Below are 144,179 nucleotides of genomic sequence, written 5' to 3' on the forward strand. Positions count from 1 at the left end.
GATGGAGAACATTTCCTTACACTCCCAAATCTCTTTTATGTAGAGTTTTGTGCACAATTGATTTCTGTGCGGTTGCCATTTAACTGTATATTAGGTAATAGAGTTGAAGGCATTGGGACAATGGACGCTGCTGCTGGTGGTTTCTTGGGCCTAGGCTCCAGAGAAGAGTGCAGAATGTGACATTTATTATTTTATTGTCTTAAAATGTTGAAGTTTCTAAACTTTGATTCCCCAACACACTCCAGCCCTTTGTAGGAGGCACAGGTAGATGAATGGCCAGGCTTTCTGTAGGTGACCATTACTCTGGGTGTCTTCTTTCCAAGACAGGGAAGGCAGCGGACTCAGGGCAGGCATACCTACATGAGACATTTGGCACTACGACATGGGATTCATTTTATATTGATGCTGGAAACAGTAACACATACACACTCTCTCCTCTTCCCAGGAAAATTGCAAGCTACTGTGAATTCTTATTTAGCCAAAATTTGGGATCAAAAACATTTACAGTTTGAAGTGTCTAAAGACAGCAGAGGACAATGGTAGGTGTCCACACGCCTCCATCCCTGCCCCACAAAGACTTGCATGCAGTTTCAAACCTAATCCTTCTTTGACTTTGAAGCACCATGGCTTCGGCCTGTAAGAACATCAGTGGCTGTTTTACTGGGCATAACTAGGTCTAACCTAAAGGAGCTCCATGGGAAACAGGGACCCAGGGATTTCCATGCTCATAGTCCAGGGTCTACAGAACAGCCTGATGGCTCGGGGACCTTTGTTGTATGTAGCGGTGGGGTGGATGCATCTGAACAATTGGACAGCTGGAGCAGATTTTTGGGCTTCCAGGGAGAATGGAGCTGAGATTCTGATTTACCTCACAGTTTTTATTAGCATGTAGAGTCTAGATTCTAGACTTTTAATAAAAGACACACACTTTTTGCTAAAGCTGTTGAGGAGATCAACAAGGACTTCAATTTAAAAACACTACGTGTTTTGGGATATGTCTTCTGTCATGAAAAGCTGGTTTCTTCTGCACTGTGCTGTAATGTAGGAGTTTTCTTTCAGAACTGTTTTCAGGGTTTCGAAAGCCGTTTGTAGAGGCCAAGGTCTTCCTGGGTGATCTCAAAACACTCATCACCCCAGTCTGTATTTTTTTACTCGACATAACTAGGTCTAACCTAAAGGAGCTCCATGGGAAACGGGCCCGGGGATATATTTGTAATTTGTACCTGTATTTGTAATTCATACTTCAACAACTGGGTGGCTATATGTCTTTTCCTTCTACAAGATGGCAGCACCCAGGCTGGCCTCTAGATGAAAGCTCAATCTTCTAATACCATCTCCCTCTGAACCTTCAAGGCTCAGATGGTTCTGCCGCTTCACTTGCCAACTATACATACCCTACTGCTGAGGGGAGCTCGGCAGGTAAAGGCAGAAAAGAGGCAGTCTGCATGATGGCCGGAGGCTGGTACTCCAGAGAGCTGTTACAACAGGGCATTCATTATATGTCCACTCACACAGCAGACACAAGACCACCCCAAACCAGTGGGCCAACATGGCCCGAGACAACTGCTAACTGGTCTATGCACTATTTTAATGACATTTCCATATTCCTGTTGCCTGCTGTCATCATGCATCTGACACCATGCCATATGGAACTCCTCTTAAAGGTTAGAGAGGGGAGTTAACCCTATTCCAGGAAAATCCCCATCTATTCCTGGAATACCCCACCACAAAACATCCAGAATTCTTCCCTCTTTTGCAGTTTGCCCTTGAAGTGAGCTACACAAATTCTCTCCTGAGAAGTCCACACTCCCTCTTGTGTGTACTTACACTCTGTAGTAAATTTACCAATATTTTTGCCTGGTCTCACTTCTGCATTCCTTCTATGATAAGAGAACCTGGATACACTGGGAAGGAGTGACAGTCTGCTTTGTCCCTGAGAGTTCCCCAGCTATCATCTGCTAGTGACAGTACCACTGGATAAAAAGGAGTCAAGCCTGCAAGTGTTCTATATGGGGTTGACTAGTGTGTGGGGGGTGGGTGCTAAGCCTGAAAGTCTACAGAGAATATTGTGCTCCAAGACTGACTGATGTAAGGTTTAGTTGGGCAGCATGGATGGGATTGTGCTCACAGATCATGATGCTAAGAGCAAAATTCACCCCTCCCCTCAACATCCACAAGTACAGAACCAAGACTTTCTACCGGGTTAGCTAGCTGCTTCCATATTCAGTCATAAACAATATGTTCTCCATATTAGTCTTTCTTTTCCTCTTCCCCCACGGCCACCCAATGACACCAGTGGGCCTTCAGTCACTCAAGGCCAGAGGCCCAGGAACAGGGATCCTTCCTTCTGAGAATACCGTGTTTTGACACGGAAGCCACAAATGTTCACATCAGTTCTCATCTTCCATGGGCCTCAACAGTGCAGAGGGAACCGTCTGATAGATGCAAGCTCTTTGAAGCAGGATATAAAAACATGAAGGCAACAGTCAGGCATTATAACATTTTATGGTGAAGAAATGTAGGCTTGCACAGGCCGGTTCACATTTCAGAAGACATGCTGGTGCTCGACCCAGAGCGGGCAGCCCACAGGTGGACTGAAAAACAACACTGGCACTCTCTCACAGAACTTGGGAAGGAAAGTGATGGGGACGGGCTTTGTTTGTTTGTTTGTTTTTTAGGTGGAACTCAAGAAAACCATAGGCAAAGAGGACCGAGGACCAAGGCATTCCATGTGGAATGTCTACTGTTTTAAAGTTACACAGATGAAGTGTGCCCTGGAAGACAGCAGTCTGGCTCTTCACAGCCTGGAGCTAAACTGCTTCCACAAGCCCTGAGACCACAAAGAGGAGGAAAATGTTGTAATGATGAAATGTCAGCAAATTAATAATCGTGAATGCTTCTGTAGTTGGGTGAACCCAATTCACTACCACTGAGCAGGAGTTCACAGTAAGAAATGAGCACAAAGAACTAAACGGGCAGAGTTCTTCCTCGAATAAACCAAGGTCATTATGGAGGTCACCGGCAAGGAAGTCTGAAGTGGCCTGGACTAAAGAGACTTGTGTTGGAGGGGAAAAAAGGACTTGTTTTCATTGCTCTGCTCATGGGCACACATAGTGACTCTGGAGTCCCGAAAACCCAACACAGCACAATAGCCTCCTATTATGTCACTGTGGTTTTGTTTTGAAAGGACAAAGAGGCAAGTTAGGACCAGAGCCTGTCGTGGAGCATCGTTAATGCTGCACTTCCCCTTGTGGGTTTAGGCACCGACTCAGTGCACCAGGGTTGTTTTTTCTTCCGTCACATTAGTAGGTGTCCGTTTACAATTTCTAACTCATTTCTCTTATCATCTTACAGCTGGCTTACCAGGAGGAAAATGCTTTAAAAAAAAAAAAAGAAAGAAAGAAAAAAGACATTTAGATGATGCTGGTGGTGATTCTGTTCTGGGGTCAAACCCAGACAGGCCGTGTCACCAAACCATACTACCAGACCCTTGTTTTTGTGTTTTTTTAAGACCCATACACAGGAAAGCTAAACAATGAATGAGAGTCTGTCCTCCAAGGAGAGCTGACTGGCATCCGACTCAGGAATCATGTAGTCCTCTTCAGGGTGTTAGTGGGGTCAGGCGATGGAGGCCATACCAGTCATTCAGCAAATACTCATGACTGTTTAAGCTCACACTTACAGCTCCCGAGACAGGCAGTGGTTCTATAGTAACCACTGCCATGGTTAGACTTCTGTTCTCAAACACTGCCTGGGCTTCTGCGGCTTCACTCGGGAATATGAGCCAGCTAGGACGGACATTGGGATCTGGAGCATGTTCCCAGTCTTAGCCGGGAGAGCACTGACGGAAGAGACCCATGAGAAAGCACACTTATAGGGTTTATCTTTATCGAATAAGGCTGCTTTATTAGTTTTAGTGTGAATTTGGTAAAATCTGGCTACCTCAAAAAATACGCTTTTAGATGAAAAATCAGTTTTAAGCAGTTAAATTATTATAGCTAAATTTCCAGCAACTAGAATGTTAGTGTAGAAAAGCGCTGTACTGCATCATCCTGAGGCATCATCCTAACTGAGCTAAAGTCAGTCTTGTTGGGGCCTACCTCCCTTGAACTTTCTAATAGCTAGCTAGAGAGGAGCTAAGGAGAAATGAGGGGAAATACCTCACTTAGGGAATGCGTGTTTCCGTTCCTGTCTCATCCTGGACGCGTCCTGCACCTTCACCTGACTCAATCGCCACTCTTTTCACCTGCTGGGGTGGGGCTGTGGGTTCTAGAATCTTTATGTTTGGAGCAAGGAGTGTCACTTACTAGATTTTAAAAAAAGCTCATTGCCACCACAGCGGAGAAGGAACACTTGGCACAATCTTATTGCCTTTCTGAACCAAATCACCACTTATTATGGAAATCTTAAGAAAAATTGATTAGTATTATTGAGCCACATATATAGCCATCTGTCCTACCAGTTGCATTTTGCCATATTTAAGAAATCCTTTTCTGCCATGCACAGGTGTGCATGGCATTAAATCCAGCACTCAGGAGGCAGACACAGGTGATCTCTTGAGTTCCAGGCCAGCCAGGGATACATAGTGAGGCCCTGTCTCAAAACACTAAGAAAAAAGTAAAAGAACCTTTTCCTTCCTCTCTCCCACATACAGCTATGCACCAATGTGGTGCAGCTAACCCTTTAAAAGCCAACTTCATGGGCACACATCTCCTGAAAATGTTATCCCCTACAGTGGCCGAGCTAAAAAGTTCAATGCAAAACCTCTCACAGCACCAAACACATTCAACGTATCAGCTGTTCTCCCAGTGTTTCATACAGCTGCGTCTTTTCACACTGTGGACCACAAACACAAGGTAAACAAAACTGCATGCATGCGTGCCTTTCTTGGGAGTTCAGTGTCTAGCCATGGTAAGTACATATTTCTTGGGGAAAGTTATAATTACCTGTCCCAAATTCTAGGTACTTTTTTTTTTTTCACAAAAAGCTTTCTAATGCAGAGTCAGAAGTCATTTAGAGGGAGAATAAACGTGGAGTAGTGGGCTGTCTAGATAGCTCAGCAGGTAAAAGCATTCGCTGCCAAGCCTGATGACTTGAACTGGAACCTACCTGATGGAAGGAGAGAAGTGACTCTTGGAAGTTGTCTGCTGCCTTCCACACATGCTGTGGCACTCATGTGTTCACACACAACAAAAATAAGACAATATACCAAAAGAAAAAAAAAGGGGGGTAGCATATCCAATTTCTTATTTTACTCCTTGTTCTAAAAACTTCACTCTTTCACATCTTCTTTAAGAAGCTCACCTGGCCATTTGCCTCCTTTGCCTATCTCACTGCATACCAACCCCGTATGCAAACAGCAAAACCGTTGTTGGGTTTCTTGTTGTTTTGCTCCCACAGTGAGACTGTAGTACCTCTGGTGGTCACTGCAGACACCAGAGCGCCTAGACAGTATGAAGATGACAGGGCTTACTTTTCTGTTTCTGTCTACATTGGCTAGGCCCCCATTTCACTCTGATGTGATTTATACAAACACGTGCCCACCAAGCCAGAAGCAGAGCAATACATCTGTTACAGGAAAGTCAACTTTAAAACCAGCAAGTTATTATTTTTTTATTAAGACATTTTAAAAATTCATTTTATATACCAAAGATGCCCCTCCAGCCTTCCCCTTCCCACCCACCCCCCATTCCCTCCTACAAGAAGGTAAGGCCTCCCATGGGGAGGTACATTTAACAGAGGCAGGTCCAAGGCCCTCCCCCTGCCTCAAGGCTGTGCGAGATATCTCATCATAGAAGTGGGCTCCAAAAGGCCTGCTCATGCACCAAGGATGGATTCTGACCCCACTGCCAGGGGCCCCTTAAGCAGATCATGCTACACAACTGTCTCATTATGCATGGGCCTAGTCCAGTCCCATGCAGGTTCCACAGCTGTTGATCTAAATTTTGAGTTCCCACTAGTTTGGTTTTGTTGTCTCTGTAGGTTTCCCCATCATGATCTTGATGCACTTGCTCATAGAATCCCTCTTCTCTCTCTTCAACTAGACTCCTCAAGCTTGGCCTGGTGTTTGGTTGTGGATCTTTGCATCTGCTTCCATCAGTTACTGGAGAAAGGCTCTATGATGACAGGGTATTTGCTGATGTGATTACTGGGGTAAGCCAGTTCAGGCACCCTCTCCACTACTGCTAGTAGTGTAAGCTGGGGTCACCCTTGTGGATTCCTGGGAACTTCCCTAGCACCTGATTTCTCCCATCCCCATGATGTCTCCCTTTATCATGGTATCTCTTTCATTGCTCTCCGACTCCATCTGTTACAAGTTAGTTTTTAACTGTGTGTGTGGCAGAGATGGATGTCTGAAAATTTCCTCACTAGCACCCCAGCTAAGCCTTTGAGAGGTTCTTTCACTGAATCTGGAGCTCACTGAGTCACCTAGACTGGCTGGCCAGCAAGCTCCAGTGACCTTCCTGTCTCCATGTGTCTGTAACACCTCCAGCACTGGTGTTACAGACACATGGCTCCAGGTCTAGCTTTTACTTGGGAGCTGGGGATCCAAACCTGGGACCTCACGCTTGCACAGAGCACTTTACTGACTGAGCATCTCCACAGTCCCCTAAATGGTATCTTACCTTTCTTGAGACTCAACAATTCATAGCTGAACCAGTTGCACAAAGGTCGTTTGAACAGATGTAAGCTCAAGTCTTTAACAGAAGACTGTTTCCTGAAAAGCACGCTTAGGACCAATCAGAAGTTCCAGGTGCTTTTAGTTTTCATGGCCAGTTTCACAACTGTTGCCCAAATTCCCAGCACTGACAGCATATTAGTGAACTAACTTACTCTAGCTCCAGGGGATGTCATGCCCTTTCCTGGACTCTGGGGCCACCAGGCACACACATAAGTACACGTATACACATGTAGGCAAAACACTCACATCATTAAATAACTAAATCTAAAACAAACAAGCAATTTAAATGCTGTTTGATGCTGGGCATGCCTACAATCCCTGCACTAGACAAGCAGGAGGCTCAGTTCAAAGATATTTCTGACTATACAGCAAGTTCAAGGTCAGATAGGACCTCATGAGCCCCTATCCCCAAACACCAGAAAGTAAAAATAATAAATAAAACTGCTGTTTGCAGTTTCATACAAAGAAGCATTAGATGAATTTTGGGATTATTAGGACAGAATTTCCCACAATTTCTGAAATGTCCCTAAACATATTTCAGCCATTTTATAGTCATGCCTATACAAAGCTGTATTCTTGGCATTAACAACTGATTAGAAAATCAAAATACTGATCAGCTCTGGAAAATGAAGATGCTATTCCGTAGCACTGGATGTTCAGCTCTCTTCTGTTAAAAATAGGCAAGCAGAGCCTCTCATTATCATGTCAATTTGTATCATCTTCAACAAACTGTAAAATCATATGTAATACCAAAGAATTGTTTTAAATTAGATGTCATGATTTATCAGTAAATGTTTGATTCGTATCCTTATTTTATCAGCCTTTGCTTGGGCTCATCAGCTTCTCAGGTGAAAAGGGTGGTGAGCAGAAGTTAGAGAAACACAGCTCGATGTTCTAGCACTGCCGACTTTCCAAACCACCTATCATCTCTATTGACGTAGATCTCACTCAGCTTCTCTCAATAATTTAGTAGTTTCCAGATATATGTATACATGTCCAGATTTCTTAATTTTTATTATTTTTTATTTTTTACATGTCCAGATTTTATTAGAAGTATTCTATAACTTCAGTGGGTTTTATTAGCATTATGAAAGATACTTCTGAAACTTCAAATTTTATGGGTATATACAAGATGGAAAACATGGTGTCCTACAAAACAGCAAAACCCATTGTCTAGCTCAGGTGGGTTCTGGTGCTTTCTGTGGAATTTCCTCTGTAGACAATGGTGTGTCTAGACAGATACTGTTTACTTCTTCTTTGCTATCAGTCTGGCCTTCATTTCTTTTTCTTGATAGCATCGCACTGTACACACCCAATTGCGTCGATGCAGAACAGCATTGCTAACGACATACATTCTTTTATTATGTACAATGTTAAATATAAAGTGTTAAATCTGACACGAATATCAATTCATCTACAGATTTTCAATAGGAAATTTTCAATTCTTATTTTCTGGAATTTTTTGCTCATGAATAAATGTTAGGAAGGAAGAAAGGGAAAAAGGGAGGGAGGGAGGGAGGAAAGAAGACAGCTGTGTACATGTTGTCAATATGGTTTGCCCATTGTGGGGGACACCTTAAAGAAGTCAGGGTCTTCGCCAGCTTGCTCCTGCAGGTTTGGGTCCTTCCTAGACTCTATTGAAAAGAACAGGGCTGGGGAGACAGCACAGTGTAACACATGGGATGTACAGCGACTTGCAGCGCTCAGCCTGAGACGGGAAGAAGACAAAAGAATTAGCCAAGTTGCTAGCTAGTCTGGAGCAGTTTGGCTAGCCAGTTTCTTCAGGGTATGTTTTCTTTGAATAATTTCTATTTTAATGTGAGAAAAGCCATCCCTCCACTGTCCCGAGGCACCACATTCCCAAATTCTCGGACCTTGTTTATCTATTTTCTAGACAGCAGCTCCCTTTCCAACCATAACACCCACAATGTAACACCTACTGATTCAAGAATCACTTCACTTTCTACATTCTGGCTTAAAACACATGCTCAGTTCCCACATATGCTCCCGGAGGTGGAAAGCAAATCAGCAATACAGAACCATCTTTAAAGTGTGTATGCATTCCAAGGGCCTGTCTTCTCTTCTAGCAATAGATCCTAAGGGTAACAAGCCAGCTAAACATCCACACGGAGTTCTTCATACTAACAGCCTGGCAACTCAGACACCTAACTTCAGGTCTGCCCTGTGATTTCCTGCAGATGGCAAAGGGGTGACTACCTTCTACTTGCTGAACTTTTCTTTTTCTGCAGTAGTCAGGGACAGCCTTTGCAACAAAGTGAGCACGCTACTGTCTAGCATAAGGTCACATTTACCCCTTTTGCACATTGGCTCACTATTCAGAAATCATCATTACTTTCAGCTTTTCTGGAAAAAAACCATTAATCCATGAGTCTAATAACATTTAGCTCTTTTGCTATAATTGTTGTTAAACTGTGGTGAGATTGGGCATGTTCAGTTCCTGAGCCATTCAGATTGAGAAAAAAGAATGAATCACAGAACATGACAAATTAAGTAACAGAAGCACCATTTCTTGTTTAAAATCAGGGAAAAAAAGTATATTCTCTCAAGTTCCAAATAGTTACTTCTTATTTAAAATGTATGAGATCAGGGCAACAAGATAATGTAGCACAGACTTTAATAAGAATACAAAATTCCCACCAGAGGCACACTGTGGGGAATGTAAATAACCATCACAAGTAGCTTTCTGCTTGAAGAATAAAATAAGGCTCTCTCAGAGTACAAATATACAGGAGGGAATGATTTAAAATAGGTGCATGACTTACAATCACATTACATTGTATTAAGCACTCAAAATAGGCATATTAATAAAAAAGCCAGCTAAAAGGCATTTGGACATATATAACACATTGTACAGTCTACAAAGTTTACGTATAACAGTAATTTTAAGTACTTCATTTCAACACAATAGAAATGACAGGTAAAGTGATATCTCTCCAAATACTCATTTATATGTATGACAAAAATCAAAGGAACTTTACATTTAAACAAGATTACCTCACTGAGGAAACCCCCACAGTGGACAGGCCAACTGTATACATAAGACCAACAGTACTGCACAAATAAAATACTGGCCTTTCCCTTCCTATGACCTCCATACTACACAATCTTTTCATTACCCAAGTAGGAAAAATTCTTCAAAAGGAATCAAGAGAAACCAAACAAAAGACTCCAAAGTTGGTTTCCCCATGCACCTCAAGTGTGGTTTGATGAGGACATAGAATCCCAGCATTTACTGTGCTCCTTTCCAAAGAACAGACACATCAATCATGATCCACAGGGTTTCTTCATGGGTTCTGTACAGCGGTTGGACAAGAATTACTGCATTTGAGAAGGCACAGATCTGTGATTTAAGGCTTAACTGGCACAGTCACACATGGAAGTCTACAAACATGGTCTGGAAATTCTCTTCTATCAAAATGGAATTCACTCCCAAACTAGCTTTCCAATCTACAAATTTCTACTCTAGAAACCACTAAGAGTTTCTATTCCTATGTCCACATGTAGAAAAAAAACAAACAAACAAAACAAAACTAAAAACTCTGCCTCTCTTAAGCAGATTTCATTATAAATCAAAATTGCTAACATAAGTGTCAAATTCATAAGTTTAAACGTCATAGAAATTATGACACTGTGACTCCCGGGTCTTTAAAAATACCTAAACAAAATTACAGTGGTACTATCACAAACTATGAGCCAATCAATCATTCATTTGAGTTACCCCTCTGTGGACACTGCAGGACGCTATATAACTTACTCTGCAAAATAGCTTTTTTCTTTAAGATAATACACAAACATGAACTTCTTAAAGATGTTGGATATATTCATATATAAAATATCTGACATTGATACAAATCATGTAAACCTCCCTTGGAAAATTACAGCTGGTCCTCATTTCTAGGACCAAAAGCCTTGAATTTTTATCTTATCAGTGCAAATCTATATTAAATATTTCAAATTATAGAAATAGCCATCAACCCTCAAAATATAAAAAGGATTCCTCAAAAAGGGAAATTATTGTATTTAGAATTATAGAAATTATGTTTCCATAAAAATTGCCCACCTTCTCACGGAATTTAACACCTCAATTGTTAGGGTATGAAACGGAAAAATAAAAGCTACCTGTGCAAGAGCCACGCCAACACCGGTCACCTCACCCCTTCCCCAACACTACTTATTCTGACTAGGTTATTAGTTGTTTGACAACACACTGTCCATTCTTTTCCGGGTGAGTCTACTGCTCTTCAAGCCAAGACGGGGCGTCCACTCCAGGGGTTTTCAACTTGACATGGAACTGCTTAAGTGTCAGTTCAAGCTGCTTCTGATTCCCGGCAAAGTAGGCAGCAACAGCACTGTGGAACAGGACCAGCTGATTGCGCAACACTTTGACCTGTGGACAGGACAGAGCAACAGGCCAAGCATTATACCACGGGCAGCAGACCGACCACAGGGTGAGATTCCTCCATCCCTCATTCAGGTGTCACCAAAGAAGCCATTCTAATAATGACAATGTCCACATCAAGTACATGATGTCTGTTGAGGTCACCAAGCTCTTAGTGACTTTTTCATTACCTAAAGGGGGAAGTCCACTTAAGATGTCTTGTTTTTGCATTGCTGAGGATAGAATCCAAGGAGCTGCATTTGGTTAGGGGAGTGCTCTACCAAGGAGCTAATATTCAGGCCTGTTGATCATTTCCAAACAGCATTATTGAGAATATTAACTAAAAGCACCATCATATTCTATCCGGGACTGAGTATATTTAAAACTATGTGAGATGCAGAGGGGGAACACCATCTACAATTACCATACTATAGTACAACACCAGATCCAGGTAAAGGTAGCATTAAGACTACGTTTGGGTGGTGGTACCACAAACCTCTAATTCCAGCACTCGGGAGGCAGAGGCAAGCAGATCTCTGTGAGTTCAAGGCCAGCCTGGTCTACAAAAAGTTCCAGGACAGTCAGGACTGCTACACAGAGAAACTGTCTCAAAAAAAAAAAAAAAAGACTAAGTTTTACATACATCTGAATAGGCTGAATAATTTTAAATGCTATTTTTTGGTTGTTTTGTTTTGTTTTTAAAGATTTATTTATTTATTATGTATACAGTGTTCTGTCTGCATATATGTCTACAGGCCAGAAGAGGGCACCAGATCTCATTACAGATGGTTGTGAGCCACCATGTGGTTGCTGAGAATTGAACTCAGGACCTCTGGAAGAACAACCAGTGTTCTTAACTGCTGAGCCATCTCCCCTAACCCTCCCTTTTTTTTAAAGAAATCAAAGAACAGTAAATGTTGTCCAAAAACTCAGTTTATTTAAACGTCATCTAACTTTCCATATACTTCCAACTACTTATTAGTTGTAGTGACACCAAGAACACATCAAACTGTTTTTAGATTTATTTTTTACCTGTGTGCGTGCATGGGTGAGTGTGTGTGCCTGTGCACGTGGCATGTGGAGACCCTGGGATTGGGGATCAGCAGAGTACTACAGATGCCTGGTACTGGAGTTACAGGCAACTGTGGGTGCTGGGAGGCAAACCCCACCCTTCCAAGAAGAGCAGCAGGCACTCCTAGCTACTGAGCCCCCAGACTCCCAGGAGCACATTTAAACGAGTAACACGACACCTAGAATCTTTCTTGATGAAATATCTTAGTTGTCATAAAGGTTTATGAACTATGTTCTTTCCTTCCCTGAGGTTTTATTTATAAAATTCATTCTGATTTACACACCCAGTGCAATATTCACCCAAACTGAAATTCAATAATCTTAATGATGTAAAAGTACCTAAAATATGACCGTAAGTGCAGAAATAGAACATAAAAATTTCAAATGTGGTATGACAGCTGTATCTATTATTGATTTAATCTGATCTGCTCTCAGTTAAATCTACCACCACTATGGCTGATAGCTTTCTAGCAGGTATGCTGTCTGGATTTGATCCCCAGCATTCACACACACACACACACACACACACACACACACACACACACACACACACATACCTTTTATGAAAATGAAGGGTAAACATGTTAAGAGCTTGATTACAGAATATATAAAGAATTCAGTAAGATGTTAACACTCCCACACTCATTAGGCAGAAGACTGAATAGGTATTTTATCAAGGAATACATAAAAAAGGCTAAGCACATGAAAAAATGTCCTACAGTCTTAAATTATCAGGAAAATCTACATTAATCCTACATTATGATCCCACCACTGGTAAAGATGCTGGACCAAAACTTATCCGGCATGAGTTTGTGAAATGGAAAAGTTTGTCAGTTTCTTAACAGTTAAACATACGATTAACCTGTAATCCAACTAATCCACCCCTAGGCATTTAGCTGAGGGAATGAAAACCTAGGTGCACATGGAAACTTACACAGGGATGGATGCTCAGGGCCAGGTTGAGTTAGAATTAGAGTCAGGGGTTGAGTTTCTTGTGATAGCTTCACAGAAAAAACAACTCAAATGTCAACCAACAGTAATGAGATGAACTGGAATATTCCCATAAAAAGGAGTAATGTTCAACAGAAAGAACTGAGTAACTGATTACATGCAACATGGCTGAGCTGCAAGAACCCCGTGTTCTATGAAAGAAACCAGAAGGGAAGCACAGGTCACTTGACTCTCCATTTACATAAACTTTACAAAGTACAGTCTCCCTCTTCGTAAAGCTTTCACTCCATGACCCACCAAGGGCTCAAATTAACTCTCCACCCTGCTCTGCTACCAAAAGTACTACTTGGCCTATGTTCCGCATTTTTATTTTGGACGATCCTTGAATTACACAGCAAGTCTGGGACTGGTGTATTGTGAAAGTCCAACTTCTACAAGGAAGTTCTAACTGGTCACTTTACTGTTGTTCAGGCCACACACATTTCTCGTCTTGGAATTTAACTCCGAATACTTTTCAGTCAGAGAGACTGGAGGAAGAACATGGAATTTGATTCATACACTGAACTGTAAAGAGCTGTACCAATGGCATCAGGGCAAGGGGTGCAGACACCTGCAGATGTCTAGCTAAGCCACAGTGTCCCATGAGTCAGCTTCTTGCCCCAGCGATGACAACAAACTGAGCACACACAGAGAGCTGGAGAAGAGATGGCAGCTCACAAGGCCCTGACTGGGGCATCCGCGGTGCTTGAGACCACCTCCCATCCACAGTGGGACTTAGTCCACACAGCCAGAGAGCTGTGCTCTGGAGGACCCAACTCTCCTTGTGTTTTCACAGCACAACAACAGAATACACACAGCCACAAAAACAGTCTCCAAAAGCAAGGAGGCTGATGTGTGCATGCCATCTCTGAAGCCGCAATGGAACACAGCAGCACAAGGCAAAAAGCCTCCCAAATGTACGCAAAGGATCGACTTCCGTCCTCACTTTTTACACCACCAACCAGTGTCCCCTCCGCCACAGTGGTATCTTTTTTGTATGCCAAAACAGGTCAAATTTTTCTGCCAACACCAAGTATTGTGACTTAGATACATTTAGTTTTGGTAGTAACGTCTTAAAAATCAGACACAAATTTAAATAAGAACATTAACTCATCTATCCACTCAAAAATTAGTAAATCAAAGTCAAAGCTCAACATATCTATGATTTAGAGAGGATGGCTTGCTTTTCTGCTTATCGTTAGCTCTGCATTACGGTGTGTACTCATACGGTATACATTCACATGACGGACTCGGCACTGCTGTGTCTGGCCTGTTACAGCCGATCCTGGTTATTAAATAAAGAGAAACTGGGCTGTGAAGGTGGCTCAGCGAATGTGGTGGGTATTGTGTTCCTGAAATATTGTGTGTTCCCCGAAATAAACATATCTGGGGTCAGAGAACAGACAGCCACTAGAACAGAGCCAGAAATGGTGGCTAGAAAATGGGAAGAGTAAACCATAGCAGAAGTCGGGCGGAGGTGGTACACACCTTTAATCCCAGCACTTGGGAGGCAGAGCCAGGTGGATATCTGAGTTCCCTTTAATCCCAGGGAGTGGGGGCAGAAAGAAAAAGGTATATAAGGCATGAGGACCAGGAACTGGAGGGAAAAAGCATGTAGTTAGTTTAAGCTTTGGAGCAGCACAGTTCAGCTGAGATTCATGTGGAGGAGGATTCAGAAGCTTCCAGGCTGAGGAAACAGGATCACCTGAGGAACTAGCAAGGTGAGATAGCTGTGGCTTGTTCTGCTTCTCTGATCTTCCAGCATTCACCCCAATAACTGGCCTCGGGTTTGAGTTTTATTAATAAGACTCTTTAAGATTCCTACTACACAGCGGGAAGAGTACTTGCTGTGCACGCATGAAGATATGCACTCAAACCCAGCACCTGTATGAAAAAAGAAAGAAAAGGAAAGGAAAGAAGCAGGGCATGGCTGCATGTACACCTATAACCCAATCCTGTGGGCGGTGAGACAGGAGAACCACTGGGGTTTGCTACACTCCTTGCTTCACTCAGTGAAGAGACCTTGTGTTACAAGAACAAGGGAGCGCATACAGCAGGATACCCAAGGCAGTACCACCCCACGTGCACATAAAGAAAAACCACAATCAAGTAAAAACAGTAATTAAGTAGTATTAGAAAAGCAGTTGCTAAACAATTTTAAAATAATTAACTTTTACAAAATTTTATTGTAGGCTGAACAATCAATTTGAAAACAAAAATTCCAAACACTACAAAATCCACATTTAAGTGCTGATTATGACACCAGTGAAAAGTCCCATGCTGGACCTCATGTATGATCCAGATGCAGCGCTACTGACAGTGGTAGATGAAGTCACATTCAGGCTACGTGTAGAAAGGTATATATGGATGTTTAGAACTGGGTTCCTTCAGCATAACAACTTGTATGTATGTATGTATGTATTTATGTATATACACACACACACACACACACACACACACACACACACACATAAGTATCTCAAAATACAAGAAAATTTAATATCCAAAATGCTCTGGTCCAAGCAGATACTAGGAGATGGTATCCACATAGGATATTGGCCTTGTAATGACTGCAATATAACCATACAACACATTCTAACACTACATGGAAGTAGTAAATTTATATAATATTGCATTAGTTAAGTAAAATTATTAAATACATTTTGTATTACTTTACTTAACCTGTTTCTTGGGGAGGGGGTGAGCACTGGGGAGTGAACCCAGGGTCTTATGGGTTTTGAGCTAAGCACTCTACTACCACTGGGTCATGTCTCCAGCCCCTTGAAGAATCTTTCAAAGAAAGAAAAACAAAATGAAAACTTCTCACCTCATAAATGCCTAAGGCTAGACCTCCTGAGGACAGACTGGAGTGTGAGGAACTTGGAAATGTCACACTCCTGGATGGTTGCATGCTCTTTCACCTAGTGTAGCCCGCCAGCACTCACAAGAAGCATTTTAGAAAACTTTTGAGCAAAACTTTGAAGCAAACTCTGGTGGCGGAGCATGCTCAGGAAGAGTGGTACGCCAGGCCAAGGGTCGTGTAAGGGCAGAAGCACACACGAGCAACTTGCTAAAATTACACGGTAATACAATATTAAACCTGTGTGTGTGTGTGTGTGTGTGTGTGTGTGTGTGTGTGTGTGTGTGTGTTTGCATTGCTAGGGATAGAACCCAGAGCCTGTGCATGAAGCAAGCCACTCTGTCTCTAAATTACATCTCATGCCCCAACATTAAAGCTTTCGTAAGTTTTTCTGTACATATAAAGAAGAAAAAAACATTCCGAAACTACTCCTATCTTTAGAAAAACAGTTAAAAGAATAAACAAAACAAAACAAAAAAAAAAAGCAGAGACTTAAGAACAAGAGTAACTATTACAGGCAAAAAGGAGATGACAAATCTGACAAACTTTTAAAACTTAGCAACAGAAGAAAGCAATTTAAAATGAATATAGTAAATCACTGTGTGCTCGATTACAAAGAACTTTCATGAAGATCTGCCAGTGAACAAACCAGATCAGATCTACACAAAGCCACCACAGCACCATCTGCCGAGAGACCTAAACATACCATACAATGCTCTATTGTTAAAGGCCAAAACAAACCCAACAGCGACTCCTAATGCAGAGACCAACCAGGTTCTTAAAGAGCATGCTCAGAGATGATGCCAAGTGGATAGCACCATCTCCCATTTACAAAGCATCCTGAGAAGATGAACACCATGAGGTTACTGAATCCTACAGGTGAGCGCTGCCCTGTAGTCAGCAAGGCTGTGAGACCACAGGCCTCAGGCACACTAGGCAGCTGCTCAGCCTATGAGCTACATCTCCAGTCTTACACACACCCACTTCCTATTCAGAGAATTAATTCAACAATAGGTTTCACCCAGTCAAAATAAGTTATTAGTCTTAATAAACAGAGTCACATTGTGAGGCACTTCAAAGTAATTACTGGCTCTCCCAGTGAGTCTAGGAAACAGGAGTTATATTAAATATACCCAACTTCTGGGGCAACAGACTAGTGTAAGCATATGCAGAAAGGGTGCAGTAGACCATTCTGTAAGATGTACCCAACTACTAGGACACCAATAATAACGTCTTTCTCCACACCCCACGATTTCAAAATTGATATCTGTGTTTTCCTTGTCTGTCACTGATCTCTCCAGGAAGACACCAGAAGAATAGGCAGATGAAGCAAGCCCCCACTTGGCCTTCCACTAGGTTCCAGAAACACAACATCATTAGTTCACATGCCTGTCAGGCCAAAGCAACTCTGAGCAGAGAAGGAGAAATACTATCAAGACATGGGCACGGCACTGGAAGGAGCGAGAGCAAGGAGACAGCAAGATCAAGTGGAGGCAGGAGAGATCACCTCAGGTTTTTGATTCATCGGGTTTAGATCCAGCCTGTAATGACCAATGAGTAGAAGGTTAAAGCTGAAAGTCTTAGGAAAGGGTGGCAGAAGGCCAATGAAGCACTACCAATGAGCACCCTGGAAAGAAAGTAACTGATGGCACTGGTGGAAAAGCCCTTCCAATCTGCGAAGGCACATTCTGAATACAGTTTGATTTCCAGCATGTGCACACACACACACACACACACACATTCCACACCCACACACATATACATCCACACACATACCACACACATGTATCCACACACATACCACACACATGTATACACACACATACACACACACAATCCACACCCCCTACACACACCCACACACATATACATCCACACACATACCACACGCATGTATACACACACACACACACACATCTACACACACCACACACCCACACACATATACATCCACACACATACCACACACATGTATACACACACACACACATCTACACACACCACACATCCACACACATATACATCCACACATACCACACATCCACATACATGTGTACACACACACACACACACACACACACACACACACACACACACTTTTGAGTGCTGGCTAGGCATCCGCAGCCCCAGCTTCTCCAGCTGTGGCAGAGCAACTCACGAGCTCATATTTTTGAAGGCAGCCTAAACTACACAGTCAGAACACATCTCAAACAACAGACAAAACCCTGAATGAGGAGGTTTCCTCTCCTCGGGCAAAAATGTCTGCTGCCTTCCACACTCTGACTTGAACTGTGAGTGCCTTCCTCCCTTCTGACTGCTCTCTGTTTGGATGTGATCACATGGATTCTGCCTCCCAAGGTGATCTCCCATCTTCTCCCACTATTCTTTCAGGATCTGTACCCTGAACAGCACTGTAACACTGTATTCAACTAAAAGCAGGGCTCTGGAGCCGGTTAGGAGGTTTCAATTCTAGTTTAGCTCTGAGACCTCAGGCCAGCCACTAGACTTCTCTTGTCCTAATACAGACCAAGGATAGAGTGTGTGAGGAGTCTTGAGTCTTGTGACCTCAGTTTCCTCAAAAACACAGAAGTGTTCTTGGAGTGTGCTTTTGTGCGGCGTAGTGGCTAGGAATGAGTTTATTTAAGATTAATCATTAAAACTGGCTACTGTTATTTGTTGATATGCCTCCATGGAAAAACATGTTTTTCCACATAGGCTTAGCCACCAAGTGCAGCTTGCCCTTGTGATTGGACACTCTACTCATGTGACTTCTCTTAATCCTCAGAGTATAAATCATCAGATGCTCTGAATGAAGTTGGCTGTTGCATAAGACTTTAGTCCGCTTCATTTATCGGCTCCGTCCTCCCAGGTTCCACTGCCTCTAGAGCAGTAGACACTCTTAGAAACATGAAAATTGAAGATTACATAGACAGAAATATAACATACAAAGTCCTTGTTAACTAGTATCCTTTGTTTACAGAGTACTCACGGCCCAGCGTCCACTGACGGAAAGCTTAGCACTCCACAGACTCACTCACGGAGTATCTCTGAGGGCAAAGGAGACCAACAGCCATGACAACACAGCACAAAGCCCTTTAACTGAAGAAGGGCCTGGGACACACGGGGAGGGGGCAGGAGAGGAGGAGGGAAATGTGCAAGTTGTTACAGGAAATGAAGTTTCCTAAGTCATTCACATAAGCTTTGGAGCTCTTAAAGTTAATTTTCAAGAGAAGTTGGGAGAGTTAGCAGCAGCCTACTAGAGGAAGGAATTTGACAGTCATAGGCTTGAGAGCACTGGAGTACTCAGAGGTCCACAGGGAGACTGCAGCAGAAACTTCCCAGAAAGGATCAGGAAACACAGTGAGGAGAACCCACTCCTCCTTCCTCTATTCCTGACCTCATGTTCAGAATCAGTCCTGTCCCTTCAGGTGTTCCTGATCCAGAAGGAAAAAGAGTGTGTGTTGAGAGGTGGAGGCAGGTGGTAAGGGAAGTCAACTCACTCAAGTTCTCTATCAGACAACAGAGCTCACTGAGCTTCTGACAACATGGGGTCAAGGACAGACAGAAAGTCTTCCAGAAAGGAGAAAGCCTGTGCTTCCTGGTCTTTGGACACTAGGCAATACAGAGCTAAGTGAAACAATGGCCCATTCACATTCACCATTATAGTGACAAAACAGTTTTCCTGAACAGAATATATTATAACATCATGGAAAACTAACTTTTAAGAAAAGTTATGAACCTTAAGTCTTATAGAAATTACAAAATTCTGATCTCATTTATTGAATGTTTTAATGAAATTTATGTTATTTAAAAACTGCAAGCAGCGCCAGGCAGTGGTGGCGCACACCTTTAATCCCAGGACTCGGGAGGCAGAGCCAGGCGGATCTCTGTGAGTTCGAGGCTAGCCTGGGCTACCAAGTGAGTTCCAGGAAAAAGGCACAAAGCTACACAGAGAAACCCTGTCTCGAAAAACCAAAACCAAAACAAACAAACAAAAAAAACCTGCAAGTAGTAATTTTCTCAGCTTATTAAGGAAGAAGTGTTGGAGGCAAAACTCATTGGTAGAGTGCTTGCCTAACATGTATAGGGCCCAGGGTTCACTTATATTCTACAAAAAAAAGAGAAAATTGGAACTCTTTCTCTCTCTCTCTTTTTCCTTCTTCTTTTTTTTTTTTTTTTTTTGGATGAGTGCTCTGTCTGCATGTGTGCCTGTATGACAGAAGAGGGCATCAGATCTCATTATAGATGGTTGAGCTGCTGGGAACTGAACTCAGGACTTCTGGAAGAACAGCCAGTGCTCTTAATTGCTGAGCCAACTCTCCAGGTCCAGGATTTTAGACAGAAAACCAGAATGCCTTTTAAGTTTAAGAATGTTTTAAAAATCACCCTCATTATCAAGTGACCTTTTGGTCACACACAACAAAGCACAGATGAGTCATGGCTGGAGTACAATGTCAGCATGGAAGTGCTGAGTCACAGCAAGAACCCAGAAAGCTCCCACGGAGCAAAGTTAAACTCAAACACTGCTATTGTCACGAAATGCCATTCTGAAATCTTCACTAGAGATAAGCAACCCAAGAGACAGTAGCTAGGAAGACTGGTCAAGGCAACAGTATCAGTCCTGCATAGCAGCCCCACCACTGCACTGACTGTGGCTCACTGCTGACCCATTCAACTCATACACTGACCACTTAAATACAACACAAGCCACCAAACCTGGCGAGCCAACTTGGGAGATGCTCAAGGCTAGCAGTGTCAGTGAAAAGGGGAGCCGAGGGGCCCACAGACACCAGCCACTTATACAACAGGTATGTATGTGCAGCACCATGGTTAAGAAGCATGCACTCTCATAAGTGAATCCTTTTTAAAGTGGGAAGCTGGAACTATTTCTTCTTCTCTAACATATCCAACAGAAATCTAAAATTCCAACCCCTATCCCACTTCTACCAAGAAGGATTAGAAGACATACATGTCAATGCATTCCTAGCATTTCAGAGGTGGAGGCAGGAGGGTCAGAAACTCAAGGTCACCCTCCGCTATATATACTACGAGTTCAAGTTCATGTAGCCACCTGGGCTACATGATGCACTGTCTCAAAAAAACCAAACCCCAAGTCCTCAGCTCCCAAACCAAGCAAACAAAAAGCGACGTCCTTGGAAGACATCACTTTATTGGAAATGTGAGCACAACCGACAACTGAAGTGGTCAGCCTGGTGCATCTGTCTGTCACGGCCACAACTTGCTGTCACCCCTACTCATCTTCTAAGTGGTTCTGGGTAGATGAGACCTGGCTAAGTCTAATTTCAAGATCAACACACGGCTCACGGTGCATTTGCTAATGGTTTGCAGTCAACTTTGCCTCGTTTCTGAAGAGAGGAGCAATACCACAACCACACCCCCCACGACCACCACTTGGGTTCAGAAGAAAAAGCAGTAATGTGGAAGGCATTTAACCACTAATAGGAAACACTAACATATGCGCAAAGTTTCCTTCATCACACAATTCCTATTCTGTCCTTTAAGAATGATTGAGCTAACTCGTGTGCTCAGGTCAGCTTACTTTCTATTCTTAGCAAAGAATTGATCAGCAGGTTTTAAAGCAACACAGGGAATTACAGGCTCAGGCTAGATTTGGAAAATAGAATTCTATTTTTTCAAAATAGACTTATTTTTCAGAAATAGAGCACGTTATTTAAAAGATTTTCTAGCTGTGGATATTTCCCTTTCTCCTTAGATGTAAACTTCCTTTATTTTAAATATCTATGTGTGTGCACACAGCTGCACTGGCACACATGTGATGGTCCCAGGACAACCTACAGTAGTTAACTCTCCTTCGACCATGTATCTCAGTCTGTGTGTCAGTCTGTGTGTCAGTCTGTGTGTCAGTCTGTGTGTCAGTCTGTATGTCAGTCTGTGTGTCAGTCTGTGTGTCAGTCTGTGTGTCAGTCTGTGTGTCAGTCTGTATGTCAGTCTGTGTGTCAGTCTGTGTCTCAGTCTGTGTGTCAGTCTGTGTGTCAGTCTGTGTGTCAGTCTGTATGTCAGTCTGTGTGTCAGTCTGTGTGTCAGTCTGTGTGTCAGTCTGTGTGTCAGTCTGTATGTCAGTCTGTGTGTCAGTCTGTGTGTCAGTCTGTATGTCAGTCTGTGTGTCAGTCTGTGTGTCAGTCTGTGTGTCAGTCTGTGTGTCAGTCTGTGTGTCAGTCTGTATGTCAGTCTGTGTGTCAGTCTGTGTGTCAGTCTGTGTGTCAGTCTGTGTGTCAGTCTGTGTGTCAGTCTGTGTGTCAGTCTGTGTGTCAGTCTGTGTGTCAGTCTGTGTGTCAGTCTGTGTGTCAGTCTGTATGTCAGTCTGTGTGTCAGTCTGTGTGTCAGTCTGTATGTCAGTCTGTATGTCAGTCTGTGTCTCAGTCTGTATGTCAGTCTGTGTGTCAGTCTGTATGTCAGTCTGTATGTCAGTCTGTGTGTCAGTCTGTGTCTCAGTCTGTATGTCAGTCTGTATGTCAGTCTGTGTGTCAGTCTGTGTGTCAGTCTGTGTGTCAGTCTGTGTGTCAGTCTGTGTGTCAGTCTGTGTGTCAGTCTGTGTGTCAGTCTGTGTGTCAGTCTGTATGTCAGTCTGTGTGTCAGTCTGTGTGTCAGTCTGTGTGTCAGTCTGTGTGTCAGTCTGTGTGTCAGTCTGTATGTCAGTCTGTATGTCAGTCTGTATGTCAGTCTGTGTGTCAGTCTGTATGTCAGTCTGTGTGTCAGTCTGTGTGTCAGTCTGTGTCTCAGTCTGTGTGTCAGTCTGTGTGTCAGTCTGTGTCTCAGTCTGTATGTCAGTCTGTGTGTCAGTCTGTGTGTCAGTCTGTATGTCAGTCTGTGTGTCAGTCTGTGTGTCAGTCTGTGTGTCAGTCTGTATGTCAGTCTGTGTGTCAGTCTGTGTGTCAGTCTGTATGTCAGTCTGTGTGTCAGTCTGTATGTCAGTCTGTGTGTCAGTCTGTATGTCAGTCTGTGTGTCAGTCTGTGTGTCAGTCTGTGTGTCAGTCTGTATGTCAGTCTGTGTCTCAGTCTGTATGTCAGTCTGTATGTCAGTCTGTGTCTCAGTCTGTATGTCAGTCTGTATGTCAGTCTGTGTGTCAGTCTGTATGTCAGTCTGTATGTCAGTCTGTATGTCAGTCTGCGTGTCAGTCTGTGTGTCAGTCTGTATGTCAGTCTGTATGTCAGTCTGTATGTCAGTCTGTGTGTCAGTCTGTGTGTCAGTCTGTGTGTCAGTCTGTGTGTCAGTCTGTATGTCAGTCTGTGTGTCAGTCTGTGTGTCAGTCTGTGTCTCAGTCTGTATGTCAGTCTGTATGTCAGTCTGTGTGTCAGTCTGTGTGTCAGTCTGTGTGTCAGTCTGTGTGTCAGTCTGTATGTCAGTCTGTGTCTCAGTCTGTGTGTCAGTCTGTGTGTCAGTCTGTATGTCAGTCTGTGTGTCAGTCTGTGTGTCAGTCTGTGTGTCAGTCTGTATGTCAGTCTGTGTCTCAGTCTGTATGTCAGTCTGTATGTCAGTCTGTGTCTCAGTCTGTATGTCAGTCTGTATGTCAGTCTGTGTGTCAGTCTGTATGTCAGTCTGTATGTCAGTCTGTATGTCAGTCTGCGTGTCAGTCTGTGTGTCAGTCTGTATGTCAGTCTGTATGTCAGTCTGTATGTCAGTCTGTGTGTCAGTCTGTGTGTCAGTCTGTGTGTCAGTCTGTGTGTCAGTCTGTATGTCAGTCTGTGTGTCAGTCTGTGTGTCAGTCTGTGTCTCAGTCTGTATGTCAGTCTGTATGTCAGTCTGTATGTCAGTCTGTGTGTCAGTCTGTGTGTCAGTCTGTATGTCAGTCTGTATGTCAGTCTGTGTGTCAGTCTGTATGTCAGTCTGTATGTCAGTCTGTATGTCAGTCTGTGTGTCAGTCTGTGTGTCAGTCTGTATGTCAGTCTGTATGTCAGTCTGTGTGTCAGTCTGTGTGTCAGTCTGTGTGTCAGTCTGTGTGTCAGTCTGTGTCTCAGTCTGTGTCTCAGTCTGTGTGTCAGTCTGTATGTCAGTCTGTGTGTCAGTCTGTGTGTCAGTCTGTGTGTCAGTCTGTGTCTCAGTCTGTATGTCAGTCTGTGTGTCAGTCTGTGTCTCAGTCTGTGTGTCAGTCTGTGTCTCAGTCTGTGTGTCAGTCTGTGTCTCAGTCTGTATGTCAGTCTGCATGTCAGTCTGTATGTCAGTCTGTATGTCAGTCTGTGTCTCAGTCTGTGTGTCAGTCTGTGTCTCAGTCTGTATGTCAGTCTGTATGTCAGTCTGTATGTCAGTCTGTGTGTCAGTCTGTGTGTCAGTCTGTGTGTCAGTCTGTATGTCAGTCTGTGTGTCAGTCTGTGTGTCAGTCTGTATGTCAGTCTGTGTGTCAGTCTGTGTGTCAGTCTGTGTGTCAGTCTGTGTGTCAGTCTGTGTGTCAGTCTGTGTGTCAGTCTGTGTGTCAGTCTGTGTGTCAGTCTGTGTGTCAGTCTGTGTGTCAGTCTGTGTGTCAGTCTGTATGTCAGTCTGTATGTCAGTCTGTGTGTCAGTCTGTGTGTCAGTCTGTGTGTCAGTCTGTGTGTCAGTCTGTGTGTCAGTCTGTATGTCAGTCTGTGTGTCAGTCTGTATGTCAGTCTGTGTGTCAGTCTGTGTGTCAGTCTGTGTCTCAGTCTGTATGTCAGTCTGTGTGTCAGTCTGTGTCTCAGTCTGTGTGTCAGTCTGTGTGTCAGTCTGTGTGTCAGTCTGTATGTCAGTCTGTATGTCAGTCTGTATGTCAGTCTGTGTGTCAGTCTGTATGTCAGTCTGTGTGTCAGTCTGTGTGTCAGTCTGTGTCTCAGTCTGTGTGTCAGTCTGTGTCTCAGTCTGTGTGTCAGTCTGTATGTCAGTCTGTGTGTCAGTCTGTATGTCAGTCTGTGTGTCAGTCTGTATGTCAGTCTGTGTGTCAGTCTGTGTGTCAGTCTGTATGTCAGTCTGTGTGTCAGTCTGTGTGTCAGTCTGTATGTCAGTCTGTGTGTCAGTCTGTATGTCAGTCTGTGTGTCAGTCTGTGTGTCAGTCTGTGTCTCAGTCTGTGTGTCAGTCTGTATGTCAGTCTGTGTCTCAGTCTGTGTGTCAGTCTGTGTGTCAGTCTGTGTCTCAGTCTGTGTCTCAGTCTGTGTGTCAGTCTGTGTGTCAGTCTGTGTGTCAGTCTGTGTCTCAGTCTGTGTGTCAGTCTGTGTGTCAGTCTGTGTGTCAGTCTGTGTGTCAGTCTGTGTGTCAGTCTGTATGTCAGTCTGTATGTCAGTCTGTGTGTCAGTCTGTGTGTCAGTCTGTATGTCAGTCTGTGTGTCAGTCTGTGTGTCAGTCTGTGTGTCAGTCTGTGTGTCAGTCTGTGTGTCAGTCTGTGTGTCAGTCTGTGTGTCAGTCTGTGTGTCAGTCTGTGTGTCAGTCTGTATGTCAGTCTGTGTGTCAGTCTGTGTGTCAGTCTGTGTGTCAGTCTGTGTGTCAGTCTGTGTGTCAGTCTGTGTGTCAGTCTGTGTGTCAGTCTGTGTGTCAGTCTGTGTGTCAGTCTGTGTCTCAGTCTGTATGTCAGTCTGTATGTCAGTCTGTGTGTCAGTCTGTGTCTCAGTCTGTATGTCAGTCTGTATGTCAGTCTGTATGTCAGTCTGTATGTCAGTCTGTGTGTCAGTCTGTGTCTCAGTCTGTGTGTCAGTCTGTGTGTCAGTCTGTGTGTCAGTCTGTGTGTCAGTCTGTGTGTCAGTCTGTATGTCAGTCTGTATGTCAGTCTGTGTGTCAGTCTGTATGTCAGTCTGTGTCTCAGTCTGTGTGTCAGTCTGTATGTCAGTCTGTGTGTCAGTCTGTATGTCAGTCTGTGTGTCAGTCTGTATGTCAGTCTGTGTGTCAGTCTGTGTGTCAGTCTGTATGTCAGTCTGTGTGTCAGTCTGTGTGTCAGTCTGTATGTCAGTCTGTGTGTCAGTCTGTGTGTCAGTCTGTGTGTCAGTCTGTGTGTCAGTCTGTGTGTCAGTCTGTGTGTCAGTCTGTATGTCAGTCTGTGTGTCAGTCTGTGTGTCAGTCTGTATGTCAGTCTGTATGTCAGTCTGTATGTCAGTCTGTGTGTCAGTCTGTGTGTCAGTCTGTGTGTCAGTCTGTGTGTCAGTCTGTATGTCAGTCTGTGTGTCAGTCTGTGTGTCAGTCTGTGTGTCAGTCTGTATGTCAGTCTGTGTCTCAGTCTGTATGTCAGTCTGTGTGTCAGTCTGTGTGTCAGTCTGTGTGTCAGTCTGTGTGTCAGTCTGTATGTCAGTCTGTATGTCAGTCTGTATGTCAGTCTGTGTGTCAGTCTGTATGTCAGTCTGTGTGTCAGTCTGTGTGTCAGTCTGTATGTCAGTCTGTGTGTCAGTCTGTGTGTCAGTCTGTGTGTCAGTCTGTGTGTCAGTCTGTATGTCAGTCTGTGTGTCAGTCTGTATGTCAGTCTGTGTGTCAGTCTGTATGTCAGTCTGTGTCTCAGTCTGTATGTCAGTCTGTGTGTCAGTCTGTGTGTCAGTCTGTGTGTCAGTCTGTGTGTCAGTCTGTGTGTCAGTCTGTGTGTCAGTCTGTGTGTCAGTCTGTGTGTCAGTCTGTGTGTCAGTCTGTGTGTCGTCAGTCTGTGTGTCAGTCTGTGTGTCAGTCTGTGTGTCAGTCTGTGTGTCAGTCTGTGTCTCAGTCTGTATGTCAGTCTGTGTGTCAGTCTGTATGTCAGTCTGTGTCTCAGTCTGTATGTCAGTCTGTGTGTCAGTCTGTGTGTCAGTCTGTGTGTCAGTCTGTGTGTCAGTCTGTGTGTCAGTCTGTGTGTCAGTCTGTGTGTCAGTCTGTATGTCAGTCTGTATGTCAGTCTGTATGTCAGTCTGTATGTCAGTCTGTATGTCAGTCTGTGTGTCAGTCTGTATGTCAGTCTGTGTGTCAGTCTGTATGTCAGTCTGTATGTCAGTCTGTGTCTCAGTCTGTATGTCAGTCTGTGTGTCAGTCTGTGTGTCAGTCTGTGTCTCAGTCTGTATGTCAGTCTGTGTGTCAGTCTGTGTGTCAGTCTGTATGTCAGTCTGTATGTCAGTCTGTGTCTCAGTCTGTGTGTCAGTCTGTGTGTCAGTCTGTATGTCAGTCTGTATGTCAGTCTGTGTGTCAGTCTGTGTGTCAGTCTGTGTCTCAGTCTGTGTGTCAGTCTGTGTCTCAGTCTGTGTGTCAGTCTGTATGTCAGTCTGTGTGTCAGTCTGTATGTCAGTCTGTGTCTCAGTCTGTGTGTCAGTCTGTGTGTCAGTCTGTACCATTCTCACTCCTGTTTCCATCTACAGTTTCCCTTCTAAGTAACTGATTTGATTAATTTCTATTTTTCCTTTATGAAAACAAATAAAACATGATTGTGTATTCTTCCTTTGTTTCTCATATTAAGTTATGGTACCAGCCTGGTATAATGGTATACACCTACAATCCAGAAGCATAAGGATCATGAACTGGAGGCCAGCCTGAGCTACAACAGGAAGATCCTGAAGGTACCAAGTACAATGGTATTTATACTTAGCTCAAATATGTTCTGGGGTCTTGCCATCAATAGAATCCTTCTTTGTTTCTCATAGTTGTAAAATACTCTAATATTTGAATGATCTAGTCCTTTACTGGTGATCTTTCTTTCTTTCCTCCTTCCTTCCTTCCTTCCTTCCTTCCTTCCTTCCTCCCTCCCTCCCTCCCTCCCTCCCTCCCTCCCTCCCTTCCTCCCTTCCTCCATCTTTTTTTGTTTTGTTTTGTTTTGTTTTTTTGAGACAGTGTTCCTCTGTGTAATACTCCTGGCTGTCCTGGAACTCACTTGGTAGCCCAGGCTGGCCTCGAACTCACAGAGATCCTCCTGCTCTGCCTCCCGAGTGCTGGGATTAAAATTTGCACCACCATGCCCAGCTTGGTGATTCTTATCTTTACATGTCACAAATAATGCTGCAACAGGCTGGTCCCCTTCCTCCTTCCACGACAGTCCCGTTTCATGTCATGTGGATTCCATCACCTCTTGTAAACACTTCTGTTTAGGCCCATAAATGACTGCTGCTGTCAGCTTTTGTCAGCAGGTTTCTCTGTGCAGGGTCTGTAGTTATTATGGGAATTCAAAGAAGGAGAAAATAATTATACAGCTCAGGAAACATTGTGGAAGAAGGGACACAGGAATGTAAGAACCTGGATGAGTGTTGTACAGCTACATCCTTCCAGAATGAAAAATTCCTTCCTAGAGAGAGTTCAGAGGGCTCGGGAGGCCCCCAAGAAAGCTACAAGTATTTTAAGTCACTAAACCTTACCACAGAGATATCTGTCTGCATATTCACAGTCACTGTTTCACTATTCATGACAGCTAAGAAACAGAAGTACCTAGTGCCCATCAACAGATGAACAGATAAAGAAAATATCTTCCTGAGTGAGGTAACCCAAACCCAGAAGAACAAACATGGTATGTACTCACTCATAAGTGGATTCTAGATATAAAGCAGAGAACAATCAGACTGCAACCCACAGAACCAGGGAGGCTACATAGCAGGGGGGACCCTAGGAAGACTGTGGCTTATAGTAAGTTTTGGTTTTACTCAATTACTGGGCAAGCCTCAATGAAACATTTCATTATTAGGATAAGAATCTGTACTGCATCAAGCTGATAATAGAAAAATAAAAATAAAAATGAAAAAAAAAAGAAAGAAAATGTGGTACCTATAATTGACGGAATTTTTTCAGCTGTAAAAAAAAAAATAAATGGGATCATAATATTTGTAAGACAATGGATGAAAAACCAGAAATCATTAGGTTAAATAAAACAAGGCAGACTAAGACAAACACTGCATGTTCTGTTTTATGAGGAAGCTAGACTGTAATGTGTGTGTACACATATACATACACAGGTATAGATCCACGTATATACAAATATATGTATATGTATTTATACACACACTTATAGACTAAGTTGTTTTCTCACACCAGACTATAGGATTTATATTTATTCTTCACTTACTGGTGACATCAGTACCTGGAACACTATGTAATTGAGCAGCCTACATTTGCTGTTTGTTCAATGAACAGCGAAGAAGAACAGCAACACAAAATTACAAATGACATGATAACGTGCTCAGAAGGTAAAGATGCACGGGTAAGGGAATGTTCGCAGGATCTAAATGTAGGTAGATCACTTTTTGACACTTGATAGTTCCTTTTGTGCTCAGCATCACACACTAGTTTGTCTACTGTGCTCAGAAATCTTAACTTATTTACTTTTATTTAGAACAGAAAGATTCTTCATTTCCACTTCTGTAGACCAGGCTGGCTTCGAACTCACAGAGATACACCCGCCTCTGCCTCCTGAGTGCTGGGATTAAAGGCTTGCGCCTTGGGGGGGGGCATCATCTCCATTTCTTAATCTTACTTGACCTATGTGTAAATATGCCAAGTACTCACAGTCCAGATGTAGAAAAAAAATTATACAGCAAATAACTGACACAGATACTTTAAAACACTACAAGTTGAAGTTCTTCCTCTTTTTTGACAATAGGAAAAACATTCCAAGAATGTACTTGTAGAGTGCTTGCCCAACATGCACAAAGTCCTGGATGCACTCTCCAGTACCACACAAACTCGGTTAGTGGCACATGCCTAATATCTGACACTCAAGAGGTGAAGGCATGAGAATCAAAAGGTCAGAGTCATTGTCAACTACATGAGTTTGAGGCTTCATTTGTTACTAGTACATACTAGGTAACGGTAAATGTGTTCTTTAAACTCTGGCCTATGTAATCATCATTTTAAATTCAGAAGTCTGGGCTGGAAGCAGGGACTGTGGCTTAGCAGCAAGAATCTGGCTTTGGATCCTAGCACTGTAAGAAAAAAAATCCAACTAACTAAACCAGAGGATGGCATTCCCCTTGCAGGCATGTGTAGTAAGCAAGGGACACGTGGTCCCCTAACTTTTCCAAATCCTAAGTTTCACAAGTGCTGCACTTCCTGCTGCTGCCCAGATGTGTCAAGTCAGAGCTGCATGGTCACACAGGTGCCTGCCGCCTCACACTGTGTGTGTGCATTTTCTACTTTCCATGAACTCTTTCTTCTCTCCAACCATTTTATTTGCCCTCTGAACTTTTCTCTAAAAAATTAGATTCATCATACACAATGAAATAAGGTGGTAATGTATTAGAAATGAAATAATATTTTAGTATTAGAAAGGAAATTCATCCCAGCACTCGGGAGGCAAAGGCAGATGGATCTCTGAGTTTGAGACCAACCTTGTCTAAGGAGCTAGTTCCAGGACAGCTGGGGCTACGCAGAGAAACCCAGTCTTGAAACACACACACACACACACACACACACACACACACACACACACACACACACACACGGCAGGGAGGGAGGGAGGGAGGAAGAGAAAGGGAAAATTCTAGGACTGGGGAGAGAGTTCAGTGGTGGAGTACCTGCCTAACATGAACAGGAACAAAGAAACCACACCCAAAAATGATACTGTTTTATGCAAAATACTGAATATAAACAACTACTGTTATTATTACCCCCAGACTCAGAATAACTGACTTTTAAGAATAAAAATACACATTTCAAAACAAAGTCACTATATTACTCCAAGATAGATCTAAAGTCCAGTCTATATTTCTCTGACTCCTCACCATCTTTGAAGTCATTAAAATACAAACCAATGAAACAAACCTGCATTTGATGGTTATTGTGGTGATATTTTATTTGTATGTTAATAAATAAAGTTTGCCTGGAGATCAGAGAAAATAGCAAGCCTTTAACACAAAAGTCAGGCTGTGGTAGCACACACCCTTAATCCGATCACTTGGCAGGCTGAGTCTCTGTGTGTTGAAGGACACACTAGGGAACAGCCAAGCGTGGTGACACATGCCTTTAATCCCAGTACCAACCATAGAGACCTGGAGGTCTGTATAGACAGGCAGTGATGAGGAAGTGAGGTAACTGGGCTAAGAGCCAATGAGAGGGCACAACAGCAAGGCAATGAAGGTGCAGGTTAGACAGGAAGTAGCTCGCACTTGGAAGCTACAGAGCTGGTGAGTTAAGGTTAGTTGGTGGCTATTCTTATTTCCCTGATCTCTAAGGCTTTCACCCCTATATTTGGCTCCATTTTTTTTTTAAATTTAATAAGACTGTTTAAAAATTTGTCTACAGGTTATAGCTAATTAACACTGTCTTAAAGAGTAATTTTACTTTTCTTAAAAATAAATAAACCCTTACTTTTTGGTTTATACCCCAAACTGTTTTATTGGATTATTTTGCACATTTAACCCCACCCTCAATATATTCATAGCCTTAAAACACCTGTCATGTAAGTGTAATTACTCTTTACCTTCTTCTTGTGCTGGGTTCTAGCCTACAGGGCCTCAAGCACACCAGACAAGCTCTCTACCACTAGCTCCACTCCCAGCCTCAAATTAACCTTACACCACGTAGCTCACATTCTCAGTGGTTCCAGCGCAGAGTTGTTTAAAAGAAACTTGAGTTGCTAGAGCTAATCTGCTTCTTTCTCCAGCAACAGTAGGCTCGGAAGACAGACACAGCCAGACTGTTGAGACAGGAAGCCAGTCTCTCTTCTCTCCTGGTGACTCACCTCCCTCCATGGCTCACCAGTTCCTGCAGTGGACTTCCAATCCAGGGGAGAATGCACCCACTGTGTTGGTGAATGCCTGCACCATCTCTGAATATCATAAGGGCTTAAAGGAGGGCACAGTACCTATTTTCACAGACTTTGCAGAGCACCAGAAATGTTGGCTTCTTTCTGTTTTACTACAGTGGCCTAATGTTTGGTTTTGAGCCTTGAGAGGATAAATGATGGGTAAAGAAGCAGCTTGAGGTCACAAATATCTCAAACTCTGTTAATTAATGATCTAAGAGGAGAGATGCTGAAGAGAGGTGAGACACTGCAAGGGTCTAGTGAACTCGGTTCTTCCTGCTATGAACCCGTGTGGTTAGCAGCCGAAAGGCACCACAGAGACTAATACATTGTGTACGTTCTGCGTCATGGGGTGGGAAGGCAGAAACCACACACAAAAGCGGGACACAGCTTCTTACTAAAGGCGAATAATGAGTTTAGATATGTCTTTTATTACTCTGTATTAAGGCATGTACATATACAGAAGAGTGCAGCAGTACACACTTGTAGTAAGAGATGAGATGGGAAATCAATAGAGCACAGGAAGAGAAACCAGGATATAGTTTGGTTTCCCATGGGTCAAGAGCGAACAAACTTCAACATAACCGAGTCTAGGAGATCTCTGAATAAGAGCTAAAGGCAACAAATGGACTGTGCTTAGGGCCACAGTGCCTGTGACCTTTGAGCTGAACACCTCAGCACTTCTCTCTTGTCCTTAAATCTGAACAATGTACCTCACAGACTCACCTCACAATTTCATTTACAAGTAGACAATTCTTTAAGATAAGCAAACCAGCTTGTACTTTTACTGAATTTTTAAACTTTGCTTAATCTTTTAACCTAGTTGTAGATTATATTCTTTGAGCAGTATAACTTCAAAAGACAACAAAATTGTTAGGACACTTAAGATGTACCCCTCTCTTTCCTGATAATCCCACACCCCAGTAGTCTCACTTCTTAAATTCCCCTGCCATCCCACACCTGATAAAATCCAAAGTGCGTGCTTCTTTTATCTCTGACAACTACACTTGTTATCTGGACTCACTTCAGCCCAGAATTCACTTTGTTTGTCTGAGATATGGTCTCACGTTGTAGCTCAGACAAACCTCTGAGTATGAGGTACAGACTGACCACGATGGCCAATCCTCCTGCATCGCAAGGCCCCTCAAACGCTGGGACTGCAGGTGGGTCTAGGTAAATCTTTTCCTCTCCTCTGTGCTGGGGATTAAATCCAGGGCCTCAGACTTGCTAGGCAAGCACTCTATTGGTCCTGAAATTCTTTTCAGGTGTAATAATTGAGGACCAGCTTTATCTGAGTGGTGGTCCCTAAGGAGCAAAGCTCCTCAGCTACAGGCTTAGGTTAGCATCACTCTGCTGCTGCTCATATACCTATCTGTTCTGTTTTGCCAAAGCACAGCAAGGCTAGACTAAGAGCACACTGTAAATATCTTCATTTCTAAAACAGAGCAAAGAACCTAACCCGGGGCCAGCCTCACAAACACTAACACTAAAACTTCATACCAAGCCACAGGGCTGACTCTCAGTTCCATACTCAAGGACTTTCTGCCTTGGCTTTATGAACCATTCTAGCACCTTACTGTTTGGCTTCTCAGTTTAGAAGAGCAGTTGGCTGGGGATGTAACTCAGTTTCAGAGTGCTTGCTTATTGGGAACTATTAGGATAGGCTACAAGCCATGAGAACCAGTAGAGAACACTCCCAACACCATAGAGAACTACAAAACAAGTCCTTATAACATCAAATTATAAAGCAGCACATTCAGTGATACTGTTCTCTAAAAACCAATACACAATGAAGAAATAAAAAACCTGTAGTGTATTTTGTTAAAATTCAACTCCTGAATAGATGATTTACATCTGAGTATAAAAGATCATTCAAAAGCAGTTAACAGAAGAATAGAACAGAAATGAAAGCTGTCAAGGAGGCAAACTACATGAAGACAGTTCCTAGACCTCCCTTTGCTTTCTCACTATTCAAAATAAAAAGGGCGAGAACTGTCCAACCATACAACCTGAAAAGTTCTCCCACAGTTCTAAGTCTTACAGATAATGATTACATTAACAGTTTGATGGAATCTCATAATTTTGAACCATTAAGTAAAAAGAATAAATGATCCATTTCTAGAGAACCTTTATTTTAGACTCACTGACTGCAGTTCACTCTGAAATCTAGCTGATGATAACCACACTGCTGTGGCCTGAATGCTCTGTGCCTTCTTATATTCATTTTGAAATCCTCACCCCAAGGAGACGGCAGGACAGAGGTGCCACTGGTGGTGTTTGGTCCCAAGTCCACATGAACAAATCAATGCCCTTCTCAAACAGGCCTGAGACTCCTTCCTCTTCCTACTGGGTAAGGGTGTAACAAGAAAGAGCCATCTATGAGCCAGAGGCAGGACCTCACCAGACATCAAGTCTGTGGATGCCTTCACCTCAGACCTTCAAGTCTCTAGAGACCAGAGAAACACATTTCTGTTTATAAACTATGTATCTATGGTGATTGTTCTAGCAGCCTCCAAAGACTAAGACATAATCTCAGATCATAAAACCCATGAGAAGAGGGATAATTTTCTATTATATTTTACAGTAAAAAAAAGAATGACATTATTCTCCACTAATGCTCAAACCTTTGCCACGGAAGCCCAGACTCCGTTTCTAAACTCTGAACACACAATGGTCAACTTCCTATCACCTGCCTTCAATATTCCATCCTTGCTTCAAGTTGAACACTGGTTTAAACGAAGGTCCCCCTGCACCTTTATCCTACCTGGTTCCCAATCCCCATCATGCTGCCACAGAAATGCCCCTTGTGACAGTTGGACTCAAGTTACTCACTACTCCACTTGGCCATAAAAGCTTCCTTACAAGATGGTAAATATCTACTTTACTTTTTAAATTACCTAATTTATCTTTGAGACATGGTCTCTACACAGCTTTGGCTGGTCTTGCTCTGCAGACCGTGCTGGCCTCAAACCCACAGGTCCTTCTGCTCTGCTTCCCCAGTACTGGGGTTAAGGCATGCACCACGACCACACCCACATTCTTCTTTAACAGGGTGCTGACTGCCTAAACTGTAACTAACTTTCTGTCACTCCCATCATGAAAATTTTTTCGGTACTTACAAAATAAAGGCATTAGGAAGATCCATCTGACTGGCATTTAAAATTTAGAGATGAGCTGGCTGGCTGTGAAGGTGTCAATATACATATTCCTGTAGAGCATGCCTCTTTTTAAGTACTATACCACACAGTAGTAATGTCAACAAATATGCAAATACTGATATAATAGTATCTACCAAAATATTGAGCACTGGAAGTGCTTCATAGGTCTGAGATGGAAATGAACATAATCTTATGGGCCTTAGCTAATGAATGCTTTAAAAGGCTGTTCAATCATGTTGGGCAATCTGTCTGACAATCTACTTAGGTTTCTTTTTCTATCACTGTATTGTTTCTAGGTGAGTATTTTCATCCAGAGTTTCTCCAAAAACTGGAATAACACTTCTAGACTTGGTAGATTCCAAAGAACTATATTACTCTGTGGGCTTTATGGTAGCTGTGAGTTTCTAAGGAAACAAGACGATAGTAATTCAGTACAGCCCTTTGATGTCATGAGGGAGAATATAAATATTAGTTTTCTAGGAGAAGTAAAGAAAAATAATTGCCACAATTTGAATCTTTAATGCCCCCAAAGGACCATGTGTTAGAAGATTGACTGCCAACCTATGTCACTATTGGGGCCTAAAGTGGGGCCTAAGGCCAGGCATGGGGCACAAGCCTGCTTAGCTAAAAACTCAGGCACAGAGTTCATCATGAATACAAGGCCAGCTTTTTTCTATATACCAAAACTCTGTCTCAAAAATAAAAGCAACAGCTGGGTGTGGTGGCGTATGCATAGGTAGGCTGATCTCGGTAAGTTCAAGGCCAGCCTGGTCTATATAGCAAGTTCCAGGACAGCCAGAGCTACATAGTGAGCCCTTATCTCAAACAGCAACAAAGTAGAACAAAATCAACCCTACCACAAACAAAGGAAGAAGAACCAACATGGTGGGCCCTTAAGGAAGGAGGATCACCCTGGCTACCACAGGGTGAGCAGTTTTGTTTGCTACATGCTCCTGCTGGATACACTACCTTATTACTGAAGCCTTAGCAACTGTGAGCCAAGGCAATCTTTTCTCTGTAGAGAGATGTCTTGGTACACACCACAGAAACAGACTGACCACATAGCCATTTTAAGAGGGCACCTGGAAGAAGTATGGTTGAAGGCCTGTCAAGACTTCAAAGGATGCAAATTGCAGATGAAGAGGAACTATTGCCATGCAAGATTCACATTCCCAGGACTGAGCAACTGTACTATGCTTGTTACTGGCTCTCTCATTTGCAACTACACTCTTCCACATAAAACTCAGAAGACATGTTGAACACAGGAACTCATTTTCACATAAAGGAAAACTCAAGGGCTGAGGACACAGCTCGGCAGTAGACCACTGACCCATCATGCTCAGGGCTTGGATTCAATCCCTAGCACCCAAGGAAAACAAGCACACAACAAAACCAGGACTACCTGCTGCCTCCTTACGCTGGGACTAGAGGCAAGGGCCACCAAGCCTGATAACAGCTCCATTATTTAACTACTTAAAGTACTCGCTACCAACGTCAATCTCAATATCAAAATTTAACACAAGCATTTTTGACTCCCAGTTGTTATATATGAAAGCACAAGATAGTATGGTTGATGATTTTTATAAAAGAAAGATAAGTTTATTTTTATTGTACCTATAAACTCAAACTGATTATAAACAAAATTCCTTCATTCAACTGTCATGAAAAAGTTATTAGAAATAAATACTTTCTACTGATTTTTGTTTTAAGCGATCATTTTAAAATCCACGGAAAGCTGCCAAAAACCAAAGAAAAACTTTACCTTATTTTCTTCAAGAAACTTCAATTTGACAGAAACATCACTGCGCATTTTATCATATTTTTCCTTATGTACTTGGAACAGATGCTGTGACTGCTCAATTTTTGGCAGAGTGTTTGCATCACGTGGTCCAAGATTCAGTTCTTCCAAATCAGTTCGATATGCATCATATTCAATTCTGAAAAGAAGAAAATAAATAATGCATACCAGAAACCACTGAAACAGTCTAGAGATGGGCTGGAAAAGAGCACTCAGTCTCGTATTAATAGTAATACGTAAGATACACACACACACACACACACACACACACACACACACACACAACACACACACACACAGAGTCTATACTTGATATATCTGAAACTATTACTTCTCTAAAAGTAAACAGCTATTCATATATGAAAGGGATGGGGGACCTCTGTGCTAAAGTGCTTCTTTCGAATGTGTGAGATCCTGGCTTTGTTCTCCAGCACTGTAAAATACATGCATGCATACATGTGTAAGTATACAATGCATGCACACACACGGCCCTGATAGGGGAGCTGCTTCTTAATCTCATAGACTTTTTTCCCCAAATACAATATTTACTGACAAAATTTTCAACATTTAGCAACCACTTAAATAAAAAAGTCACTTCAACTTATGTCAAACCAAGTTCAAAAGTAGTTATCAATCCTTAATGCAAACTGGTTAATACCAATGAGACAAAGTTGATGAGACCAGCCACCTTCAAAATGCCCTAGCAAAACCAGTAAGAGAAGTTACACCGAGGGTTACCAATGCATGTCGTTCATGCACTTCAACTGTTCTAATAACTACATTTAAATATAGTTGATTTACTTTACCCAGAACACTGAAAATCCTGTTGCTACAACATGTAAAGACTGTAGACCACTGCTAATGAGCTACTTCACATCTGGGGGCTGGGCACTGAGTCTCGGGAAGCCACCCTGTATGTTTTACTGTCAACAGGCTCTAATTCACACAGGCCACACTTCAGTGTCGAACAGGCACAGGTGACAGCACAATGCTAGGGGGATGTTTTGTGTCACAGTAGCATTTAGAATGTGACAATGGCATCTCCTACAGAGCACTATGGCCTGGTTCTGAGAGATGCTTTGCCTGAAGGATCTGAAAACAGCTACCCCATCAGTCTCACCCCATGATCTCACGAGTGATCTGGGCCGCCCCTCTGTCAGAGCCCTGTGGAAGTTTAGCACTGCCATGGTGAGCAGTGACTTGCCCAGCTGCCTCTGAAGGAGTCAGTGCTCAACTGAAAAGCAGCAAGTGACCTCTAATTTAGTTTTTAAAAGAAATCAGAATCACAAAGTTTATGTCCCACAATTAAAGGTCTTTACTCATATATCCACAGGGTGAGTCACATCTCCCAGTCCAAGAATGAAGAATACTTTAAGAAATGAACTACATTATATAGCTAACTTGAGAAAGAATATGTCAGTCCCTCACACTAAGCCCAGTTTGTTTATTTTTGGGTTTTTGAGACAGAGTCTCACCATGTAGCTCTGGCTGTCTTGGAACTTACTATATGTAATCCAGGCTGGCCTTGAACTCACAGAGACCTTGCTTGGGGAAAATAAATTAATGTACTACATACATATGTATGATGTACTAGACAATTTTATGTACAGAAAGTGTGCAAGAGGTAGTTTAAATAGAATATCAGCTTTGGTGTTGATGGTGGGAGATTGGGCCTTCCCAGACTCTGCCTCCCAAGTGCTGGGATTAAAGGCATGCACTACCACACCCAGCCCAAGCCCAGTTTGTTTGTTTGTTTTTGTTTTGTTTTTTAAATTTTTCTAGAGACAGGATTTCTCTGTGTAGCCCTGGCTGTCCTGGAACTCATTCCATAAACCAGGCTGGCCTCAAACTCAGATATCTGTCTCTCCCTCCCAGGTGCTGGGATTAAAGGCATGCTACCATGCCCAGTGTTCAAGCCCAGTTTATTTTTAACTTGTACTAAATTTAACAAACCTGATCTTGCAGGGCCAGTGAGGGTCATTTGTTTGCTCACTAATATGGTGACCCATGCAACAGTTATCAAGTCAGCACCTTCTGTGTTTTGGGTGAGCTGATGAGTTAATCCTCAAGAAGCTGGTACTCAATTACAACAAAATGGCATAATGCAAATTATCACTACAGACAACTGACTAGATATTTGAGAAAGCATTTCTGAGAACAAAAACATGACATAATTAAAATTTGAAGGATGGTAAAAGCTTATTAGGTTGATGAAATAGGTAGAAACGTCCCAAAAAGAGAACAGTGTGGGCACTGGGAGATATTTGTGAATTAATTTAGTGTATACAACGATGGAAGAAATGTCAGTCAAGACAGTGGGTAGCCCCATGGTCCCTGATGTGAGATAGCAAGAACAAGCAGTAAAAAGCCAGGGAAGAGCCGTGATTAGACCGGATTCCACTGTTCTGGGTAAAGCTGATTCTCTAACGGTAAGGAAGGGACAAAAAAATGCCCCCCCCCCCCCCCCCCCCGCCAGGACTATGGGTAGTAAGAAATGAGTCTGGAAACTAGAATAAAGATAATGGAGATTAAGACAGACATAAAAAGTCAATGGGGCAAGACAAACTTGGTAACAATAACAAGTTAGTTAAATCCAGGGGTTTAGAAGTCAACCACCTTTCACTTGCTCTCATGTCTTCAGTTAGTATTGAATTTTTTTGTGTTCCCATTTTCCATCTATGAATGGGAACAATTACCACAAAATTTCATACACATATTTATTACATGACATTGGGCAATAATTAAAACCTTTAGAATGCTTAGTATTAGAAAAGGAAGAGCTAAAAGCAAACACAAACAAAAAAGTAGAACCAATCTTGTTAGCATTTAGATGTCTGTACTGACAGGATATATCTCAGTTGTCAACACTAAGAGCACTCCTGTGAGCATTTGCTGTTTCCTTATAAAAGGTAGGCTGCCTTGCACATATCCCATCTCTCTCTCTCTCTCTGTCTCTCTCTCTCTCTCTGTCTCTCTCTCTCTCCCCCCTCTCTCTTTCTCTCTCTCCCCCTCCCCCCCCCCCCCCCATCCCCAGGGACTGGTCCCTGCCCCTTCCTCCTCAATAAACCTCCTACCCTGGGTCCTGTTGTATGTGTGACTCCTTCCCTCCTGTCCTTTTTAAAATACAACAAATGCCCCTTCAATCCCAGCAGCACTTTTGAAAAGAATGATTAACTGAAATATAAGCAAAGTTACACTATTGACCTTGCAGTCTTTACTGTGACACTCATTTTGTAGATGACATCAAAGCAGAAGCTCTTCCCAGCAACTCTCCTCTAAGAGCACTCCACAGCCAAGGGAGGGCACCCAGCCCTCCAGAGCAACCTTCACTTCAGGATGGCCAGCCTCGGCCTGTTACTCTATGGAGAGCAGGTGTCCACATCTGAAAAGCCTTCATCACAACTGCCTGCCTTCCTGGTGCTGCTGTGGAGAAATGCTGCATGGGCTGTGACCAGAGGGCTAGGAAGTGCTTGTACACAATGCAGCACCTCAGGAGTTAACAGACCACCCAGCATGTGCCTGCCGTAATTACCACTTCTAATGCTGATCAAATGGTTGGCCCTTGCCCTAAAAGTCAGTAAATTGTGGGTTTGACAAAGAAGAAAACTCTGCTACTTAAAACTTTGTAGTTTGGACTCTTCATCAATATTATTCCTTAGAAGCCAATGTCCCAGTGTTAGAACTAACCAAGTCCTCCGCTAGATGATAAACAGAAATCAAACCCCAAGCTAAACTTAAAAATTTTGCTAGTGTGATTTGAATAAAAAGGATGATTATGGGATGATCTTTGTTGGCTTGTCAAGCACACAAATAAGGTTGTCTGAAGGTTTCCTTTAAGTAACTATCCAAAGGTTCTAAATAAGCCAATATACTGTATAATACTGAGATCTGATACCACATTATCCTTCGAGTTACAGTTCTCATTATAATATGTAAAAACTGTTTTTCATTATGAGACATTGTTGCCCAAATCTTAAATAGTCTTATAATTTAAAACCCAGATCCAGATATTGGGGTAAATGCTGACAGATCAGAGAGACAAAGGAACAAGCCACAGCCACTTCTCACCTTACCAACTCCACGAATCCTCAGACTGAATGCCGAGTCCTCAGCCAAAAGGCTTCTGTTCCTGTCTCCTCACGCCTTATATGCCTTTCTCCGCCCAGCCATATCACTTCCTGTCTCAACCTTCCTAGTGCTGGGATTAAAGGCCTGTGACTCCCAAGTACTGGGGTTACAGGTGTGTGCCACCACTGCCTGGCTCTGTTTCTCTCCTAGAGTGGATCAATCATGTAGCCCAGTGTGGTTTTGAACTCACAGGGATCCAGATGGATCTCTGCCTCCTGAGTGCTAGGATTAAAGGTGTGTGCCACCACTGCTCTGTCCTCTGATCTTCAGGCAAATTTTCTTAGAATATAACAAAATACCACCACAAGACATGAAAATTTATATGCTTTTAGAACATTATTGTTTTGCTGTGCTAGGGACTGAACTAACGGCTGTGAGGGTGCTGAACTACACTGTCTGCCCCAAATTTTACAGAAAAAGCTAGAGTCAAATGGCATTTGAAACTACAGGTAAGCAAGCCATTCATGCTCTGTGGACCTACTTTCTTCTCTGTAAATCCAATGTGTTTTCTGTACTGATCTGTGCATGGTGGCACCTGCCTGGAACCCCAGCACTCAGCGGGGAGACACATAAAACAAAATTCTTACTTTCATAAGTACTAGAAAAATTGAAAATCTTAAAACGATTAAAGACAGAAGAGTGTGCACCGTGAATGATTATGATAGATAATTCAGCAAAGACTGATTAAAGAAGTTAGACAAATGAAGCTTTCATTCATATGCAAAATGAATCCTTTGAAAAATACAATGTCTCTGAAAGGATTTAAACAGACTGGAAAATCAACCGCTGCAGATGTTGTTGAAGGGAATTCCATTAAAAGATATATTACTGATAAATGGTTTCAAGGTTAGTGAACGAAGGACATTCTATAGGTAAATTGCTTCCAATTTTTTTCACCATCTGATTTTATCATGTTAATAAATTAAGTTTTATGTTCAAAACTTAAGTGTTCCATATATGTTTTTGCCCTGTGTAAAACATAGACAATGTATACTCAAGGATAAGCACCCAACTACAGAATGGTGAGGTGCTTTGGGAGTTTTCAAAGTACTCCATAAAGCTAAAGCAAGAGGTCAAAAGGTCAAGTTCTCCTACAAGGTAAAACTTAGCACCATCTTGAACCCTGCTATGAAAATAGAACAGAAAGTCAGCATTCCAAATACTCAGAGAACACTACCAGAAAATTGGGCTGATAATAAATAATAGTGTCAGGACACAGGGAAAAACCTAGCTGTGAAGTTGAAATGTCATTATGGGTATGTTACTTCTTAAAGAATTTTTTAAATATTTGGAAGTATTTATTACTACACTTTTTGTTCACTTAACAAAATCATGAGATAGGGATAGTATAAAACAGTTCATTTGGAAAATCTGTATTGTAAACAACTACTGAGATAAAGGGAAATATTTATGATAAGGTCAAGTGTGAAAGCATTTGGTAGAGTTTGAACCTGGATAAAGGAAAATCAGGAATTGGTACTATGGAAGCAGTGTGACTACTCACAGTGGGATGCACCAATAATACAGTTACAGGTTCACATTAGGTCACATTCCAGAGTGTCTACTTGGCAGGACATGGGAAGCTCAAACTGAGAGCTCCTCTATTTACTCATCTCTTAGTACAGAGGGTTAAGGTATACGACTAAGGCCCGATTGGACATTCCCAATACGCAGTATTCAGGGCCTTTTGAAAATACTTCTGGAGAAGTGGCTGCATTGAGTACCTAGGGTACTGGACCCACATGTTAATTAGACACTTCTGAGGCACTGTTTGGCTTTGGTTCTTGACTATCTTCAAAATCTTGTTCTTCCATTTTGTTATTTCTGAGAACTACCCTCTAACTTTCCAGTACCTTCCTTTTTGGAAGTCAAAGAACATTGTTCTGTGGATGTGGTTCTCTGCTTCCACCTTTACATGGGTCTCAGTACTGAACCAACACAAGGCTTATGTAACAAACACCTTTGTTCACTGAGCCATCTAGCCATCTTTTTTTTTTCCTAGTAAATTCTTTATCTTCCCATATTGCACAGTAGGTTTCTCTTGTCTGCAATCAAAAACCTTAACTAAATAAATACAAGTCATCTGTGAAATGGACAATATAGAGAAAGTCAATACCCACCTGGCATTTTCATACTGTTTTACAGTCATTAGTGTATCTTCAATTGTTTTATTCACCAAGGTGTTCACACTAGCAATGAAAAAATTAATGGCCCCAAGAAGAGTCTCTCCATTTTTAGCCAGCAGCTTCTGGGTATCTGCATTATAGCCAAATTCTTCCTAAAACAAAGATGACATCTTAACTAGTCCACTAATAAATCAGTGGACATGACTTTCAAATCATAAACATATTACCAATGGGAAAATGTTTGACTCAGAAATCTAGTGAAAGTTTTACTTTTTCTGCTAATCTTTAGATTTATAAGAATCTAAATCATTGCTAGCTACATAATTACTAAAATTGTAGTAAACCAAAATTATCATTAGCCCAGACACACAGCTAAATCTAAATAATTTTAAAAGCTAAACTATTTTGCACTATAAAGAATATTATTGTTTCTACATTTTGTTTCTATTACACTATAAGCACAGCTGTTCGGGAAAATACAGCAGCTTATTAATCAGAGAAGTTAGAACTTTCAGGACCAAATTAGGTAACAATTGGTTAAAACTTTCAGACATAAAATAGATTGCATTCTTTTGTGTGTTTTGATTGAATTTCCTCAAAGTATAAATACAGACAAGACACATTTCTTCGTAAACTTAGGGACCAGGTGCCTTTCAAGCTCAGGTCTATCTGGGCCCACAGCTGAGGGAGATTCACTCAACACCAGCTTCAGTTCATTCTAATAAACTATTTTCAGCTCAGCCAACATTTCAGACAGTTCTTTCATATGTGGCAAGAACACACTCTTTATACTCAGCAGTCTAAGCTTCCCAGTCCACATGGATTACTCAGGAGCACATCTGACCAAATAAAGTAATCCTATTTTACTGTGAGATGTATCATTCAACTTGAATTCTCCAGTCTGTTATAAAACATTTCAATTTTAGCTATAAAAAAAAAAGTTAACTAGAAGATGAAAATTTAATGTACTACTACAGTACATTATACAGATTATTATATAATTACATTTCCAGATGATAAATTATTTAATAATTTCAGTAAGTTTTGTGGGAGTAAAGTTACATTATGCTAAAAAATATTTTCCATTTAAGATAGGTTCACGTACTTTATTCCAGACTCAGTCTTCTAAACTGTATAGACTGATTACAAATGTAGGAATGTGTAATAAGAAGACTGCACACTTGTTATACTAACATTCAAGTGTCTGAAACAATAGACATATTTGAAGTTCTATTCAAAAGTTCAAGCCAATTGGAACTAAAGGGCAAGACCCTGTCTCAACAAAGAGTGTCAATCAAGGGGGAGAGGCCGTCAATCATTCTACCTCACTATAGCATTTCTACAATGAAAGGTAGGACGGCAGGGTGCTTCTGACATTTTTACAAACCAAATTATGTGTGAAGTGTAAATAAATGTTACTACATATAAAACAGTATGGGGTAGAACACTAACTTCTAGGAAGTGTTAAAATAGTACAACTGAATGTACTTATTTTTTTGACATTTATAAGGAGGTAAAAGCCCAAATTAAAAATAAATCAGCAAACAAGAGCAAGAGTACTATAAAAACTAGATGGCCAGGTGGGCACGATGGCATACACCTTTAATCCCAGCTCTTGGGAGGCAAAGGAGGTCAGATCTCTGTGAATTTGGGACTAGCCTGGTTTATGGAGCTAGTTCTAGGATAGCCAGGGCTACATGGAGAAACCCTGTCTCAAAAAAGACCCCCAAACACTACATTTACATAAACCTAATCGTTAATAAAAACTAAAGAGCCGTCTTACTTACCATATAGCAGAGCATGGGACACCACCACCAGGCATGCTAACATGGATATGGATAGGGGATATGGGCATAGGTGACAGCATGGAGAGGACATGGATGAGGGACACAGCAGTGGACAAGGATGTGGAGGGGTGGGGATACAGGGACAGGATGATGAAGGGAGAGAAGGTACACATGGCCTCAACCCTACACAAAGAACTACAGGCAACTAAGGAATACAGAGAAAGGGTGGAACAGTCTTCCCCAGGGAAAAGCACCCCAATTAGTTATCCAAAATCAAATGGCCTGTCCCCAAAACATACATACAAGTAACATTATACAGACAGAGCAGGTTGTATTTAAGTATTTAGGAATACTCACACACACCCACACACCAATTAATGAAAAGTGAGGCCATGTCTCTTCAGAGCAGTAAAAACCTTAACTAAGACACCACCAAAACTCATACACAGTTATGACTCTCTGCAGGCTTGAGCCGGCCAGGAAATCTTTTCCTTCTCTCACCAAGAACTCTCTTCCAAGACCGCCAGCTGCACCTATTCCAGGTACAAATGATCATCACACTGACAGAGTCACCTGGCTCTTCTTAAAGGTTGTATGACAAAAGAATGCCTCAAAATCCCATTTACACTGGGGTTTGAGGATAAAGCTCAGTGGTACAGCACATGCCATTGGGTTCAATGTCCAGCCCAAACAAACACAACAATGACAGTTTTACTAAGAGTTTAGCCAATCACAAATGGAAAAATTACCTCTCAGCATACTTCTATTAGCATCCTCACACCCATAACCCCTAAGAGTTATTTTAAATAATCTTACGTGGAGTTCTAGAGACTTCAAACTCAGGTCAGCAAATGCATCTCCAAGTTGCTTTTGAGTATGCACCATCTGGAAGAGCTGCGTTGCCAATGTCTGAGCCAGTTTCAGAATGTTTTCATATTTTTTCTTATTGTCTCTTAATATATCAATCTGAGCTTCAAGTTCAAGGTCCACAGTTCTTGAGCCACGGCCTAGTTTCTCAGATATAATTTGACGGGTACACTAAAAGTAGAAAGATGTACTTTGTTTAGGAAGAAAAAAAGAGAACAATAATACAGCAATGCAAAGTGCTACATTACATTGCATGGTCCAGTTCTAAACCTCAAGTGAGCTAGTTAGCAAGCTGAATACTATTCCCCTTCCCAGAACCCAGGAAGTACATTTACAAGCCTGTCTAAAAACTATTGCTAAGCTAAGGAAGTTCTGACATACATCTAGCTACTGTTGTAAAAAGTCATCATTTTTTTACACACACACACACACACACACACACACACACACACACACACACAAAATGTTCACAAGCAGGCACTTGGGTCCAGATCTAATGCTTTTTTATTCCCCACAACTAGGGCAGTAAAAAGAATAAGATACTAATTATGAGGCAAGCTAAGTTTGGACACATTAAATAAACTTTGAAACTAAATTTACAAAGCCTACATGAGGTAACTGTACATTTTTAAAGGAAAATCTAAATAATCAAATGAGAGGACTAGAGGATGTCTCAGTTTTAAAAAAAGTATACAGTTGTTATTCATTTCTCCAATATTTGGCCCCAGGAAGTTTCTTACATAATCCCTGAAACACTCTGAAATTAAAATGCACAGCTGAAGACTAGGATACACCACACAGCAAGTTTACAAAGAGAATCTAACTTCTCTACCTTTCCTCAAAGGCCCTGAAAATGGAAACTACTTACAGAAAGGGGTCAAAGTTTCCCATATAAAGAATTTACTTAGGGCATGGTGGTGCACACCTTTAGTCCTAGCACTATGAGGCAGAGGCAGGCAGATCTCTAAATCTGAGACCAGCTGATCTATCTACATAGCACGTCCCAACCTACCTACCAAGATCTTGTCCTCCTCATCCCTCAAAAACATCATTTAGAAGACAATAGCCTCCAAATGAAGCTAACTTGCTGAAGAGCTGGAAAGTCTAAAAACAAAAAGGAAACACTGACCTATGTAGACCTCCTAACTGAGGAGGGTGGATGAAACAGAACCATAGGCAGTGCACAGCATACCTGGAGGCCATACTCTGGCTCCTGAACTGACAAGACAGCCCTGCACTCTGATTATTTAAATGTCACAAAGAGCTCTGCTGTAGTGACAAAACAAACCCTGGAGTACAAGGAAAGGAGCAAAGTCACAGATGAAAGAAAGGTTATTAAGACAAAACACAGAAGGAAGCCGAAAAGGGAATCAACGGGAGAGCGGCCAGCCGACGAACCAATGGGGCAATACCCCCACGAACAGGCCAGAAAGCTGAGAGTCTGGTTTAAAGACGGACGTGACGGCTGTGATGGGGAGGGTGCTCACGGAACTGTTGCAGAGTTTAAAGAACGGCTTTAGAATAGTGCTTCACAGTCAGGGAAGACGTCATCTCTGAAAGCTCGAAACTGAGAAAGGCTGTCTATGGGGGTGGGCAGGGCACAAATGAAACAGAAACTATCTCAAACAGGGCAGTACAGCCAGACCCTGCCCCAGAGAGGCAGGAAAGCAGGCAGGATGACAGACAGACTAAAACACACACCAGAAGGAACTTCCAGTTTAGGTCTTGAACCCATCTTCAAGAATTAATTTCCAGTTACATACTTTCACCTGAAGAAATAGTTGAATATTAGGTTAATAAATAAAGGTTAATACCTGTTCTAATTCATCTATTTTGATTAGCCTGTTTTTGTTTCTTTTCCGAGTCTATAATAGAATTTTTTGTGAAAATAGTCTTGTTTGTCTGTTCTTAAGAACGAAGCTCTGTGTGGCATGAGAAGTGCACAGGTGAAAGGAAGGGGGATTCCCAGCAGCTGGCAGGCCCCCTCACGCAGTTTCGGAAGCAGGAGAAGACAGACTACTCAAGGAGACCCCTGGGCAGTTTGGTGTGGACCGGACCTGCAGACAAAAGCCGTAAGGCAATGCAGTCGGTAAGCAGGAAGGGCATCCCATTCCAGAGACAAGGGGGATCTGCTGAGGGAGTTTACAGGAACAACGACCACACCAGTCCAAGAGAATCGGTGGTGACCTGTAACAATAGTCAAATAGTAATAAAGATATGGACGAGGACTGTGAGAGCTGGAACAGGGAAGGAAAAGAAAATAAAGGGAGAATCCAGAGGATTTAATGACTGATTAGATATGGAAGATCAACAAGAGGCAGGGAAGAGTATTTGCAATTAATAAACAGTTGTATTATGAGAGAACACAAGGCAAGAATCATACATCCCTGCCCTTGAGCACAGTGAGGCAAAGACTTTCAAGAGTGCCCTGCGTGAGAAGAACGGCCGACACAGGTGTCACTGTTTCCAGACCACCACCAGCATTTCTTAGGTCACGCGATGACATGAACGAAAGGACTTTTGGATTCATGTAGCAGATTTGGGGAAGGACAGACGGTTCAGTAGTTAAGAACACTTGTTGCTCTTGCAGTGGACACCCACATGGTGGCTCATATCCATCTATAACTCCAATTATCTAAGGCACATGGCATACACATGGTGCACTATTTATATATAGGCAAAACACTCATACACAAAAAATAAAGTAAATAAATCTAAAACAAATTAAGAAAACTTGTTTCACAGTGCTGGCCTAGCATACACAAGTTCAACTCCACACTTCAAGAAAGCTTGTATTTTTATAGAGGGTTTCAGGCGACATTTCAAAGCATTAAGTGGAAGAGTAACCTCACCCTGCTTTAGTCTTGGGAAGACATGTCAGAGAGAACTGCTGTGAGTGAATGTGCAGACAATTTTGACTGCCAACTTCTACCCACAGCCAAGTCTAAACACAAAGTACTGCGGCTCACACTGTGGCCTGAGCTGTTGGGATTTTTCATCTTAAGTAGTCCATGACTTGTGGCATCTGATCCCCAGTAAGATTCAAAAGTACTAAGTGGATTTGTAGCTTGGACAGTCTGAAATGTATTCAATGTGCCATAGATTTAAAAATCGGCTTTTTTATTTTACTGAGACCATTAGGGAAATAACCACCAATTACTCCAAAGCAATGCAAACAGCCATGTTGAATTTATAATCTGTGCTGCCTTTGTAGTTAAGAATTATTATAAGATCACAGAGTTTCAGACTTTGGAGAACTAGTGTGTTATAAAATATCAAGAAAAGTTCATGTTCAAGGGCATGAGCCTGTAGTCCAGGTAACTCAGGAGGCTGAAGTCAAAGGATCCCTTGATCCCAGAAAGGGGAGCCCAGACTGGCCAATAAAGTGAGATTGTGTCTCTTAAGAAGAAAATGAATTATCAAAAAAGGAGAGAGAGGAAGTACATCTACTACAGCTCTATAGTTAAAGGTATTCTATGAACTCTCACTTGTGTGTGTGTGAGACAGAGTCTCCATATGTAGCCCTGACTAGCCTGAAAAAGTGTGTGTGTGTGTGTGTGTGTGTGTGTGTGTGTGTGTGTGTGTGTGTGTGTGTGTCTGTCTGTCTGTCTGTTTGTCTGTCTCCATATACTAGCCTGGAAGAGAGGAAGAGAGAGAGAGGGGGTTGGGGGTGGGTGCACACGTCAGAGTGTGAGACAGAGTCTCTGTATGTAGCCCTGCCTAGTCTGGAAGTTGCAACAACCTGCCTTGGCCTCCTAAGTGCTGGAATTATAGGCATGGATGCAGGTTGGGTTTTTTGTTTTCTTTTAAACATGTGTATTTTTTGTCAGAGTTAAGTATTTTAGTAAGTCTTTTTAAAATTTTTTCGTACTAAATTTTAAATTATATGTAAAGATAAATAATGGAACAAATATTTGTGGAACAAATTTTATTTCCAAATTGCACATCCATGTTTAGATGGTATTATTTTTCATATCTGTATAATCATGATAAATATGATAACAGGAATAACATATAAATGAAAATTCCTAGAGACAGTTAGGGTGGAAATATTTAAAAATCACAAACCTTGTATGTGTTGAGACTCCACTTTCTAACCAGTTCTAACTTTTCCATTGCAGGATTTTTGATGTCATCTGCTAGAATGACTGGTCCACCTTTTGTGTGTGTCCTCTGGCCACCTGCATGATCGGAACAAAGACAGAAGCATAACCAGATAAACCTAGGGCATGAGAGAAAAAAGTGAAACCTGAAAGTGATACTTCAACATAAGGAAACACAAGGTTCCTACTGCGTGAAGGACTAGAGCCTCTGGAACCAGCAGGATAATTTCCTAATCACTTACAGATACTTCTGTCCATTAAACAAACATGTGGTTTGTCACTTATAGGAACAAATTCTGCTGCAAACTTACCTGAAAAAACAAGAACAAAGACCACGAATGTCTGGTTGGTCTGAGGAGACTGCTTACTCTGTAAAGTACCTGCTGCACAAGACCAGGGACTCGTGTTCAGATTCCTAGCACCCATGTAAAAAGCTGGGTGTGGTGGTGCAGGGCGGTGACCCCAGCACAGATGGTGGCGAGGGGCTCCCTGGAGCTCACTGGTCAGCTAGCCTAGCTGATTTGATAGACTACAGGCCTACTGGAAGACACTGGCCTCAAAAGGTAAAGGTGGCGAGTGGCGGTGAAAGACACCAAGGCTGACCTTGGGACTGCACGTGCACGCATGTGTGAACACACACGCCAAAAATCAGGGTGAGTATACATTTTCTTCTCCCACTTATTCCAACAGCCAGATTAGCTTTTGGTACAGCTTTACCACAGACATAAGAATCAGAGCAATGCAAAAATAGATAAAATAAAATGTTAATGCCACACAAAAAGAAATGTTCAGTTTGTTTTTTCCGTTTCTTCTTGTTTCATGTTTTGGTTTTGGGAGTGTCTCCGTAAGTGGCTCAGGTTAGCTTTGAACTCTTTAGCCTCGACCTTCCCATGCTGAGATTACAGGCAAGCACTACTAAACCCAGCTTCTTTTTCAGTATTCTGCTGCAATCTCCAAACTATCTGTATGCGGAGGCTGACAAGAATACACAAGGTTTTCACTTGACCCATTCTCAATAATAACATGGCTGTCAGAGCTCCCTTCCATTTGCAAAGAGGGCAGAGCTACAGAGCTCAGAGGTCAGAATCAAACAAGTGGACCTGTACCGACCAGAGAAAAGAGAGAATGAGTGAAAACAAATTACGTTTATTATATTTTAACCTTTAAAAATCATTAAATTTCAGGTTTGAGGTGCAACCTAATTGCCTTGAAACGACAAATGATTTTGATTTCTAGAAAACTGATTTATTGTTAGAGAAAGCAGCAGCAGCAGCAGCGGCGGTAGCTGTAACAGAGCACACGCCTACAAGCACAGAGTGAGCAATCAGGAAAGGGAGTTAGGCTGGCTTCAGCAGGAAGAGGAGAGGCCCAGTCAGCCAGTCAGTGAATACCTGCAGGAACAGTCAGCTCCCCTCTTGGTTGGGCCAGCTGACTAGCTGCAACCCTGCTGGGAGACAGAACAGATGGCAAAGGTGGCGCTGAGGGACCTGGAAAGGGCAGACATTAAACTGTGAAAATCCACTTCCTCTTCCATGTCAGACATTCTGAACAGAGATCTATTGACAATTCCTTTAACATGGTCAAACACTGCAATTAAGACTACAATTAATATGCTTGCTCTCCTACAGGAAAGGGCCAATAATAAGATGATGCTAGGGGCTGAGTTCTATAGAAACTTGTTATTAACCTATCAAAACTAAACAAAGCACTTCACTATGTAAAAGAACTGGCAAGATCATATCTAAGCAAATTTCCCTGGAGACTCATATTTTCAAAACCAAATCGTAATAAAGTCCAGGAGCTGAATGATTCATAGTTTAAGTATATATCTCATAACTTCTCAGTCTTTACTATGAAAAAAAGGCTTAGGTACAGAAAGGAATACAGAAGTGTATTTTAATACTTTTTACAAAAATGTGAATGAAGTATGTCCTTCATAATAATTACAACCTTCATAGGAACTGTCGCCAAATTTTTCCAAACATAAACCAAGTCTGATACAGTGCAGACTACTGCTCTGTTGGGAATGTTGGGTGCCCACAGAAACTCAGTCACCCTGAGGCATGTTGAAATGCAGAGGCTCAGGCCCACTGAGCCAGGAGCTGCAGTACCACAAGATCCATGGTGAATTCTAGGTACTGGAAAGTCCCAGAACTGGTGCTGTCATGGTTCCCAAGTGATCATGAGACTCATTCCTGGAACTTTAAGAACCTATCTGGGACTCTCTCAAGATCCACTGCTTGTCAGTGCGAATGCACCTGCTGTTTTCAAGGCTACTTGTGAGATTTTCAAACAGTTGAGTGTGAGAACAAGAGGAAAGAAAGCAATTTTTAAGTAAAACACAACCAAGCTTTAAATTCTAATTCTGGGTATGAGATTCTGGTTCTGTCTATCACATAGTGACAGGAACACTGACAACTTACTTACATCTCTGAGGCTCTGTAGTCCTCTAGAAAGTAAAAACTGTTCCCTATCAGGCTGATGAGATGGCTCAGCAGGTAGAGGCACTTGCTCCTAAACCTGATGGCCCGAGCTTGGTCCCTGGAATCCATTGAGAAGTAGAAAACTGGTTCTCACAAACTGCCTTCTGACTTCCACATGCATATACTGTAGCATGCACACCCACACACATATACACACAAAACAAATAAATGCAATTTTTGAAAGGAATGCTACCATATATCATTGTTCCTAAGGCAACTATTAAATCAGGCAAAAAGAATAATCATTAAAAACATGAGAAATTCTTTAAATATTTAGCTGAGAATAATCTTCTCTACTAATCTGCCTATGTGCATCTCTGAGTGTCAGTGTGGTAAATTTTCAAACATGCATGCATGAGAGCTGCAGGAGGAACCAGGTATCCTGCCCTATCCCTCTGAGCTTTATTCTCTCACTGAACCTGGAGCCAGGCTGGTAGTCTGCAAGCCCCAGTGATCTTGTCTCTACTCACCATTCCCCCATCTCCCCAGCACTGGAGTTACCAGCACAAGAAGCCAAGCCTGGCTTTTCATATTCAAATTTAAATCCTCATGTTTGCAAAGGAAGTGCTCTTACTCACTGATCATCTCTTTAGCTCTAGCTGAGAATATTTTAATGCCTACAATGAACTGTTATTTCAATTACAATCTTCTCCAGTTTTCTGGGAAAAAAATGTATATCAAAGTTATTCGTGACAGGAAAGAATCAATACCCACTTTACATATAATTAACATGAGATGTACATATCCCATACACACATAAACAAGGTTCTGATGAAGACAGCCTTTAGTTGTAATAGTAAAAAAACCCCTGCTTACATTGAATTCAAGCATATGACAGACCTAAATAGACTACCGCTATCATTTAAAGTAGAGAAATCTGTCTCTTTAAATCTATTGAATTACAAAACTTAAAACTAGACTGGCTGACAGAAATCAACTGGCCTGAACACTCACAATAAAGTTTATGAGAAATGAGGCTCAGGAGGTTAATCAGTTTCATATGGGGAAGTTCACAATCCACACCACAGGATCTCCATTATCAAACTAAATACAAAAGCTCTATCTACAAGTTACTTGCCGAGCTGAAATAAGCTGTCTAGTCTAAAAACCATGTTGTCCAAAGACCATGTCTCTACTATCCAAGGCACCGGGCTCCTATCATAAGGAAGTAGTAAACACCAGCAAACAACAGCTAGAGTCCCATGTCTGATGACCTCAAGAACAGAGCTCTGCTGTTCTGGTTATTACAGTCAGTTCACTAATCTCTGTAAGAAATGATGCCACAACACAACACGACATGTGTACAATACATGCAACAAATGATGCAGCTTCCATACTAAAGGGCAAATGATGAGGTGGGATTTCAACTGTCTGCCTTACCTTTAACGGGGCCTTCCATTTTTCCATACTCTAAGCCTTTAGACTGGTATAGTTTAAATTAGCCCTCCCAGCTAAATGTGGCTATCAAAAGTGCTAGTGCCCACAAAAAGCTCTTAAGAATCCAAAATCTTCAGAGCGAGATCCAGGACTGGCACCAAAACTACACAGAGAAACGGTTTTGATAAACCAAAAAAATAAAAATAAAAATAAAAAGAATCCAAAATCTTAAAGCTGGACATGGTGTTACACACCTCTCTATTCCTAGGACCAGGAGAGGCGCCTGAGGTAGGATTGTGATTTCAGGCCAACCTGAACTACACCTGACCTTTAAGATCCTCTCTCCCAAAAGAAAAAACAGGAAACAAAACCTTCAGGATCTTGCTACTTAAGTTGAGAAGAATTAGCCAATTTCTTCTCAACAGAAAGCACGGTAGAGGCAAAGTTTAGAACTCTCACTAAAGAAAACCCGGGGCCAAGCCCGTGTCCTTGTTAGGAGCTTGGGTTTACTTTTGCTCTTACTGATTCTGCCACATTTTTGTTGTTGACCAGGTTTCAATATTTGTTGTTGTTTTTAAGCTAAACTTAGGTATAATTTTTCAACTTTAGGAAAAAGCAGAAAAGTATATCATTATCTTATAGTAACTGTTCAATAAAAAGTCTGCATCAAGTAATGTCTCAGCCTTCTGTCCACAGAGCGAACTATGACTAATTCCTCTAACACTCCCTCGGGTTTACTTCCTAGATTCTCAGCATGTCACTCTTTCCCACGTTCACTCCTGTCCATGTCTCAGAACAAGTGCCAAGACAAGTGTGCCTCTCCAGGAAGTGCTGAACCAGTGCAGTGTAAAGACTTCTCTCATGAATCCACTGATCAATAATGCACTGTGGGTTAAAACGAGCTTCATAAACTCAATCCAAGGAGATAAATTACTCCACTAGCACAAAACATACTTGTCATTCCAATTTGAGTATTAGAGTGCATTGACAAGCAAGTGAAACTAGCCGGCATTTTAATGTTCATGTGCCAAAGATTATAATGGCCATTTTAGTCCAATTACTCTACAATCCTGTTACTTACAGGGATAAGATCAAATCAAATGTCAGACAAATAATTTCATTAAAAATAATTAAAATATCTAAATAATACATTTGTTTTTTGTGGTGAGAGACTGAACAGAGCCATTGTATCTGGCATGAGTTCTGGAATGATGGCAGCTAGGCTTTGAAGTATAACCTTGTGTAAATAGTCAGGGATTGTTATTAACTCAGTTGCTCTTCCTGAAGTATTCACAGAGCCTTTGTATGGCTTGGTCTGGAGACATACCTGACAAACCAGAAGGTCTCATATAGCTGATCAGATAGAAGGCTTCAGTATGTGGAAATTAAAGTACCTTTGGGGTAACAATAAAGAGGTTTCTGCAAAGGCACTAGTTGAACTCATCAGAGCTGTTCACCTTCGGCTGTCGCTAAGCCATAAAACACCCTGGAGTGTCTCTCTTTGACTGACCGAGTACTCAGAACACCATGCTGGTATCTAAAATTTGAAATGGGGCCAGGATATAGCCTAATAGTAGTAGAGAACTTGCCTAATATGTACAGAGTCCTGAGTTTAACTCCCAGTACCACAACAATTAATAAATAGTGATTGATCAAAAAATGGTGTCAAATTATGTAAAGTAAGCCAATAAACCATCATAATTTTAGGCGTTTAGTCCACCCTTTCAAAGACAAAGAACCCTGCACGAGAATGCTGCATTTCCGAATTCAGCAGAGACTGCACGTGCTTGTCTTGTGAATGCCTGCACACACTGGAGGACTCTGGGTGTTGCTCCTTCTTAGATGCTGTCCACCTTGTGTTTGAAGAGAGGCTTCTCACTGAGCTGACAAGGCTGGTGCCTACATCTCCTGGCTCTGGGGCATGCCTGGCATTTTAGTATGGACTCTAGAGATCAAACTCAGGTCTCCATCTTGTACATCCAGCACTTAACCAACCAAACCATCTTCTAAGCCTTAAGACTGCACTTTTTAGTTTAGATTAAATACACACATACACACACATTTATTTATTGTAGGAGGGGTATGTAATCATAGTGCCCATGAGGAGGTCAGAAGACAGCTTGCTGAAGTTAGCTCTCTCATTCCATGACGTGGGTCTCAGAAACAGAACTCAGGCTTGGTGGCAAGTGCCTTTACCTACCGAGACATTTCATTGGCCTCAGACTCTATTTTTTAATGACCATGTCTTGATTTTTGTTTTTAAGAGCTTTACAAATATATACTGCTAAGATACTGACATATCTCAGGAGGCAGAGGCAGGAGGATCTCTGAGTTTGAGGCAAGCCTGGTCTACAGAGCAACAGGACAGTCAGGGTTACAGAGAAGTTCTGTCTGTCTTGAAAAGCCAAAAACCAAGATAAAAGAAGACACTACCACATTTGCTTCCTTTCTACAGCTTGACTTTTCAAAACACAAGCAGAAGGAAAACCAGCATCACTAAGCAGATCACTCACTCCCCAGCTTACAGTGCAGAATGCACTATTGGATCATCCAGAAGGTCTTTTTCCAAGACCCATACAGCAAAGAATATACTCAAAAATCTCAACTGCCCTTGAATAAAGAGATGGGCAATAGTATAATAAAAAGATAGATTAATGTTATCTGCAAGAGGGCTAAGTACTGCCAAGACAAGGAGATCTACTGTATGAAACCACAACATTAAAAAACAATTAATACACTTCACACTAAACATTAACTATAGCTACTTAATTATAGCTCTAGATCCAAATGTTTGGTGGTTTTCTTCTACTCACTTAAAAAAAATTCTCAGGGAACATCACAGAAGAGTGGGGTGGGGACCAGGATAAAACAGTATCTTCTGGATAGGACAGGATCGGGACACTCATGAACTCTGGCAGTTGTTGCCTACACAAGACCTAAGCAGCCAACATTTCAGCATGAAGGGGAGGGGCTCATGAGCTCTAACCCCTAGCTATGGGTGGTTGGTGCTAGGGAAGGGACAGTCCAAATTCTTCAGACTGTGGTCCCTGTAGGTTGACCATGCACCAGTGGATGGTCCCACACCCATGTGTACATGGGCAGCACATTCTGGACTAAGTGTTTTTGTTTGTCTGTTTGTTTGTTTGTTTTTATAAAGGGGAAGTTAGGAGAGGGTGAGGGGATCTGGGAAAGTTAGAGTAAGGGGAGAAGATGATCAAAATATATTGTATGCATGTATGAAATATCAAAGAATTAATGAAAGTATTACACTAAAAACCCACTGAAAAAGTAATAGGCAAGGTCATGAACAAAAGGTTTTTCCCTTTTCATTAAATATAGATATATATCTGCATATACATGTGCATATACACACACTTCTCAGATTGTGTGCAGGAAAGAGTTATGGCAGGTCTAATTGCCTGTCCTTATAAAGGCTGTTTACAAGACTGGCCTTTGTCCAGATCCTGGCAATTTGACTTTAAAAAAATTTCCTCCGGAAGGCTAGGGCCCAGGGCCTGAATTGTTCACACAAACAGTGTGGTTGAGGTTGAGTGTCTACAGATTTCTGTTAAGTCTAGAATATTGATGGTGCTCACAGGAAGTCTGTGTGAGGAATCCTAATAAAAGTCCTGTACACTAAGTGCTCAATGAGCTTCCCTCAGTAACCACACTTTGGGTACTTTGTCACAACTCACAATGAATGAGCTAAGTAGTCCTTGTGCACTGGCACTAGAAGACCTTTGAAGATGTTGCCTTACTGACTGCTTGTAGTTGTCCCTGGAATAAGCCACAGTGTGAGTATCGGCCGAGACTGAACATCAAGGTGACCTTGGAGATTGCCTATATGGCAGGCACAGGAAAATAAAAGCTCCATTTTCTTATTTTTTTTTTGAAATAAGTAATCTGCATTTATATAAACCAATACAGTTACACTTTTTGTGGTTACCAAAAGTATCTAAGTTAACCTCTTGAAATAATTTTATAGCTTGATTTCACAATATTTTAAAGTGATTACTAAAAAGTGTTCCCAAGTAGTAATCTGAAGGGGGTGTTCATGAGTGGCAGGACATGTGCCTAGTGTGTGAGGCATAGGCTGCACCCTGGAATGGTAGGAAGTAAAATTATACTGATATAAAGACTGGTGAAATCATTCTTAAATTATTTAAATTGAAGAGAAAGGTGATTGTTTATGATCGCTTTTCATCACAGAAACTCTTGTCTTCTTTAACACAAGCTGCACTTAGTGAATCTCCCCTCTTCCACTTCAGCCATCTTCACAACGTGTGGGATCTTACCTTGGGATGCTCCTGCTTCAATAACCCCCTCTTTGGTACTGTCAAAGCCATGAGATGTAATTTGAGTTTCTGAGAGTCCAAGTCCAGACGGTAATGAACGCTTCAAATCCTTAGTAACATTTGAATAAAAGAAAAAAAAACTTGGTAAAAGATCTCACATCACATAATATTCAGACTTGTACCTTTAACTACATTTTATGATATTTTTCTCTTTCTACAGATTATCCTTAAATTGACATGGCATTCTGTGATGATCAGATACAGCAAGATTTGCTATTAGGAGGTACAGTGTATGCCAAATACAACATACCTTTACAGTGATCACAGTTTAAGGTATCGGGACACAGAAGGTTGGAGAGATGGGAATGAGGGTAAAGCAGGATGCATCTCAGTCTAACAAAGACCCTTGTGGAGGAGAAGGCAGGAAACTCTAGGCAGTCATGATCATGTTATTGTCAAAGTAGGGAGGGCAGCAAGGAAGCTTCCAGGGCCAAATGCAGCTAAAGTCTCCACTGAGAGATGGGGAACGGGAATTAGAAGAAGGCCAGATAAAATAGGAAGTTTAATTCTAATTGAATTAAAAAGTGAGTTCTGAATAGTAGATGTGCTTGATTTGGTGAAACAACTACTTTAAGAATATTAATTTGTGACACATGTAAGGACAGCTTAAAAGAGTTAGGAGCTGAAGTCAAGACCAATCATAAACTAGATACCATTATATCTCATCTAAGGCCAACTCCCTCCCCCAAATGAAATTCAGAAAAAAAGTAAAATTAAAACATGATGAAAATCTGCTACACATTCAGTAATACAATAAGTGGGATATCTGATACATGCAACTGGCATCACAGACCATTTAGAAGTTAATTTTCATGAACACAACATGACAGGCAGGAGTGATGTAAGTCAATGTTAAACACAGCTGATTTTCAGCAACTCTCTCTACTCTGCTACTGGAATAAAAATACTGTAGCACAGATTAAGTGACGTCTGTGACAACAACTTGATTTGAAGACAGCATTTGGAATGCTTGCTGAAGAACTTTCTGAATCCTGAGATTCCTCTAGCCCTTAAATGTACCCATTAAGTTTTTCTTGCTCAAGGCATTAGCAAGCCTCAACTCATTTTCTTGAATTTTTCTACTGTTACCAATGTGGAACTTGGCAACATATACAAAGTGGCCAAAATATAATTAATATGGCTAAGTTTATCATCCTTACACTTCTGGGGAAAAGCATTTGCTCCACATCTATTTTGAGAACTGAAAACATTGCTTGAGGACAGACTTCTCTGGAATACTCTACTCTGGTGACTAAGCATGAACTCGTGCCCTTTTCTACATCGAGATCACCTCTCGAGGAATCCTGGGACCCCATTAAGATTGAGTACCCGGGTCTAAAACCTGATAGCTATACCACTAATGTCCTTAGAGTAACCCTAAGCATTTAAAGAAATACAAGACTTAAAATTTATTTTTATTCTAGAGACAGGACTTTGCTATTCCACCTCATGTTGGCCTTGAACCTGCAACCCTTCTACTTCAGCCTCTGGAGTGCCGGAGCTATACCTGTGTCACTATATCTGGCTTAGCATACATGATTTGTAACTAACCACACAGGAATTGAAGCCATTCCAACCTGGAGATATTCCTGCTTTAGTATTGCTTATGATTATCCTTTTATACTCTGCTAAACCAATTCAATAACTGAAATATTAAAATTCTCTCTCTCTCTCTCTCTCTCTCTCTCTCTCTCTCTCTCTGGTGTGTGTGTGTGTGTGTGTGTGTGTGTGTGTGTGTGTGTGTGTGTGGTTCAAGACAGGGTTTCTCTGTGAGCCCTGGCTATCCTGGAACACGCTTTGTAGACCAGGCTGGTCCTGAACTCACAGAGATCCGCTTGCCTCTGCCTCCCAAGTGCTGGGATTAAAGGTGCGTACCACCACCACCTGGCTTAAATACATTTTTAAGATTTCCCCCAGATCCTAACTTCCCAAGAACAGAAAACTAAATATGCACCAATTGACTTCATACTGTTTTTATAGCATTTATAGGCTGTATATAAACCTAAACTTTTCCCATACTGTAATAGTGATTGTATGTTTTACTTTTAAGGCATCTCTGCTTAGTTTTGAAATACTCTGTTCTACTTATTCAACCTTAAATCTTGTAACTTTCTAGCTAGACCAGTAACTGAGTGATTTATCACAATACATTAGGTGGAGGGAGCATGTCTGGGAACAGTTTCTTAATCTTTCCGTCCTCAACCTTGGCATTTCACCACACTAGTGTCTTCACTGGTATTATAACAAGGTGAGTCTCAAGTGATTTGTTACTAGTAATGACTAAAACAAAAACATTTATCAACTTCTGTGTGAAGAATATTTATATTGTGGTAGGGTCGAGGTCATCTCTACATTATAATATGCTTTCTAGACTGAGAGATGCAGGCAGAATACCTCAGAAAGAAAACAAAACTGTTTGGTACTTTGGTTATCAGTAAAGAGTTAGTTCTGATACCAAGTGGATTTATTACTTTAAAAAATAATAGCAATAATCAGTTTATGTAATGGCTGCAACATTTGCTCTGAGGTCCAGTCAGATAAGCCTACACTGGGAACCTGCCTTAGTCACTTAATCACCATGTGATCCCAGACAGCTTCTCTAACTTGTTGAGTTTCTTTATTCTAAAATGGAGATAATTGAGGGTTAATAATGCTTACTTCACAGACAACACACAAAGAACACGTAGGACAATACCCTCTTGCATTAATTTATAAATAGAACTCTGTTGAACGTTTGAAGTAGGATCAATGGAGGATTATATATGTTTCATATAATTTAGGATGAGTGATTTTTACTTTAAGAATGACAAAGACAGTATAAGACACCAAAGTCATTAATGTATCTCCTTATCATCCTCACAAACATGAAATTATAAGCACGCACCCTTGACCCATCGTTAAGTAATACACTTAACAATGCCATCTTAATTATATTAGGGCATGCCTATATTTAAAATTACCATATAATTAACTTCTGATAGTCACATAAGACACCTACAAAGAGCTTCTAAGTCTGAAAGCTTGGAGTTTTAGAATGTTACACACTAGATGGGTGCAGTGGCACATACTTGTTAAGCCCAGCTACTTGGGAGTCAGAAACAGGGCACATTTGAGCGCAGGGGTTTGATGGCAAGAACACACCTCAAAGATAAAATAATAAATGAAAGCACACACTTAGAATATAAAATGATAATCTATGTAACAGAAACTGCCTATGAATACAAAAATATAGGAAAGTCAGTCTTTAAGGGTAGACGTTCATTTCATACTAAAAATAAGAATTGTATAGAGAGCAAACAAAAGAAGAGGAAGAGGCAGATCATGAATTTCAATAAAAGTAACTTAATTCATAGGGATGCCACTGAGCTATGCCTTCTACCTCCTTTCTTTATATTTTCCCTTTCCCATACAGTATAGGATTAAAATTTAAAGACTCAGAACTCACTTTTTTATTTATTATAATTTTCCGCTATTTTAACATCCTTATTTAATTTGACACAAGTCATCCAGCTTTATCCACTTCATTCCACAGTCTCCCTATTTTTTCACCTTGCATAAAACATAACAACTTTTTAGAGACATATCTTTCAGTGAAGATAAGCTCAGCTTAGGAAAAATACGAGGACTTTAAAAAAAATCTAATCACATTCAAATGTCACTGATGCTTAATTTGGACTGCTGCCTTGGTTCCTAGGAATTTCAGCAGAAGGGTTTTAACAAAATTCCCTGGGTATCAAGGGATATAAAAGCACAAAGGAAGAACTGAAGTATCGCTGAGACACAGGTTGATCATCCCTAATTCAAATTCCCCAAATACGAAATGTCTTCAAAAATCATAAACTTCTTTAGTACCAACAAGCTAAATGTTCCCGACCTGACTTCTCTGAAGGGTAGGAATGAAAACACAGGTGCATGGAAATCTCATACAAAATGGCCTTCCAGTTATATGCATAAGGAATACAGGAAACATAAATGAATGCTATGAGGAGACTCGGGTCTCATCCTCAAGACTGCATGTGTGTGTGTGTGTGTGTGCGTGCATGTGTATGCACATGTCTGTGGGTTTGTCCCCACGGAGTCCCTGGATCTGTTGATTGAGGTGTGAAGACTCCCAGGTAATGCTGGAGGCATCATCTGTGGGTAGGGGCTCACACTGAATAAAAAAAAGGAAAATGAGCTGAGCACCAGCATCCATCACTCTCTGCTTCCTGACCGTAAGTGCAATGTGACCACTGCCTCAAGCTTCTGCTGCCATGACTTCTCTGTACTCTCAACTGTGAGCCCAAATAGACACTTCCTTCCTAAACCAAGTACCTAACATGAGCGGTATACAAAGTGTATACAGGTACACTGGGGCAGCTGAACTCACCTGAAAGAACATTAGCCACATGAATCATTTTCTTATAAAAGAACACTGTGCAAATTCTCACAAAGAAATAGTAGAGTGCTGGGTATAAGGTGAAATAGTAAGGGACTAAATAGATATGACAGATATCTCTGATTATGTACACTTTTAAATGACAGAAACGCCATCTACCTTATTACCAATGGCCTCCAGCCTGACAATGTTAGTACTTCGTGGTGGCCAGGGTTCCTTGACAAGCAACAATCCTTCAAGAAACAAAGCTCTTGTCATTATATAGAAAAAGTGCAACATCTGAACTGAAGTGGTACAAAATTCTGAAAAGGGACTAGTAGCTTGATGGTACAAAACAATTGGGGATGTAAGAGAGGAATGGATAACTTGTGAGGTAATACTCAAAAGTCAGAGCATGCCAACTTGTCTGGGGGGGGCATTATATTTCCTAAAGTAATACAATATAGACTCACAGTGTATAAAATTTTCAAATGTATCTTTTGCACATAATTTTTTTTATGCTTAGTTATAAGGTATCGCGTAGCTTAGTAACTTGTTGAATTATATGACTGTATTTATTCCTATTTTTACAAAGTCTATTTCAGAAATAATTAGTTCATTCATAACCAGCACTAAATCCACACTTTACATTTTTATGTTGATAATATTCAATTCAAACCTTAAAATGGCTTAAATCTCAACTCTACTGAAACAACAGGTCAATACTGAAGTACTTAATACACTTATAAATAATTTTCAGGGTTGGAGATTTAGCTCAGTGGTAGAGTGCTTGCCTAGCTAGCGCAAGGCCCTGGGTTCGATCCTCAGCTTAAAATAATAATAATAATAATAATAATAATAATAATAATAATAATAATAATTTTCAATTAGCCTGTAAGCAAATATGATACTTTAACAAAAACTTCAAATAAGGTTCCTTTGTTTTTTTAGTACATTTTAAATAATACAAAATCAGACTATTTAGATTTCACAAAGCTGTGAAGGAGTGTTCATTTTAAGCCATGGGAACTTGTCTCCATTTTGCATATTTTAATACTGGTTAGAAAATGAAGGAATGCAAATTTTAAAAAGTTTCTTTTTGTTGTTGTTGTTGTGTGTGTATGTGTCTGTGTGAGTGTATGTAAGTGTGTGTCAGGGTGCCTATGGAAGATAGGAGACACCTAGGAGCTCTTAGAGCTGTAGTTACAGGCATCTGTGAGCTGCTGACAAGGGTGCTGAATCCAAACTTTAGTCCACACTTAGAGCAGCCAGAGCTGAGCCCTTTCTTCAATCTCAAAATGAAATTTAAAACCCAAATCCCCAATTTGATACTTGGCATAACTAGCCATTTTTGAACAACAGTATGAAACAAGCATATCTAAGAACACAAAGGATTCAACAAATGTTTTAAAATCGACACCCTTGATGATGTTCATGATACTGGAACACGTGAGGAGAATTGCAGCAGAATTACTTGTCCCTTATTCTGCTAAAAGAAAAATATTAATGAAGGAGTATTTCTCAACCAATATAGTGCATCCTTCAAGTATTTTATGAACTATAGCAGCTCCTTCTCTCGTTTCCTCACACTATATTCTGATTTCCAATTGTCTATCTTTAAACAGTCTGGTGGTCATCAATGGTTCTACTTCCTCTACCAGAGCCTAAGTCTTACCTCTCTTGTCTTGGTGACTATTCTTGTGTTCCTTGTCTCTTGTCCTGTCAGCCCTGCAATGGAATCTTTACACTGTAGTGAGAAACAACTTTCTTTGCCCTTCTCCCCCAACTCCCGCCCTCTGTTTTCACAGGTCTGACTATGCATCCATAGATGCTAAGAAGCCCAGGCTCACTTCCAACTCACGATCCTTCTGCCTCGGCCTCCCCAGTATTGGGATCTAAGGTGTGTACCACCATGTTCAGTTCAGACACAACTTTCTAAAATGTGAGTCTGGTTGAGGTAACCCATCTTTATACTTTTTTGTGGCTCTGCACTGCCTTTTACATAAGTTAGTTTCTTAACATGGCTATAAGATTTTGCAGGGACTACAGTCCACGTTATCTATCTGTGTCATTTCTCGTATACTTTATGCACCCTCCCCCACCCCAGCACACACACATTCTCTACTTTGACCATGAGAACTGGCAATCCTACAGTCCTTATACCTTCTTCAGACTCTTTACTGGTGGTTCTGAAGGGAATACTCCTCAGCCTTCTTCATCTGTCTACCTTATCTTTCAGCTCTCAATTTCTCGGGCAATATTTCCTCTTACCATATATAAGCATGTTTTATTTGACCAAGTCTATCATTTTTTTCACACATTATTAAAAAAAAATCAACAAAGACTACACAGCCACAAAAGCAACCAGCAGCCCAAGCAGCACAATTAAGGTGCACGATGCGGTCAATCTGAAAGTATAATACCTCCCCCACCAGGTCTAGAAGCCTTAGTTCTAGGTCAGCTCTCACAAAAGTAAGCATTCATTCATAAAATATTTACTGAATACCTCTATCACACACCTAGCATTTTTTGAATAGGGATTCTTGCCCCTCACTGCAATTATAAGCAAACACATGGGCTTCTGGAGTAGCTATGTAATGCTAGTAAGCCCATCTGGACATCTAGGATCCTCTGCCCGTTGTAAAATAAAGCAGTGAGAGCCAAAGGTCTCTAAGAAGTTCCTACTGAACTAGTATTCTGTAATTTAAGTTCTGAAGACCCAAGATTATACCCCCTAAATTTAAATGGAAATTTTGATAGTTTAGTATATGTATATAATTTTCTAAGGACTTCAGAGCTGGGAAACTTCTGAACTATGTTTTTGTTTGGGAAATTCCACAGGAAAAGTTCCATTTCAGCTATATCTAATGAGGAAATTTCCCTAATCTGACAGTTACAGCTGAATTGACAAGAAGCTTCAACTATGTATAACTCATGTTTGCTTCTCTTTAATTCAAGGTACAACTTGCAAATGTCTAGTCATTATTTAACAAACATGATAATAATATGCATCATATTTCATTTTGCTTTCTATTTTGTTGTTTTCTGTTGTTTTTGAAACAATCTTATATTTTCCAGCCTGGCCTTGAACTTATTGTGTAGCAGAGAATGACCCTGACCCTCCGACCTCCGCCCCCTAAGCTGAGATTAGCAGGTTTAGACCTCTTCACTGTTTAGTAGTTTTTAACAGCATCCATTGTAAATAATACACAGCTCAAAAGTTGAAGAGTAACCTGACTTCTGTGAAGATTAAACTTTAAAGAACAAAAACTGTTTACTTAGAAAAAACATAGTATCTTTACTGAGGGATGGAGGAAGCACCTGAGAGACCACAGTCACTGCCACCCTATCTCTAGAGACACTTACATGTGAGCCAAGACTACAGTGCTGGGAAAGGAGTTCTAATGTTGGCATTTCCATCATAATCTCTACAGACATGTGAATGTGGAGGACTGTCTCTCAGAGCAGGCTAAAGAAGTCAGATTAAAATCACAAACATCTGCAGTGAGACACAAGAACATCAACTTTGATAGCGTTTACAATTTCATTGCTTGTGTCACAGTGACACCAGCTGGCCAAACAATTCATTGCAACTCAGTAAGTTACCACTTGGGAGTTCAGGTGACTGTACTTTTAAAGTAACATGGCTACTATGTAAAAGGTTCTACAAAATTTTAAATAAACAGACATGAAGGAAGAAGTATGTATGTATTTCTGAAATCTCCTTTTAGGAATCCAGACACATGAGATTGTTTTACTATTCCATAAACATCTATAGTCTAACACCAGCCAATACATTTGACACTTCGTTCTCTATAAAATTTCATCTTTATTAGAAGAAAAGATTTAAGGTTAAATCCAACTTCCTGCTCATTAACTAGTAAAATGAAATGAGAAAGTGACTAATGTTTAGGTTAACATATACCTTGAGTTAACATATAATAGATCTTGATTATAAATATATTGGCATACAGTCAAAAGATGCTTTTGAACTATTGTTTCCACTCTTGAGGAAAGGCACACAACTAAGATTAATTTTAATTAAAGGATACCAAATATGTAAGAGACCCATTGTCTTAGTTAGGGTTTCTATTGCTGTGAAGAGACACCAAGACCACGGCAACTCTTATAAGGAAAACATTTAATTGAGGGGACTCACTTACAGCTTCAGAGGTAAAGTCCTTTATCATCATGGGGAGCATGGCAGCATGTGGTGCTGGAGAAATAGCTGAGAGTCCTACATCTTGCAGGCAACAGGAAGTCAACTGAGACACTGAGAGGGATACTGACCATAAGAAACCTCAAAGCCACACCTCCTGATAGTGCCATTCCCTGTGAGATTATGTGGCCAATTACATTCAAACTACCATATACATGACACACACATTTTCACTAAGAGCAGGTACAAACAGAAACAAGCATTATGGTATTGAATTTCTTTATGGGATGAGGTAGGATGCATTGGTTTAAGTATATTATTGCTTCTCTGGGGCATCACCACTAATAAAAGTTCACACTAATAAAAGAGGTCTCCAAGACAAACACCTTTTTCCTGCCTTCTAGGATGAAGTGAAATAATATCATAGGACAATACCCAAAAAGGAGAATTTGATAGAGTAACGAAGAGTAAACTTTCAAATGTGCAAGTTATTTGTTTTGACTGCATAAGGAAAGTACTTCATCAGCACTATTCAAAGGCAAGACTCTTAAGACCCATTAAAGGATTTAATGTACAAAGTAACCCTGAAGAACTCTCACTGGAGCAATGAGCTGCCAGATATCCAGGTTGGAACTGGTAGTTTTACCCATCTTCTGTATTACAATGAGATAATATGGTGCTGTTTCAAGGACAGACCAAGAAATAAAGCAGAGTTCAAAATCAGAGCCACATAAATGACCTAGATAAATATTAACAGCAAAAGCCCACAGTAGAAGAGTTCCCTATTTAAAATTTTATAATACTTTTTATTTAATATATATTCTATTTAGTACATACTTAGTATATTTAAAATATATTTAGTATATATTTGAAAGCATAAAGTCTCACATAAGATCAAATTTATTAATATATAATTTACAAAACTGTATATAATAAACTGTAAAGTTTCCATGAGTAATAATGTACTATGAAATAACTAAAACCAAGCTAATTAACATATTAACATATCTATCACCTTACTTAGTTGTGTGTGTGAGCACATGTGTGTGTCTTGAAGTGCCCTGGATCTGAGCAAATTTCAGGTATATAGTATACTATTAACCATGCTATTCATCGTGTCTTCAGAACATACTCAAAGTCTAAAACCAACTGCCACCTTGACCAGCACCTGCCCGTCCTCCCTATCCACCCTCCTAGTCTTTTTCTGTGTTTGGAGGATTTTAAAAATACAAACAAAAGAGACTCTCACTACAAAAAAATGAGACCACACATATTCCCTTTCTGCATCTGGCTTATCTGACTTAGCAGAGATACCTTCCAAGTTAATCCACGCTATCACACAGGGCAAGTAGACTCACATTCCTTCATTCTCATATTCATATTCTCCCTCACCATTTCTCCCTCTTTTGTTTGAAACAGAGATTCACAATGCAGCTTACACTGGCCCAGGACTCCGAGTCTCAGCACCAGTCCTCTGTTTCTCTTATTTTAATGATAGATGATATTCCTTTGTGTATGTACATGTGTGCTTGTGCACAAAGCTATCTGTATTTTCTGCCCCTGTTCAACCATAACGACACCTAGGTTATTTCTGTATCCTGGCTACTGAGAACAACACTAAACAACTGTAATTTTATTTCTTTTGAATATACACCCAGAAATGAAATTGTCTCTTTTTCTACGTCTACTATCCTAGAACTGTTCTGTTTTTAGTTTTTCCACGAATCTCTATACTGCTGTGTTTTGTGTTTTATAATAGCTATTTACATTTCCACTAGGGTGGTCTGAATGGGGATGGCTTGGGAAGGGCTAGGAGGTGTGGCCTTCTGGGAGAGGTGTGTCACTGGGGGCAGGCTTTGAGATTTCAAAAATCCCACACTGTTCCCAGCTCTTTCTGTCTCCTACTTATAGATAAGGATGTGAGCCCTCAGCTCCTGCTCCAGCACCAAGTCCGCCTGCCTGCTGCCATGCTGCCTGCCATGATGATCATGGACTCACCCTCTGAAGGCCAATAAACTCTTCTAGAAAGTTGCCTTGGTTTAGGTATCTTAGCATGCAATAGAACCATAATTAAAACATCCACCAATTATGTTTAAGGGTTCTCCACAATATCCCTAATATTTGTTTCATATTTATGTGCTGTCTTTAAAAGTGAAAGAGAGACAGAGAAAGACACACACAGAGAAAGACAGAGAACGAGAATGAAAACGAGTAACCGCTAGGCAAGTGCTCTAATATCAAAGCACCCCCATTTTTTGCCTTCTGATAAAAGCTACTCTAATAAATGTGAGGTGTAATTCACTGTGGTTCTAATTTGCAGTTTCCTGGTGGTCAGTGATGTTGACCTACATTTATTTTATCTTTTGTCTACTGGCAAGCACTCTTTTTGGGAAAATGATGACAGTTGTATCTCAGCAGTAGAGTACTTGCCTGGTATACATTAGACTCTGGGGTTTTACCCTTGGCACAGGAAATAAGGAAGAGGGGGACAGAGAAAGACAGAAAACAAAGTTTACTCAGGTGCTTTGCTCATTTTTTAATTGGGTTGTCTGCTATTGACACTTTGGGCATTAGCTGCACTGAATATATGGTTTGTAAGTATTTTTTCCCATTATGTAGTTTTCTTTTCATTCTGTTTATTGGCTCTTTTGCTATGCAGACATTTTCAAGTTCGCTAGAGTTCTGTTTATTTTTGCTTTCAACATTATACCAAAGAACTCATGGCTAAAACTTTCTTTATGCTTTCTTCTAGAGATTATATAGTGTCTGGCAGAAAGTCTTTAATCCATCATGAGTTAATTTTTATGTAAGATAAAGATTCCATTTCTTTGTTCACTTTTTGTCTTGTTTTGGATTCTATAGTCCAGGCTGACTTTCAACTTCAGTAACCTTCCTAGTCCAGCCTTCCAAATACCAAGATGACAGTATGAACTTCCACAACCAGCCTCGTTTTCCACGGACAGAAAACAAGGCCTTTTAGCAGATGGTGCTGGAGTAATTGTATAATATTAATTTAGAAGGGGAGGAACAAACTGTGGCTTCTATTTTAGATCACATTCAAAGTTAAAGTTAATTCAAGATAAACCACATACCTAAGTGTGAGAAGCAAAATACAACTTATAAGAGAAAGTTGTTCATGATACTATATTTCTTAAATGGGATAGCAAGGGAAAGATTGATAAATTTGACTCATTAAAATTATTAATTTCTGGCAAAAGGGGTAGAGTACAGCTGTTAAGACTGAACGGGACAACTACAAGGGCCTTAGTCGGCAACCTTGCTCACTAAAAGATACCACTAGGGTGAATATGACCAAAATACATTGTATTTACATATGAAATTGTCCAATGAAAGCCTCTGTCTTGTAAAAGTAATATATAACATGTTTAAAAAGAGAAAAGATACCATTTCTAGAGTACAAAAGCCTGTGGTGGAAGGAAGCTACTATCTGTAATAGGTACATCCAAACAGGGAACTTACACCCAGAATATAAATTTCTACAAATTACTGAGAAAAAAGTTCACACCTAATTAACTAGAAAAGATACTTCACAAAAGACAACATCCAAATGATGAGTCCAACTGCTCAACAGCATTAGTCATCAGAGAACTGCATACTAGGTTATCATTATACCTCTATAAGAATGGCTAAAGTGGAATTATCCACCAAATACCAAGAGCTAGCTCAGATGCTGAGAACTAGAACGGTCACTCACTGCTTGTCACACGTTTGTGTGCTCATGACCTGAACACTTCATTTCCATTTCTTCGGACAACTGACTGTGTACAACAAAGACCTGTACATGGGCAGGAAAGGCAGCTTTATTCATAATGGACAAGGACTGGACACATCCGAGCTTTCCACCAACCAAAACCAGATTACAGACAGAAAATTATAATGTAATTGAAGGAACAGAATACCGCTAGAAGCAATGATAAAAGTGAGTTCCACGGATGTTTAGTGACAGTGAGTTCACAAGCTCTAAACTGATAATCCACTGATCATAAAGGGCAGTGAAAAGCAGTCCATGTTTAGCATGCTTACACATCTTACATTTGGGAGACTGAGGCAGGGGGGTCACAAGTTTGAAGCCAGCCTAGGATACATAAGAAGACCCTGTCTCAAAACAACAAACTAAATAAAGAAATAACTAAATAGAACAATCTAGACATATTTACATTAGTGGTGGCCACCCTGAAGAGGAGAAGGCATACTGCCTAGCAATGGGCAACGAGGACCTGGTCTGACTTCCTGGGTGCTCTGAATCTTTATTCAGAGGTGGTTTCACAGAGTTTCACATTTCACACTGCTGCTTTTTCCCAGTGTATAGGCCATACTCTAATAACAAGGGATTTTAACACTGAACCTAACTTCAATTGTTTTTTCCCTTGAGACAGGGTTTCTTTGTGTAGCCCTGGCTGTTCTGGAACTCACTCTGTAGATCAGGCTGGTCTTGAACTCACAGAGATCCACCCTGCCTCTGTCTCTCGAGTGCTGGGATTAAAGTCGTGTGCCACCACCACCCAGCTCTAACTTTTTGCACTGGGGATGAATTCAAAGCACACACTCCACCACTGAGGTAATCCTAACCCACGCTGTATATAGTGCGTTTTCACTGCTCACAAGTCTTCAGCTTTCACTAGATATTTCTGCTGTTGGTTTGTGTTGAGACGGAGTCTTACTCTGTAGCCCTGGCTAGCCTATAGCTTACTGTGTCGATAAGCTAGTCTAGAACTTGCAGCAATCCTCCTGCACCTCCTCCCATGTGATGTTATGGTCGGTCCACCTTCAGATAGTGTTTTAAGGTGTCAAGCCTCTGGTGGTAGGTATTTTTTTCATTACTATATTCCCAGTGTCCTGTGTGGGACATAGCAGTTACTTAATAAATATTCAGAGTAAATGTGCTAAAGTAGTTATCAAAATTTAGAAGAAAAATGATTAAAATTTTGTTACAATGAATATTTGAACTAATAGATATTTTTTTAAGTAATTGGTAGCAGTAACTTGAGTTTCCTTATTGTGCAGGTTTATCTTGGAGGTAAATGATTTCACTATATGCTCAGAAGTCCAATTAAAGTACTTGCAAGTGAAATAAATAACTAGTGTAAATGTGGTCTGTCCCTGGTGAAATTTATGCTGCTAAGGTAGTAGTCTTCAAAGTGAGGCTTCTGAAAGACATGAATGGCTTTTCTCATGAGACTGGGTTCATTCTCTCAAAAACAGGGCTGTTCTATGTATTCCTATTTCCCCTCACAGACGCCCTTTCCCCATGTGATATCAGGTTACAGCATGATGAAGCCACCTGATCTTGAACTTCACTGCCTCTGGAACTGTAAATTACATAAACCTCTTTTCTTTATCGTCATCCTCAAGTACTCTGTCCTGGCAACAGAAAACACTAAGATGAATCTCAGGCTTGACAACTATCACAGAGCGCTATCTAAAATAGAAGTTTCCAACCAGGAGGGAGTTTCTCCCCAGCCTCACAGACACAGCAATATATGAAGCTCATCTGCTCATTAGAAAAGAAAGGCACCACAAGCAGGTAGCAGGAAAAGGTCAAGGCTGTGCTAACCATTACAAAGCACAGGCCCCACAACAGAGAACTAGTTAACACAGCTAAAGTGTCACACAAAGATTTCATTCTTAAATGGAAAGCTGAAGCCTATCTGAGCTATAAAATAATTTAAGAACTTTTCAACCACTAGTTTTTCAATTACATATGTGAGCACAGGCACACACATACACACACTCACACAGAGCTGGGCATGCTGGTGTGTACATTGAATCCCAGAACTCAAGAGGCAAAAGCAAGCATATCTCTTGGTCTACATAGTGAGTTCCAGGCCAGCCAGAGATACACAGTGAGACCCCGTCTAAAAAAAAAAAAAAAAAAAAAAAAAAAAACAAAGAACAAGTCTAAAAAACAAAACCAACTTTTCAAGACCACAGAAACCATATTTTTAGTTAAAGTTGTACACTCTTATCAAATGTCATTAAAAGAATGTTTAATCCCCAAAATAACAAGTATCACTTTCATTTCTGGCCTTATAAGGCACATTGCTCATCTCACTTACTATTAATATTATAAAGAGAGTAAATCTTTTTACTATAGAAACAGAAACACTTTCAAGGTTACATTGTTAGAAATGACACAGCTGAAATTGGAACCCAGATTATTTCCAATCTCATATTCCTTTAAAATGTATTAAACTGAATTCCAAATTTGGAGGCAGAGCAAAATTAAATACTCTAGTCTACGGTTGTAACTCAGTGGTAGCGTGTATGCTAAGCTTCACAAGGTCCCAGGTCCAATCCTGGCACACACACATACGAAAAAATGCACCTTAGATTTCAGCTTCTTTCTGAATCAATGAAGCCACTTTCGGGATGTTAACTATTTTGGTGGTCTGAATGAAACATGCTCCCATAGGTTCATGTATTTGAACACCTGGTCTGCCAGCTGATGGTGCTATTTGGGGAGTCAGAGCCTCGCCTGAGGACGTATGCCACTGGGGATAGGCATTGAGAGTTCATAGTCTCACTACATTTCCTGTCCTCAATTTATGCTTCCTGTGTGTGGACAGAAATCTGATCAGCCAGCTTCCTGCTCCTATCTCTATGCCATGACTTCCCACCTACTATGGACTCCCTTTCTGGAACCAGAGCCAAAATAGCCCCTTTTCCATAAGCCACTTTTGGTTATGGTATTTTATCACAGCAACCAAAAAGTAACTAAAACAACAGCAAAATCAAGAACAGCTACTTAGGATTTATGCACTTTTAAAAAAAGCATTAGATGATGTGAAATTTTAAAAGGACATATTAATATTTATAAATAATATTTAAGAGGATAAAATACTACTCTAGTATTTTTTCTTATGAAAAGTAAAAAAGCCACATAAAATTATATGCCACAATTGTAAGATATACTGTCATTCTGGTTAATGGCATGAAAGTTTAGTTAATAGTTTTGTTGCCTCTTACTAAGCTAAATAGCAAAGCTTATGGCCCTGAAGCCTTGGCAAATCAATGTCGCAGCCTATCCAGTATTCCTTATAACCACCTCAGATTATTGGCAAAACCTTTTCATGATTCTTTGCATTAACAGAAAATAAAGTGCTCTTACCCTGTGATAGCCATGTTCATGGGAGTCATCAACTTCTCCATTACTAGTTACTGGAATTTCTGCTGCAGAGTTTTTGGGAGACTCTTGAGCCATGTTAGACTCCTAAATTAAAAAAAAAAATAAAATAAAATAAAGAGAAGGAAAAAAGCCATACAAATACCAAACTATAAGAAGTACATTTTTAAGACTATATGCACATACATTTACTACCTAGCAGTCTAATATTTTTATAACTTGATATATATATATAATATATATATATATATATATATATATATGTTTTATATATGTATGTATAAATAGTCAACATGATGACAATACAAAAAAAAAAAAAAATACACCTGGCTGCTTTTATTGCATTCAATCTAAATTCCTTGATTTAAAGAAAAGTTACACATGACAAGAACTAGGGGGCATCATCCTTCTCTCTTAGAATTATGATACACTACCACTCATAATGGAAGAAATACTACAGAAAGCCATGCTTGGTGTGTAACTTACACACAGATGGTCTACCTGTCCTATTTAATGGGCTTCAAAGTGAGTTTCTTTCTGTCTACAGGAAAAGGTTGTTTGTTTTTGTTTTCGAGACAAGGTTTCTCTGTATAACAGCTGAGGCTGTCCTGAAACTCGCTTTGTGGACCAGGCTGGCCTCTAAGTCACAGAAATCCTCCTGCCTCTGCCTCCCAAGTGCTGGGATTACCAGTGTGTACCACCACACTCGGCCTCAAAAAGTTTTTTTAATATAACAAAAAGTTTTATTTCTGTTAAAACATCTCTGCTTCAGTAATGACTTTAGTTTTTCTGACAAATTAATGTGAGAATTTCATACAAAGAATCTTCAAATTACTTTCTCCAACTCTAAATTTTTAAAACCTTCAAAGTAAACAAAGTTTATTCAACTTGCCATAGAGAGCTAGTGACCTTTCCTTCTCCATTTTTAGTCCCTGATGTCTTTAAAAGTGCTACATATGCCTTAAATTAACAATGATAGCTACTAAAATAATGGCACTCGAATAAGTATGTCAGAGGTGGAATCAGTAGCTCCCAATGTAAATGTGTTTCAATGCTGACTCCTGAATCTAGCTACTGTCCAAACTGTACTGCATGTATGTTTAATCTACAGACTTGAATCAAAAATGCAATTAAGAAATGCATTAGCAAGACTCCAGGTTTGATAACACTGAAAAAAAAATTCACTGAGCATCCTCTTGAAGAATTGTTTTGTTTTGTTTTTAAGAGATTAAAAAACAACATACTGGGTTCTCACTGCAAGGGTCCCATTCTCTAGACATCACCAACCTAAAAGAGCTCCATTTCCTATTCTCAGTTGTCCAGGTGGGTGGAGGAAGCCTGACCCAACTTGAATGGAGGACTCCATGAAAAGTCTTAAGGGGCTAGCTGCCTCTTTCCACCAACAACCAGCTCATCATTTCATCTTTCACCAAGAATGATTTCTCCCAAATACTTCCCCATAAGTGCACAGCAGCATCCATCAACCACAGTTGGCCATTGCCTGTCAAGAGTACAGACATCCTCGAGCAATAACCAATCCAGAGACACAATATGGAATGGCCCGACATCAGACTCTAAGGTTGCCGGGCCCCTTACACAGCAGAAAAAGCATTCCTCTGTCCTCTGATGATCAAATGGCCTTCACGGCGACCCGACATTCGCAGGTGTCACCCAAAGGTCTAAACTTCCTGCTGTTTCCCAACTTGTGGCAGCATGGCTTCTTTTCCTATATTGGCAGAACTACTAAAGGGGCAATGACCCTCATACTCAGAGTGTACTTTGAAGTATACATGGCCAATAAATGATGTTTTCCACAGAATGAGAATAGAAAAGTCCTACTACCTGTCTTCTTTGCATCTCTATGTGTTTATTTACACACACACACACACACACACACACACACACACACACGTCACATAGAATCTCAAATGCGAATCTGGACAATCTCCTTGACTTTTAGCTAGGAACATGCACAGAAAGCTGGCCTTTTTAAGCTAGTGGAAATTTAAGGAAAAGGGAAGGTGAAAGAGCGTCCAGGAAAGCTATCTAGTAAGTAAGGGAATCTATTTCTATCTACATCTCCAACCCTTGAATTTTGTTGGGATGAATGGACCCAAAGGAGTTCAACCAAAGAGAAAAGATCTAAATAGAAGAATCACCATCAAGAAACAGTTTGTAATGAAAGCCTAGTTGAGAAAATTACTCACTAAAACAAGGGAAAAAGTATCAAAAGAGAAACCAACAGCCTAAACGCCATAAACTCATGGTCCTTTCTTAGGCACTGTCCTACTGCTGTGAAGAGACGCCATGGCGACGGCGACACTTATGAATAAAAGCATTTAATTGGGGGCTGGCTTACAGTCTCAGAGGGTTAGTCTGTTATCATGGCAGGGAGCATAATGGAACACAGGCAGGCATGGTGCTGGAGAAGTAGCTGAGATCCTGATCCGCAGGCAGAGAGAGAAACACTGGGCCTGGCATGGGCTTTTGAAACCTCAAAGCCCACCCTCCTAACCCTTCTAATCCCTTCAAACAGTACCACTCCCTGGTGATAAAGCTTTCAAATACATGAGCTGGTAGGGGCCATTCTTACTCCAACCACTACCGTTCCCAATGTCCAGAATACAAGTCAAAACATAAAATAAACCAAGAAAATACAATATAGTCCCAAGGAAAATCCAACAGTCTGAGATGAGGAACTAATGAAGATCTAGAAGCTATTATTTTCAATTATATAAAATGAAAGTTGTTTTTTTTTTCCTGTTGTTTCCTTTTTTCCTGTACTGAGTGAAAAGGAGCTAAGCACTAATATTTATCACTCTCTCTTTCCTGACTATGGACACAACGTTGCCTATCACTCCATCCACCAAGATGAACCACATCTTGAAAAATAAGCTAAAATAAACCCAATCTTGTTGGATTGCTACTGTTAGTTTATTTTTGTGGTGTCTATACTAACTGAGGCCGATTTCTCAACTTCTGATATGATCTCACTGAATTCAGAGCAAGACAAGATGTTCCATACAATATCATAACATCATACTACTGAAATATCCTAACACAAATAACTCAAGCATATATAAAGGGAAAATATTTAGGAACTAGTAAGCTTTGTATTACCTTTGCTTTAAAGTCATGTTTATTTAGTTGTAAGTTTAAAGAATTATTATTTTTTTATTTATGTGTAGTTCTGTGTGCATTTTGCCATACAAATGTGGGTGCCCATGGAGGTCTGAGGAAGAGATCAGATCCCCTGGATCTGGAACTATAGGTAGTTTTGGGTCCTCTAATGTGGGTGCTGAGAACTAGATTCAGTTCCTCTGGAAGGGTAGCAAATGTTAATCACTGAGATATCTCTCCAGACCCTAATCTTTTTCTTTTTAAAGATTTATTTATTTATGTATACAATGTTCTGTCTGCATATATGTCTACAGGCCAGAAGAGGGCACCAGATCTCATTACAGATGGTTGTGAGCCACCATGTGGTTGCTCGGAATTGAACTCAGGACCCCTGGAAGAACAGTCAGTGCTCTTAACCTCTGAGCCATCTCTCCAGCCCTCCAGACGCTAATCTTAAATTCATACAGTTGAAACTTTTAAAGTTACAGCTGGTCTACAGATTCTTAGAAAATTGATAATCAAATTTGCAGGCCAGCACAGTCCAGCTTCTGCCAGCACTGAGTCAACTCGAGGTGAGGGAATGAGTGTAAGGCACATGCTTTATCCAGTGTGAGTGCAGGGAACAACCCTTCAAAAACCAGTATACATGTTTGGAGACAAATAAAAAGCTGATCACTCTTCTCACTTTCTATTTTATAAGGTATGACTGAGTAAGGGTTTCCTTAGCACTGGTTTTGAGTTTTTGTTTGTTTATTGGTTGGTTGGTTGTTTTTTCTTTGGGGGAGGGGGCAGGATTTTTCTGTGTAGCCCTGGCTGTTCTGAAACTCACTCTGTAGACCAGGCTGGCTACCTGTCTGTGTCTCCCAAGTGCTAGGATTAAAGGCATGCTTCACCATCGCCCGGCAAGCACTGTTATTTCAGTAACCTAGAGCTGTTCTGTCCACTGGGCTGGGAAGACACTCCACTGGCTCCTCCCACCATACCTCCTCACCCCTCCACTGCCTCCAGGACCACAGTTTCCTCCATGTTCCCAATAACACCAAGGTTTTCACTGGACCACAGTTAGAAGGCTGCAGGTTATAATTTCCCAAATCACGGTAATTTCCACTTCTGTAATTTTCTCCTCTATAGTTGTCATAACCACAGCCCCCAAACCTGGCTGCCATATCCAGGTCCTTCACCACCACATCCTCCTCTTCTTCCCCCAAAACTGTACCTTCAGGTACACCTCCATACCCACTATAGCCACCCCAAACCTACACCCACTTTATACCCATCATACTCCGCACCCCCACAAGCACACACAAATTGCTTCCTGGTCTTGATCCTAAATTTCCTCAGCCACCACAAGACTCCCCCTCCACTTCCACTCCTAGAACTTGAGACTTCCTGCATTTCTTACCTAGACAATGCTTTTCTTACTTCCGCATCTCGACCACTGATGGTTCGATATTTTTGCAATACAATTTATCCACAGGATCCTGATCGTAAAATGTAACAAAGCCAAGGCCCCACTTCCTTCCAGACTGCCTATCAGTAATCATTTCAATAGTATCAATGTTTCCATATCCCAAGTAATCTCTAGGGTGGTGTTCCTTGGGATCTTCCCACATCCCACCATTAAACAGTCACTTCACAGTCACAAGGGGTCCAGGCTTTCCAGAATCCTCTCGTGACTGCAATGTTTGCCTCAACTGCTCTCCCATCTGTTTGACTCAACTGCTCTCCCATCTTGTCTTGGCAGTCGAGGCTGTATCAACCTTGGTCAGGGATAAGAAAGTTACAAAATCAAATCATCTTATCCTTTGCTTGAAGCATGTCTCATAGCCAATCTGTGAACTCCCCCCACTGATCCTAGCAGCTCCTTAAATGTTCTTCTGTGGTTTCAAAATGTAAGCCACCAATGAAGAGTTTACAGAATGGTTCCTTTTGTTTCCTCTCCAAAAGAGCCATTTTTAAGTTTTCTCCAATGCAGACTCCGTTGTTTCAGCCTGATTTCCAGGAACAGAGCAAGATGAGAAAGACTTCCACACATAGGCACAAGACTTGCCATGATGCTGTAGTGAGAACTTCCATGGCTCAAGAAACTGTTGCTGAGAGCACCTGCGTGCAGCACCCAAGACTACCTCTCTAATGTCTGTTTCACATCTCTTTTCTCTTTGAAACCCCACTGTCCTGGAGTTCGCTCTGTAGACCAGGCTGGACTGAGATCCACCTACCTCTGCCTCCCGCGTGCTGAAATTAAAGACATGGACCACCAAGCCTGGCTCCTATTTCACCACTGTTTAATGGTAAAGGAATGATTTTTCTTGGAGGTCTAAAATCCACCCACAGCAACAATCTGGCAGGGTCTGTGGTGTCACTCTGTCCACAGGGTCTGTGGTGTCACTCTGCACACAGGGTCTGTGGTATCACTGCACACAGGGTCTGTGGTGTCACTCTGCACACAGGGTCTGTGGTGTCACTGTGCACACAGGGTCTGTGGTGTCACTGTGCACACAGGGTCTGTGGTGTCACTGTGCACACAGGGTCTGTGGTGTCACTGCACACAGGGTCTGTGGTGTCACTGCACACAGGGTCTGTGGTGTCACTCTGCACACAGGGTCTGTGGTGTCACTGTGCACACAGGGTCTGTGGTGTCACTGGGCACACAGGGTCTGTGGTGTCACTCTGCCACAGGGTCTGTGGTGTCACTCTGCCACAGGGTCTGTGGTGTCACTCTGCCACAGGGTCTGTGGTGTCACTGCACACAGGGTCTGTGGTGTCACTCTGCACACAGGGTCTGTGGTGTCACTGCACACAGGGTCTGTGGTGTCACTGGGCACACAGGGTCTGTGGTGTCATTCTGCACACAGGGTCTGTGGTGTCACTGCACACAGGGTCTGTGGTGTCACTCTGCACACAGGGTCTGTGGTGTTGCTGTGGATATCGCTCTGTATAAATAAAATGCTGTTTGGCCAGTGACCAGGCAGGAACTATAGGCAGGACAAGAGAGAAGAGAATTCTGGGAAGTAAAGGCTGAGGTGGAGAGACACTGCCAGCCACTGCCATGAGAAACAACATGTGAAGACACCAGTAAGCCACAAGCCATGTGGCAAAGTATAGACTAACAGAAATGGGTTAATTTAAGATAGAAGAAGAAGATAACAAGAAGCCTGCCACGGCCATACAGTTTATAAGCAATATAAGTTTCTGTGTGCTTTCTTGGTTGGGTCTGAGCGTCTATGGGCCTGGTGGGTGGGTGAGAGAGGTTTGTCCTGACTGTGGGCCAGGCAGGAAAACTCTAACTACATGGTGCCATTCGATCACTTTGCCCACCTATAAGGGACTGACTTGCATGCAGCTCAACAACCCAGAAGCAAAAGAAGTTTGTCATCTTGCAAAATGTTTTACCAACAAAAAGAAAATAACAACACTTCTCTACCACTATAAAAATGGCTGCAGCAGCCTAAATGCCATTTACAAATACACCATTTCATCCAGAGTCTGAGAACCCCAAGTAATGCCTCCAAGTGAGCATCCAAACATGGAAATCTCGAAATAGTGGCAGGTGCACTCAATCACAGAGGAAGAAATCCCAACTACCCATCTTAGATCTTTGAAATAGCAATGGAGGCTAACTGGTTTGCCAAGTCAGCCTTCAGCTAAGGGTTATGGATTTCTCATTTGTTTATTTTTGGCTGGCCAGCTGCGGGTTCCTCTCAGGTTAGGAAAGCCTCCATACTGTATGTCTTCAGGGAAAGAAAGCTTTGGGAAGCCTCTTTCTTTGAGTACCTGAGTTGGAGATGGTTTTAGATTCAACAGCAGATAAACGGAAGATGGTCCACCAGTACCTTTATGAATGTTTCTGTAGCAACTCTGAAATGGTTTACCAACTGCAGATATCAGAATGAAGAAGCCAGTTTCCTAGCTTAATGGATCCTTATTCTAATACCAACAGCAGTCACTGTTAAAGTGATCTTTACTGGGTGGGTCTTCACTAAAGGTCAGCACTGAACTAAGAGCATCACATGAATTATTTCACTTAATACTCACAACTGCCTATAAGATAAATGTACTATTCTCAACTTCACAGATGAGGACATTACAGTCTATAAAGATCAAGAAATTAAATTAAACAATCCACATCCTCCTGCAAATAAAGCCCTGTAAGAGGGAGAACTAGCAAGGTGGTGGTGGCGCACACCTTTAATCCCAGCACTTGGGAGGCAGAGCCAGGCGGATCTCTGTGAGTTCGAGGCCAGCCTGGACTACAGAGAGAGTTCCAGGAAAGGCACCAAAACTACACAGAGAAACCCTGTCTCAAAAACCAAAAGAGGGAGAACTAGCAATGAGTACTAACCATGTGTCAGATGCCATTCTACGTGCATGCCACACAATAGATGTCCGAATTCTCTCTGCTTCATGTATATCAATACATGTTACCTTACAGGTAACTACCCTCTGGCCTCAGTGCTGTTATTCCTGCTTTTAGGAAATCTGCTGAGGTCAGCTAGACATGGATGAACTCTGACTCAAATCTGGCATTCTGATTTGAGACTTTAACCTCACAATACACTAACTACGTCTTCAAGGATGACTGAAATTAAATGGTGAATTAAAATTATCCAATCAAACACATCAAAAATGCCACGGTTGAGAAACTGGGTAGACAGCCTGGTATGTAAGTCTTCAGACCAGCAGGCCAAAGTCAGCATCTACTCACTGTTTCTTATAAAGGCAGCCCATTGCAGCTGCCTTAGAGAGGACACCCCAGGCCTTCATGAACCAAGCAGTTCTCCAGCAAGCTTTCTGGGCACGACAGAAATACCATGGCTTTAGAAAACGACTTAGCAAGTTCCTGCTCACTTCTCCAACTGCTCCTCAGACCATAATCTTCCCTAACTCTCTTCACACTAGCCAATTTTACAACCAAACGTCAACTAACTTCATCTCCACCCTAGGGACACAGAGTAACTCTCCCTTATCAGTGTAACATTTAGTCTATACCCTTTCTACAGCTGCCAAGGTTTAAAACCAAGGGTTAAAATGTTCCTGTAATACTTTTCTGGCTTATTTATATTTTCCAAATCCTGAAAATAGACCTTGATGTAACAAAAGGCTTTCCATTTGACAACTGGGCATTTGTGATAGACTGTCATAGGAACAAGAAGTGTCATTAACAAAGTGCATCCAAAGGCCAAAAGATTATCTTAATAAGGCAAAAGAAAGACATATGAGAAACAAGTTATGCACAGGAAACCTTGATTTCTAAAACATGCTTATAAAAACCTAGAATCTTTATAGAAAAGATCTACAGCCTTGCCAATTATATAAGGCACTAATCACTGTTCAACAGTAGTTTAATATAGTTAACAATTTAATTAGCAGTTTAATTTCAACCCAGTTTACCACTAAGCAAACAAAATTAATGGTATAAGTTTAAAGTTTCCCCAGATTTTCTTAAATCTACCATATTTTTATAAAGTTCTCTGAATATGCAATAGAAACTACCCAAAAATATTTCAATGTTTAGGGCACTGCTAAATATTTCAATGTTTAGGGCACTGCTTATATTCAGTACATATTTTTTCTGCTTTCCAGTAGTTGTATAGTGACTAAAATAGGCAGAGAGTAAAGAGAGAAGGTGCAAATGTTCCAGCCCAATTGTTCTGGTTCCGGCTTCGACAGGAGGGTCGCAGTGCTGACTGAACTAATTATACATCTCAAGACAGGACATATTTTGTTTCAGTACCAACAGTACAAATGCCTTTTGTGTCAAATGAAATTATTCAGATTTTTGTTTGCCCATACAAAGACAAAGCAATTCTAATAAGCTCATAATTTAAATACTTTCTGAAATTTCCTCCACTGTTAGTACAAATACAACTTATTAAAACGATGAATGAAAGGCAGGGCGAGGTGGCACATGCCTTTAATCCCAGCACTCAGGAGGCAAAGGCAGGCAGATTTCTGTGAGTTCTAGGCCAGCCTGGTCTACAGAGTGAGTTCCAGTACAGCTCCAAAGCTACATAAAGGAACCCTGTCTCAAAAAACAAACAAACAAACAAAAAGATGAATATAAGTATCGCACAGCATCAATTCAGTATGGCTCCCAAGTATTAGGCAAAACAACATGCTAAATGAAACTGAAGGAGGACCTGCTCAAGTACTAAGGGTACCAACCTGCGGCCCAGCTCTGCCCCGTCCGTAATTCACAGATGTCACTTCACTCCTGCAATCTCCACTCCCCTCGCTATAGGGAGATTACTAGGGCTCCTGAGATGGCTCAGCAGATAAGTGAACTTGCCACCAAGCTTGAGTGTGATCCTTGGGTCCCACATTGTAGAAAGAGAGAAGCAACTCCCATTAGTTTTTCTCTGACTTTACACATGTGTTGTGGCTGGAGCACACATGCACAAGCACACAAAATAAATTAAAATGTAATAAATATGGTATTATTAAACATCCCAACATGTCACACAGGCATGGGGTACATCACGTGTAAGGGCTGGGAATGTAACTCAGTGGCAGATCATTTGCCTTGCATGCACAAGGCCTTGGGTTCAATCCTCAGCATCACAAAACAAGGGAACAGATGACAGTGGTAGAGAATCAAATATGAAATACTATATACCATGAACACTACATTAAGATATTACAATCACACTCAGCTCAAGACCAATAGACAAATACAGGAGTAGCTCTATCAACACTAGTGTTTCCAAAAACTGAAACCTCTGAGCACCAACATGACGCTTCACATTGATTTCATGCGACAGAATCTAGTAAAAAAGCAGGTTACTTGTACAAAATCTATGTGAAACACAAATGAATTCTGTGGCTAAAGGTGGGATCAACCCCTAAGGTAGATATCATTACAGATCTATAAATATACCCAAAAAAGTGAAACTGAGATCCAGAAACATTTCTGATCCTCAGAAACATGAATCCAAAAATAATTCCTAAGAGATTTTGACCTGACTTTACCAGAGTAAATTCATCTCTGTCAGTGTGGGCACTCTATACTTTTCTACAACAGACCATAATCAAGACAGAGTTAAATTACAGATACAATGTAAATGTGTGTAGTTTATTTCCTCCTTGTCCTTCTGATAATTCCATGGCTTTGAGAGACAGAGGACTCTCCACCCTATTATTATAAATGAAGAAAACAGATGTGTTCATTACTGGATCTGAGTGAGTATATGGAAATTCATTTACTACTTTGTCAATTTTTTCTGGCATTTGTTACAAACCAGTGTTTGAAGCCATGGCTACCAGCTCTGGACACCATGGATCTTCACCTCCCACTACCCAGCACGATTTTAACTGCCCGTCTGACTACTTCCTCCCGTCGCTGCCATGTCCACTCTGCACCAGTCTGAGCTGGAGCTCACTCTTGAACATACTCCTCCTTGCTTTCACACCCATTTACAGCCCCAGAACCTCTCCCTTTTTTCCCAACACACCAATTGTATTTTTGGCTTCTGCTGTTGCCCCTGCCTGGAAGGTTATTATTCTAAGATTTCTGCATGACTCTTACATCTCATTCAAGTTTCTACTCAAGCATTATATCTTCAGAAAGTTATCTTTGACCAACCTTTGTAAATGAACACTCTTTGTCACTTTTTAGCCTTTTTTCATGCTTCATGGTAGATAACAAATTATATTACATAATAATAAACATAACCAACATGTCTCTCTCCAATACCTATAAAATAAAAGCCAACTCCTCAACTTGACGCTCAAAATCCTTCCAATTATTTTCTACTAATTATGCTTTAGATTTGTTAAATCAAATTCACTCTCCACACACATACCTATTTCCCAATTTCCTCTCCCTGTCTGTAGAAAGGACATCACTCACACGCTCAATTCTATACACATTCCAAGAGTGTAATACTGTCCCTAACATTCCCGATGCTATTCCTCTAAACTGCCACAACCTTTCATCTGTGTCCCTCAGAGGCACTATTACCTTGTCATTTCTTTCTAAATTTCATTGATTGATCAACATATACCTTGAATGAAAGGTCTACACTCAATTTACTGTTTAGACCTCAGAATTTACACAAAAGAAGAATGCAAATATTTGTGCATTTTCTTCAGTACTAGAAGTTGTTATACAGAGTTGCTAAACTAAGAGGAAGGCAGAAAAGAACTCAGGCTATAATCCCAAAACAACAAAACATAACTGATTTTATTCCTTTGTTATTTTAGAAATATGCCATGTTTGTTTTCCCAGTTTCTTGCTTCTATCTTTTCTATTTAGTTTCTCAACTTTGCTCATCTTTTTCACTTTCGTTTGAGTTCCAGTTGTAGTGATGGTTAAGTAACTCTTAACCTTTCCAGTATGCAAAGTCTTGATGTGTAAATTTGGGAGGAAAACCTAAGGAGAGTATATACATACACCTAGTACAATGCCTGGCATCATAGGAGTTCATGAAAGTCTTTCAGAGATTGGTACAACTGGACCACTGCTGTGCCCGGCTCATTCCAATTCTAGCCATACTGTTTCAAGACAGGATTTCATTCTAAATTATGAACTTTTAAAGTTACAAAAGAGTTCCAAATCATACTTTAACTATAAACTCCTATAATGCTTTTAAGCCAGAGTATAAATTCAGCTTATATTTACACAGTTAAGACTTTTTAAAGTTATTATTATTGTTACTGCCTTCTCTCTGGATGCCAACTACTTGGGTATGACTACTACACACAAAGAATACTTAACAAGGAGTTAATGTTAGTTTACTCTGAACAATCCATTACTTGGCAGTGGCTTCCTTCAGATCACTATCATCCAAACTTTATTGTCTACTGAGCAGGGAATTTCTACTTCACCATCTCTCAGAGCACCATCCACGTACAAGAAACTCACAGTGGCAAGCAGCAAACAGAACAATACTTGCATCACTGGCTGGGCTGCAAATCTTCCCTATAGCTTGCACACACCTGACTTCCCCTGATCATCTCTCAATGATATAAATTCATAGGAAATCAAACCATGAGCAGGAGTATACAAAATATAGTACATATACACACAGTATATAATATGTACATAATATAGTACATGTGTACATGATATAGTACAGTAATATAGACATACTATAGTACACATAGTTCTCTACTCTCTCGAGACTATAGCACAACTAACTATAGCACTGCTTTGTCAGATGATAAACAGTTACGTTATCTTAAACTACAAAGAACTTTCACCAAATCAGACCTATAATGCCAGCAACTCAGAAGGCTGAGGATCCCAAGTTCAAGGACAGCCTGGAATACATGGCAAAACCCAGTGAAATAAAGAGGGGGACAGGGAGGAGGAGGAAGAGAAAGGCGGGAAGGTGAGGAGGAAGGAGTATCTTCAATTGTATACAAATAACACATATTTCCCAAGTAGAATTGATCACCATTGATGTTTAGCTTAAGAGTCAATTACCGCCTGGGTGGTGGTAGGTCACACCCTTAACTCTATCACTCCTGAGGCAGAAGCAGGTGGATCTCTGAGTTCAAGGCCAGCTTGGTCTAGAGAGGGGCTTCTAAGACAGCCAGGGTTACACAGAGAAACCCTGTCTTGAAAAACAAAACAAAATAAAACCAACCAAGCAGACAAACAGGAAGTCAAAATCACATATTACAACATGTCACACAAAGGTCTGGGAATACAGTTGAGCAGTACATAGTGCAGCAGTTACCTAGCATACATCAGGCCCTGGATTTAATCCTCACTACTGAAAAAAAAAAAAGGAGGAGGAGGAAAACCAAAGAATATTTATTACACAAATTCAGGATATCCGGTCCTAACTGAAGGATGAATGAGTCTTTACAAGTGGCAGACTGGTACAGGAACACTGAATTTGGTCTCAATGGGCTTCCTAGCGTATTTTTGCCTTAGCAAGTCCTGTAAGTCAGTAGTCACCTGTCTTTCCTCTGTCTGAAAGTTAACTTTATTTAACCAAAACAACAGGACAAATAACAACTGCTTTAATTACGGGACTGAATTATTCTAAAGATCCATGTGGAACAACAGAAAGCACTGCTTGTGCTTAGTACGATTTTGTGCCAAAAACAGCTCTACTGACTTGAATGCAATTAAAAAAAAGTTTAATCTAACGAGCTATATAAATGAAGCCATTTAATGAATCCTCTTTCTTTTCTTTCCTTCCTTTTCTTCCTAACTAATCTTTCTCCCTAGTTTAATGAGCTACAATAGTGGACCTTACGGTATTTCATCAGAATCAATTAAGACCCAGTATGTACCATCACTGCAGGTTCACTGGGTCTCAAGTACGGAACTCAGTAGCCTAAAAGCTCTCTTCCTGGATTCAGATGCTCACTTGCTGAGTGAGGACTCATGGGAGTAAGTAAGACAAATGTGAGCCATCTGTGGCAACGAATACTACAGGTATTTTGATAGAAACTTTGAACACTGTTCTGTTACATTTCATGTATTATACATATTAAATCAAACCATGTACAGTGTTAGAGTGAATATCTTAATCTAATTATGTGATGTTTTTATTTACATGAATTCATTTCAATAGAGCAATTTTATTTTTTTTAAAGTTATCCTTTAAAGCTTCAGGTCATGAAAAGCAAGTATAACTTACTCCTTATTACAAAGAAAGGCCTTGTTTTATCTTGTCACTACATGTAAGAGTTTACTACTGAATGGTATGCCTCTTGACAACTCATCAATCTGGACAGTCTGAGACCTTACTAAGACAGGCAGACCTTACAAAGCGATAAAACACCACCTCCAATCACCTCACTTGAGACTGGACTTCTTCTGTGGCTGCCGGAGCTGTACCAAGAGCTGAAGCATCATTGCTGCAGTCAGACATACCTAAAAGTGAACTGTGTCAGGCACATGTGAAAACGTTTGGTTAAAGGAGTGCTATCATCCCACTGACATTCTTATAAATATTTCATAGCATAATAAACTTATTTGTGATCAGAATTTGTTTTACAAAACTATCTGCGGTCATATGAGTTACCTATTGATTACATAGGTAAGTGCTTCTAAAAAAATCAGAAAGGGCACTTACATAGAATGAAGAAAACAATTTTATAAAACCATATATAAAAAACACTTTAAAAGACTGTCAGCTTGATCTGGCAGATAAAAACTGATCAAAGATGTCTAAAGCCAAAATGTTAGTGACCTGTGATCTCCCAAAGCAAAGCTGCAAACCAGATACTGGAGAAGTAACCTTTAATCCTGGTAACTGATGTGACTGCGCACTAAGTGAGACACAGTTTTCAGATTTCATCTGATAAAAGCTTAATTAGAAGCTACTCCTGCTTCTAATTTATCCAGCAACACATGGAGAATGTCACTACATAAAAGAGTTCAAATAAGCACAAACAAGAGATTCCAAAAGTACTTTCAATCTAATCAAGGAGTCAGAATTGCAAGACATCATGCTAGGCACTATAGTGCAAGAAATGTGTTTCTACTCTCAAAATACACCGGAAACAACATTTTTCCTGCTTACAAACAGAATCTAATACCACATTAAGAAAACAATACAAAATGACTGAGTGGGATTTAGCCCAAGAACATAGGATTGGTTCAATTAGAAAAATCTATTAATATATAATGTCCTCATAAATTTAACAGGGTAAACATATAGTTTTTTCCATATACACTGAGATGGAATATAGCTGACAAACTGAAACACCCATTCAAAATTAAGTACTCAAAGAGACAGACACACAACTGACTGTCTCTCAGTATATGTGTGTGCTCTAAATCTTATTTAATACCTATCTTATTTAATAAAGAAAAAAGAGTCATTTGCACTAAGATTAGGAATAAGGCAAGAATTTCCACCATCTTCACTATTATCCAACACTGCACTAGAAGTACTGACCGATCCAACCAGTTAAGAGAAATCAGAATAATAATAATAATAATAATAATAATAATAATAATAATAATAATAATAATAAAGAGCTTTATTTGCAAACAACAGGACAGTACATGGGGGGGGGGCGCAACAAAGAATTAATGATAAAAACTAATTCAAAAAGAAAAGAATTCGTTCAAGAAGCAGGATAGGAAATAGCCTGCACATATGACAATAATCAGTGGACCAAATGACAGGGAAAAAATCCCATTTGTAACAACAATAAGATTAAATAGTAAAAATAAGCAATGTATAAAACCTATATGAGAAAAAGATGAAAAGGTCAACTAGGCAAATGCAGATATCCTCTCTTCCTGGACAGAGTGACAAGCACTGATAGAAGAATACAAACACTGTAGCATTCTTTGCAACCATAAAACACTGGAAACCACCTATGACTACTGTACATAAAAAGTGAATAAATACACTACTACCTCTAAACCAGGCAAGTTCAACCTTTGACATTGTGATACATTACCATTCAGAAGGGTAATGCTCAAGAACCCTGTAGCTGAGTTTAAAAAGGAAAAACCCATGATGTTCTAAGTTTTACAGTCTTATGTTGGCCACATTTATAGCTATCCTTGGCAGTATTTGGCCCATAAGCATAGACATGTCTGAAACTATGTAACTGCTCATTGAAAAAACCAAAGTCTGACAAGCTATGGTTTGCTACCTTTATCTAAGAATGAAGGGGAACACAGGAACACACAAGAAGCAGAAGTCTGAAACAAAGAAGACAGTTTATCTCCAGGGACAGGGGAGAAAATGGCGGAGTGCAGTAGAAGAGGAGAAGAACGGGAGCCAGGGAGCCAGCAGGACGAAGAAGTACTGACACTCCTTTAGCTGAGGTTTCTAAAACTAACTCTGCCTCTTGGAGCTATGATAATGTTAACATGTCCATGAAAAATAGTGTGCTAATGAAAGCTCCAACTAACCAGGCTGGTGTGGGGACGAAATCCTAACAAACCAATCTGTGTTGTAACTAAGAAATTGGGGGGGGGGGGGACAAATCGCATACACAGATGGGCCCACAGCAAGTATCTGTACCCCACACATGGGAGGGGCAGCACTGCACGGCTAGACTCAGCTACGCTGAGAGTTTGAAGCCACCCCGAGGGCTATATGAAAATCTGTTTTGTTCAAAAGAAAGGGGGGTGTGGTGGCTCATGCCTATAATTCCAGCACTCCAGAGGCAGAGGCAGTTGGATCTCTGAGTTCAAGGACAGCCAAAGCTACACAGGGAAGCCTTATCTTGGAAAACAAAAAAAGCTAATGACTTGCAATTTGTGCTGTATAGCACAGACATTTATGCACGTGTATATGGTACATATCTGTAATGCAAGCAAGCAAGATAATCATCAATTCAGGCCTCACCAGCCTAGACTAGTGAGACCCTATCTCAAAAAAAAAAAAAAGGTAAGACCTACATTTTCTGCTAGTGGCACAGCTCAAGTGATAGTCTGTACTTCAAGCTAGCAAGGCCATGCATGAAGTAAATGCCTACCCGCTCTCACAAAAAAGATATACCTTTTCTGATCTTTATATTAATTTGGCTATTTTTAACAGTGTCTTTAAAACAGAAAGATAAATTACTACTATAATTAATGTTCATGCCCTCATAGGCCAGTTATTCTGTAGGCCAAAATGTCTTGTCATTTCTCAGGCTCATCCTCTATAACCAACCACAGGTATTCATTAGCTAATGAGTATAAGGAACAAACCCCTACAAAATAAATTACTAATTAGCATTTATGAAAATGCATATAGTATTGATTGAAGTTTGTAAGTCAATTACAGCTATTTGAGATTCTTTAGCTTTTACTATAAAAATCATTTGATTTCTATAAACTGAAGAAAGTAACGTATTCAGAGGGAAGCCATATAAAGAATTTAATGTGGGAGGAACTTAATGAGGGGAATTCTGTGCCCTACAACTCTTACACACAACAGAAGCTAAGGAAAATGGAGCAATAGGTACTTGATCTGCCAGATTCCCCACAAATAAGAAGCAAGACTAAGCGGAGAACAATGAAAAAAGCAAAATCCCAGTAGTCTCAGCCTCTATGATGGCCCTGAGTCTAAAGACTCCAGAGTTTAGTATTAAAGATCTGTGAGACAATAGCTGTTGAACAGATATTTTAATTGAGCTCTGGAACAATATGCCTGAGCTGAAGACAGAGAGATTTAGCAAGGTAGATATAAACAGGGCACACATGTTATATCATACTGAATATGAATTTAGATTCTTCTTTTAGTGAAGTAAGTATATTATGAATCTAAAGCAAAAATCACTTGAATAATACACACCTCTTTAAAGAAATTTACAGATTTTTAAAATAATAATGATAGTTCAACCAGGCATGGTTCACACCTGTAATCTCAGCACTTGAGAGGTAGAGGCAAGAGGATCAGGAGTTCAAAGTCATCCTCAGTCACACAGTGAGTTCAAGGCTAGCCTGGGCAATATGAGATCTTAACACAAAAAAACTTTTTAAAAAAATTAAAAATGCAAGTCTTCAAAACAACGTCTTAAAAGTTCTTCTTTGTAGGCCTACTCTACTAAAGACAGCATGAAGAGCACTACAAATGAGGTCAAGGAGGAATGGGCGTACTGCAGAACACTAGGGTAGAAAGCACCAAGACTTGGGTTTGCTGGCATCTAACGTTGCTTGATTTCTTCACAATGTTTGATGTTTGCCATTCCAGAGGCCGGTAACCATGGTAATGATAAGTGGCTCAACTTCCTTTGAGATTTTTCTTTCTCATTCAGTTAAGTGTGAAGAGAGCAGGGCTTGTTTTGATGTCACAATTCAGTGTTAATCTTCATGATAAACTAATTTATAATTTAAGAAATGAAACAGCTCCATTAATTAACTCTATATATTTAGAGTTGTTTAGATTGTTTAGAGATGAAAATAATACCCAAACATAGACATTTCCCTGTCAAAACAACTTAAAATCATTGTCTTCTATGACAGATTCCCGAAAACAAAGCAAAAATCCTTTCCTCACAGCCCAGTGAAAATTATATTGAATGGAAAATAATTTTCCATACATGTTCAAAGCATATTATATTCCTTTTCATAAACTGAATAACAAAATAAAAAGAAATAATATTTCTACCTTTATATCAACAACTATCTGGTAACTATTTTGATAGCTATTTATCTTGATAGACACCATTCTTTTTAGATACTAATAAATTGAGTTCAGGTTGCTTATTCAGATAAATGCATCTGTCTGGAGCTTCAGAAGTAGGAAGCTTTGACTAATTACAGTTATTTTTAATTATATGTCATAGAGAGAAACAACTGATAGGTTAACCTAACAGACAGTCAACAACAGCTAACCCTATCACCACAGCCTGTCTTTAAAACAGGTGATAAAAACGAACCATTTGGAAAGCCTTGTTCTTTTCCCCATTGTGTTACAGAGAAACTGAGGCAACATGGTGTTCTCAAAGCTACATTACTCTCTGAAAAGGAAACGAGCTGTAAATAAATGCTACATTATTCAGTTTAGTGTGGCCCTTTTCCTTACAGATGGCTAGCTGGGTTCCAGCACGTTAGCAGTTCGTAGCCAACCAAGAACCAACAATACTGGTGTTTGCTATTTGCTGTAACTGATTTCATTACAAGAGCCAACAACTTAATTGCTATTATAGACATGAACTGCTTTTCTCCCTTAGTAATTGATAATTGGTTAAGTTACTAAGTTCCCCCAAATAAACCACCTCAAAATTCACAGGTGAAGTCTTTTCAGTAGAAAAGTGTTCACGGTGAGCACAGCTTACTATAGACAGATCCAGAGCGTCATTTATAAAGTGTTTGTATATATTCTTGTGCGTATACAAGTTAGTGCACACATGTATATTTCCTTGCTCCATCTGCTGAGAAGCCCTAGAGGCAATGATACTCAGTGCCCTAGCAATGACAACACACACCCCAGACACTAATTGCACTGTCTACTAAAAAGAATGGGTAGTTTTAGGACCAGGGAAGGTTACATGCTAGATGAGTGAGGAGCATCTTGTAGAGTAAAAATTAAAACCAAATGAACAACCACAAAAAACGCTGGGGGGTGGTGGTGGGGAAGCAATCTTCATAACGACAAGGGTATTTCAAGAAATCAATTAAAAGGCTGGACTGACTATCAGCATTAAAAAACACTGCAGACACTTACCAGGTGGTGGTAGTGCCCACCTTTAATCCTAGCACTCAGGCAGAGGCAGGCAGATCTGAGTTTGAGGCCAGCCTGGTCTACAGAGTGAGTTCCAGGACAGCCAGGGTTACACAGAGAAACCCTGATTTGAAAAACCAAAAAAAGAAGAAGGGGGAAAAAAGCACTGCTGAATTATAACCAAAAGTGCAAACCATGTACTCATTTGTCAAAACAGTTTGGAGAGACTGTTGAGCTGTTACAAGAATGTGTACTTCTCTCTCTCACAGGACTGGAGATTGATCCCCAACACCTATGTCAGGTAGCTTACAACCACCTGTAACTCCAGCTCTAGTGTGAATGAAGTCCCTGGGCATCTGTGCTGCAGTCATGTGCACATACCTGCACACACACATACTTTAAAATAATAAATTTGATATAAATGACTGAATGAATCAGTAAATAGAAATGTCCCCTTTACAGATTATTTCCAAAAAGTTTTTATGAAGACACTCTCCACCTCTGCTTTAGGAAGTAAAGTAGAATTCTCCACTATCTTTGCAGCACACAAAGAGATTTTCTTCTGTAAAGGGCAGTATTCCCACAGGGAACGAATCTGACAAGGTGAGACTGACTGTCACGGAGGCTGGCACCAACAGCGCAGTTACAATGACAGTTGGGAATGGTACTGTCACTCTGTGATTCTCTTCTCCATGCTAATCATGAGGAAAACACCAGATGAATCCCCACAGATGAATGTACAGGATACCTTCAAATAGTAATCCGCAAAACTATCAACTCATCAAAAACAAGGAAAGCTGAGAAACTGTCTATGCCAAGAACACCTGATGGCTGGATGGGACAGAAAAAAGACACAGGGAAAAACTGACACAAAGTGAATAAATGTGTCACACTAATGAAATATGTTAATAAGGAAAGCTGGAGATGGAATATTCAGGTACCTCTATACTACCTTTTTAATAATTCTGTAAGTCTAGCTAAGAGTCATTATAAATATTCTAAAAGCATTACCCTATTTTATAAACTATTATATTTATGTGTATTTGAGAAACCAGTAATTTAGTTTACAATTTAAGCATTACCATTTTAACTACTATATGTATAACAATTCAAATACAAAATTTAAAAACAAAAACAAAAACAAAAAAACCTATGCGCTAAAATCTTTAATGCCACCAAGTTAGAGTAATTTAGGTGTTGGATCCATGTGTACCTACATAACACACAAATAAACACAATAAATACATACATTACTAATGAATAAGTAAGGAGCTACAAAGATGGCTTACTGGTTTGGAGACTTGCTGCTGTTACCAGAGACCCAGCTGTGGCACACATACAGACAAACAGGCGCGTGCACACATACACATGCACGCATGGGCACCACGCACACACAAAAAGTAAAGTGATCTAAATAAAATAAATAAAGTAATCTAAATTTTTTTTAAGGGCCAAAAGAGGCCAGCTTGGTAGAGCAGAATTTCTCAGACCATGATTCAAGATAAGGTGAAAAATTATCGCTGTTAAGGAATTCTCTTTTTACTCTAAAAGCAATGCAAAGTCACTACTAGGGGAAGAGAGAGAGAGACAATCAGTATGTTCATAATAAATCAATGCTCTCAGGATGGATAAAGACTGAAAATAAGTCAAAAGCAGACAAAAATGAAGTGACAGTGTGCAAACTAAAGCAGTGAGTAGAAGTAGGAAAACATACTCAAGAACCATTCTAAGAAAAATTAACACCTGTTCACACATTTGACATTATCAAGGAGAAGCTGTAAGGATTGTTCCACATTTTCAAGATTTTATATGTATAGACAATGTCATCACTCAGTGAAAACAGAAACAAAGAAAAGAGAAGCGATGTTTCGGGAGGAGGAGAGGAAAGAAGAGAACTGCATCTAGGTTTGGATACAACAGATCTGAGACATCTGTAAGTCTCAAGGAAAGGCATCAACCAGGTACAAGATATACAGACCTAGAGCTCAAGGCAAACAGGAAATGCACATGCCCTTGGGAAAGCTGAAAGCATTATCCTAGAAAAGGAGCTAACAGCCCAGCACTCCCAGTATGCAAAGAGATCATCAGACAGACTCTGACCATCTGGATTTAGTTAAAAAGCCAAGAGAGAACACAGCTACGTTTTGTCAGCTAAAACAAAAACTGCTAAGTACCATGGGGAGGCAGAAAAGTTTCCTATCTTGGTTCAGTAATATACTAATTATGTAACAAATTACAGTAGTTCAACGTTTTAGCCAGGCTGGAAAATACCGTTAGAAATGTTCTAAATCTGTACCGTCGTAAAAGGCAGGCACCAGCACAAGGGACTGACATGTGGTTGGTACAACTGAGTGAATTTTATCTAATTTCAAATAACCCAAACAGCCACAGGTTAGAGGCTATGGTGTTAGAATGAAGAGGTTTAGAGCTTCCTTGTGTTATTTTTATTTGATCCAACTATAAATTGAATTAACTGGGAGGGGATCTGAGACCTGGAGGTGGGGGTGGGATGCTGGGAGTAGAAGACATTTTCATTCCATCTGCTTATCATATAGTTGGAAATCTCATTTCAAGACTATACAGTATAAGGCTGGGGAGAAGGCTCAGCAGGTAGACTTCTGTTTTATAGCCTTTTTTATATATATCCCAAAAGTAGCAGCGCTACAGCCTGACTTCCAGATAGTCATCATCCACCCAACCTCACTATGCTCCACAGCCCCTGGAGTAACTCAGTGTTCAAAGTCTACCAACGGTGCTAGTTTCCACCACGGCTGTATGAACTTAAGTACTTTGCTGAATTGATTCCTTCCACTATCCCAAATGATCATTCTAAAATTCATGGTTCCAAACTCACTGAGCCAACGTTCGTTTCCATTCTTACAGGTCATAAAACATACAATCCAGCAAACTTGTATCCAGCTCCACACAAAAAGCCCTATCAGCTATACCAATCTACAGGCCTTCTTCAAACTCTCCTTTCATCATATGTTTCAATGTGACATTCATCAAGGTGTCCATCCACTGAAGACTAATAGAGGAAAAGACCTTTGTTTGATGTCTAATATAGAGTCAAGGTATTTCCAACTCATTCCAAAACTTTTATAATGGAAGTATCCTAGAGGCTATCTACAGTTACATACCTAAGATCAAATCCTGGCTCCACCAGAATTATTCTAAGCAAATTATCTTAGCTCTGTTGGTCATTTAGTTTCACTCTCTTCATCAATCACTGTGGTTCTCAACCTTCCTAATGCCACAACCCTTTAACAATTCCTCATGATGTGGCGACAAAAATTATTTTCATTGCTGCTTCATCACTGTAATTTTGCTGTTATGAATCATAATGTAAATATCTGTGTTTCCACAGGGGTCGTGACCCAAAGGTTGAGAACTGCTGATCTACAAATGGTGGGGGGGGGAGCAACCTTCTATGATTGCTGGAAGGCTAAGACAATCACTGAAAGCACTTGGCATCATGTACACAGTGAGCAAATAAATGTACCTCTCACTGTGGTGCTAGACAGAATGTATCTTCCAAACTTGCCCTTATCTTACTAGCGACTAGCTTAGCATCGACTGCTCCACCAGGTGAGGACACCATACTGAGGGGGAAATCTCGTCATTGTTTGAACAGAAGAAATTGGTTACTTTAGACAACTTAGGATGAGCTGTGCAGGTAACACTGTATGAAGTGAGCTTCAAAATTCACAACTTCAACTTCCAAACACTTCACAATCAAATCAGTAAGTAAACGGGCACTCCAAGACTTACATTAAGCTTGGAAAGATCCTCGTTTACAAGAAAGAAATAATAATTCACATACGTAACATAGAATGAAGCGAAAGGGGTGTGGAAAATTGCCACAGCCATGTGGACTACATGAAACATCTTATTGGCCCTTCCTAAGGGAAGCCCAGGCCTAGGGCAGACATGTCCCGTTAAAACAGGACAAGGGAAGGAAGGACTGCTATCACCACTATGCTTTACTCTGAGTTACACCCCGTGGGCTGTCCATACTTAGTATGCATTAGATCATGACAAACACATCAGTTTATAAATTCTCTGCAATAGCCAACAATGGGCACAGCCAGCTATCCCCAAAAAGAAACCTCAAAACCACAAATCAGGAACCAGCTTGGTTCCTTCTATGGGTCGAGGAAGGACTTTAGAAACACTGCAGTTTGAAGTAGTGAGATTGCAGTACCAGGCTGCAATCCCTGAACTCTACTCTCCTTAGCACCCCAAAAAGCCATTTGCAATTTGGGGAAACAACAGCTCCATGAGTAAACCATTTCCATTAGCTTCAACAAGACACCAGACCAGTGCTTTCTAATATTGCTGGGTATTATACATGTCCTTTAAGAATCTGATAAAATAATGCATTTGCCCAGAACACACACATACAAACTTTGTACATAATTTCTGGGGTGAGGATAGAAAATCACTAATACCTGGATTGAGGCCCCAACCCAGGATTAATGCAAGGATAACCCAAGAAAAGTAACATCTTATCAAAAAGGAAACAAGCCAGGGGTGGTGGCGCACACTAGGGAGGCAGGGCCGGGAGGATTTCTGTGAGTTCGAGGCCAGCTTGGTCTACAGAGTGAGATCCAGGACAGGCACCAAAACTACACGGAGAAACCCTGTCTCCAAAACAAAACAAACAAACAAACGAAATCAAAATAGTTCAGGCAGAGCCTTTAATTCAAAAATACAAGTGGAAATAAGCTGTTTTCCTATATACTAAGTGTTAGACTTTGTTAGTTAGGAGACAGTGTTGATCATGTTTAACAACAACAACAACAAAAATTAGAAGCAAAAGAAAAAAAAAGAAGAAAAGTGTAATAGTCTCAGTACTTGCTCTGAACTAGCAGCAACGAAATGGCCAATGCCTGCAGCCTCCAGAGAACTGATCAACGTCATCAATCTGGTACACCTTTCTTTGTGAACGAAGTTAATTAAATGGCAAATGTGAACACACCTTCTAAGTTGTGAAAGCAACACGTTGGTGAAAAGCCCTGTAATTCTTTCGGTCTTTTTTTTTTTTTTTTTTATCAGATAAGACCAAGTAAGTATAGTTCAGGAAAAAATAAAGGAGGGACGAACAAAATCCTGGAAGGGTGGCTTAAAGGACATGCAGGAAGTGTAAAGTACAAACTTTTTGAGATCAGAGGGCTCAAGAGGAAGATTAGAACAACGCCAAGGAAGCAATAACAAGGTAGAAGGTCTTGAATCTAAACGCATTATGAAAGGAGGAGGAGGAGGAGGAGGAGGAGGAGGAGGAGGAGGAGGAGGAGGAAGAAGAAGAAGAAGAAGAAGAAGAAGAAGAAGAAGAAGAAGAAGAAGAAGAAGAAGAAGAAGAAGAAGAAAACTTCCTTTCCTAGGCACGTAAAGAGCAGTTAACTTGGCCATGAGGAACGCACCAGAAGGCAGGGCCACAAATTTCCTTCTCCAGACTCCAGCATTCCTTGGACGCCCTCACCAGCACTCAGCCTTGGGACGTTTCAGGCCGGGCGCCTCCCTGCACCAGTGTCAGGCTACCTCTCCGTGGGCACCGTCGCCACCTCCTTCCCTCCCTCTCGCAGCGGGACAGAGGAAGTGGGGGACACAGGGAAGAGGGGAGGGGAAGGCGGCCCACTCAGACAGCGTCCAGAAAGACGCGGACTCTGCCACCTCCTCCCACCCACAGCCTGCAGAGCCGAGCGGCTGCCGCCCGAAGGGACCGGTGCTGCCCCCTGCACTCGGGACACAGACAGAGGGACAGGAGGGACCAAGGGGCGGACTTGGCTGCTCCCAAGGGTGCAAGTGCCCGGGAACAAGTTTGTTGCAAGAAGCCGGAGGCGACGCGTCCGCCGCCGAGCACGCCACCTGCACCCCATCCTTCCCGCGTGGCTCCGCCCTCACCTGTCTGTCAGCAGGGCAGCCGGCAGCGCTCGGTCGCGGGCTCTCCCGGTCGCAGCACTCGGGAATCGCGTCAGGCCAGGGCAGAAGTGAGCGGAAGCACGACCCGGAGCTTCGCCTTCGTCCCTTCCCCCACGCACCTCGGTTGCTCCGGGGCGGGGAACAGATGCAGCTGTCACAGGCTCCGGGACAACCAACCGCCGAGGACACTTGCACCCGCGACCTCTCAACCCGGCCTCCGCCGCCTGCACCCTAGCCTCGGAGCCGGAAGTGAGAAGACCGGAAGTGCGGGGTCTTGGGCTCTGGACAGCCTCTCTCTCTCTTTCCAGAAGCCAAGCCGAGCGCCGCCACGTCTCTATGGTGCGCGCGCGTCTCTCAAGGGGCTGGGTCCTCCCGGCTCCGCCCCCGGGCTACGGCCCGGGCGACTACATCCGGGAACCGGCACGGGCCGTTGCCGGGGTAACAGGGCTGCGGCGAGGAGTAGAGAGTTGGTGAGGTGCAGCCCTTCGGCCAAGTGTCTCCTGTCCTTTTCCCACACTCACCCCCGCTGCCCGGAGGGTGGAGATGGCCGTATCTCACCACTACACCACCACCGAGGAGCCGAAGCTTGGTCAAGCCACCGGAGAGAACGGAGCTTATTCCAGCCGCGCGGACGGGGCGCGGAAGGGATGGAGCGAAGATGCAAGCCTGGAGCAGCATGGAAGCCTGACCCTCGTTTTCTCCCACGTCTCGCCATTTGCCCTGCGATTACGGCACTCATGCCAATCGCCGCAGAAAGACCCGCCTCCGTGAGCGCACGAGGGTAGCTCTGCTTCTGTGCTCTCCCGCCCTGCTCCGTGTCTCTGACCGTGGGCCCATAGTACTTTTCTTTGCGGCTCCTCTTTTACCAGCAACCGAGGCCTGCTTTCCCTGCTTATCCCCATCATCTCTTAAGTAGATCGCCTCCGTCCTGTCCACAGAAACCGCTCAACTATCCCTTCTCCCAGAGCGCTGCTTGGTCGTTTCCTACCTTTCTTTGGGGGTACCTGCAAGAATCCGCCCTCCCCAGCACAAACTGGAAGGAAAGTGATTCCCAGCGGTCCTAGATAGAAATGTGCCAGAGCACATTTTCGGGGAGTTCGGTATTCCTGTCCGGTGGCTTCCCCAGGCTCGTTAAAAGTGACGCTATATTAATGCACTACATACACTTCAAACCTAAGTAACAGTAATGTCTTCGATCTCTAGCATATCAACTTTTACAAAAACAGTGCTGGCATCCCCAAACCTAAATCCTGTAAAAAGGGCGCTGAGTAACTCCTCCTCTCGCTGCGTAGGAACTGAATAGGACTTGTAGCTAAATGCAAATGTTATCAGGGCTTCTGAAGGGTGACTTGAAAAAAATCCGTCTCTTAAGGCCCAGTTGTGGATGAATGGTGAGAACAATTAGTACTTACCAGAACTGGGTGTCTCCTTAAGGATCCCTGAAGATGTCTCTTTTTCTTCCTTCCTTCCTTCCTTCCTTCCTTCCTTTCTTTTCTTTTTTTGTTACTTGAGATCAATTTTGTGATATCAACTGAAAAACTTTTAAACCTATGTCTACTGAAATAGAGATTTATTTTCCTTTCCTTCCTTTTTTCTTCCTGTCTTCTTTCTCTCCTTTTTTCTTATTCTCTCCCCTTTTTGCCCCAAAGAATTCTGCCTGCCCATTCTGCTTAGGAAAACTAGAAGATGCCTATTCCCCTCAACTTATCAGAGAGATAAGATAAAAAGGATTTGCTGTCACAGACTAACTTGACACAGAGATAATGTATTCACCTTTTGCAAAGTTAGACACTCTCTATTCCCCGAGCTTGAGGAGAACTTTAGTAGACTGCCTGTCTTTCACTTTGTAATCAGGAAGAAAAGAAGAGAACAGATTAGTGGCCAATGCTTTTACTCCACTTTGCATTAAATAAGTGTCAGATTTAGATTTTGAATGTTGCATACTGCTTATCAATGCTATTTTCTCAAGAGCAAGTAATTGCTACATCCGGATCTTGTCTCCGAGAATTCTAATAATGTGTCAAAATTCCCAGCACTCTTCATCAGTATCTTTCTCTTCGTGGAGAGATTTGTAGGTTACTGATCACACAGTGTAACCTTCAGGAAATAAAGGCTTTAATAGAGGGTGCTGGACAATAGCACATATTGAGAAGCACCCAGATGGACAGGGTGAAATGTAAAGGTGTTAGGCTTTTTAGAAGCTTCCTAATAGGTACGTATACAGCTTCACTCACTTATGTATAAAGTACACCAGGTGAGCTTAGTGGTGTTAAGGCTTTACCCAGAGGAGTCATTTATTCATTTATTATTTCATTAGATCATTTGTTGTTGATAACACAGGAGCCTTCTCATATGACTATTGCTTTTCCACTCTAAGCCTCTGATTGGCTTTGGTGGCATTCTGGATAAATTGACCTCCCTACTTGGCATGCAAGGCTTACCGAGGTCTGGTCTCAATCTTGCTTTCTGTTGTGTAACCCTTCAGCCCAATCAGTATTCTATATATCCTGAGTCAGAGTGTTCCTTTAGTCAACTACCATCCATCTCCACATGGGGATGAAGGTGTGATTACACAGAGCAGCTTAGTATGTTCCTAGCCCTGTAACTTGTGCGTGTATGTTTTCACTGTCTAGTCTTCGCTGCAGAAATGTCTTCCCACCTCACTCCTACTCACCCTTGACAGTGACTCAGCTCTTGCTTCCATTAGAAACCCACTTTTGTCCTCCCCGTGAAGGTTCATTTTTGCCACCTCTTTCCCACAGCCCTTAATTGAACCCCTGTTGGTCTGCCTTACACCGCTGACCTCATACTATATCCCCTAATCAAACAAAAAAACCAAAAGACCCAACTTAGGTTATCAGGCTTGTGGGGCAGGTCTTTAGCGGCTGAGCCACTTCATCGGCTGCTCCCTTATCCTTTTTGGCAGACTGAACTTTGGACTCATTGTATCCTTTCATAACTACCAGGAAGTTAATACTACTTGAGTTGTAGAAATATGTTATGTGTTGCACAGCAGGAAACTTCCAGAAGACCAGCAACTGCTGCTGTTAAGTGTTGTGATATGGGCAGGTTTAAGTGGGCCTAGTTGCCATCTAGGAGTGAAAGACAAAAGTGAGTGCTTTTTTTTCAGTTTGGGAAGTGGTTGGGTCTCCGGCAGAGAGCTGTGAACTCCCGATAAGAACAGAAGAATGTACTACTCCCCAGATTTTCTGAATGGGAAGACTGCCAGTGTTGTGTCTCCCAATGCTTCAGTTTTCTTTTACAATCTGGTACAAATAAAACACTAGAATTTAAAAAAAGAAGAGAGGAAATGTGGGTGGGGAGGCTGAACTTACAATTCATTTACTAACAGGAACATTTAACATTTCTGGTGAAAGGCTGGTGTTTCACCAAAAGACTTTTATCCATATTTTTTCTTCATTTATTTAACAATTGTTATTAAGAATCTATAGTTCACCCAAGTAATGTAATTTTCAGTATTTTCTGGCATGTAGATACATATTTTGCTTTTAAACTTATGTCATAGAATTTTCTTCATGCCATTAAATATTATCTTTCCAGCCAGGAATGATGGTTTATACCTGTAACCTCTACTATAGAGGAGGCCAAAACTATAAGTTTGAGGTTCACCTGGGCTACAGGGTAAGACTCTGTCTCAGAAAAAAATCACTTAGTGGTACAGTAGTGTTTCAATATATAGATATTTCTTAATTTATTTAATTAATCCTTTTGTGTGACATTTAGATTTTTCCAGTTCTGTCTATAATATATAGCCCAAAGAATACTATGTGCCATGGAGAATCTAGGCTGACCTCCAATGACTCCACTTTTTATTATTCCCTTCCTGTAAACATGATGGGATAACATTCCCACAATCATGTAATATTACCTGCAAGGGGATTTTTTACAGGTGTAGTTAAGGTAGCTAATTAGTTGGCTTTGAGTTACTGAAAAGGGAGTTAATCTGGGTGAGTGTAACTAATGTGACCACATGAACCCTTTAAAAGCAGTTAGGAGAGGAAGTCAGAGAGAGTCAGAGTGTACAAGGGCCTGGACAGGAGAGTGTTCTCTGTTGTGAAGACTAGAGACAAGGACATGATGGAGGACTCTGAGTGCAGAGAGTGATCCCTGGTAACAGCCACCAAATGCTGGGGGCTTCAGTCCTACACAGCAAGGAATTAAACTCTGAATGACCTCAGTGAGACTAGGTGTTCATTCTTTCTCAGAGCCTCTTGATAAGAGACTAGCATCCTGATCTCTGCACTGTGAGACCCTAAAGACCCAAGTGAGTTCCCTGGACTTCTGACCCATAGACATAGGAGATCATAAATGGTTGCTGGTCTGGTTTGGAGTACTGACTGATCTTGAGAGAGGACCTTGTAGACCTCTTATAAAGGCTCAGTTCCCAGAACCCACATGCCTCACAACTACCTGGAACTCCAATTCCAGACAGAATTATAGATACAGACTTTCTAGATTAAGAAGTTATTGATTAAAGCTTTTCCCTCATATTGCTAATTTGCCTTCCATAAGCTTTGTACCAGTTCTGTGCCTCCTAAGAACCTATGCAACAATATCCTGGACAACACTAGATGCTACCATTCTCATAGGGAAACCCAGAAACATAAAAGAGGACTCAGATTATTCTTATCACTTGTAGGAGTCTTTAGGGAAAGGCCTATTACTTAGTTTAATTCTTGACATTGAGAAAATGTTTTCTAACTCATAGGACAGCGTTTTTCAGCTTAATGTGTTCAAAGGGGAAATGAATTCTGAGCTTATTAAAAGGATGAGCATTCAGCAAATATTAGTGACTGCCATCATTCCTTGCAAAAACCAACCCCAGCCACTATTCTCTGGGAGGTAGGATACATCCACTTTATTAATTAGGTAGTACATGTTTATACTTTTCTAGGGGAAAGGTCTAGGTTGTCTGGCTTACATCACATAGTTGATTGTTTTAGGAATTTGTTGTATTTTGCTATGGAAATTTGACTTTTGTTGTTGAAGGAAATGATACTGCTGAATATCTTCCTAATTAAAGGTACTAATCAAATGACCTGGTCTCTATAATTGTGCATACGAGCTTAGTGTTCATTATCTGAAGTGCTTCACACAAGTATTTCAGAGTGTGTGTCTTTTATTTGGAATATTTGCATAGATTCTGCAGGATGAACATCCTTAATCCGTAAATCCGATGGATTTAAGATTTGGAGATTAGAGATTTTCGATCTGTTTTTTTTTTTTTTTTTTAATATAATTGCTTTAGTTAGAATGAACAAAGAGAGGAAATTCAAGCTATCATTTCTGTAGCCCTTGTTTATTTTTTGACAAAATAAGGTGGGATGGAGGGAGATGTTTTCTGAATATCAAACTAATAAGAGCAAAATATTTACCTAAAAGATAGTCAACATATTTATAGGAAAATATGCAAATAGTCCCTATATAAATGAACAATGTTCTAGGAGTTGAGAGGACTCAGTCAAATGGTCAAATCCTGATTACTTAGAAAGCCTTGCTTTCCCTAACAGTCAGCTAAAGATGCCATGGCTGTTCATAACACCCATAATGATCCATTCTTCCATAGGAATCTGACATTGCCTTTAAAGTGTGTTGTTGATAGGGCTGGAGAGGTGGATCAGTAGATAAGAACACTTGTTCTTACATAGGACCCAGGTTTGGTCCCCAGCACCCATGGCAGCTAACCATCTGTAACCCCAGGCCTAGGGGACCTAGTGCCTCTTCTGACCTCTGCAGGCTCCTGGGCCCATGCATACACATAAAATAAAAATAAACATTTTTAAAGTTGTAAGTTCTATGTAGGTACTATAGGTGCTGACTTGGATTGGTGCAGGGAACACAAAATGTAAACTATGGTCAGAGAAAGCCTTATCAATATGATTCAAGTATACTCTAATATAAAGAATAAAATATAGACTGGACACTAAAAAGACTAGATTCTGAACTGCGTTCCAATCACATTATATCTGTGTGACCATTGAAACTCAGCTTTACCTTCCTCCTTAGTTACTTGGCATATTGGCAGCAAAGAGATTTGAAAACCAAAGCCTTGTTGATGTTATTATTAAGACCTTTTTGCAACAACAATTTAAAAAAACCTATGCTGTAATTCCTATTATTCAAAATTACTCCTTTAAGTTAGATAACAGGAGCAGAAGGATTTTAACAAGATTGTGTGAGCTGGGCACACCTGCAATCCCAACACTCAAGAAGCTGAGGTATACAGATTATGAGTTCAAGGTTAGCCTAGACTTTGCAAAAAGATCCTATCTTAAAAAAAAAAAAGCAAAAAGATGTAGCTTGTCGTCTGGGATCCTGGAGACACAGCAGGAAGACTAGGGTGCCCACATAATAATGTCCACTTAGCACATTAGCTTATTGCTGTCTTGGCTACAGCATGCCCAGAACAGATTTCTGGCAAGAGAGCTAGAGTCTGGGAAGTGATGGTGAGCCTTTCTGGAGCTGTTGTTGAGTATTACTTTAACTATGTAAAGATGTGTTGCATTTATTTATGCTGTATTTGTTTAACTATGTAAAGATGTGTTACATTTGTTTATTCTGTATTTGTTTAACTATGTAAAGATGTGTTACATTTGTTTATTCTGTATTTGTTTAACTATGTAAAGATGTATTACATTTGTTTCACCTTGTCTGACTAAGCCACTTGATTGGTCTAATAAAATGGTGAACTGCCATTAGCTAGGCAATAGAGAGAGAGGCAGGGCTAGAGGGCAGAGAGAATAAGTAGGAGGAGGAATCTAGTAGGGGGTTGGAGGATGAGAAGAGGAGAGGAGGGGAGGGGAGGAGAGGGAGAGGGAGAAAGAGAGGAGGGGAGAAGAGGAAGAGAAGAGAAGGGGGCATGTGAGGGGGGGGGGAGGAAGATGCCCCAGGCAGCAGCCAGCCAGGCAGACACGGAATAGGACATTCAGAATGGAAGGTTAAAAAGCCCCGAGGCAAAGCACAGATGAAGAGAAACAGGTTAATATAAGTTATAAGAGCTAGTGGGACAAGCCTAAGCTAAGACCAGGCATTCATAGTAATAAGTCTTCGTGTCATGATTTGAGGGCAGATGGTCTGAGAAAGCCTGCAACATGGAGTCCTGTGGCTGTTCTCACTGCTGCTGCTTAAAAAGAATGAGGTTGGCAAGGAGGAGGACCGACTGGCTCAGAGTGCTTGCTGTTCAAGCATGAAGACATGTGTTGGAGCCCTAGTGCCTTCCTAATAAGCCGTGCAATAGCTGCACTCACCTGTAACTTCAGTGCCTGGGGTGGGTGTGGAGAAAGATGGCCAGCCTAGATGAAAATGGTGAGCTCCAGGCTCAAGGAGAGACTTTGTCTCAAGTAAAGGAAAGGACACCCAACGCCGCCCCTGTACGCCCCCCCCCCCCCAGAGCACTGTTTCCACTCTTATTTTTGTTATTCAAGTCCCCAAATCTGCAATTTACCGATGAAATGATGAAATGATCAGCCCACTCATTGGGAACTTGTGCTGCTGGGCATGGTGGTTGCATACTGTTAAATCTAGCCAGCGCTTTAGAGGCTGAAGGAGAAGATGGCAAGTCCAAGGCCAGCCTGGCCTGCATGTGAGGGGGTGTGTGCGCTTGCGCGTGCACATATGTGTGTGCGCGTGTGCTCTTGTGCTCTCGCTGAGTCTTACTGGGTGTGCAGCAACTCTATGAAGTCAGTCCTGCAGTTTTCCCCTTTTACAGATAAAGAGCTAAGTTAGATGACCCAGGACCACTCCGTACTAAATAAATGGCAGTCACTTCTCAAGATCCATCCTGCACTAAAACCCATGTCTTTATACTCTGGCAAGTCACATTTCCACACAGAGACAGCAGAGGGCCTGAGATGACAAGGACCATGGTCATTCTACTTGCTATTTTAGTCTAGATACTTTTCTACATTATATCCTCTTAATAATGTGTTTATTATGGTGCATGTTCTCAAGCAACACTGACATGTGTAGTCAGGTAAACTATACTAAATTGATGTAAAAATTACTGGATTATTTAGCTTTGAGGGAGATTAGGGTTTAGATTTTTTTAATGGAATTATCAAGCACTTGATTTGAGTATTTCAATGAAGCAGACTCCTATGAAGATGTCTGTCTCCCGTGTGCTATTAAAAATTCACTGTCTATTTTTCCTCTTAGAGGAGTCAGAGGTTATAGGCTGACCTCATGGAGAAAACAGCCACCAAGAATCCAGGATCGTTTTTAGTTCTTTAATTTTGGCAAGCACACGTTTTCAAAGCAGATTAAATTCGTCCGATTTATTTTAGAAGTATGTATTTCAAAGCTCAGGGAGTCTCCAAACCCACAAAGCAGAGCTGGGGAGGCTTCGTGGAGAGCTGTTCAGGAGGTAAGCATTCACCTGCAAGCTTTGGTCGCTGGGTTTTCAGAAACTTCTCCCCACCTTTTGCTTTGTTGCCCAGAGTGGCACGGTATTTTCTTGATATCCAGTTGACATATTTCTAAAATGCTACCTTTCCCCTGTCCTTTTCAAGAAAGAAGGAGGAGGAGCATGCCACTGTTTCCCCTGTAACTTTGAAGAAACTAGAACTTCACAGGGGATGTTTTGCATGGACACTTTGGAAGGTTTGTTTCTTCTTATCTTTGAGACCTGCTGTGGAGAATTAGTAAAAGATTGAAGCATGAATGGATAAAATGGATCGTCTTAAAGGATTGCAGTTCCAAAAATACATCAGCAGGACCGGACAGGTCTGACATAATGAGCTTCCTATTTTAGCTTGACTTCTGGAACTCTGAAGAACTATAAATTGAGCCACACAAGGCCTGAGGAAGGAGGTGCCTCTTTTAGTCGCTTATAGAATTTTCTTCAGGCTCTAAGGAGATATGTCTAGCTGCTGGTTTCCTAAAGAATTAGACTGTTGATACCTACCAACTTCAATACAGGAAATGACAGATAGGAAGCCCTGGTCCATAACGTACTGAAAACTGAATTTGGTTACAGAAACCTGTACCCGGAGGTCAGAGGGGAGGCCCTCACAAGCAGCAGCGCCATGGCGGAGGCTCCTGTGGATGCTGTGACTCAGCCAGTGACAGTGAAGAAGAAGAAGAGTCTGTCCATTGAGGAAAAGATTGACATCATCACCGCAGTGGAAAGTGGCAAGAAGAAGGCAGAGATCGCAGCTGAGTATGGGATAAAGAAAAATTCATTGTCTTCCATTATGAAAAACAAAGACAAAGTTCTGGAAGCCTTTGAATCTTTGCGATTTGACCCAAAGAGAAAAAGGCTGAGGACGGCATTTTACACGGATCTGGAAGAGGCGTTGATGAGATGGTATCGGATTGCCCAGTGTCTCAATGTTCCAGTTAATGGTCCAATGTTGCGTCTAAAAGCCAATGATTTTGCCCAGAAGCTGGGACACAATGATTTTAAGTGCAGCAATGGTTGGCTGGATCGTTTTAAGTCCAGGTATGGCTTAGTATTCCGAGCACAACCTGCAGAAGCCACGGGTATGTCTATAGACCCTGCCACTGTCTGGTACCAGAACGTGCTTCCTTATTACTTAAATGATTATCATCCTAAAAATGTTTTCAACGTCAAAGAGACTGGGCTGCTTTATCGAATGTTACCTACAAATACATTTGCATTTAAAGGAGAGACCTGTTCAATTGGGAAGCTGTGCAAAGACAGGATAACGCTGGCAGTAGGTTCTAATATGGATGGCACAGAGAAGCTGCCTTTGCTTATTATCGGGAAAACCCGAACTCCACGTTGTTTCAAAGGTATCAAGTCACTGCCTGTGTATTATGAGGCTAACAGAATGGCATGGATGACTGCAGCCATATTTGAACAGTGGATGCAGAAGCTTGATGAGAAATTTCAAGCCCAGCAACGAAGAGTGGTGATTTTTGTCGACTCTTTTCCAGCACACCCAGAAGTGAAGAACCTAAAGTCCATTGAGTTAGCATTCTTCCCATCTTGCTTGTCTTCCGGGTTTGTAGCCATGAAACAAGGTGTTATTAAGAGCCTTAAAATCAAATATCGGCATTGTCTTATCAAGAAATTCTTAAGTTCTGTTGAAAGTAGCCAAGAATTTACATTTTCTCTACTAGATGCTGTTGACACACTGCATCTCTGCTGGAGAGCTGTAACCCCAGAGACCATTGTTAAAAGCTATGAAGAAGCAGGATTCAGGTCTCCACAGGGGGAAAATGACCCAGCGAATGCCGAGAGTGACACTGCTCTTGACCTGGCTGCCCATGCTCTGGGGGCAGGAGTGGAGTTTCCTGAAGGCTTGTCCATAGAGGAATACGCTGCCCTGGATGAGGATCTGGAGACTTGCGAAGCCACCCCCAATGATGATGCCGAGTGGACCAAAGAAAGTAAACAAGATGAAACTGGATTCTATGCTTCTGATGAAGAGGAGGAGGACAGCGGAGCTCCAGAAGTGGACCTGCCCTTACCGTCCAAGAATGAAGCAATGGAAGCTGTAGGCACTCTTAAAAGGTTTCTTAGAAGTCATGATATGAATGATGAACTTCACAATTCTTTAGCAGACCTTGAAAACTTTATTAACACTTTGTCACCTAAATAGTCATGTGTTGTTCATCTGCAGAGCAGGAACTTTTCTGGGTGTATCTTATTGCATAAGGAACATAAAAAAGTGTCAATTAATTGAATAAGAAAAGAGAAAGCCTAACAATCCTTGACTTAATTGCAGCAGCCTTTAATTTGAATAGCAAAGCTCGGTGGTAAATAATGACAAAGTGAAACTGCAGAATTCTGCTTAGCAGGTTTGGGGAGAATAAAACTGTCTTCAGAGGCTTTGTACTTGAAAGAGACAGGGTGTGTTTGAAAGAACTCTTCAGCTGGCTAACTTACATGCATGAAGTTGCTGGTTTCTGTTTTCTTTGTTTTTAAGTTCGGATCATGTTCTAGAATATTTTGGTTTATCTATATAATCTAAGAAACAAATAGCTTGCTATTTTTATAAAGTTACACACACACACACACCATCTGTATCCTAATGCATTCTTTATTCTCTCTCTCTCTCTCTCTCTCTCTCTCTCTCTCTCTCTCTCTCTCTTTTTTTTTGGTTGGTTTTTAAAGACAGAGTCTCACTATGTAGTCCAAGCTGGCCTCAAACTCATGGCAATTCTCCTGCCTCAGCTTCTCAAATTCTGGGATTGTAGGTGTAAGCCAACATGCACAGTTCTAATTAAAGTTTTTAGTATCAACGTAGTGTAAAATTATGCTACAATTAGTTAATCTTCCTGATTGAAAAATATTCTGAAAATACATTCTAATCTGCCTGTGCACCAAGATGATGCACAATGTAACTTGCTGCTTTCAAGTTACTTGTCAAATTAAGCCAAATGAAAAGCAATTGCTCTGTAGGGCTTCCTGTCATCTATCGCCATGAGATATGGGTCCTTCTGTTATATATACGTGTGTGCTTGTTTAGTGGGAAAACACTTGAAGGAAACACTTACTGATTCATATGTTAGAATAGGGTTAACTCTTGAGCCAATTGAAGGTGCGATAGAGTTACCAAAAATTATGGTGCTTGTTTTTTTCAATTACAGCAGCTCAACTTTTAATCTAAATTTTGTTTTGATTTTATTGAATTTTATTTTCAGCAATGTGATTAGTTGTCTTCCTCCAATTTTTCTTCCTCTAAATTTTTTATTAAAATTGTTAGAGAAAGTTTTATCTATATGTTGCATTAAAATAACTGTAGGAAATTACCTAATCACCATCTAAAAATAGTCATTGAGCAAAATTTTAACAATGTGTCAGTTTTTCCTAGTGTTCAGTTAGCATGTTTATTTAACTTATTATACCTAATTTAGGTTCTGTTGTAAAGTATTTTATAAAAATACAAAGCATGATGATTTGTTGTGAACTGTTAATCTGCCAAAAGATCATACACTTAGAAGAAAATAATTTAACAGAGCGTTTTTATTTTCTATTACTGGTTTGCTCTGCTCTGAGGATTTAGTAATAGTTGAGCCTTACAATGTATTAATATTTTAAAGGTTTCTTTTATTATTAAACATGGACTATTTAAATTAAAAGCATTTTGTGATTTGATATGTAATTTTCATTTGGCTCAATCATGGACCTAAAGGAGTTCTTGAGAGCCCATTTGTCCCTCAAGAAAAAAATTACTTACAGTTAGTCTGGTTTTAAAATACATGTTTTTGTTTCCATTGTTTTGGCTTTATAAACTCTTGCTGTGTTTTTTACTTCTTATTAACCAAGAACAAACCTTGTATTGCATTTAGGGCATTTTTCACTGTGCGTCCCTCCTGAACTGTTTAGTGGAAGGTTTGGTTCAGGCTAACACAGGAGGGTGTGTAACCAGCGCTTGGGGGGGGGGGGGGTTCCTGTTGCCTGCCTGACTCCTGTGTAGACTGAGCCCTCACGGCAAACCTTCTTTTCACTGTATAGGAGGCAGATCAGCTGGGAGGGGAAGCAAGGAGAGAGGGAAATTAAAGGAAAGCCATGCAGACAGACACTTCCCAGTTCAGAGGAACCCATCTACTGGGCTAGATGATGGAAGGCAGAGTCGGGAAGCAGACTTCTGCTTTCAGGGTCAAGGGCAGCAGAGAGCTGGGCTCCCTGAAGTAAACACAGCACAGAGGGAGTCAACAGCAGGAGGCTATGGCCACTGGGTAAAACGATCCTGGAGCCCTTTCCAAATAAAGCAGGGACTGTGGCACAGTGAGAGTTGGTGACATACATGCTGGATAATGTACTATAAATGGCACGGTCCTCTTTGTGCATTCACCTAACAAGCTCAAATGGTCACCTCCTTGATGAGGCGACTCCTCTGCAATATGTTAGGAAGAACCAAAGGATTCGGTCCCCACTTCGTTCCATGCTTACTTATTTTGTTCTTAGTTGTCAACTTTTAGCAAATTGTTGGAAGTTGGGACAGTTATGTAGTTTTTTTCATATCGCCAGAGAATACTGAATGCAGAACAGGCTCCTGGTGTGATCATAGGCTTGTCAGCTGTAAGAACTAAATGAGTTCCCGATAGTCTTGCTTTCCACACTGAAGGAAGAGGGAGAACAGGGCATCTGTTTTGCCCTGACTTCTTCTTTGTAAGCCCTGAAACCCTTGGTGAATGCACTGTCACTGTGGTAGGCTGCTGACTGATGCCACACCTATGTTCCTCATTGCAAAAGCGATAACTCAGCACTGTGAGAGAACCACTTTTGAGCTGCCATGGGAGCAAATGAGGAACCCTTCCCCAAAGAGGATGCGGAAGCCCACTTGTCATCCCCCAGAGTGCTTTCTGAGGTGTTGTTTGCTCTATACCATGTACCCACTAGTCTACCATGCTGTTAAGCCCCATCTATTTATAGCACATCCTATACCTGCCCCTAGAGGTAACCCTGGGAGAAGTATGAATAGTATCTGAATGACTGCCAGAAGAAAAGTATGGCCTGGACCAAAAGACAGTTACATAAGTGGAAAGATTAAGCTTGATTTCTACTGATGGAAAAAGAGGCCTTGTGAGCAGGTAGAACTAGTTTTAAAAGCGTACTTCTTCATTCCTGAACTATGTGCACATTATGCAAATCAGATCTCCCATCCAAGTGAGTAACCTTTTATAATGTCTGTTTGAACTCGAGCTGTGCAATTTCAGCTTTAAATCCTATTGGGTTGCTTTCATTTTGTTTTATTATTATTATTATTATTATTATTATTATTATTATTCCAGATTCGACCACTGTTTTCCAGACCCAATTATCCAGTTAGAGAAATCATATTAACCCTTTAGAAGAACAGATTGATTTTCCCTTCTTTTCGGTTACTGGGGTAAGGCATCTTACAAATAATATTAGTTCAAACCTGGTAACTAAAGATTGTCATAAGAAGGGGGTGCCTGGTAATTAGAAAGGGTCTGTCCTGCTCATGGTGCTAGGCACTGAAAGTTTAATGATGAGAACAGAAAACACAAAACCCCTTTGTCCTGGCACTGGCAGGTTAGTGGTAGGAGCCCATTTGCAGGTTCCTTGTGGCTTTACCCAGCATGTCCGCACAGAGGATGATTAGGACCACAGGCCTGAGTGCAGGTGTCTGAGATGGTCTGCACTTGTGTGCTGGGAGAAGAGGTCTTTTGCTCCACCCCTTGGCATCTCTATGAATACCTTAGGGCAGAGACAGTTGAGGCCGTTGGAATAGGTTCCAGGCCCTCCCGAGGCTGTCTTGTATTTTCTTTCTGATTAATCTCAAGACTCTAAATCCTTCTATCTAATATTTCCTATTACTCTCACCCAAGAACACTCTGGGGAAATGTAGGGGTGGGTGGGTAGCCCCACCCCTCAGTAAAGGAAGCAGGCACTATTTCGTAATGACAGGAACCCACTGAGCATGACGTCTGTGACTGCAAAATCAGACAATGTGGGGCTTTAACCTGGTCCTGAGATTAGGGAAGGAGTGAGTTAGCTGAGTGTCTAGTGCCAAAACCTGAGATTTGGACTCGCAGGATAAATTAGAGTTTCCTAGGCAAGGGAGAAGAAGAGGGGGAGATGGTTGTGTGTCAGGCTCAGGGAGGGTGCCTGCCGTCAGCTAAGGGACTGAAGGAAGAAGCATGCAGAGGAAGGAGAAGTGGTTAGAGGTAGAAGAGGCCTGTCCTCAGAGTGATTAGCTGGCTTAGGGTTCAATAAAGAGCCATTTTATATATGGGGGGATGGGAGGGAAGAAAAGCTTTTCCATCTTTGCTTTTGAAGGTGTTGACCATAAGCAGAATCGTGTTCCTCAGAACAGAAGTAAAATATTAGAGAAAAAGGAGACCCTGGGGAAAGTGACCTATCCTCTGAGCCAAGCTGCTGCCGCCTTGAGGGTATGCTTGCAAAAGGGTCATCCTACCTAGGCTTCCTAACATTCCCCTCCCCACCACATCTTGGAGAGGTATGGAGAGTCAGGTTGACCCTCACCTGAGTATCCAGCTGTTCCCTACTGAATATTATACAAAACTGCCTTAACTGCCTGTGGCCTTGGGGAGGGCTAGAGTATGTCGGCTGGGGAAGATGAGGAGAAGCTCCATCTAGGCAGCTATGGAGAAGCCATCATCCCTGCTGGGTAAAAGCTCTCCAGTTGTGGCCTTTTATGGGGGGGGGTACCCACACTCCTGTAAATAACCCGTTACCTATGCTTGTGAGGAAGCCCAGTAGATTCATTGGTTCTCAGAGTAAATTTGGGCAGAATCATCTCTGGTTTTATCACTGGGACCGTAGAAAGAGGGACAGACATTGTTGTTTCCCCCAGGAAAGAATTTCAGCAACACCTTCTAACGTACAAAAATGATTCTTTCCCATTGTAGGAGGAAATAGCAGGAGAAAGACATTGCAAGTGGACAGACAGGCCTCTCCACACACTTCTGACACAACGTCGGTTCTTGCTAGGCCTTTAGCCCTGAGTAAACAGCTGAAGGAGTTGGCACAAGCATGTCATATATGAATGAAGATTACAGTCAAGGTCACTGTGTAGGCCCAGGGATTGTGGGAACTGAGTTGGTGATGTAGTGCTCCAGCACCCCTGGGGTAAGCAGCTGCCAGTGCCTGGTCTTGGGCTTGGATTAATGCTGGTCCATCACAGCATCCCCAGGAAGACTTCTTTCGACAGTGATAAATAAATACGTAAATACTATTTTAGTAGTAGTCATTGTTACTGATCACGGCTGAAGTGCCCTTTTGATGGTTTTTGATGACACATAAAATGACTTTTATTGGTGGTCTGTATCATCTTACCCCACTCTACCCTCATCCCACTAACAAGATGCCTAACTTCTTAAATAACGTTATTCCACATACTGTCCCTTGGTATCAGATCGATCTCTTAATGTTTCTTTTCTGTGGGAACCTTCACAAGCTTCGGCAGCCTCTCTTCTTTCTACAAGGTGTGTAGCAGACACTCAGCTGAGCAGTGTGCAAAACTCCCTGAACCTGGAAAAAGGTGCAGCTCCTAATTAACTGACCAGAGAACTGTCTCACAGTGTAAGAATGAGTCAAATACCCCCAGCGGGTTTTGTAGGACCAGAGGGAGACAGTGCATCCTTAATGAACCAAACTAAAACGCTGATGCTTTGCCATGACTTGCAGCCCCACTCCTGTGAGGACTGCAGATGTCTCCAGCTCTTCAGAGCAATTCTGGAAACCTTGTCCTGTCCCATGGGCCCTGGAGTCGCTAGATAAGCCTAGCTTTTAGACACTGCCTGTATTTATCTTGGAGATGCCTTTACTTTTTGAGGGGGTTAACTTTGAGACCATTGAAAGGCAGAGGGGTTTCGGTTTTGCTTTGTAACAAGTAAAAAGAAATGCTTTGAAACTTGAAACACACTTGGAATAGGAGCGTTCTCGCCTCACCTGTTAAACTAAAGACGAGCAGGTGGGGAGTCCTGTCTTACACTGTGGAGCATACAAGGAAGACTTCAGGTTTTCCCCAAAGGAAAGATGTATAGAAAGTTAAACTTGGAGGAGACTCATTTATTTTTTTCTCTCAGTGCCGGGGACTGAATACAGACCCCACATGTGTTAGGCAAGCACTCTACCACGGAGCTGCAGCCCAGGCCCAGGGAGTTCCCATTAAGAAATTACCTCGTGTGATTAGGGGTAAGAGTACTTGCCTAGTGTCCACAGAGCACCGAGTTCCATCCTCAGCATAACAAATACGTAAACAGAAAGACAAATAATAAAGGGAAGAGAAAAATACTCCTCTTCCTGCCATTCACAAACTCTGCCATTGTAAAAGTTACACAGACATTCAAACAGGTGAAAACATAGGCGTAGCCACCATTCAGCCTCCCACCTCTCTGTTTTTAAGTGCCCCAGTGTGACTAGCAGAAGCTTGCAGAAAACTACTGAATAGATTTCCTTTTCTACACTAGTGTTTGAGCTAAGCTTTCTTTGGCACATTCCTTTTTCCTTTCTCCTTTGCCTGCTATTTTTGATGATGTTATTTTTAATAGCTTGCTAGTATTTTTTACGAGGACTCCTCTTTGCCAAATCCAATTAAAAGAACTGTCTGAGGCCTTGTGCTCTCTGGAAGCTGAACAGAGAGACTGGGATTTCACACCAAACTGAATCTCCATAATAAGGACTTGCTCATGTGACACTCCCTGATGCTGTCATTTAGAGAAGCATCAGAAATAAAGCACTAAAACTGGTAGGTCACAGGCAGGGGCCACGTCCCTCCGAGAAATAGCATGCCTTCTGTATTCATCGAAAGAACACAATTCAACCATAGGATCAGTAGCTATTCCAGGATAGAGATGACTGCCACAGACACACAAACTGTTTGGGAGGGCCTTCCCCGCTGGTGCGACATGCCGTGCAGCTTACAGAGGAGCCAGACTTGGATCTATCTTGGTTTATCATCTAACTGGGAAGGCAGAGTAAACACTCCACTTTGTCAGCTGTTTCGAGCCAGTGTGGCAGATGGAGTCCAAGAACCTAGGGCTGAGTTTGCTGTGAGCTCCCACAGTGAGAAAGCTTCCTAAAAGCATCAGGCCAGGCCAAATGGGGTACAGGGTACTAATGCCAGGCAAAGGCCCCATGCCAGCAGGATGGTCAAGGCACTTCAGAAGGATTTTTACAGGGTTACGTTTACATTTTCTGTGTCATACAGAACAAGTAGAGCGTATGTTCTCTTTAAAATTTCCAAGTGTAGATCATAGGGAGGAAGTCATGGTTTCACCTTGGGCTTGTCTATGTTCTAGGTAAATTGCTTAAGCTTCACCCTTGGTTTCATGAAGCACTGAAAAGCGTGGGGGGGGGGGTGGGGGACATGACACATACCCATTCCAAGAGAGCATGTGACCTTCACAAAGCTACACAGACAAGAAAGGAAAGTCAGGCCTGAGCTCAGGCCTTTTAAATATATCTAGGGTGGAGTGGGATGAAAGGATTAAGTTGGAAATACCAGGGTCCAAAAGAGCACTGAGGTCAAGAGAACTGTTTGGGGGAATGGCACATTTATATTCAGCATTTTAAGGAGTAGCTGGAAGACAAGACTGCTCATGTTACTTCTTGTTCCTTGTCTGAGCAGCAGCAAGCTTCCTTAGAAGCAACCACCTCTGTGGAGAAGAGCTGCAAGAAGGCCGATCCCCTCACTCAACTTGACTTTCCAGTAATTCAGTCTCACCCTGATTTTAGTATTAGTAACTTAACTATAAGCACAAACACGATTCCAAGTGTGTCAGTCCGGCTTCTACAGAGGAGCAGAACCAATGGGGTGAATGTGTGTTGATGATAGAGTACCTGTGTTGACGCTCGCGATGTGCCTGGCATTGAGCTTAACATTTTATGTAAACTAAGGTATGTCACATCCTAACAGTAATACTATCTTTTTACAAAGCATGTCAGGTGTTTCTTAATTTTAGAATTAATACACATTGTTGTACATGTTTATCTGGGTGACTTGTGATGAATATATCACATAATGATTAAGACAGGCACTGACTTGATTTTGCAGGAAGAAAAACTTGTACATGTTCAGGCCGGGATGTAAGCTTTTTACAGAGAGTCAGTCCATCCCCTCCCCTCCCCTCCCTTCCCCTCCTCTCCCCTCTCCTTCCCTCCCCTCTCCTCTCCTCTCATCTTCTACTTCACAGAACACAAGTGAGGCCATTGTGGTTGAAGGAAAAGCTCTTGGTTTTTGTGTGGACAGTCTGTTTCATTAACACTTTTGATTACTTACTTAACCAACACCCATATATCAACTACTATGTGTCAGATACCCTTTAAAGCATTTTACAAACACCCTTCTTAGGTCTCAGTCTGAGTCTCTATTGGCCACTTGTGACTTGGGTCAAGTCCAATAACTTCTCTGGGCTTCCACTTCTGTATCTGTTACCTGCTAAGAGAATAAGAAAACCTAATAAGCTGCAGGAATCAAATGAATCACATGCCAGTGCTTTAGAAATGGCAAAAAAGAAAAGTTCATCATTATCATGGTGTGATGGTAACACAGATTGGTTGTTGTCGGTCTGCCGAAGAGTTTGGCGTTCTCCTTTTCAGAACTGCTGATCTGTGGTGACTGGGGACAAGCCTAAGCTATAGGAATGAAGACAGAGAGCTGGAAACTGTATCTCAGGTTGGAAGAATGTGAAATATAAACACATCACTACAGTCAGTTTCAGTTGGGGTAGGGGTTGATACTGTAACCTGGCAAAGGTTTAGTCCACAAATGAGTTTGGGTCCTCACCCTTCTGGCCTCAGCTTGGTGACTGTTTCCTTGGTGACCTGAAGCCTAGCATCATGTACAGGATTCCTCTGTGTGGTTCCACAGTACTCTTATCCTCTCATCTCCCACTCTTCATTTGCCGTGCTGGGAATTGAACCCACAGCCCCCACATACTAGGCAAGAGTTCTACCGCTGAGCTATAGCTGCAACCATTTTCAATGACCATTTTTTTCTAGATCTTCAGCCCAGCCCATTGGCTGGAAGAAACAAGGCCACACCTAATTCTTTCATCCTTGCTTATTTTGCAGTTAATATACTGGCTCCTAGTCAGACTTCAATCAATAATTGTTGGGAAAAGTTGATTTTGCATCTGAACTAAAGAGGCGGGGGCAACATGTAACTCTAGTACATGTGTAGAGGACTTCAGAACTTATTCAGCTCAGACTGTGTATCTCTTACTGTTAGTAGAAAATCCCACTCTGATATTCTGAACGTGCATTCCTGAGATGACCTTGGGTGCAGCCAAGCATTCAAAGTCACCAACAAATGTTCAGAAAATCCTCTGTCAATGGCTGAGTCCTAGATGACTTTGTCCACATCCCTCAAGGGCCTTTATGTATCTGACTGTCCTTGACCATGTGTGTCTGTAATAAGCTGGAATTCAGTTTGGGGATTTGAGCGTTGGTGTGACAGATTGATGCTCTCTTTTAATAATTCAGCCCTGAAGTATAGACTAGCTAGGAAGAGTCTGGAAGGGAAGCCCAGCTGGGTTGTATTATTGAACTTGCTCAGGGCACACAAATATCCTTGTCAGTCTCAGAAGGGCCAGGAAGCATCCTGTTCAATGAAAATTTTCAGACATTGCGAGGCGACAAAGTGGCATTGAGAATGAAATGAACTGTCACCCACAATGAAGTGGGATGTCTGGAAAAGGAAAGAGGGACAGACAAGGATGATAGAGCTGACGGTCATGGGCAGACAGCCGCTTAGCATAAGTTAATTTCGCAGCCAGCCCAGTCCAGGATTCGTATATCTGGCTTCCACTGTGACACATCAGACTCCGACAAGACAGTGGAGGGCAGAAGGTACAAAGGCCATTTCTGTACGAGTTTCAGAAGCATAATAAAGACCAGGAGAAATGAGTATTTTCACCTTTTCAAGATTCTTGCCACCTTTGTGCCCATAGCAGCTCCTTCCCTAGGAAAAAGGACCAATGCCTTTGGGCAATGTTGGCTAGGTGTCTGCACAGTGCGGACTATATATATTTAGTAAATTTTTTTAAGAGAGAAACTAAAATTTGCCTTCATAACCCATAAGGTTACTACTTTACTATTATTTTACTATATCTACTGTTATTTTTACTATAAAAGAAAATACTTGATGTGCAAAAAATTAAAAGGGCCTGACATAAAGGACAGTGGGCCAGGACAGTGGGCCAGGTGCATGTCTCTCATCCCAACTGCTTGAAAGGCTGAGGTTTGAGGGTCATGAGTTTGAGGCTATCCTGGACAAATTAGTGAGCCCATATAGATATAGATACAGATACAGATATATAATATGTAGACATAGATATCTATACTATATAGAGATTATATATTTATATTATATTCAATATATTATACACTAAACACATCTATGTTATATATAGATATTTATATATAGAAATATAATATATAAGTATAGATACAGATGTATAAAGATAGGTAGCTAGGAAGGAAGGAAGGGAGGAAGGAGAAGTGGGAGAAAAGAAGAGAGGGAGATCAAATGGTAATTAGGTAACAAATACAGTGAAGTATATTTTTAAAATATATAAAATGTTTGCATGTAGAAGTTACTACTTTAAATTATATTATTTAAAGAATATTAAATTGTATATAATTGATAGTTTAATGGACATTTTCCAGCTTGTGGATATATATTCAACAGGACATCACAAAACATAAATTTTTAATTTATTTTTCCATTTATTTCTATCATCATTTTTGAACTCAGCTTCTTATAGGTTAGTTAACAGAAACAAAGAGAGGCTGGGTGGGGGGGTGGAGCCCAGTGTAGTGGGAGGGCCTGCCTTTGGTCTTTATTATAAAGGTGAACATACACAGGAACATGATAGCATTTCCTTTATTTAACATTCTGGGTGGAAACCTTGTGACTCCCCTGTGGCTCTGAGGCCACCCTTACTCCTCACTGGGACCTGGAGAATGTGGGGTGGAGTGTCTACTCAGGGATCCCTCAAAGCTGGTGAAGGGAAGCCAGAGGCCTGTGGTCTGCTTTCCCATTAGTGCCTACGTGGACTCAAGACTAATTCAATGTGTTTTCATTTGGGAGACACACTTATGCTTGAGTCCTTTCTAAGAGGCTTGCTTTTGATTCTTCACTGGTCAGCACTGTGATGATCAATACTCACTGCCAACTTGCCTGGACTTAGGATCACCTAGGAGAGACACCTCTGAGCATGTCTGTGAGGGGCTTTCCAGGGAGACTTAACTGAAGAGGGAATGCCTCCCCTGAATGCAGATAGCTCCTTCCCGTAAACTGGAGTCCTGAATAAAATAAAAAGGACAAAAAGAAGAAAGCAGTCTGAGTGCCAGCATCCACCTCTGCTTCCCCACTGCAGGTGCATCATGAGAGATGGCTCAGTTACTTTTCTATTGCTGTGCTAAGACGCCGCGACCAAGGCAACTTATAGAAGAAAGAATTTATTGGGATTTACAGTTCAGAGGGTGAGTCCATGACCATCATGGTGGGGAGCACGGTGGCAGGTAGGCAGGCATGGTGCTAGAGCAGTAGCTGGGAGCTTACATTTGATCCACAAGCATGAAGCAGAGAGAGCCACTGGGAATAGCATGAACTTTTGAAACCTAAAGCCTGACCCGTGTAACACACCTCCTCCAACAAGGCCACACCTCCAAATCCTTCCCAAGCAGTTCCAGCAACTGGAGAGAAAGCATTCAAGTATGTGAGCCTCTGGGGCCGTTCTCATTCATACCACTACAACAGGCTACCTCACAGTCCCATTGCCATAGTCACTGCCATGCCTACCCCACCGTGATGGACAGTGTTCCCTCAAATCATGAGCCCAAATAAATTCTTTCAGCCATAAGTCACTTTCGACTGGTCTTTTGCCACAGCAGTGAGAAAAGTAACCAGACACTTGCTGGTAATCATTACAACTACTGGCCCACTGCAGACCATCTCTTCTCTGAGATACAACAGTTCTATAACCTGCCTCAGGTTATTTATTTGCTCAGATCCCTGGAGATCCTCCAACTAATGTGAAAACAGAGGGAAAAGCCTGTCCTCTGTCCTTCCCAAACTGCTGTCTTCTGGGGAGCAATGAAGAAGGGAAGGATGAAGCCTGCTGTCATAGGCTGTTCTCTCTCCCCAGGACCCTGTCCCACCCCTCCACTCCTCCCACCCCTCCCCCACTATGGTTCCCAAGGGGAGCCTGTAAATATCCCTGCAGCAAGACCTCTGGAGCTGCCAAGCTGCAGGGTGATACAGGAGGCAAACCTCGGGTGTTGGCTCATCCAGAAACACCTAACATTTGAACAGGTGCTACACAATATAGATGGATGCCAATTGATGTCTGCCTGCCCTCCTGGGTCACAGCCCCGAATGACCTGGCCGCCAGAAACCCAGCCCCCACCCCTGTACATTGAAATAATTCCATTTGTCCTGTCTACCTTGGTGCATTATAATGACTGTCCACTATATAATCATTTAAATGGCTTTACTTAAGCTTTCCCTTCACCATGACCACCTGTAGGACACTGGGCAAATTAATTAATCTGTAACTGTTTCCTCCTGCAGAGTCACAAGTGAGCCATCTCCTGCAGGTGGAGAGGATGTGAGTTAAAGCCTAAGGCAGCAGATCTCAGCCTGTGGGTCACAACCCCTTTGAGGGTCAAATGACCCTTTCACAGTGGTCACCTAAGACTATCTGCATATCAGATACTTACATTATGATTCATAACAGCAGAAAAATTACAGTTAAGAAGTAGCAACAAAGTAATTTTATGGTTGGGGGTCACCACCACATGAGGAACTGTATTAATTAGAGGGTCGCAGTGTTAGGAAGGTTGAGGACCACTGATCTAAGGGGTGGCTGGAGCAGTGTTCCACATTAGAGGCCACTGAGTAAGCAGCTAACCAGTCTAGGGAGTCAAAGGTGAAGCTTGGGGCTCTAATGAAAATGTAAACCTCAAGGGTGGATGGAAAGGAGGCCATTGTTTGTTTTCGGAGGATATTTACACCTTCAGATGCTGACAGCTACCAAAACCAATCAGAAAAGCAACACCATCGTTATAACTTTTACTGTATATGCCTTCTAAAAACTTCTGACTTCCTGAGTTGTCAAACACCTGTGCCTTTGTTTCTTGTCATTTTTTTTAAACGCTGTTTCTTTTAGCCAGATGCAAAGACATTGTCAGCTGGGAATGCCATTTATTTGTTTGTTTATCTTTCATTTCTGGCACAGGGACCCATGCTGTGAAGTTCCAGCATCCACACTGCACCGTACCCCCAGCCTCTAGAAAGGGTTTTCAAAAGTGCAGTGCATGCCCAGGGGCTCCTTCTCCAAATGGTCCACCAATTTGATAAAGAGTGACCACATTCGAATGAGCACATAGGGGCAGTCACCCCAGATGCCCAGGACTGCCACTTCTCTTGAAGCAATTTGTAGTTTTAGCCTTTGCTAATTTAAGGAGTTATGCATAGTCATAAGTTAAGATTCTGACTTACCATATTTATTTGTTTTTTTCAAATTTGCATGTATGTGTGTTTGTCTGAATGTATACACACTTTGTGCAGTGCCTGAGACCAGAAGAGAGAGCTGGATTTCTTGGACCTGGAGCTACATACAGACAGCTGTGAACTTCAGTGTGAGTGCCGGGAACTGAATCCTAACCCTCTGCAAGAGGAGCAAGTGCTCTAACTGCTGAGCTATCTCTCCAGCCCAGCATACCCATATTCAAAAGGGCTGTGCCACTAAGGTTAGAAACACAGACCTGGCGCCCAGGAAGCCTGGCTCTTAGTTGTACTTTGCCTCTTCCTCATCTGTTGTCAACTTGGATAATTAATAATTGCCTCTTTGTTAGTACAATAGAGATGATAATTGTTCTTACCTTTGGGATAAAGCGTTAGTAAGTTGGCTTAGTATGGAACAAGTACTCAAAAAGATAACTGTCATGTTGAAGGAACCTCTCATGCTTTCAAATTGGTGCGTTCTAGTTAGCTCCAATTGACAACTTGACACAGCTGGGAGTCATCTGAGAAAGAAATCCTCAACTGAGAAATTACCTGGATCAGATAGGCCTGTGGACATGTCTGGGGGCAGGGGCTTGTCTTGGCTGTTAATTGGTGTAGATAGATGGCCTGGCCCACTGTGGGCAGCACCATTCCCTAAGCTGGTGTTCCTAGGCTGAACCAGAAAGCTAGATAGGCATGAGCCTCTTAGGTGAGCCAGTAAGCAGCAGCTCCTGTGGTTTCTGCATCAAGCGGCTGTAGGAGTTTTTATCCTGACTTCCCTAAATAAATGATGAACTGTCACCTGTAAGCTGAAATAAATACTGTCTTCCCCTAAGTTGCTTTTGGTTAGAGTGTTTTATCATGACAACAGAAAAGAGAAGAAGAACACGGCTTAGATCTGTCACTCAGAGAGTCTTTTGTTGTTTTGGTATTTTATTTGTCAACTTTCTAGACAGTAGCTTCTTCTTGTCTTCCTCCTCTTCAGCCTATTCTCTCGGGAAAGCGTGCCTCCCTCCTTGTTTATGCTGGCTGCTCGTCTTGGAGTTCGTCTCCATGACATCTTCCTGGATGCAACCTGGAATTGTTCAAGTGTGAGCCTCCCAAAGGCAAGATGACTGAAGTCTGCCTTAAGGCCCGCTGGCAGTATCAACGCTGAGTGACTCAGGTGCTGCATCGGGTAGAGCCCTCTCCTTAACACTAGGGGTCACTGTTAAAGCAGCATTTCAAGAGCACGCTGCTTTTCCAGCAATACGTTTGAGAAGGTCCTTCAGAGCACACATAATATTCATGGAGTCTGAGGGCAACAGCTCGGCGTTTATCAAGCTCCTACACTGGCATTCACTCCTAATCTCTTCTTGTTTCTCACCTCTAGAAAACAATCCCATTTTCCCGGAGCGGGTGAGACCTCTACCTGAGAAGATCTGGAGTTCAAAAGCTGGCTCTGACCTGGACTGCTGACTCCCAAGCAGCCTCTTCGCCTCCGAGCTCCCACCCACTCCAGGCCCGGTGAGCCCTTCCCTAGGCACCCTCTATTCTAAACATGTTAAACAGAGCCCTCTCCCCTCCATTCCTCAGACCCTTTCCCTTTTCAGCTTTCTTCCTGGGGATGACTTGAAACCTTGAGGCCTTCCTTCACTAAGTCCTGGTGGGCTTATTTCCTATTATTATTTGAATCTCTCTTCTTCCGTAAAGTTGTATAACAGCACTGACTGCAGAAAACTTCAGAGGTTAGAGCACACACACCTGCCTCACCCTCTCTGGTATCTCAGCCTCGAAATCTTCTTTTAAAATCACAGTTTGATCATTTCAATACCCGTCCCACCCTACTCTCCCTAATAATAAATATTAACCCAGGCTGAGTTCTGTCAATTTTAAGCTGTGTACAAATGGTCTTCCCAATGCCTCAGCCTCCTTTCTATGTACTGTCTTCCCCTTGACCTCAGTCACTCCATCCTGTCATAGCCTGGGCAGTCTAAAGGAGCCTCCTGAGTGAGGCAAATGCTTTATATCCAGCCAGAGCCACAGGGGCTACAGAGCCCCGGGAATGGGACCAGCATCAGTGAGTAGCTGAGATGTAAACTCTATTTAATGTTTAGCTCATACAACACAGAGCAACAATCTGTGTGTGTGCTTGCTCTGTCCCATTTCTGTAGCTGCAGACCTATAAATTCTCCTCCTGCCTCAGTTTCTGTCTCTACAAGGTCATTTTCATCAACTTCCTCCTTCCTTCCCCATCCCCCCCCCCCTGTACATGGTGTATGTGTATATGCTGTATATGTGTGTGTGTGTGGTGTGTGTGTATGTGCATGGGGTATGAGTGTGTAGTGTATGTGTCTGGTGTGTGTGGAGGGTGGGTGGGGGGTGTATGTGTGTGTGGTATGTGTATGTATGTGGTATGAGTGTGTACTGTATGTGTTTGGTGTGGGGGGTGTGTGAGTGTGGATATGGTGTGTGGTGTGTGTATGTGCTGTGTGTGTAAGTGTGTGGTGTATGGTGTGTGGGGGGGGAAGGGTTTTGGGGAGAGGTCAGAGGACAGCCCTTGGATATTGGTCCTCACCTCTCCACCTTATTTTTGATGGTCTCCTCATGGGTATGTAGGCCCGACTGGCGGATTTGCAGGCTTCTAGAGATCCCGCTGTTTCCCACACGCCGCTGTGTCTGAAATTGGATCATCAGGCCCACACAGCAGGACTCTCACCCACTGAACCAGCTCCCTAGCTCCATCGCCTGTCTTAACAAAGCCTCTCCTCACTCTGATTCTATATCTGGTCATCCCTGATGCACCCCAACTTCTTAAAAGGAAAATCTATGCTCACAGAAAAACAGGCTGTCACCCATCATCTCTTGAATGTCCACTTGGAATCTGCTCTTCACAAGGATCCTCTATAGTGCCAAGGTGAGGATGTCTCTGAGGTCCGCCTCCAGGAGCACCTCACAGTTACCATCCAGCTCGCCTTCTCTCAGCCTCTGTGACTCTGGGCTTCCTCCTGCCTTGTCTCTGGTAACGATCTCTCGACCCTGCAACCTCTGCATGTTGGATTGCCAGAAGCTTAGCCCGTTTTCTGTGTTTACCTGTGCCCTAGGTGATCTAACTTGGGCTTGGGGCTTTAACACTTCCCAGATGTTGACCATTCTGCATTTTTATCTCCAGTGCTGACCTCTCCTGCAGAGCCCAGGCCAAAATACCAATGGCAACTGGACACGTCCAATCTGTCTATCTCAGTTAGAGCGAACTCCACCTTCCCTCTGCTCAGCTCCCACCTGAGACTTCAGTTTGTCCCTCTCATCCTTTCCCTGCCTCCCCACCCCATGCATCATATCAGGTCTATCAACAAATGAGGCTGGCCCTGTCCTCACATTACCACCAGAGACTTGGTCACTTCTCAGCCCCTCGCTGCAGCCACCTTGCCATGAGCCGCCATTATTGTCGCCTCCCTCTGGGGTTGCGGTAGTTGTCCTCAATCCCGCCTTGCCTCTCAGTCTATTCTCAAAGCTCAGTTGGAGTGACCCTGCTTGAACTTAGGTCTCATCTTACACCACTCTTGTGCCCAGGACGCTAGGTTGGCTCCTGTCTCAGCTGGAATAAAAGCTGAAGTTCCTAGTGTGACCTTCAAGGTCTAAGAAGCTGGGGTCCCCCTGCCTGTACCTCATATCCAACAGATCCCCTGCCATTCCCTCCAGGCTGACCAAGCTGGCTTCCCACCACCAGCAGAGTTAGACATGACTCCACGGATACTGCTGTCCTTGCCGGGGGTGGTCTTAGACCAGGGAGCTTTGGTCTTGTTCCCTTGCTTCTGCTGGTTCTCTGCTCACATGTGGTCTTCCGGCGTGGCCTCACTTGTTCTAGTAATGTTAATATAAAAATGTTGTGCCCTCTCCCAGAGTTCTCTTTCCTCTTCCCTGCCTTGCCTTTCCTTTTTCTTCTTAGCACTTAGCATCATTTGTCATCCTGCTAAATTGGTTCTGTCTTGTGTCTTGTCTTTCTGTGCCAGTAGAAGGTAAGCACCATGAGTATAAGGATTTCTGTGGGTTTTATTTACTGCTGTGTCTCATTACGTGGATCAGCACCTGGCACGTTTGTTGAATACACTAAAAACAATTTGTTTAGTGTCCTTACAATAGCAACTACCACATGATAATGGTTCGGTTCATCTTAGCTGATTTTTAAAAATAATGAATTATTTTTTCCCCAGCTCAATCACATTTTCCCCTCCTTCCCTCCTCTCCTCCTAGTCTCTCCCTGCAACCTAACCCTCCTCACCCTCCACTCGTGCTCCACGAAGGGGCAGGTCTCCCATGAATATCAACCAGCCATGGCACATCAAGTTGCAGTGAGACTAGGCACTTCCTCTCTGATGAAGGCTGGGTGAGGCAACCCAGTAGGAGCAAAGAGCCCCAAAAGCAGGCAACAGAGTCAGAGACAGCCCCTGCTCCCTCTGTTAGGAGCCCCATAAGAAAACCAAGCTACACAACTGTAAGATATGTGCAGAGGGCCTAGGTCAGTCTCATGTAAGCTCTCTAGTTGGTTCAGTCCCTGTGAGCCCCTATGAGCCCAGGTTAGTTGATTCTGTGGGTTTTCTTGTGGTGTCCCTGACCGCTCTGGCTCCCACAATCCTTCCCCTCTTCCACAGGCATCCCCACGACCCACCTAATGTTTGGCTGTGGGTCTCTGCACCTGTTTCCATCAGTTGCTGGGTGAAGCCTCTCTGATGACAATTGGGCTAGGCACCAATCTATGAGTATTTAGCTGGTTATTTTTTTTTTATTGCTCTAATTTTCATTATCACACTGTCATTCCTGGACACCACACACACACACACACACACACACACACACACACACACACACACACACAATCTGTCTCAATAGCAGCTTCCTCACTTTGGGTCCTCATCATCTCATACTTGGATCATCTCAGTCATCTAAACAGTTGTCTTCCCATAACTGATTTTGCCTCCTTTAGACCCACCCTGCCTTCTAGAAACAAATGTGATCCTTTCATAGCCCGGTCAAAAACTCTCTAGTAGGCCTCCACTGTTTTCATGTGCCACAGCATTCATGTAACAGAATGACTCACCTCCCTATGCTTCAGCCCTCCACTCCCTTTATGTACTCAAACCCCAAGATACCCACCCTTTCACAGCACTGTGGCCCTCTCTGCCAAGAACACCCTGCCCACTCCTGCACCTGCTCAGCTCCCTGTCATCCTCCATTCTCTCTTCAGGGAAGCTTTCCTCCCCTGCAGGGCACAACTCTTCCTGCTGCCTCGGCAAGCTTCTACCTCAGCATCATTGGGGGCCTTTATACATTTATACTTTTGTCTTTGTTAGGGTGTCTATTGCTGTGAAGAGACACCGTGACCATGGCAACTCTCATAAAGGAAAACACTTCACTGAGGTGGCAGCTTACAGTTTCAGAGATTCAATCCACTATCATCACAGCGGTGAGCATGGCAGTTGGAAGTATGGTGGCATGCAGGCAGACATGGTGCTAGAGAAGGAGCTGAGAGTTCTTACACCTTTACTCACAGACAACAGGAAGTGGTCTGAGATACTGGGCTTGGCTTGAGCATATATGAGACTTCAAAGCTCTCCTCCACAGTGATGCATTTACTCCATCAAGGCCACACCTACTCCAACAAGGCCATATATACCTCTTAATAGTACCACTCCCTTTGGGGAACCACCACAACATTTCTGCCTAAATTATTATTATTATTATTATTTTTTAGATTTATTTACTTAGCCTGGTGGTGGTGCTGCACACCTTTAGTCCCAGCACATGGGAGACAGAGAGAAAGAGTTTGAGGTCGGCCTGGTCTAGAGAGTAAGTTCCAGGACAGCCAGGGAAACTCTGTCTCAAAAACAACAACAAGATTTATTTAGTTATTATTTATGCCCTCTTGACTTTACATGTACCATCTGCATGCAAGAAGGCTAGAAGGAGCTGAATCTCCTGGAGGGCTGGGAACTGAACCCTAGTCCTCTGCAAGCATGATATGTCTTAAGTTCTGTGCTCCTCCGGCCCCTCTGCCCAGACTCTGAGTCTGCTTTCCTTCTCCCCCTTGATACTCACTCTCCTCTCAGATTTTCTCAGACGTCTCTGGTGTTTTTGAGCCCTCATTAACTCAATGCTCTTTCCCAATCCTGTTTCTCCGACTGTCTTTGTTCCCAACTCTGAAGCCTCCGCTCCTTAGACTGGGGCGTAGTCTAGACCCCAGCCCCTCAAGAGAAGGAACCAAGTCGGTTATTACTTCTCTGTCACATTCCTAGCAAGTAGCTGACAGGCACTTTACAGACACTTGTTGAATGATCAATTAAAATGCCCAAACAGCACAAGCTAGTTTGACTGAAGATAGGTGAGGTTTTAGGAATGAAAGTCTCCCTCCCTCCCTCTCTCCCTCCTTCCCTCCCTCCCTCCCTCTCTCCCTTCCTCCCTCCCTTCCCTCCTTCTTCCTTCCTTCCATCTTTACATCTTTCCTTTTGTGATCCTGAGGACTGAACCCAAGTCTTCATATATATGAATGAAGCAAGTACTCTATTCCCAAGCTACACCTCCAGTCATTCATTTTATTTGAAAAATCTGAGGGCAAAGTTGTAAAGAGTATCTGATACAGTCTTTACATATACATTTATGTTTATATGTATGATGAATACATAACCTAATTACATAGGTTATCAAAAAGCAGTGTGAGCACCAACTGTATGTTCAGAAGCACTTTAAAGATTGAACACAACACTTCAGAGAAGTGGAAGATCCTTGGGCTTCTTCCTCTGTCCCTCCTTCCTGGAACTGTTTATTTTCTTGCCCATCTAGGCACTGCCAAAGGCTGTCCCTGCAGCCACAGCCTGTATCTACTTGTCACATGTTATTCTAAACTTTTCTCCTGTGATTCCCTCACCCTCAGACTCCGTTGTTCTCACTTCCCTAAGCCATTCTGCCTTCCAGAGTATTTACATGCTAATCTGGGAGCTCCCCAAAGTGCCCAGCCTCCTTCACCCTGACTTTCCACAATGTGAGTCTTGGTGGGAAGGAGGACTGTCATCACCTGTCACCATGTACGGCTTTGGCTGCTGGGTCTGCCGCCCAGATGCCCTCGGTTCCTACATTGTTCCTTGATCAGGTTATCCTGCCCTCTGACAATTACGTGGGTTGCCCTGTAACTTTCCAATAAAATTTTCCTCGCAGTTTAAGCAACTGTTTATTGAGCACTTAGTATGAGACAAGCAAGGCTAAGGCTTTACACAAATCACCTTGTTCAGTTCTCAGAACGGCGCAGTGAAAATGTGCTATTACCAGCACTCTGCAGAGCCGGCACTAAACACGAAGGGGTTCCATGCTCTGTCCTAGAGGTCACAGGGCTTAGGAACCAGAGGTACAGTTTTAACGGAGGGAACCTGACTCCAGAGCCCTCAAGCTCATCACGGTAGCTGACTCTGCTGTCCCCTCCATCCATGCCTCCAAAAGCTCAGCTCTCCCGGAAGCCTCCTCAAGCGCCTCTCACCCCTTCTCAGCTCCACAACACTCACTGTTGATGCCTGGCTTCCCGTCCTGATCAATGTGCTCAGCAGAGCTCACGCTCTCTACCACCTGCACTCTTGCTGTCTGGTAGCTCCAAGCTAAATCAGCTTTTCTCAGTCCATTCTACTCCATGAGCAGTCTCAGCAGTACTCTTGAATGCCTCTTTGCTCTGAAGATGGGGGCTAGACAGGTGTTTCTAAGAGCCATACTTTCCATGGCAGATTAATACAGATTAGGACCTCAGGGGGGAGGGGCGCTCAATTACTCCCTTGCTGATTTTGTAGTTCTTACTTCACAGGAAATGGACAGGTATTGTCTTTAGGACCAGCCCAGGCCAGGGTCAACCTAGTTCTGTGTCTTATAATTGGGCCAAGTGAATAAGCCCATGGGGGTCTATGTTTTCACTCGGGCAAATGGAGAAATCGCCTACAGTGTGGCTGCACTGTGCATTAGAAGGTTTAGTAAATAAACCCAAGGACTGACTCAAGAGACATCTGATCACTTTTCTTTTCTTCTTCTTTTTTTTAAAAACAGAACTTTGTTATGTACTTTTGACTAGCTTGGTACTTGTATCCCAGGCTGCCTTTAAACTCATGGCAGTCCCCCTGCCTGCGTCTCCTGGATGCTGGGATTGCAGGTGTGTACTACCGAGTCTGGCACAATCATTTCCTCCTCACAAAATCAGATGATGCCGCCAGGTCTAGTAGAAGCCTGTAATCCCAGCTACTTGAGAGGTAAACAGATCTCAAGTTCAAGGCCTGCCTGGGCTACACAGCGTGTTGGTTAGTTTCTAAGATGTGGTTTGAGCACTGTGATGATAAAAGGACTTGTTCCAGGCTGGAGGCACAAGGGACAGAGGTGAAAACCCGTGAAAAGGGGCTGAGGGTGGCTTAGTGTGGAATGCTTGCCTAGAGTGTGTGAGGGACCCTGAATTCCACCCTCAATACCAGAAAAGAGAGAGGGAGGGAAGGAGGGAGGGAGGGAGGGAGGGAGGAAGGGCAAGCACGCAAACAGGCAGGCCAGCCTCTAAGTAAAATAAACAACCAACTGAATTTTCACTTGATTCCGTGGTAATCTTAGTCCCTCTTGTGTGTGCCTGTGTTAGTGGGAAGCCAAAGGAGGCTGTCAGGTGTCCTGCTCCCTCACTCTGCACTGTATTCCCTTGAGACAAATTCTTCCACAGAAGCGGGAGTGAGGCTGCTGACCAGCAAGTTCCAAAGACCCTCCTGTCTCTGTCTCCCCCAGCACTTCAGTTGGACCCACACCCAGGTGAACTCAGGCCCTCAAGCCTGCGCAGCAAATGCTCCTGCCACTGAGCCGTGGCTGCTGCCCCTTTAGAGACTTTTTAAGCCAGCCCGTATGGTGGGTCTTCATGCCCGTTCTTAAAGCTTGTGAGGCAGCTGTCTGTGAGAGGTTAGGTTTGTTTTGAGTAGTTGGATTTGTCATTGTTATGCTCCCTGGAGCCCTACTCCTTGAATACTTGCCAGTTTCCCTAGTCCATGTAGGAGAGAAGCTTCTTTGGGATTTTGAGGGAAAATGTTTTTCCACGCTCAGGCTGTGACCCAGAGTTTTGTAGCTGTGACCCAGAGTTTTGTATGTGCTAGGCAAGCGCTCTGCCCCTGGGCTGCATCCCAGCCTAACAAAAACACTTGTGCTGCCTGTGTGCCTCAGTTTACAATTGCTAACAGCAGAGGTGCTTTCCTGTGCATTCGCCACGTGGCCAGACTGATCCCTGGCCTGGAAGGGCACCTCCGTCTTTCAAAATTCTGTAGTTTGGGTGAGTCTAGCATTGATCTGAGGCCAAGAGCTGCATCACTTGAGGATTTTTACTTCTGTAAGCAGGGTGTGGTAGCTCAGACTGTAATCCTAGCAGTTGGGAAGGGGAGCAAAGGATCTGGGATTCAAGGTCATCATTGACCTGAGTTTGAGACCAGCCTGGACTATGTGAGATCCTCTCTCTCTCTAAATATGTACACACACACACACACACACACACACACACACACACACAACCTTTGCCAAGATCAAAGTACTTGTGTTCTTTTGCCTAAATAGGTGGAATTTCCCCTTTATTTTTTATTTTTTTTTTATTTTTTTTAATTTTAGCTTACTGGTGAAGAGAAACCTGGGAATGATTTGACATGTTTTTACTGTGTCTTCCTGGCTTTGGAGAATAATATAAAAAGCTCAAAACTTTGAGGCTTCTGGCTCCTCAGATGCTTGCAGGGCTGCTCCTGGCATACGGGCCAGTGTCTTGTCTACAAATCCTGCGTGTGTGCGTGTGTGACACAAGTCATTTTCCTGACAATCTCTGGGTGCTTTTGGATGAGCAGACGCATGAATTTCCACAAGACTGGTAACCCACCTCCAGGGTGGTGAGGTGCTTCTGAAGCCGGCTGGCTGTTCAACAAGCATGCCTAGCCCCTTGGGCGCAAACTCCACTCCGGGTTTTGAAGTCTGTAAGCATCATTTCATTGAACCTTCCCCCAGTTGTTTTCTCTTTCGTTTGCTTCTTTTTCTTTTTTCTTGGCAGCAGGACTGGCTGTCTGCTAAAAATGATGAAAAAGAGAATAGCCCTGGATTTCCATGTGCTCAACCAAATCAGCATTCCATGCGGGTCAGTGTAAATCTTCCTTTAAAGTAGGCCTGCTGTTTCATGTTTCCAGATAGAAAACTAATAACAAGAAAATCAGTAGGCAGCTTAGACCTGAGCGTTAAGGGACCAACTCCAACTGTCGGGCCACCCGATGGGGCAACTGGTGAGGGGCTTGAGTGGCATTTTAACTCTGGCACTGTTGAATCCCTGCTTCTGAGGAGAAATGATGACTAAGAATAAATCCTGCCAATAACACCACCACCTGCACCTTCATGCACATCTTTAAGAAGGTCCACAGGGGAAACAAAGGAGGGGGTCCCATCCCAACCCTGCTTTTGCAACATGATGTGAAAAGGAGAAACAAGCGCCCTCTGCCCACCCACTGTGTCTCCCCAGGTGCTTACCATAGGGTGACCCACAGCACCACCCTCTGCCTTATTTGAAGCGTCTCATCTCCTATGAAGATGATCAGTCTGTTGGGCTGGCATCCTGGCTTCCTTTTCTCCCTTTGAGCCAGCAATGTGCAAGACAGAAAGAGAAACAGACTCCAGAGGGCAGTGGGACTAAATCATTTACTTCCGCATCGCCACCCACTGTGCCACCACCGGCTTGGAGCTCTGACTTCAGTGGGAGCTCTTCCAGGCTCAGGGCTGCAGTGGTTCTAGCTATAAAAGACAACTGGGGCTCAGCGGGGCCGGATTGGAAGGACAGGATTGGAAACCCGGCTACTCGGGAGACAGAGACAGGACCCAAGACTGAGGGCAGTTCAGGCAACTTAACTGAGCTGTCTCAGAAGAAAACCCAAAAGAGGGAGCAAGCGGTTCTGTTCCCGCCATGCCCGAGTTTCTCCTTGCAGTATACAGACGACATTTCTTTCTAAAGCAAACGAACCCCACCCCCTCCAAACAGCAAGAACGAGAAGGGCTGGAGGCACAGTGCACTGTAGAGTGCAGGCATACTACTGGCAAGGCCCTGGTTCCATCCCTTGTACTGTACTGCAGGGAGGGAGGGGTGGGGTGGGGTGGGGTGCGGTGGGGTGAGAGGAATGCAGAGAATGGAAACAGAAGACAAGACACCTCCTCCCATAGGACCCAAATCCTAATGCAGAGAACACATAAGCCAGTGCAGGGCGAGTTCATAGACTGATAAGCAGGTAAGGAAATAAAGTCGCCTTTCTAAGAGATGCTTGTCTGGTTTTAAACTCTAAATTGCGTTTAGACTCCGCTGCCACCACCAGCTGCCTCACTGGTGTACAGTGGTCAAAGTCTTGTTCTTATGGTTTCAGTAGCGAAATGTTCTTCCCCCAGATTCCCAAATCACTCATCTTAATAGAGGGACTTCCCCAGCCACCCCAAGAACCCTGCCCCAACTCCTGCATCATTGCTCAGTATAGCGATTATTAACTTGTGATATGCTGCTGTGGTCTCCATGTATGCACCTACCTTATTCATGTGCTAAATCCCAACCCTACAGCATGGCATTCGTATGTGGAGCTTCTGAGGGGAGATAGGAAGTAGTTGCCCTTGTTACTGATTTAACTGTTAATTTTGGTCATTTGGTTATGGTTATGTTCTTAATGCCCTTGTCTTTTCAAGATACACCCAGAAATATTTGCAGGTGAAATGACAGAGTGCTTGGAGAGCAGAATCACCTTGGGGCTGGCACAGGAGGGCTTATTAAGTAGTTTTATCTATTTTTGCATATGTTCAAAATCCTTCATAATAAAGTTTACCAAACCATCGGTTAAAAGTAGTATTGGATTATAACCTAAGGGCTAAAATAAATTTCCACGAGTCAACAGTGCTGTGAGCAAACGGGAAAGGAAGAGACAAAGCTCCCATGTGTAACTCCACATAGCTAGCATCAGCAAGGCCTGTAAGAAGGACGAGCACAGACTTCCACTTCCCAAAGGCAGGCTACACAGAGTGATTTCCTTCCAGAGGGCAGTGCAAAAGCAGAGAAGAGAAATGACGAGCATATCGGAGCCAGGTGATCACAGCGAAGGTCAACGGTGAGTTGTATTGACAGCCTGTGCCCTTGATACATCCCGGAAATATACCAGCTCTGTCCAGCCTTGGGGGAAAATATCAGACAAACTGAAATGGAAGCACACTCTATAAAAATGCCTGACCAAGCCTCCTCAAAGCTGTCAAGATCATCAAAAATATGAACCGTCTGAGAAACTGTCACAGCAAACAGGAGCCTCAGGAAACAAAGCCAATAAATGCAATGCATTCTGGATGAGACCCTGAAACAGAAAATGAATGGTACATAAAAACTGAAAAAAAGGTGAATCATGGACCAGCTTCAGTTAATCATAATGTATGAATCTTCTTTTACGGTTTGGAGAGAGGACATGAAAGGGGGAAATGGTGTAATTATATCATAACCTAAAGTGTTTTAAAAATTTTTTTTTCCTTGCAGCACCTGTGTGGAGGTGGGAGGCTAACCTACAGAAATCAATTCTCTCCTTCCACCTTTAGATGGGTTCTGAGGATCAAACTCAGGTCGCCAGCCTTGCAGGACAAGCTGAACCATTGTAATGTGACTCTATTCTGGGGAGAACAGTGTCTCTTCACTTCAGATAAGAAAGAAAACAGAACAAAGTATGGTTACCACCTGGTCCAACTTGGTGACCCACGAGTTTTATTCAGGCTACTAGAAGAAATATGGGTGAGAGATTACTTATAGAAGCAGAAATGACTCCAAGACAATTGCATCACCAAAGCCTACCCCAGTATAGGTGACAGCTCACCAAAGGTAGAGTCCTGGAGGCCACTACACAGCCTGCAGACAGCTCAGCAGGTTGGAGAGTGTCCTATGCAGCTGGGTTGGTCTGTCTCTTCCAGGCTGCTTGGCTGATCTCTGCTTATTTTCTTTCATCTCTGTTTGTCTGAGAGTGTCTCCCAGCTGTCCTTATTGCTTATGCATACTTGAGAAGGGAGAGGCTCAGTGAATCTGATCAATTTCAGGGATTTTTTTTTGAGACTAGTGAGTTGTTTACTTCCTGAGCTTCACCTGTGTTTAGATCATCCAGACCTTCTCCCTCCCCTTTAACATCTCATGTCTTAGCAAGCTGGAAACCCTCCAAGATGGAAAGGTTTTGATCTCAGAGAAAACTGCCACACAACAGCCATCTGGCTGGCCCCAAATATGCTTTAAAAGTATAGATAATAGTTTTTATTACTTTTTTTAGAATTTCATGTGTGCATACAGTATGTTTTGATACACTTATCCCCAGTGACTATTCTTTAATTATAAAGAATAACATATTAATGGAAGATGTTAGTAATAGGAGATAATATTGGCAATGTAGATCAATGGGCAAACCCTTGTCTAGCATACATGGGGCCCTGGGTTCCACGCTCAGCACAGTAAACAGACAACTAAACAAGGACCAGGTGAATGAGAACTCTGTACTATTCACACTAATTCTGCAAATCTACATGTCTCAAAAGGAAAATGAATTTTAAAAAAGAAAACCATCAGCACAAAACCAGATGATTCTGATGCTCCTATCAGTGATACCTCGCCCCACACAACCAATTCTTTAGCTAATGACAACTGATAAGGATGTCTGTGTGATAAAGATTAGAAAGATTAGAAAGCTTGAAGTGGACCCTGTGCTGGCACTCCTGATTTCCTACACTGAAGCCCCCTGTCTTGGGAAAGGAAGAGGCAGAATACTGCAAATCTGAGATTCAGGGTGCTTTCTACCTCAGGGGAACAGATAAAGCAGCTGTTTGCCTCCCCTAACTGTGGACTTCGGGGGCTTGAGAGGAAGAAAACTGTTATTGATGCTGTTTTCTAAGAATCCAACGCATCTCCCTCGTGATCAAGAGAAGATATTCTCTTAGAATAAGCGCTAGAACAGTGGTTCTCAACCTGTGGGTCGCAACCCCTTTGGGGGAGATGAACAACCCTTTCATAGGGGTCGCCTAAGACCATCGGAAAACACAGATATTTGCATCATGATTCATAACAGTAGCAAAATTACAGTTATGAAGTAGCAATGAAAATAATCTTATGGTTGGGGGTCACCACAACATGAGGAACTGTGATAAAGTGTCGCAGCATTAGGAAGGTTGAGAACCGCTGCTCTAGAAGGACCTTGGTAATAATTTTGGTTTTTATTCTTTGCTGGTGTTGTTGAGGGCTGGAGAGACAGTTCAGTTGTTAGGAGGGTTTGCTGCTCTACGTGAGGATCTGAGGCTTGTTCCCAGCATCTATTTCAGTGGCTCACAACTGCCTGAAAGTCCAGTTCCAAGGGACCCAATGCCCTCTTCTGGCCTCCAGGCATCTGTACATGCTTAGTGCAGACATCATACATCCAGGCCTACACACATGCATGTGAAGTAAATAATTGTTTGTTTTTTGTTTGTTTGTTTGTTTTTAAAGAATGTAAACCCTACTCAAGAGGCAGAGGTTGGAAGGCCTCAGGGGCAAGGCCAGCCTGGAGAATTTAGCAAGACCCTGTCTCAAAATACAGGTCTAAAGAGGATGAACTCGGTGGCAGCACTTGCTGAGCATGGCAAAGTCCCTTCTTAGACTCTTAGTCACCAGTGGCTATGGCCCAACAGGAGCCAGTAGAGACCAGGGAAGGGAAAACGCCCTGGGGTTTTCTCTGCTGAGAGTCAAGAATTCCTACACAGTTGAGAATCCGCTGCAAGAACCTTCTGAGCAGGGACTGCCATTCTGTGTGACAGCTCAAACAAGGTGATTAAAACAGTCAATGAGCCATGCCACAGGCCAGCATGTGTGTCTTAAAGCCTGAGACCTTGGATTTTAACCTTACCAGCAATCTTCTCTCATCTGTCAATCTGAACACCTTTCAATATTTACGGAAGGAAATTCCTTAGGATAAGATGAATAAGAAAACAAGCTTCTTAAAAAAAAAAAAATGAGTTTTTTATTTGCATTTTTTTTTAAATTTAGCATACAAAATACCAAGTTTCTTTAATATTTCCATGCATGTCTGTCAGTAGACTTCACCTTGTTCATTTCCCTCTTCCCTGTCATCTTTCCCGCCTCCATCCTTACCTGTTTGGTTATTGCTAGGACATTTAAGCGCATCTCTTTTGAAAGGATTTTATGACTAACTTTGTAGCCCAGGTTGACTTCAAGATCATGGTAATCCCCCTAGCTCAGCCTCCCAAATTCTAGGATTACAGGTATGGCCACACACCTCACTAGCCCATCTTTTTAACATCTGTACTCAATGCTGTCTCTTACACTGTGAACTTTTCTTTACTTAATAAACCCCAACTTTGCCTCTTATGCATTCACCCTGAAACCATTTCCAACCCCAGCTTCCTCTGAGTAGAGAACTCCTGAGCCCGGTGACTGTGACAGCCTTCTTGCTAGAGACTTCCCATCATCCTGCAGGAGCCCTGTGGGGCTTGGACAATAACCCCTGTAGGACCTCAGTCAGCATCCAGGGAGAGGGTGGTCCCTGGGTGGGGTGCCTCTACAGAGACAAGGGTTAGCAAATGCATTGGAAGGTGACTGCTTTCTTAAAGAAATGAACTATGGGAGATTTGAACCGGTCCCTCCATGTGTTTAGAAGCATATGGGTTTCTTTTCCTTGAATATATCCATTGGAGAAGCATGGAGAGAGAAGGGAAGCATCCAGGTTCGCCCAGGTTGTAACCCCTCAGCTCCCACTCTGAGCAGCAATGGAACTCCCTCACCTGGAGCAGGCAGACTCTGAGATGGGTAATAATGCCTCAAGCATGTGGGAAACAGAAGTCCTTGAGCCACAATAACCTGCTGCTCCTTGGAGAGCTATCCAACAGGACTGTGTCTTTTTGTTTTTTCCCCAAAGAGGACATTAAAAAACAAACAAACAAACAAACAAAAACAACAAACAAAAACTGGCTGCAAAGTAGATATCGAACTAGGTAATCAACCACATTGTGGGATTTAGTTGCATCAGTTTTCTTCAATTTTTCTCACTTGATCAGAAAGTCATTAACAACATTGTTTGAAACAAGTCAAAAAAAGTATGAGTGGGTATTTACCTGCTCTGGAGGTAGGGCAAAGCTGGATAAGCATGGTGTTGAAAACAGAACACAAGGAGTCGGGGAGATGACTCAGCCGATCAAGGTGCTTGCTGTCATGCCTAATGCCTGAGCTGATCCCTGGGCCCCGCATAGTGGAAGGAGAGAATGGATTCTCATAGCTGTCCTCTGAGCTCCACAAGCATGCCATAGTATACTCACTCACATGCACACACACACACACACACACACACACACACACACACACACACACGAGAGAGAGGGGGGGGGAGAATTTAAATGCATTTAAAAAGTTAGGCCACATAAGCTAACTGAGAACACACAATCCTCCCACTTAGCCTTCTGAGGGCTGAGACTACAGCTGTATGCCACCACTTTCCATTCCAAAATCATAATTTACAAAAAGAGAGAAAGAGAGAGAGAGAGAGAGAGAGAGAGAGAGAGAGAGAGAGAGCTGGGCATCGTGGTACATGCCTTTAATCCTAGCAATCAGGAGGCAGAGACAGGCAGATTTCTGAGTTTGAGGCCAGTTTAGCTTACAGAATGAGTTCCAGGACAGCCAGAGCTATACAGAGAAATCCTGCCTAGAAAAACCAAAACCAAAACCAAAACAAACAAACAAACAAACAAAGAACAAATTTACTATAAAATGTAAATATTCAGTGCTTTTTTAATAATTATGTTAAAGTGGCAAATATGAATATGTGTATGTATGTGTATGGAAACAATCCCCAGGGACCTTTTTGTTTTCTTTGTTTGTTTGTTTTTCAAGACAGGGTTTCTCTGAGTAATTTTGGTACCTGTCCTGGATCTCACTCTATAGATCAGGCTGGCCTCAAACTCATGGAGATCTTCCTGGCTCTCCCTCTCGAGTGCTGGGATTAAAGGAGTGTGCCACCACCCAGGGACCATTTGGCTGTAAAATAGTTACAAAGAAAAACAATACCCAATAACGTTACATTAGTTACTCTTCTCTACGTCTACGCATTCTCAGACAAAAAGCCACTTAGGGGTCTGTTCCGGCTCACTGTTTGAAGGGATGCAGTTCATCATGGGAAACAGTGTAGCTGTGAGAGCACCGGAGACTGCTCACATTGCATCTACAGCCAGGGAGCAGAGGGAGACGGAGCTGGTGAGGTTGGCTTCCTCTCTCTGCCCCCTTTTTAGGCAATCTAGGACTCCAGTGCACATTGGCGGAAGAAAGAGGCTTGTGTCTCCCCTCCTAGTTTAAACCTCTCTGAAAACTCCATCACAGTCACCCCCGAAATGTCTCCTTGGTGTCTCCAAATCCTCCACAAATGGAAAGAGTTCGTTAAAAAGCATTAATTTTAGAAATTATTCATTTCGGGCTGGAGAGGTGGCTCAGAGGTTAAGAGCACCGACTGCTCTTCCAGAGGTCCTGAGTTCAATTCCCAGCAACCACATGGTGGCTCACAACCGTCTGTAATGAGATCTGGCACTCGCTTCTGTACACATAATAAATAAATCTTTAAAAGAAAGAAAGAAAGAAGTTATTCATTTCACCTTTACGTCATCCCTTGCCCTCCCTCTCTGTGACTCAAGGCTGGGCTCTTCTCTGACCAGATGGAGCAGACACAGCTGGTGGGATTCTGGGTCCTGTGACATCCCTGTGTAGGGCAGTGGCATCATGGGTAAACACAGTGTCTTCTCATCTTGATTCTACATACACAGAATATTATTTGCTAGGTTTCTGAAATTTGTTGAAAACCTTCAGTGTAGTATCACAAGGAAATCATCAGATACATGCTTTCAAGTATGTACTCAAGGCTATTTAGTTTAGTCTTGCTTGTGATAACAAAAAGTTGAGTCCAGGTGATACCCCACGATAGACAGTGATTTGTGTTGTGGAACAGGCTGAGAGTGTGGGCACTTGCCTATGGAATTCTGAGCGTGAGTGCCCACTTAAGAGCAACGCAGCTCCGGCTCATTCCCTCCTCTGTAAAATGAAGATAACTTACAGCATCTACCTCATCAAGTAGTCTTGAGGAATGAACTGCTTTGTGGGAACTGCCTGCTACATTGTAAGCGTTCATCTGTTTTGCTCCTTTCTGGGCATAGGCCATGGCCAGGAAATGTCTTGTAAGAGAACCTCTAAAAATATGGAGGAATAAACTTGATATATTAAATGAAATAAAGGAGGAGGTTACAGAAGAGCATGTGTAATACCGACAATTTAGTAAATGCATAAACTATGGGCAAATTCACAAGACTGGCAATAGACCGAATGGTTAAGAATCCAGATCTGAGTGGTGGAGTTTGGGGGAGATTTTATAACTTCTTGTTTTTAATGCTTGCAAATCTAAACTATAACAATAATTTTGCTCCTTCATTGGGAATTTTAAAAATGAATCTATTTTTAAATGTCTGTAACAATGTGGGCCTCTGTCCAGCTATAGCAGGGTGAGGTGGGAGACTCTTCTGCTCTTGTGTCCACTTCAATTCACCTTACGTCATCCCTTGCCCTCCCTCTCTGTGACGCAAGGCTGGGCCCTTCTCTGGCCTGATGGAGCAGACACAGCTGGTGGGATTCTGGGTCCTGTGACAGCCCTGTGCAGGGCAGTGGTGGCATCATGGGCAAACACACAGTGTCGTCTCATCCTGAACCTACCAGCACTCATTTTTCCTTTTGCTGCCAACACACTTGGCGTGGGGGGCATCAGGGGCCAGAGGGATGGATCCATGGGTAAGAGTGCCTGGTGCATGAACAGGACTGAGTTTGGATCCCAGCACTTATGTAAAAAGCTGGGTGTGGCTGTATTATCCCTTACCACAGCACTGTGGGGAGCAGAGACAGGGATACCTCTGGAGTTTCTTGACCGCTAGAATGGGGCCAGGCTCAATGAAAAACAATGTCTTAAAAGAATAAGGTGTAGAGTAATATAGCAGGACACAGCACTTTTCCAAATTTCGTGATGACTTCTAGGTCAGGATGACGACTTCTAGCTCCCAAGTCTGTTCCCCGCCCCCACTTAGTCCTCATGCAGAGTGGTAGCCAGGGCTGGTGTCTAGCCACTGGGCATCAGAAGGTCTCAATCAAATCCTCCCTAGAACTGGAATTAAAGTAACATTTCCTAGTTACAAATCCTCATTTTTTATTTCTGGCCATGGTGAATAGCAAGAATTAATAAAGGAGAGCTCCAGACTGGTATTCTCGTAAAGTCTTTACATGTTCTGTTCATGACTTACTGCCCCAAACTGGCAGATAAAGCTCCCCTCCCCCTGCTATGTCTGAGAGAGAGAGAGAGAGAGAGAGAGAGAGAGAGAGAGAGAGAGAGAGAAAGATCTAATGTGGTGGTATTGTGTTCCCCAAAATATTGTGCACCCTAATAAACTTATCTGGGGTCAGAGAACAGAACAGCCACTAGATACAGAGGCTAGAAAATAGTGGCACTCACACCTTTAATCCTAGCATTCCAGAGGCAGAAAGCCGGTCTGGATCTCTGTGAGTTCAAGGCCACATTGGAAACAGCCAGGCATGGTGACACACACCTTTAATCCCAAGCATTTGGCTGGTTAAGCTTTTAGGCTTCGAGCAGCAGTTCAGCTGAGATTCATTTGGATGAGGACTCAGAGGCTTCCAGTCTGAGGAAACAGGATCAGCTGAGGAACTGGCGAGGTGAGGTGGCTGTGGCTTGTTCTGTCTCTCTGATCTTCCAGCATTCACCCCAATACCTGGCTCAGGTTTGATTTTATTAGTAAGAACTTTTAAGGTTCCTGCAACATCTGGCACCCCTGGCTCTGCGTTTCTTATTTAACAAGACGGTTACATCTACAGTCTGAGGATGGAGTGTAGGAGCCCACAGAGGCTGACCTGACTCAGGGTCAGAGAATCTGAGCTTGCTTTACCCAGCAGGGCTGCATAAAGATATGATTTGGCCACGGATGTGTTTACCAGGTGTCTGGAAAGGTCTACACTTGGCTGTACATTATGCTTTGATCTTGTAAAGGGGAGGCCTTTTGCCTCTCCCCTTGGCATGTTATAAAAAGCCCTTTTGAACCCTCTGGGCTGTTGACCCAGGCCTTCCCGAAGCTATCCTGTGTCTCTGTCTTCCTTCTCATCATCTAGGTCTCTCTTTCTACCTAATATTTCCTCCTTCCTCCTTCCTCCACCTAAGAACCCTTCAAAAGGTGGGAGCAGGTCAGAGCTGGACTCCCACAGACTCCCCCATTGGAGGAGGTCAGCAGAAGCCAGACAGGAGGTGAACAACTAGAACAGGTCTTTCTCTTTTTCTTTAGCTGAAAGCACAGAACGTCTAGGCGTGCCGCTACCTGAGTCACCGTGAGCTGGTTTCAGTCTCTCTGCAGATCTCTGTCTTCTTCATCTCTTGTTTCTGGAGCTGTGATGGACAACCCAGTGAATGAAGAGTAAATGAGTGGATAGAGAGAAGGTTAACTGGCTGGAGAGTTTGGAGTGCAAGGTCGACCTGCCCGAATTCCCTCGTCTGTCTGTTCATTGACGTTTGCCAGGCAGAAGGCCCCCACTTGCCCAGCCTCTTCATCTCAACACCTCCCCTCTCAGCCCTGAAGCTGAGGCCAGAGGAAGCTGTCTGGTGCAAGGGAGCCAAGCTACATCTTCCTTTTTAAAAGATGTGAGTTAAAAGGGTGTTTTCCAAATAGAGACACATGGGAGAAGGAAAACAGGAAACTAGTGAAAATTTCCAAGCAAATCCTCTATCTAGAGTGTGGGCATAAAGTGAGCTGGGGTTCGGTAGCAGTCAGCCCTGGAGGAGGGTGTGTGGCTCCTTTGCTCTCAGGGACTCTGGTATTCCAGACTAGAAAAACCAGTTTCTGGAGATCTTTGGGTTTGGCTGAGTGCATTGCAAGCCAAAGTATGCCATGGAAGATGGGCATTAGGCCACCAAGTCATCCCTTCCAGGGCCTGATATTCTGACTAGGGCTACTGGCCTGGGCTACTGACCTCCCACATAGGAGTGCTCCACAGGATTAAGATGGCTTCCAACACATGATCCTCCTGAGCCAGCCTTCCCAGTGCTAGGATTACAGGTATGCACCACCAGGCACATGATCCTTGGCATTCTCTTGCTGTTTCTAGTCTAGTAATTGCTTCCTACCTGTTGCTGAGAATGAAACACAGGGCCCAGTAGGCATGTGCTGGACCTCAACCTTTCTGTCTCAATCTCTCATCATCCCTGCTCCAATGCTTCCTTTGCCCCCCTGAATATCCACATGCCAGCAGGCTCTTCAAAAACATCCAAAATTGGGACTAGGAAGATGGCTCAGATGTTAAGAGAGCTTGCTGTTCAGTCAGGAGGACTCAAATTAAGATCCTAGCACCACATAAGGTGACTCACAAAACCTGTAACTCCAGTTCTAAGGAAAAAATGCCAGACACCCTCTTCTGGCCTCCCCAGCGCACACTTGTGCGCACACACACACACACACTTAAATTTCAATTTTAGAAATCTTCAGTTGTTTCCCCCTTGAACTATCAGAAGTCCTTTC

The 144,179-nt window shown here is 42.2% G+C and overlaps 2 protein-coding genes across 3 annotated transcripts; one reads left to right on the plus strand and one right to left on the minus strand.

The window, feature by feature from the left end:
* Positions 1-9,300: 9,300 nt before the first annotated feature.
* Arfip1 (ADP ribosylation factor interacting protein 1) lies at positions 9,301-98,962 on the minus strand. 2 transcript variants are annotated; one of them, XM_036190715.1, is made up of 9 exons: positions 98,602-98,962; positions 73,481-73,582; positions 57,776-57,884; positions 51,012-51,107; positions 49,586-49,698; positions 45,467-45,688; positions 42,858-43,015; positions 36,574-36,748; positions 9,301-11,090 (listed from the first exon to the last, which is right to left on the minus strand). In XM_036190715.1, the coding sequence occupies exons 2-9, from the start codon at positions 73,571-73,573 to the stop codon at positions 10,935-10,937; spliced, it is 1,122 nt and encodes a 373-aa protein (XP_036046608.1). In that variant the 5' UTR covers positions 73,574-73,582; positions 98,602-98,962; the 3' UTR covers positions 9,301-10,934. The 2 variants fall into 2 exon arrangements, with proteins under 2 accessions (XP_036046608.1, XP_036046609.1); XM_036190716.1 differs by lacking the exon at positions 51,012-51,107 and having other exon boundaries at positions 98,602-98,961.
* Positions 98,963-106,806: 7,844 nt separating this feature from the next.
* Positions 106,807-109,614, plus strand: Tigd4 (tigger transposable element derived 4). The gene is made up of 2 exons (XM_036191035.1): positions 106,807-107,002; positions 107,148-109,614. Exon 2 carries the CDS (start codon positions 107,664-107,666, stop codon positions 109,203-109,205), a length of 1,542 nt encoding a protein of 513 aa, XP_036046928.1. The 5' UTR covers positions 106,807-107,002; positions 107,148-107,663; the 3' UTR covers positions 109,206-109,614.
* Positions 109,615-144,179: the final 34,565 nt, after the last annotated feature.

This window comes from Onychomys torridus, chromosome 6 (assembly GCF_903995425.1).
Source record: "Onychomys torridus chromosome 6, mOncTor1.1, whole genome shotgun sequence".
In the NCBI taxonomy this organism is placed as follows: domain Eukaryota; kingdom Metazoa; phylum Chordata; class Mammalia; order Rodentia; family Cricetidae; genus Onychomys; species Onychomys torridus.

What these genes read in the sequence shown, in the direction of transcription:
- Arfip1 (XM_036190715.1), bottom strand. Translation starts at nt 73,573, where the DNA reads ATGGCTCAAGAGTCTCCCAAAAACTCTGCAGCAGAAATTCCAGTAACT. An exon ending in GGAGCTGACTGTTCCTGCAG is followed by an intron (nt 49,699 to 51,011) that starts GTATTCACTGAC and finishes CCGATCATGCAG; the next exon opens with GTGGCCAGAGGACACACACA. An exon ending in TGAAGTCTCTAGAACTCCAC is followed by an intron (nt 43,016 to 45,466) that starts GTAAGATTATTT and finishes TCTTTGTTTTAG; the next exon opens with GAAGAATTTGGCTATAATGC.
- Tigd4 (XM_036191035.1), top strand. Translation starts at nt 107,664, where the DNA reads ATGGCGGAGGCTCCTGTGGATGCTGTGACTCAGCCAGTGACAGTGAAG.